Source organism: Prunus avium, chromosome 6, assembly GCF_965620075.1.
Source record: "Prunus avium chromosome 6, drPruAviu1.hap1.1, whole genome shotgun sequence".
Lineage (NCBI taxonomy): Eukaryota > Viridiplantae > Streptophyta > Magnoliopsida > Rosales > Rosaceae > Prunus > Prunus avium.
The window spans coordinates 30,978,682-31,090,805 of NC_142289.1; the positions used below are offsets into that span (position 1 = coordinate 30,978,682).

Consider the following 112,124-nt stretch of genomic DNA (forward strand, 5'->3'; position numbering starts at 1 on the left):
ATATAATGTGAGCTTTGAGCCTTGTGCTTCAATTCATGAGTGTTATACACATATTCTTATTTTTCTTGTCATCTGAGTTGTTGTTTGATCTCATTATTCATTGATTTGGTTGAGCACTTAAAAGTCACTTATTCTTGTGCAATTTGATTTCATGACATTTGAGAAATGATATTAAGGCCCTCTTTGGACCGTTTGTGCCTTTCAAGCTAACCCTATGCATGCTTAAGCATGATTTTCCATTGTTAACCACCTTGAGCCTATATGTATGCCTTTTCTTTCAAGTAACCAATTATTACTTCTAGCCTTAGCCTAAAAAACAAGAATTTACCTTTCTAAGGAACTCGTGAGCTTTAATTTAGATGTGTTTTTCATACTAAGTTTGGGAAGGGTTATTAAAAAATAAAAAAAAATAAAAAGAAAAAAAGAAAAAAAAGAAAAAAGAGAGTACTTCACTCAAAGGGTGAAAGAAAAGAAAAAAGTTGTGGTTAAGTGGCAATGGTCTCAAATTCAATTCCATGTTTCTTGGTTGTTCGAATGGAAGGAAGGAGTGTGAATCATAATTAATGGAGGTATAAGGCTTTGTGGTCTATTTGATCACCAAAAAATGAGTGAAAATCTCAAGCGTGATGTTTCAAAGTCTTTTAGTCAACGATTATATGCTCTTACATTGTGAGTTCCTTGGACTTTGTTGTATCCATATCCTTCATTTCTTACTCACCTTGCACCCTTAGCCCCATTACAACCTATAATAAAGACCTAAATTGATCCTAAATGTCATGTGGTTGATTTGCACACATTTTTCAGCTTTTAAGTGTTTAGCATCCTTCTTGAGATCATATTCATGCATGTTTTTCATCTTGCTAATTTTGAGTTAAGTCCCTTATGGTTTAACTCTATTCTCATATTTACTATTGAGTGATGCATTGTAACCCTCTTCCGAGTGATTCATTTGTGAGAGGACAACTTTGGTGAGATTTGAAGTTACATTTGTGCATGGTATGATTTTTGAAGTTGTGTGAAAACTGAAATTGGAGAATGAGTTTCATTTGGCCATCACACTACTACACTTTGAGCATGTTGTGTTTTGAACTCTGCTGCCTTGTGAATGATGTCTAAACTGAGTTTTTGTTGTGAAAACTTTTAAGTCATTTGCATGAGTCGCTCTCTCTTTGGAAAGTGTTCGGAAAGTTTTGTTTCGAGTCTTGTTTTAGTTTCTGTTTTGCTCGAGGACTAGCAAAAGATAAGTTTGGGAAGTTTGTTCGGTTCATTTTTACACATGATTTTTCATGTTATTCACCTATTATTTTGAGTTAGTTCTTGACATTTTATAGCTTTTTACTTCCTTTTTGTGTTTTCTTAGATTTTACCTTGGTTAGAATGAAAATGAGCTAAAAGTGCATTATTGGTTATAAATTCTGATTTTGTTCATTTTCGTAGGTCAACTTCTTGGCCTTGGATCAGCATGCTCTGGTGCTCGGATGAGGTGAAGATCTTCATGAAACTTGTTCCAATGGATGTTGACTACAACATATCCAAATTTGAGCTCCATTGGACAAGTATTGCCTATCCAACCAATCCAGCATGTTACCACAGCTCTGGAAATCCGAAATTGGCCAGCTTTTACCTCCATTGTGTCATCTTGATTCTTCTTGTTACCATAACACTTGGTAACAAGAAATTACCTTAGTAAATGAGAGATATTATCTGAAACAAAGAGCATCTTGGTGAAGACAATAACAAAAGAGCCCATCATGGCAAGGAGACAAGGCTTAAAGCTTTAACAAAAGTAATTGTTTTATATTAAAAGATATTTTGGAAAAGCTGGAAAGGAGGAGAGAGGAGTACAAAGAGCATTAGCCATTTTGAAATCATTCTATCAATTCCACAATTTGTAGAGATTTTGGAGCTGGAGATGAAGCTTGGAGCTAGGGAGCTCAAGGAGGAAGACAAGGGCAACAAAGCAAGAAGTGGAAGAGATTTCCACCATTGAAGACCTTGAGCTCCCATGTTCACAAAATCTGTAACTTCTTTCTAGTTTTGTTTTGAGTTTGTATTTGAAATAAGTATGAGGAACTAAACTCCATAGCTAGGGCTTAGGTTGAAGCCCTAAACATGAATACCTTATTGTTTTGATGCTTTGAGTGTATGAATTTCTAGATGTTGTTGATGAACCCCATTCACTAATTGAATCTTATGATATGTGTTTGCTTCCTTTGCTTAATCACCTTAGGTTGTATGCATGTAGCTAAAGTTGAGAAGTTGTGTAAGATAACTGATCGGTTCATAATTGTATATCATTTTGTACCCTTCTAGCTTATGATTTGGTTATGTTTTTGAGTTAAACTTGTGCTTTTAATCCTTTTTGTGTTTATCTTTCAGTTCATTGAGCTTTAGGTAATAATGATGGCTTTAGAGAGCATAATTCATGCAATTCAAGCATGTTAAGGCCTAATTTGGATGAAGAGAAGAAGAGCTTAAAGACAAACTCATTTTGGCTACAGCCCCCTGCCAGTCCAGTTCCGTAGGTCATATTGCAAGCTTTGTTTCAGCAACCTACATAGCTCGGATGAGGCAACATTCGTCATGAAAGTTGTTCCAATGGGTGTGTACTATAACATATCCAAAATTCAGCCCCATTGGATAAATCTGGAGTCCGTCACCTAGCAAACACAGAACCATGCTCAGGATGGATTTTGTCAGCGAGCAAACTGAGTTAGCAATTTGTTTCGGCCTTAACTTCCTCCTCCGAGCTTGGATTGGGCCAATACTTGTGTGGTTGGATCATACACATTCTGAACTTCACAATGGACATCTTAAAGTCTTCATTTGATTCAGCCTAGCCCAAGTTGTAAGCCCTTGAAGTTGCTGGTCATGCTGACCTCAGCATGTGCTGGTTGGATGCTTGGTCATGGTGAGCTAGGTATGAGCTATCATTTCTGGTTGGAAGCTTGGTCATGGTGACATGAAGATGAGCTAGGGCTGCTGGTGGGATCTATTGGTGAAGTGCATCAACCAATTCAAGATTTTCTAATACAAGTGCATCACCCAATTCAGATTTTCTAATACAAGTGCATCAACCATTTCAGATTTTATAAAACAAGTGTTGTATGCATTAGCCATATTGAATTCATATTTTCACTTCCCCTAGGCCTATAAATAGGGAGGTTCTCTAAGCTTGTAAACACACCCCAAGGGGGGGAGCTCTCAAACACTTCTCTAGAGCTCCCTTCCCTTCTCTCCCTCAAATTCTCTTAGTTACATTTTCTAGTTTTCAATTGTTGTAATGAAATATTTGTGCTGAAATTCTCTTTAAGTCTTTCCAAGTTCTACTTTAATTTTCATTGTTATGTAAATTCTTTTCTTTAGTTTCAAGTTTGATTAGTTTCCAAGTTTCAATTATGGTTCATGTTCTTATTCATTATGCTTATAAGTTAATATGCTAGTTTGAATGATTGATCACCATTTAGGCTTGCATGTTAGCTATCTTGGTTTGAATTAAGAGTATACACCATGCTTTAATTCGAATTGAACTATGAATAGGAAGAGTATGTATGGACATTCGACAACAGGGATTAGATACATACTTGGTTGTTTAAAATGTTCTTCTATGCTTAATGGGTTCCTAATGCTTAATTTTAGGTTAGACAACAAATGATCAAATTAGGGAATTAGGAACACAAGGTTATGACCACACACCATGGCTTAATCATACTTTAGCTAGAATCAATCCATTAATCTAAATTGAACTTGGGAACTTATCTGCTTGAGTTAGTTATTTTCTTTCTTTCTTGTTGTATTTATTTCCTTTCTTTTTCATTGGTATTTTGTGTAGGGAAATGAATTGGATCATTCAATCACCAATCCTCGTGGGATCGACCTCGCACTTACATACGCTATACTACCGAACGGCTCGTGCACTTGCGAGTATCACAAGTTGAGGATGCAGCTTAATCCATTTTGGTGCAGCTGTATCTACACAACAAGTTTTTGGCGCCGTTGCCGGGGATCGGTAACATTGTTTGATTCTATTTGGCTTTCCTACTTTTAATTTTTTTTTCTTAACTGAACAATTTCAAGTTTTAAAGTTAATGACGTTAATGGACAAGTTGTGTTTGTAGTCCAACAGAAAAGGACAATTGCCCAACAAGCAAGCGAACTGGGTTTAAGTCCCAGCTTACACAACCCATTGGTGCTTGTTGCTTTGAAGCATGGAATTGGACATGTGTTGATTTTTCCTTTTCATTTTTAGTTTTTTTTTTTATATTTCGTAATCCTTTAATTCTGTTTCAAGTTTTTTGTGTTCGTTTTAGCAATTTTTGATAGCTTAATAAAAATGGAGAGAGATGGCAACCTCAATCATAAGAATGGGGAGTGTGGAGCAGTGGGAGAAGTCGCGACCTCCAAATGCATCATGCTCGACCTAATCGCTTCAAGGGGGAGTATTCCAATCCTTTCTCTTTAGTTGTTTTGTTATTACTTCAGTAATTTTAATTTTCTATTTCTTTTATTAAAAAAAAATTAAAAAAGATTTTTTATATTAGCTGACTCGTGGTAACTCCAGTGAGCGTCTCCGTCAATACAGTGTCTAGGAGTTCTTTAGGCGACACCTTCGGTGTCTAAGAAGTTTGGGTTTTAAGTGGGACCTTTGTGACCCCTCCAACCTTCCCGGATCCCCTGGCTGTGTTTTCTGAGGCCCTTAACTGGTCATCCATGAGTTGCTTGTATATTTGTGTGTTTTTTTTCAAAAAAAAAAAACAAAACAAAACAAAAAATTAAAAATTAAAAAATAAAAAAAATTAAAAAATAAAAAGTTTAAAAAAAAATTGAAATTTGAGTTTTTATTTAATTTTCCTTGTAAATTGCAATTTGGAACTTCTTTGTTTTTTTTTTTTTTCTTTGTGTGGTCAGTTAGTTGTAAATAATAATAAATTAAAAAAAAAAATCAATTTGGAAGTTCTTTGTTTTCTTTTATGTTCTTTTTTTTGTTTTGTTAGGTTAGTTTATTTATTTACGTGGTGTGGTTAGTTAGTTTATTTCTGAGTGTTAAAAACACATTTTTATTTCATTTCAAACATTACAAACAAAGAAAAAAAAAAGTAAAACAAAAAAAAAAAACAAAAAAAAACAAAAAACAAAAAAAACATTCAAGTAAATTAAAAATAAAAACAACTTCTTCATCTTCATCTTCATCTTCATGGCATGCCTCTATTGTCTCTTACTTGCAGAATCTGCAGCAGCTCCACATGGTCCTCATTTTTTCTCTGCAGTGCTTCCACGTGCTGATTGGCACAGTAGAGCCGCTTCTGCAAGTCCGCCACCATAGCCTTCAAGGAAGTTATTTCCTCGCTCATCACGGCACACTCCCGTGTTCTCGCCAGCAATCGCATACCCAAATTGGTAGCCGAGACCGCATGGAGAACAGTTAAATTATTGGACTCCTCCACCGCTGCTTTGTCAGACCTCTGTGCCACATGCAGATGATCTGTCGGTGTGAGCTTGCTGCCAATCATGCCTCCAAGCAGCGCTGCTCTGTTCGGCATTGCCTCAGAAAAGTTCGGTATTACCTCAGCAAAGTTTGAGGCCGTACCGTGATGATATGTGGAGTTTGGGAAGACATGGTTTTGAGGAGCCCTTATCTGCGCATTCGGTGGTGCAAGGGACAGTTCAAGGCTAAGATCATCAAGGTGAGTGCATGAGGATGCCATTGTTTTGTTTTTGGATTTTTTGATGTTTTCTCTAAATTTGCAGGAAGAAATGCGGGGTGCTCTTCTACTTCACCGAGATGAGTTTAAATAGACTTATGCAGATGAGGGAGCCGAAAGCACTTCGGATCTCGAGGGTGCTATCCTGTGCTCTTTTCTCTCGGATCCCCTCATTTCTGGCGCAAATTGCGAGCACGTTTTTTTTTTAAAAGGGAGCATGTCTACACTTTCACTTACTTTTGCCTCCCTGTTTTCTGATGTTTGTGTTTTTGCTTTTTCAGTTTTTATTTTATTTTATTTTATTTTATTTTATTTTCAATTATTTTCTTCTTGTTTGACTGGTTTCTTAATAATGTAGTTGGAAGAAGAGACAAAATTAAAGATGCGTCTTGGACACCTGGTGCAAGAATCCCAACTCTTCTTTTAAATTATTGTTTGAATTGCGTGTTTATTTCAGTTTATTTATTTATTTATTTATTTTGTTTTTTATTTAATTAGGTAGTATAATTTAAAACTCATAGGATATTCTTTGAAGGAGCTAAATTTTTGGTAACTCCAGTGAGCAACCGCAGTCTATACAGTGTCTAGGAGTTCTTTAAGGCGACACCTTCGGTGTCTAAGAAGTTAGGGTTTTAAGCGGGACCATTGTGACCCCTCCAACCTTCCCGGAACCCCTGGCTGTGTTTTCTGAGGCCCTTAACTGGTCATCCTTAAGTTTTTCTCTTAAAAGAAGAAGCAATTATTTGTGTATTTACTTAACTAAAAATAAAAAATAAAAAAAATAAAAAATCTTGTTTGGGTCTTCGTGTTTTTGTTTGATTGTCGTTCTTTACATTTAGGGTCAATCGTTTCTTTGAGATAGCTAACGTTTTTATTTCCCAATTAAAGAAAAAAAAAACACACATACACTTTAAAATTAAATAATAAATAAAAACTGAAATCATTTCTTCTTGGCGCTCGGTGTCTCGACCATAGGAGCTTTGAGTTTGGCCCTCTGGCTGTCCTCTTCCGGGGCTTCACGCACAGCCTCTTGGGGCTCATCACTTGAGCTCCCAAAGATCGCAATCTTAGCTTGAGCGTAACTACTCTCGCGATCCGCTTGCTTGCGTTTACCCGGTCGGTCTAGGTCCTCCAGTTGCTTTCTCATGTCGCGAGAGTACAACTCTACCATCTTTGATAGATTTTTATTCTCGTCTCGCAATACTTCTAGCTGGTGTCGATTCACCTCCACAATCCTTGACCTCTCCCTTTTCAAGCTTTTTATAGCACTCTGACAGTCTTCAACCAAACTTCGCTCCGCCGCCAACTGAGCTTTAAGCACCTCTACCTCATGGGACTTCGCAAGTAGGCGATGACCCAAACTTGCGACACATGCTGTACTCTGCACGCTCAGTGCCAGGGCATCACTCGTGACCCGGTTGTCATCCCTTGTCCCGAACACACGTATATCTTTGGGAGTCACTAAATTTCTGCAAACTCCAATGGCAACATCGTTGTCCAGGAGTATTGAGTCATTGACAGTCACAGGCCCCCGTGCGGAGGCAAAGTAGGGCATCCATACTGGTGCTACTGCTTGGCCTCGTGTCTGAGTCGGTGGAGCTAGGTTGAGATCTAACGAAAAGGGGTAGGAAGAAGCCATTTGATTTCTCACTTTTTTTTTCTTTTTCTTGCTTCTTTTCTCTTTTGTGTTTCTGAGTTTGTGTGTTTTTTGTTTTTTGTTTTTTTCCCTTCTTTTTCCTTCTTATAGATGTAGTCTTTGACAAACAAACCCTAGCCGTTGCAGCGTCTAAGCGTTTTCTGAATATCCAGCGTTCCTCGAGTCCCACAACCTTCTCACTTTCCAACCGTTTCCAACACATTTGTCACGACTTGCTTTGTCTGAACGGACGCGTTCAGCAAAGTTGTCGCGCCTTTCCATGAGCCCGTAATTTTCGCTTGTGGATATGCGGCGCCTCTATGCGTCGACACGTGGCTCCTGCTTTCTGCCCGTGACTTCCCAGGAACCAAGGCATCAGGGACCACACACTTTCTTTTCAGAAATCCCGCCTTCGCGCTCCCAATTCAAGTTTCATTTTATTTAAATAAAAAAAAAATAATAATAATAATAACAAACGTGTGGGCTTCAGATTTCATTGTGGGTTAGGTTTTCACCGTTGTTAGGTTTCAAGGTGGGTTAACTTTCTTTTTGGTTGGGCTTTCAATTGTTTGGGTTTCAGTTTGTGTAAGACTATCTGTTAGGGCTTACTGTTTTGAGTGTTTTACTGTTTCGTGTTTTTTTATTTATTTATTTTATTTTATTTTATTTGATTGTTTGTTTTGTAATTTTTATTTTGTAATTGTTTTATTTTATTTTTGTATGTTTTGTGATTTTTATTTGCTTTAATACCCTTCATTTGTTGTTATGACATTGGTTGTGGCTAATTTTTAAACATTGAGGACAATGTTCATTTCTAGGTTTGGGGGTATTGGAGTTTAGCATGTAAAATTGGTTTTTCCTTAATTTAATTTAATTTTTTTTTATTTGCTTGTTTTTATTTTTACTTTATTTTGTTTAAGTCTTGCTTTTATTTTTATTTTTATTTTTATTTTATTTTGATTTTGATTTTATTCACTTTCCGAACACATTTGATGAGATTGTGATAAATGTTTGCATGACTTAAATGAAAATTAAATTTTATTTATTTATTATTATTTTTTTCCTTGTAAATTTTTATTGTAAAAAAATATATATATATAATTAATTTGGCATCATTCTAGCATGACATGTTCGAAACCTTCTTTGCACTTGCCATTTGTTTCATAATTCTCCAATTAAAGGATTTGCATGACCCAAAGAATTGTATCAAGCATAAATTAGACTTATATAACCATATAATGTGAGCTTTTGAGCCTTGTGCTTCATTTCATGAGTGTTATACACATACTCTTATTTTCTTGTCATCAAAGTTGTTGTTTGATCTCATTATTCATTGATTTGGTTGATCACTTAAAAGTCATTCATTCTTATGCAATTTGACTTCATGACATTTTAAGAAGTGATATTAAGGCCTTCTTTGGATCGTTTGTGCCTTTCAAGCTAACCTTATGCATGCTTAAGCATGATTTTCCATTGTTTACCATTTTGAGCCTACATGTAAACCTTTTCTTTCATTTTACCAATTATATTTCCTCGCCTTAGCCCGAAAAACAAGAATTTACCTTTCTAAGGAACTCATGAGCTCTAATTCGGATGTGTTTTTCATGCTAAGTTTGGGAAGGGATATTACATAAAGAAAAAAAAAATTCACTCAATTGGTGAAAGAAAAGAAAAGAAAAGAGAAAAATTGTGATTAAGTGGTGGTTGAATGAAATTTCATTTTTGGGTTTCATTTTTGGGCCTTCTAAATAAATTGGTGTTTGTTCAATTCAAGGAAAGGAGTATGAATAATTGTAAATGAAGGTATAAGGAGTTTTGATCGTGTAAAAGAAAAAATCTAATCGTGATGATTCGAAGTCTTGTAAACAATTGTTTTATGCTCTTATATTTTGAGTTTCTTGGACTTTGTTTTATCCATACCCTTCATTTCTTACTCACCTTACACCCTTGGCCCCATTACAACCTATGCTAAAGACCTAAATTGATCTTAAATGTCATGTGGATGAATTGCATTTATTTTTCTACTTTTAAGTGTTTGGCATCCTTCTTGAGATCATATTAATGCAAGTTCTTCATCTTTCTATTTTCGAGTTAAGTCTTTATGGTTTAACTCTAATCTCATGTTTATAACTGAGTGTTGCATTATAGCCCTCTTCTGAGTGATTCATTTGTGAGAGGACAACTTTGGTGAGATTTGAAGTTGAATTTGTGCTTTGTATGATTTTTGAAATTGTGTGAAAACTAAGATTGGGGAATTTGTTACATTTGGCTATCACACTACCACACTTTGAGCATGTTGTGTTTTGAACTTTGCCGCCTTGTAAATAATGTCTAAAATTGAGTTTTTATTGTTAAAATTTTTGAGTCATGTGTGCATGAGTCATTTCTCTTCAGAAAATGTTCGGAATGATGGTTTTGAGTTTTTATTTATTTATTTATATTTATATTTTTGTTTTGTTTTTGTAATTATTTTTGTTTTGGTTTTTGTGTTTCTTTTATTTTGCTTAAAGACTAACAAATCTAATAAGTTTTCTAACCACTTGGTTTTGTAGAGTTAGTAAAACGTTTGTGGGTATCGTTTCTGTTAAACCCTCAGGAGACACAACTCCTCCTACTAGGGATGCCTAGAGGTTTAAAGGCTTGTTGCATACGCTCAATGCAATCGAGTTACCTACGAAAGTGGTCTAGTTAAACTTCTTGTTTTGTTTTTATCTTTGTTTTTCTTGTTGTTTTGCTCGAGGACTAGCAAAATCTAGGTTTGGGGGTATTTGATCGGTTCATAATTGTATATCATTTTGTACCCTTCTAGCTTATGATTTGGTTATGTTTTTGAGTTAAACTTGTGCTTTTAATCCTTTTTGTGTTTATCTTTCAGTTCATTGAGCTTTAGGTAATAATGATGGCTTTAGAGAGCATAATTCATGCAATTCAAGCATGTTAAGGCCTAATTTGGATGAAGAGAAGAAGAGCTTAAAGACAAACTCATTTTGGCTACAGCCCCCTGCCAGTCCAGTTCCGTAGGTCATATTGCAAGCTTTGTTTCAGCAACCTACATAGCTCGGATGAGGCAACATTCGTCATGAAAGTTGTTCCAATGGGTGTGTACTATAACATATCCAAAATTCAGCCCCATTGGATAAATCTGGAGTCCGTCACCTAGCAAACACAGAACCATGCTCAGGATGGATTTTGTCAGCGAGCAAACTGAGTTAGCAATTTGTTTCGGCCTTAACTTCCTCCTCCGAGCTTGGATTGGGCCAATACTTGTGTGGTTGGATCATACACATTCTGAACTTCACAATGGACATCTTAAAGTCTTCATTTGATTCAGCCTAGCCCAAGTTGTAAGCCCTTGAAGTTGCTGGTCATGCTGACCTCAGCATGTGCTGGTTGGATGCTTGGTCATGGTGAGCTAGGTATGAGCTATCATTTCTGGTTGGAAGCTTGGTCATGGTGACATGAAGATGAGCTAGGGCTGCTGGTGGGATCTATTGGTGAAGTGCATCAACCAATTCAAGATTTTCTAATACAAGTGCATCACCCAATTCAGATTTTCTAATACAAGTGCATCAACCATTTCAGATTTTATAAAACAAGTGTTGTATGCATTAGCCATATTGAATTCATATTTTCACTTCCCCTAGGCCTATAAATAGGGAGGTTCTCTAAGCTTGTAAACACACCCCAAGGGGGGGAGCTCTCAAACACTTCTCTAGAGCTCCCTTCCCTTCTCTCCCTCAAATTCTCTTAGTTACATTTTCTAGTTTTCAATTGTTGTAATGAAATATTTGTGCTGAAATTCTCTTTAAGTCTTTCCAAGTTCTACTTTAATTTTCATTGTTATGTAAATTCTTTTCTTTAGTTTCAAGTTTGATTAGTTTCCAAGTTTCAATTATGGTTCATGTTCTTATTCATTATGCTTATAAGTTAATATGCTAGTTTGAATGATTGATCACCATTTAGGCTTGCATGTTAGCTATCTTGGTTTGAATTAAGAGTATACACCATGCTTTAATTCGAATTGAACTATGAATAGGAAGAGTATGTATGGACATTCGACAACAGGGATTAGATACATACTTGGTTGTTTAAAATGTTCTTCTATGCTTAATGGGTTCCTAATGCTTAATTTTAGGTTAGACAACAAATGATCAAATTAGGGAATTAGGAACACAAGGTTATGACCACACACCATGGCTTAATCATACTTTAGCTAGAATCAATCCATTAATCTAAATTGAACTTGGGAACTTATCTGCTTGAGTTAGTTATTTTCTTTCTTTCTTGTTGTATTTATTTCCTTTCTTTTTCATTGGTATTTTGTGTAGGGAAATGAATTGGATCATTCAATCACCAATCCTCGTGGGATCGACCTCGCACTTACATACGCTATACTACCGAACGGCTCGTGCACTTGCGAGTATCACAAGTTGAGGATGCAGCTTAATCCATTTTGGTGCAGCTGTATCTACACAACAATAACCAAGAACATAATTTCTAATTAGCAACAAATGATTGAACTTGTTTAAGAGAGCATCATGTGAATTGGTTTCTTGACAACAATTGATGAATTCCAATTCACCAAATTAATCTATCCTTGATGTGTGTTTTCCTTGATTGATTACCTTTGAAAGCATGCTTCTTGAGGTTGTTGGGATTATGTGTATCTTCATGTTTTCCTAAGCAATAAATGGATGGAGTAAGAACCATCCATGTGAATTGGTTTCTTGAATACCTAATGTAAACACCATGCTATTAGGATTCTTGTGATGTTCATATTCTCTTTGAACTTAATGGGTTTTCCTTGTAATTGAATCGAAGTACGAACCATACCTAGGTTCGGTTATGGGGAGGGCACAAGTATTGTAGCACGAACCATGCACTTTACGTATATTAGAGAGAATCAATGCGTCTTGAGCCACGACCCATGGTCTTGATTGCGAACATCTTCATCAATACGTTTAGAGTTCATGACTTGAGTATCCATGAACATGGGTAGAATTGTTTAGGGTGGATTCCGAAACCCTAGTGTTTGTTACATTTTAATTTCACAATTTGATAATTCATCTCTGCCATTCTCATTTAATTTCAAGGTCCATTTACTTTCATGCAATAGAAATAGGTCACTTCAACCAAACCAAACCCCCCCCCCCCCCCCCCCAATGTGTGTGTGAGTTGTGTGTTTGATACGTTGTGTGTCTTGTTTACTACATTCTGTTTATTTTCGTAACTGTTTTGGACTTTTGGTCCGCGTTGTGTTCTTCGTTTTTGTGTGCTGAATCCAACCGTATAAAGAACGTGAAATTTGGATAAACGGTTGGAAAGTTATAGGCAAAACACTGGACAGAGGTCGAAACTGGAAAAACAGAGAAACGAATCTGCCCAAAAACGACCGGTCGTTACTGTTCAGGAGACCGGTCGCACATGAATCTGTCCAAAAACGACCGGTCGTCACTGTTCACGACCGGTCGTCACTGTTCATTTTCACTGTTCACGGCACTGTTCACAGGTGATAAATAGGTGATAAAAGGGTGATTGAAAGTACTGTTTCTGTTTTTCTTTGGTTTCTTGTGTTGTTTCATTTCTTTTACATTTCTTTACTCTTTTTTAGTTTCCAATTTGCATTTGTGGATTTGTGGTGTGTTAAATAAGTGTTCTTTACGTACTCAAACTAGAACTTATAGGAAGCCGACAAGTTCTTCGTGGGATCGACCCCGTACTTACATAATCTATACTTCATTAGATTCGTGCACTTGCGGGTATTTTTAATTGGTTGTTTGCACATTAATTTGTGTCCTTTTAGGAATGCAACACACCCCTAAACACAACCCTTGGTTCCTCTTCCATCTTCCCGCATCATATGGTGAGTCAAAACACAACGAATTTCTGGGTTCGAATCCTAGCATCCGTGTAGTGTGTGTGAGTTTAGTATTGTTTCCCTCTTTTCGGCCGGGTAGGCCAACTGAAGGAGTTTTTGGTCCTTCTTCTTTTGGATGCGGGGCGTGCCACCACCAAGCCCCGAATTTGGGCTTGAATGGAATGTGAGTAGATGGATGTGTTGCGCTTCTAACTTCTGATCAAACGATTGATCGGCCAAGCAAGGAACCTCCTCTTGGCCTAGGTTCTTTCACTTCCTCGGGCTCGAGGATGGTTAGGTTTCGTACGGATGTTTTTATGATTTTTAGGGTTTTAAGTAAAAATAGTGCAATTAAACTAAACGTGCTTATAAACGTAAAGACAAGAATTGAAGTGCGATAAAATAAATCAAAGCGATAAATAAAGCGAGAATGAAAATAAAAGCGATAAGAACAATAAGAACGATAAAATAAAATAGACTTGAAATTGAACTTAATTGAAGTGCGATAACAATGAAGAGCAAAGCAATGGAAATAAACTTGAATCTAAATAACACGAAAATATAAATTGAACAAGAATTGAAACTTACACTAGAAAAAGGAAGAACTCGCTACACTAGGTGCTTGAAAATAAAATCCTAAGTCTAGGAAAAGAAAAGTGCGAGACGAAAGATAGGTTTGTCTGTCTGATGTTGTGTGTCTTCTCTTCGTTTGATGAGGTTTATATAGGGCACTCGTCAGCCCATGGGCTGGCCATTGAATGGCCAATGTCAACTCTTCTTTAAAATCTTTCCTTTCGAAACCCTCCTAAATCCGTGGGGTTGCATTGATTGAGATATTCTGACATGCTTGATTCTTCCTTGTTTTGGAACATTCGGAGTTACTATCAAATTCCTTTATTTCTTTCCTTGCAAAGCCTTTGTCACGTGCATATAATCCTCCGAAAATTCTGGGCTCGAATCGGTGTCTTGGGCTAAGACCTTTGATCTCTTGGCATGACACGAGGATGCCCATGACGTTTGAATTCTTGGCATCCTAGAATTAGGGCTCGTTTGGGAGTGCTTTTGAAGCAGCGAAAAGCGCTTCTAAATGGGCAAAAGCGCTTCTGTCTTTTAAAAATGGTGTTTGGCAAAAATTGCAAAAGCGCTTTGGGTGAGATCCAAAAGCACTTGGAGTGGTTTTGGAAGAAGCAGTTGAAAGGTGCTTCTTCTTAAAAGCGTTGTAGGACAAAAACAAGGGAAGCACTTGGCTCCCTTTAATGAAACTTTTAAAATGCCAAAAATACCTATATTTAATTTTTTTAAATGCCAAAATATCCTCCCTTTCTTTCTTTTTCTCTCTCTTTTTCTCTTAATGATGACCAAAGCAAAGTCATTTCCTTTCTTCTTGTATTGTTCTTATTTACGAGCTTCCCAACAGTGTTATTCAAAATTTTGAGGTGGTTCTTGCCAATTCCTTTTTAATTTCATATATTCCGCCCACATGTCTACTAAACTTTTACACATCAAAGTATGCAGGGGACAATTTGGTTGTTGGAACTTGGATTTCCTTTCATGCTGTTGCTGCAAACCTCATCTTTCCTCAAACTTTTTCTAGGTTTTTTTTTATATCCTCTTGAGTCTCACTTATGTCTACAGATTGTGTTGTTATTTTAGATTTTCTATGAATTTATTTTGGGAATTTCATACTTTTTTAAGTCATGTTTTTATTTTGGGATCTTATGAATTTTTATTTCCTGTGTTTATTATAATATTTTGGGATTCTTTAAATTTTTTTTAAAGTACTTTTAAAAGCGCTTTTACTGTGTTAGCCAAACACTCAACAAAATATAAAAAACGCTTTTATGTAGTGTAAAAGTACTTTTAAATGTGACATCCAAACGACAAACTGCTTCTTTGTAGAAGCACTTATGTCATAAGTGCTACTGGCATAAGCGCTACTAGCATAAGCGCTTCGGAAAGAAGCACTCCCAAACGAGCCCTTAGTCGGCCAAGGAAGACTTCATTTAATCTTCTTTCTCATTTATATATATATATATATATATATAAGTGGGCAGCTGCATATAAAGTGGGCAACTAGAAAAGACCTTGCCAACTCTAAAAACAGCCCAGCCGAAATACTCCTTACATATATATATATATATATATTATAATATATATGTAAAAGGCAATTGGAGTTTCTGTCTTGCAATGCAAACCCTTCAACCCCATTTTGCAGACCAATCAAAGGGCTCCAGCCGCATTCAGTTGTTTGATTTCATTTAGCTATACACGCATACATATATATATATATAATAATTCAATTAATGCCCAACTCAAAACCCTTTCGGCCACCAACAGGAGTTGGTCCAAGTGGAAGGGGCTTGGATCCTTTAAACAAGAGGTCCTGGGTTCGATCCCAGACGCTTGCGAATAGAGCAGACTTTGTTGGGAGAGGTCGCCGCTTTGCGCCAGACAGTACCTCGAGGGTTAGTCCCCGCAATCGCGCGGAGGATACCTTGGTTTTCACCAAAAAAAAACCCTTTCGGCCCAGTTCGTAAAGAAACCAAACTTTTCTGCCGCTCCATTCTACAGCTCTAAACCAAAATACCCGGCCGATATCTTCCATTCACACCCCGGCCGTGATGCTCTAGCTGCCCGGTTGCAATAATCAATCAACACCTAGTCGCACATCTCGGCCGCCTATTCTCCACATCTCGAGCTATCCCGGCCGCAATAGAGTGTAGCCCAGCTTGCCTTGGCTTTCCAAGTCTCGGCCGCAATTCCAAGAAACTCGGCCGCTCAAGTCCAGCAGATCCGGCCTCGAACTCCAACGTATCCGGCCGCTCCCTTGCAAGCCCAGGAACTCCAAAACCCGGTTGTGCCCCAGCTCCATATCCTGGCCGTGCCCAAGCTTCCCTTGGCTGCCCAGTTATATTTGAAAACCCGGTCGGGCATAATCCAGTCGCACTTCTCAAGCCAAGCTCGAACGCAGCTCGGCCCATCCTCCTAGCCACGTAACCCAGCCGCCACATCCTTAGGTACCGGCCGCATCACTTCTTCAAGCTCCACACCCGACTGCCAAGTTTCAATACCCCAAGCTGCTCGTTTCATCAAGTGCTCGGATTGGGTGGATTTTCAACACGCCCAAACAAGTATATTATCGCCCCTTTCAATAGGAAATTCAATAGAAAAGGTCCAAAAAAAAAACAATGAACATTATCATAATCATAGCTAAAACTTGGACGGTCACATTAATATGTATTTTGTACTAATTCCCGAATTTGGGGCAGTTCAATCATGAATGTGAAACCAAGCTGCTAGCTACTACTAGTGAGTCAATGATCCATATAAACAATGACCGTGCTCATAACCAAACATAAACAAAGACCCTCTCTCTCTCACTCTCTCTCTCAACCCACCTGCCATCATATTAGTTTACGAGGAAACATCAGCCTTGTTTGGGCGAATTACAAATTAATCAATCATAAAAATCCGTATTTGTTTTTCTCTCTTTATATAGTTGCCATATCTCTCCCCATTTCCATCCAGCTAGTGACAAGAAAAAACACAGCAAAATGGGAAACGTAAGTCAACCAAACCATCCATCTCTCTATCTGAATTTTCTCTCTCTGCTCTTGCATGCCGGTGATTAACGGGTTTCCTGCTTTGTGTGTGTGTGTAAATTAATGCAGTGTTTGGGCTGCAAGAAGCAACGTTTAAGAGGTATAATTTCACTAATTCTACTTCTTTATATCCACTCAAATCTACTCTTGTCAAATTGTCTTGCAATTACTTGCTTATGTTGTTAGACTATTAATTTAATTCTTCATTACGGCAATTTGTGCTTGAACATGGAGTTCAAATTCTGAGTCCGATAATATAAGTATATGTCTGGTAAAAAAAAAAAACATTACCCTGTATGTATGTATGTAATCCGTTTCTAGCTTGTTTCATCGCATAATCTTTTAATATTTAAACAGATTGGTTGTGTATGCTTGTCGTGGGAAACAACCTTGAATTCATGCTTCTTTAGTTTATTTATTCAGGATGGATGTGATAGTCAAGTGCTTTTATCACCGATTTTTTCTTTTTGAGTCTCCTGTAAATACTTTTTTTTTTTTAACCAGAGTAAAAATTACAAGGATGATATGCGTCGGATACCTAAATTCCGTACATCACACTTAATTTTATAAGGAAAAAAAAAATGGAGAACCCAGTAGAAGAGTGAGACTGAGTGTACCCTAGATCCCTAGATCTAGATTTTCCATAACGTCTGCTACAAAATTAGTTTCTCTTGAAGAAGTTGTTGTGTATCCCTAAAAAGCGAGAGAATATGCCAAGAAGGAGAGTGATCATGGAGTGACAACCTAATTAGAACTTGAGAATTGCATCATTCTATGGCTTGTATTGTATTTCTCTCAAATATATGATCCTGAATTTCGAACAATTGTTTTCTTTCATTTTTTCAAAAATTTCCACCAATGTTGACTAAATAACTTTTTTGTTTTCTATATATTGACTTTTCGCTTCCATAGATTTTGCATGTTAAAGTTTATAAAAGAAATTCAACGACGGTCTATCTCTTCTGTAGAGTACTCTAGAGAAATTTGATCAAGAATTACTTAATCACTACGGCTTTTATCAAGTTTGATGTGATTTTCTTTTTGTTTAGCATATTTTATTTTATTTTGGCTTTTGGCTTTCGATACAGATTTGTCGTTTCTGTCGTTGTGCGACAAATCTTTATTGCAAGTTTGAGTACATGTGTTTGTCATTGTTGATTCGGAGATTTTAATCATTTGTTGGGTTGTGCGTATTCTCTCCAGATCAATTCAACTTCTTGTTGCACTTGGTAACTAGAGAAATTGTATCCATATTCAGCACCTTAGTTGCCTTGTACTTGTTTTGTTTATCTTATCAATAAAATACTATCGCTCTTTTATCAACAAAAAAATATTAATTAATCACTTTTAATCAATCCAAAATTATATTGGTAAGGATCCTTCAGCAGTTAAAGTATTTACTCGTTCACCAAATTCTTGCATTCAATTCCCTCTGTCCTCAATATTTACTTGTACAAGACATAACAAAAAGTCCAACGTTATATCGAGTACTGCTTTAGTTTTTCTATGAAAGAGTAAATCACTTTTTCTTTTTTTGTCGGGGGTTAAATTTATTTAATTATTGACGAGTCTGTTGTTTGAATGGGTGGAACCAATGAGAGTAGAGCCTCAGCCTCAGCCTGCACAGCCTCGGCCTCAACCTCAGCCTGCACAGCCTCGGCCTCGGCCTCCGCCTTGGCCTCAGCCTCCGCCTCGGCCACAGCCTCCGCCTCGACCTCCGCCTCCGCCTCCACCTCCTCAGCCTCGGCCTCCGCCTCAGCCTCCGCCTCCGCCTCCACCTCCTCGGCCTCGGCCTCAGCCTCCGCCTCCTCGGCCTCCGCCTCCGCCTCGGCCTCGACCTCCGCCTCCGCCTCCACCTCCTCGGCCTCGGCCTCCGCCTCCACCTCCTCGGCCTCCACCTCCTCGGCCTCAGCCTCCGCCTCCACCTCGGCCTCCGCCTCCGCCTCCACCTCATCGGCCTCGGCCTCGGCCTCGGCCTCCACCTCCTCGACCTCAGCCTCCGCCTCCGCCTCCGCCTCCTCGGCCTCGGCCTCGGCCTCGGCCTTAGCCTCAGCCTCAGCCTGCACAGCCTCGGCCTTGGCCTCAGCCTCAGCCTCAGCCTGCACAAGGTGGTGGTGTGGGCGACTTTCTCTACGATGGTCTTAATTTGGTGAAGGGTGCTGCTGTCGGAGTAGGAAGAATTGGTGCGGTGGTAGCAAACCAAATAGGTACTCAACCAAAACTGTTTCCTATAGTATCTAATTAAATATAGGTTTTTTTTATTGCAAATGGTTCCTAAGGCTAGTGAAATTATCTCATTTTGTACTTAATGGTTTTTTTTTTTGACATTATTAATGGTCCTTATACATCAAATTGGTCCCTACCGTTATCTTTTATAAATTTTTTTGTTAAAGTGTTGACATAGCACATATATGAAGCCCACACATCCAATTATATATAAAACCAAGTGGATTTTGAATAATAGATACTATAAAAATTAAAATTCATAAAAATATTTACATAAAGGAGCTTAAAACTTCAATTTTAAAATAAAAAAATTTGCAGCCATCTCTCTCTCCCTTCCACAACCCAAATCACCCCTCAACCCCAGCCCCAGCCCCACCCACAACCCACCCCAACACCCAAATCCCACACCCAAGTGTTTTAAATTTGAAGTTTTAATATTTTTTTGGGTAGGGAAACCATTGGCAGTGTAAGAGCCATTTCTTCTACTCTCACTCAACTCAATGCCAGTCACCAATTTTGCATTTGCTGCCATCTTCTTTTCTTGATTATTTCTTGGAAGAGAGAGGGAGAGAGAGAGTGGGTCGTGTTGCGGCTCTGGAGAGAGAACATAGAGAAAGAGGGCAGAGGGGTAGAGAGAGAAGAGGGGGAGAGGGGGATGGCTTCAAATTTTTTTATTTATTGAAGTTTTAATCTCCTTTTTCTTTAATTTTTAGCCCATTGTTTATGAATTTTAATTTTTATGATATCTTTTATTTAAATCCACTTGGCTTTATATAATTGGATGTGTGGCCTCCACATATGTGCCATGTCAGTACTCTAACAGAAAATTTGATAGAAGCTAACGGTAAGGACCAATTTGATGTATAAAGAGTAACCTTAAGGACCATTAATGTCACCAAAAAAAAACCAATAAGGATGAAATGTGATAATTTCGTTAACCTCAGGGACCATTTGCGATAAAAAGCCTTTAAAAAAAATTGTTACTTTCTCAATTGTGACAATCAATTAGCAAAACCAACATTTAGTTTGGTTTCTTAACCACATGCAAAGACTAGCATCAACAGTGAAGTCACTCATTCTATATTTTATTTTATTTTGTCAAATTTTCCTTATTTCTTAATATAAGGTTGTTATTACCCCCACCTCCCTTATTTTCTTTTCTTTCTTAATCTCATGTTTAAAATTGCACTAATAAAAGGAACGGGAAAAAAAACGTGCCAATAACATTGTAAATATTATGTATTATAGTGTTATTGTTATGTATTTCATAATCATATATTTATCCTAATGTATTTTGTTGCTTTAGTTGAAAAATGGAACGAACAAGGACAAGGCAACGGAAATAAAAAAGAACCCAATCCCAATGCAAGGCGATTTAAGCAAAACAAAGAAAAGCCAGGACTGAAGAGATAAACCAAGTCTTTGAGAAGGGAGCCTTCTTTTGGTTATCCTTTTATGTTTGTTTCGGGTCGGGCCTGGTTCTGGTTCTGGTTCACCGTTTGAGCTTTGCTGCATTCTTGTTTTCGGGTTTTATGCTATTTGTATTATATTATGAATTTTATGTAATCACGTTTATCGTGTCACACATGTGGCTTTTGTTTTTTTTAATACTTTTTATTATGGGAGCTGATTTTTTCACTCCTTTTTTATCCACTTACACTCCATTTATTAGAAATTGTATGTTCTCACTCCTCTTTTGTCCATTTACACTCCCTTTTTTGTTATAGTAAAAGCTATTAAAAAAACAAAAGGGAGTGTAAGTGGACAAAAGGGGAGTGGGAAAATCACCACAATTTATTATAACATACAAGGGAGTGTAAAGTTGACAAAAGAAGAGCGATTACATACAAATTCCAACAAATGAAATGTAAGTTGACAAAAAAGTAACTGATTTTCCTTTTAAATTGTATTAATTTATAATTTTCCTGTCAACCCTTCATCTCTCCTTGTTACTTTTTCTCTATAAGCACCATACATCACAATTAGTTACTACTTCCTCCCTCTAAAACAATAAATAAATAGATGTGAGTTAGGATAGTCGGACAAGGCATTGTACCTATTTCCTTACACCTGAGTTTGACCCCCTTTGAATTTCTGCTTACCAACCCCACTTCCTATAAGACTCAGACAAACCCCCTTCTTCCCCAAAATCGAACACATCCCATACAACAACACCAAAACCACCACCATATATTTGAACAAAAAAACCCAAATCTATTTGATCAAAAATCGTACCAGGGGCAGAGGGGCAGAGGGGCTTGTCACGACCTTTCTGCGTGGCAGGTTACGTATTTTCTTGGCGTGGCACGTGTATAAGCGCATATGACGAACTCTTGCATACCCAAGTCAAGTTTCTTCCCAAATTAGGTGTCGTACTAGGCCAGAAATATATTTGGGCCTTGCCTTGGATTTTTTGGTCCTCAACAATATGTTTTTAGTTTTGGTGATTCTTGATTTTGGTATTATTTGGCATATTTAGGTTGCTTTTGGTCTATTTTTGGATTGTCTTCTATTTATTTTCAAGAATTGTAATTATAAATCGATATAAATTTGCAGAAAACATATCATAGTAGAAGTTTTGCGAACACTTTTCTTGTAACTCCTAATCAGGTCTGACAAGCTCACAACAACCCATTAATTCAAGCAAATATGTCAACAATATTTCGGAAGATTTGTTTGAATCACACCAATGCTAGGGTACCCATCGAACATACAAGAGAGCCTAGACAATTCTTAGGGCATTCAAAATTGTGTTTCATCAATTGATGCTTTCTTCGAGATTCAAACTCAAGAGCCTCTTTTCTAAACAAGTGACTTCAAAAACAAAAAAGACGAAAGCAACTAATCATCCGTACGAGATGCCTAAGATTTGATGATGAATGTTATGATTATGGATTGAAATTGTCTTTCTTTAGGCCTAATAGGGGTTGTTTTAGTTTATATAAAAAAAAACTAGCCCAAATTGAAACCAAACCAGACAAACTCATGAATTTCGATTAATCGAGATGTGGTCTGTTTGAAGGTTTCTTGGTTTGATTTTGGTTTGGAATTTCGATAAACCAAGCTGACCAGTTCTGCTTTCGGTATGACTCAAAATTGAATCAACCCAACCCATGCCCAGCCATAGTGACCAAAATCGATTCCATTTGATCACGGGGTTCTCACATTTCAGTCTGATAAAATATTTGGGCCAATTATTGTGGGCCTCTAAATTTTTCATTCCTCATATCATATGAAAGACAGAAGAAAAAACACGGTGCAATTTCGACGAAAGTCTAGGACGAACTGGAGAGAGACAAATCTTCTAATTTACACATTTAAGAAATTAATTTAAATTGTGTATATTGGTTTATTTTATTTAAATTGGAAATTGTCTGTTTTGCAGCTGGAATGGAATAATTTATGAGAAAGAAAAAAGAAGGGAAAAAGCCGAGGAGGGGTCGACAGATGCAGCCAAATGACAACCCCAGAAAGAGCCAAGTGTCTATGGGCCTATTGGTTTATGAACCAGCAGCAGCCCACAACCCAACCTCACCTTCCACCAAAATTACAACTTTGCAAGGAAGTTTCTTTCATTCCCTTGTCTACTACGCGTAATAATAAGAAGCCACACGGGCTCACACGCACATCGCATGTATGTGAAAATGCCTAAACCACCATACATGATATACATGTGCACATCAACATCATACACAACCGCCATCATCGCCATCAAAAACCGCTTCAGGAACACAACAACTGACCCCGAAACTCACTCACCCTATCTCTCTCTCTCTCTGCCTTTAAATACCCACCCACTGCCCTCACCGCATTTCCCTACTCTCTCCACCCACAATTTACACCAGAACAAACAAAGAAAAAACCAACCAAAACACCTCACCATGGCCAAGGTGAGTGAGAGCCAATTCCTCCACCTCTGTTTCTCTATCCTTTAGTTCAGCCCTCTGTTTCTCTCTATTCTTGCGTTTGCTTAATGGGTTTTGTGTTTGTTTTTGTGTTTAATGCAGAAGAAGAACAACAAAAGTGGCGGTGAGAACAACAACAACAACGATGTGGCTGAGAAGAAGAACGGCGATGGAGGTGAGAAGAACAGCGGCGCTGGGGGTGAGAAGAAGAAGGAGGACGGCCCCATCACCATTGTGTTGAAGGTTGACATGCACTGTGAGGGCTGTGCTACTAAGATTGTCAAAAGCGTCAAAGATTTTCAAGGTAAAATCATTTTCAAACCCCCCTGTTTCTCAGATTTCCTTCAAATATTTTCTTCACAGATTCTGATCTCTCTTCATTTTCCTTATGAATTTCCTCCAAATTTTACAAAGCAATGTTCATATCCTACTTTCTGCATCTCGGTTTCTATTGTCCACATATTGTAGATTAACCCACTCTCTATTTTTCTTTCTGAGTTTTAGGTTTTTCTCAAATTTTGTAATTTTTTTTTCTTTTGGTGCATGGAAAATGTAATATTCCAAATGGATTTGATTCAGAATATGCTACTTTATGGGTTGAATTGAATCTCATCCAAAACCAGATTCAATTCTTTTTTCTTTTTTGTCTTGTTTAATTTCTGGGTTGGGTTTTAAGCTGTGTGTTATGCAATGAAACGTAGGCGTGGAGTCTGTGAAATCTGAGTTCCAGGCGAACAAGCTGACGGTGGTCGGAAACGTGGACCCCACACAGCTCAAAGACAAGCTGGCCGCCAAGACCAAGAAGAAGGTCGACCTCGTCTCTCCCCAGCCCAAAAAGGACAACAAAGACGACGCCAAGAAAAACCAGCCTGAGAAAGCAAACGACGACAACAAAAAACCCAAAGAGGTGTGTGTCGTCTGAGCACTGGTCCCCCCCTCCCCCTTCCCTTAACGTGCGCCTGTCTTGTTCTACGCACCTGCCTCAGATTTTATTTATTTATTTATTTGATTTTATTAATGAAACGGGTCATGGATTTGTGTAGGCTCCGGTGACGACGGCGGTTCTCAAGCTGAACTTGCACTGCCAGGGATGCATCGGGAAGATTCAGAGGACTGTGAGCAAGACAAAAGGTGAGGTTATCAATTCCCCCACTAATCAGTTTTTAGTTAACGGCATCGTTTTTGTCATGATGAATTTGTTTGCAAGTTTTTTGACATGGGTGACGTGGCAGGGTTCCATGATATGAGCATTGATAGGCAGAAGGATTTGGTGACGGTGAAGGGCTCAATGGACATGAAGGAATTGGCTGAGACTTTGAAGGAGAAGCTCAAGAGGCCTGTTGACATTGTGCCGCCAAAGAAGGAGAAGGAGAAGGAGAAAGCCGAAAACAACGGCGGCGGCGGTGGCGGTGGAGATAAGAAGAAAAAGGAGGAAGAGGGGGGCAATGGTGGTGGAAAAATGGAGGGGCACAAAATGGAGTATCCAGCGGGTCTACCCGGATTCGGACAAGTTCCATATGGAATGGTATATGGACCTGGATTCGGACCAGGATACGGGTACCCTCCTCATGCTCTGCCTCCTCAATCTCTGCCTCCTCCACCTCCTTACATGGGGAACCCACTTCATGCACCTCAGATGTTCAGCGATGAGAACCCAAATGCTTGCTCTATAATGTGAGAATGGTCAATCGAGGAAGAAGATGATAGAGTTAATAACTTAGAAAATCTGATATCAGAAGAAAAGAAAAAAAAAACTGTAAATAAGAGAATAGACAGGTTTAGATATGAGAAATCTCCGGGGGTTCGGGTTCATCCATCTTTGACCCGGGGCTCTAGCTATTAGAAAAATCAAAATGGTCATTTTGGGGTTCCCTTGTATGTGTTTCTTGTCATGAAACTGGTATTTGTTTTGTTGTTGTGATTTGGTTAGTGATATTAATGCTGTTTTGGCTAAAAACGGTTTCTGATAATCAAGTTCGGTTGTTATCTGAACGTGCCGTGTCGTGAGATTTTCGTTTGAATGTGTAGTTTAGATTCATGAACGGTAAATATAACATGGTTTAATTTTTTAATATGCAAGTGGCAGGGTGGGATTAACAGTTAAGCACTCTGCATCTGGTGAGAGTGAGGCGCTAAAGATGGGGGAAAATGTTTTTAGTGTGCTGGTGAGGTTTGGCTTATTAGTGATGTACAACCACTTGGACAAGGACATGTCACTAATGTCATGCTCAAATCATTTACCCTACATTAAATAAATGGTCTAGAAGATTCTCACTTTCGAAATCTTAATACAAAATTAGTTTAATCATATTCTACTATATAGTTTTTTTGTTCTTGAATATTCTAGTACTATAGTTGAGGTCAAAGTTGTTGAATATGCTACTCCAAAGCATTATGTGGTTCCAATTTTCAATTATAATAGCAGTGAATCCTATGCGACATCCTCGTGATGACGGAACCAATTAATCATTTTTGGGTGAGGATTACAACTTCGATGTGCACCATTTTGCTTTTTAAATCCACGTGTGTGCCTAATTATTTTCTTAAAAGAGACACTGCATTAATAAAGGATCTATTAGTGTAGTGGTTTCTCCGAGAAAGATTTTGGGTTCGAGTCATAACATCTGTATAGTGTGTGTTTAGTGCCCGTTTTGGCATTGCTTATTTGGGGTGATAAGTGATTTTTAAAAAATTTTGGGAAGCCCAACCCGTTTGGTAAACTATGAGAAAATTACTTATTGCTAAAAATTGCTGTGAGAGAAAGCTATAAGGGAAAGCAGCTAATGAGGTGCTTTCATTTTCTGATTATGCAGGAATCAGTTTCAAAGAGGCGCTGGGTTTAATGATTATGTCGCAATCATTTTCTGATTATGTGGGAATTAGTATCAGCAACACTTTTAACAAAAAGTTTACCAAACGCCAAACTGCTTTCTCTCACGGCTGATTTTTCTCACAGCAAATTTGACAGCGATTATTTTCACATCACAGCAATGCCAAACTGGCCCTTAGTATATTATCGTCCCCTTTAATAAGAAATGTCTTTAAAAAAAAGTACCCACCACAGATAGCCCCTCTCTTATATTAAATAAATTTGATGGCTCAATGCAATTCTTTTTCTTGATTTAAATCTATATTAAATAAATTTGATGGCTCTACTCGATTCAACTACGTATCCAGAATTGAGAATAAATAATTAATACATGCACAATGACAAGGTATTGAAATATTAATTAATGTTGTAAACATGTCTTAATCTCATTAATGAAGTTTCCAGGATGAGTTAATTAAATAGTGGTAACTAAAAGACATTAATTAATTGAAATTGAGTGTGAATAATGGTAAAAATAAATAGTTGAATTGAAAGCCTGCTCTCTGTGTCGTGCACGTTTCTGGGTGCCTACGACGCGACTGTGCAATCAACATTCCCTCCGTCCAATTAATATTGTCCAATTTAATAAAAAAATATAAAAAATAAAAATGTTTTCCAATTTCCAAAAGCTATGTGGAGTCTGTGTCCATACCACAACACATTTACACGTATCAAGTCTATGAATCTGTACATGACTATGACTATGAGTAGTACTATTGGGCTGCAGAGCGACCACTGCACACAATAACCGATGACCACGATCAGACCAATTGCCACTTGGAAATTTGGGAGCAGCGACTCACAGGTCACAACTATTTCTACGCTGGAGTTAAAGGTCATTCCCTCATTTGGTATCCACAATACATCAACGATCGAGACTTAATCACGTCCGACTATTTCTACAAACTTAATATTTGTTGTGCCTTTTTAACCATTGATGCATATAGAGCTCATAAACAATGGTCAAGATTTGGGAATGTCCTATGAGCCGTGTTAAGGCCGATTTTCTTGTAATATTTCTGGTCCTTGATGCATGTGGAGGCTTGTAAGTGCATCAATAGCCAAGATTTGGGAATGCTTGTATGGACAAGTATTCCTACGAGTAGTGATAACGTCAATGACGATTTCTTATTTTTGAATCATATGTATATATATGAAGTCTACAATACATCAACGATAAAAATTTGTCCGTGTGCGTGCATCAACGATTAACAGTGATATTCTTTCACATTCCTATGAATGACTAATGAGTTGTAGTGTGGGTCATAGACTCATGGCATGGGATGGGGACCCACAAATTATTTGATATATGAGAGTCATGACCATGATTCCATGGGAAAGGAAACTTTTAAGAGTTTTGAATTTTGAATAGGTGTGCGTCAATGTGTCCCAATAGGTGTCCTTTGCCTAGTGAGCTGGCAGGCAGGAGTTTTGTGCGCACATACATTTTCTCACTTACTTGCTGCCGTATCAAATGAGGGCTAGCTACCTAAAGGCTGACCTATGCCCTCCTATATGTCCGTCCTGCCATGTAGGACCGGCCATAAGCCACAAGCCATGAGCCGTGAGCCAAATGGCCACACACCATTGCCTAGAACGAAAATACTTCCTCCCTTCCTCGTTCTTGCAATGGCAATATGACAAATGGGTAGAAGTATTTTTTCTATTTTTCATAAATTAATTTTGGATATATATCAAATAATTCACAGGAAAGAGGAACATTTCCTTGTAATGAGGAAATCAAGATGTATTTTTCCTAGAAGGTACGTACGTCGCTAGTGGGTGGTGTACCCTTGAACCCTGTGGGGACACTACACAATACACATCACAACGAACGCACCCTGCCCGCATCTGCCCGCAATTCCAAACTTACCCAACAAAGCAGCCTTTCTTTTTGCCCCCAAAATAAAATAAATAACCAAAGCAAGCCTTGCTTTTTCCTTTTCCCTTTTTCCTTTTTCATTTCTTTCTTTCTCTTCTAAAGTTAACAAAGGTTGTTTACTCCAAAGGGTGAAGAAAAGAGAATGAAGAACGTTGAATTCTCAAATAGCCAACATTTAACATTGCTAATTCTCTCCAAATCAAACTCATTTATTTGTGTTTGGTCATTGGAGATGTTGTATTCATAGTTGGCATTGCGGTTACTTTGTACTTTTTTAATGTGTTATTAATAAAATTACTATCGCTTTTAATCCAAAAAAAAAAGGGGTTGGTGCTTCTATTTGTATTATATTTATGAATTATATTGTTAACTATATCTCTAATACAGGTGAGACCCGCGTAGATTGATGAGATCCACATCTATTAAAGAAGTAACCAACAATGTGATACAAATAGTATTATTAAATAAAAATAAAAATATTTCTCCAAATATAGTTTTCACTGTTTCTTCTTAATTAAACTATTTTCAAGTTGAGAGGGTATTTATGTGGGTGAATAGTCAGGAGAATTATAATTAATTAATTTTGTTTTCATAAACAAACGAATTTCTCTTTGTTTAATGCATAACTTTTTTCTCTGGTAATTAAAGTAATACACTAACCAAAAGGTTATTTTCTGAATATTGTCTACTAAAAAGGAGAGCATTAATTAGCGTACCACTCTTGTATAAAGCACACACGAGCTTGCATTAACATGACCCTGTAAATTTTTTGATAAGGATGAGAGGAACATTCATCATGTCATGTGCGTGTTATGTTATGCATGTACCATCAACCCATCATGCATGATCATCTTCACATTATGATGCAACATACCATCCCATGATGATGATGATGATGATGATGATGATAACCATGCCCCTCAATTTTGTCTGCCCCCGAGAAAGAGAGATGAACTTTCCCTAAAGCGTACGTGGGCAAAAACGGGACAAAGGAAAAGAACACAAAACGTTTTTTTTCTCTCTAAATTTATAACCCAAATTATGCATTTTTGTTTGGGCATCAAAATTTCAAAATTTCTGTATCAATCTGACATATATGTCGGTCAGGAAACCAAAAGAATTGAAGGAAATAAATACAAGAAGAGAACATGAATATTCTACCAACTCAACTACCTCACAAGCACTAGTCAACCTCATTGAGAAAATAATTTGTTCTATATATTTATATATGAGTATTAATTTAATTCACAATTTAAGAAAAGGGTATTATTCAAAATACCAATTGCAAAATGCATGTGATCAAAGGGTTTTCTTGGAATCTTCTTTCATAGGATGTGATGATTGCATGAGCTAAAGCCCATGTGAGTGTTGGTAGGGTGTGTTCAAAAGGGTTAAAGGTGGAAGAAAGAAAAGAGTGATTTGTGATAGATAAGTCTTTTTCATGGGGTTTTCTCCCATTGCCTTATTAGAAAAGGCAAGGTGCTCTTTCTATTTCTACAAATGTTAGACATATAGGGTTCTGAGTAGTGTTTCTACCATATTACATATATTCAACTTATCATTCTACACTCTCGGAGAAAAAAAAGAACAGAATCCGTCATATATACTGGTCAAAAGATGATATATATATTACGTTGTAGTATGATACTTATTGAAATTTTCCTTTTCAGAAAAGGGACAATCACTTTGTATAGTTAAGACTTTGCTAAATCGATCAAAAATTCAATACTTCGTTTTGGTAAAGTTCAAATCGGTACTAATTCGGTGAATGTGATACACCAAATCAATCATGATACATGGTGTAAATGCTAAATAATTTTTCGTGTCACATCTATGCAACGCAAGAAGACATATGATCTGAATTGTGTGGGGCAAATAGTTTTTCTAATTGCTGAAAATATCTAAAAACGGGTTTCATATCATTTTCACTGGTTGAATCAATTGTTTTGTCAATTGTTTTCAGCAATGTTGGAAAAGCCATTCATGATTAAAATTCAGTTTGCCAATGGAATCATGCATACGTTGCTCATGATGAAGGCTTGAGGCCAAAGAACAAGCTCCTTGGTGTGTCACAAAACATCGAGCAAGGACATAATGAGGGTGTTCTAGAGTTTAAACTCTCTAAAAGTTAGCCACATGCATGCAAACCTTAATCATTTCATGGGCATCAAAACGTTCCTAACCTCGACCTCTTGATTTTGGCTTAAATAAATTTGATTTGATCTCTAGATTTTAGTTTGTTAGCAGGAAAGTTCCAAGTTAATATGGCCTTGGTTTTTGAGGCAATTAGGTCAAGAACATAAAGTCTTTCTTAATGATGGAACCCCATTTCAAAAGAGCAAAGTCTCAAGGGTAAAAATACAGAAAGTTGTGAAGGAAAAGAAGCTTATCCCTTTTGCCATATTAATATTTTTATCCTAAAATTAAAATTATTGAGCAAGACCCGAAGGGTAGTCATCATTAGATGAGATGCTAATCTCTCTTAAGAGTTCAAAGACAAAAAAAGATGGCTCAATTTTCTTTAATCTTCACACTTGATCACATCATTTGAGGGACAGAAAGTAGGTTTAATGAATATACTAGCTCTCGTTGAGGATAGGGTTTGTGCAATTGAATGCTTTAGAAAAGTAAAACCATGACATGAGAAAGGAGTCTTTTCTTTTGTAGCCAGATTTCAAAGTTCTTTTACACTTTTTTCCTTTCCATATAATTGCATGGTTAGAAAAAAAAGGACCCTTCATTGATATATTATGGTTAGTTAGACCATCAAATTGAATTAGGTGGGTTCGTATTTAAATGTATGCTCCATATTGATGTTTAGAAAATGACGTTACGAATTAGTGATAAAAACGGAATTAGAAAAAACCAAAAAGTGTTTCTGTTCAGATAGAAAGCAAACACCCTTCGTTATCAATTTCCAAACACCTAATGCATTTTGATGGTACTGCTAGTTTTGGTTTTTCTTAATTGCTGAAACTAAATGTGACCATTTGACACAAGATATCTTGTCGATCGTCAAGATGCGAAGGTAAAATCAAATTGATTTTCATCAACATACCGACAATCAAGCTTTTTAAAGTTGGTAAAAGTCCTCCCCAAGAACCCCACTCACTATGAATAAATAGTCATGGAAACTGAGGACAAAAAATAAAATTTTGAATAAAGAAATAAGGGAATTTCATGGCAATGGATAAGATTAAATTTTGGGAGATTCACTATTATACTAAATATAGGAGCCCAAATTATAAAATAAAAAAAAACCCTATATGAAATGGACTTTAGAAACACACCCAAAGTCTATTTACAACATAACAAAAAGACTTTTAACTTTTTTTAAATTACAAAACTGTTATTGATTTCTTAAAACAAACACAACCGCAAAACCTCATAAAAGAGCCCAAAACACTCAATAGGGCATCAAAGTTTATAATCAAAATTAAATTCAACAGAGCCAACTATCATTTTTTGGGGTTTTTTTGGGTTTGTTTATAGAAATTAAATGGTGTATAGTTTATTTATAATTTTTGTGCTAAGAATGGATATATGACTAAATATCTCTTAAATTTCCAGGTGAAGCAAGTATGGCTCATATGTAATTAAATTTGCAATTTCTCCTTATTTAACAGAATGATCATCCACCACACAAGAAAGAGACCCCTTGTCACTTGTCATCTGAAGATCCCCAGGGATTTGCCGGTAAAGGGTAGTTGCCAATAACACCTCAAACTTCTAGCCCAAGTTCAACCTTACTTTGAATAATGTTTTTGTTATAGACTTGAACCAATTGCGTTGACAAGAATAAAAGGTCTAATGGTCCCAAGGGGTAGGGTAGCTCTTCTTAGAGCATTTCCAGCAGTGGCGGGGGGGGGGGGGGTGTTTTGGGCTAAAAAAGGGTTTCCAGCAAAGGTTGGCTCGGGCAGGAGGTGGGGTCCACGAGCCTGGGCTGGCCCGGAAGGGAGTTCAGCCCGCCCGCAAGCCCGAGTTTTGGGTTGATGTCAGGCTGGCGTCAGCCCTTGTATTTGAATTTTTTTTACCGTTGGTGCTTGCATTGCACGTGCCAACGTAAAAAAAATAAAATTGCACGCGCACGCTTCAATGCCCGCCAACGGCTAGCAGCCACGTGGCATTCTCTGGGCTCTCCGATCGGATTTTTTCCTCCAATCCAACAATAGCCAATTTTTGTGCAATAAAAAAATACCCCAAAATTAATGATTTTTTTTTCTATAAATACCAACTAATACTTCACTTTTAACACCAAATCCTCATACATTTTCTTCTTCTTCAACTATTATTCACTTTCTACTCAATATTTTTTTCACTTTCAAGTTTTATTTTTGTCTATCATATTATGGCTTCTTCTATCGACGGTATTGGGGCATGGAGCACCATGGAAGATGTTTTGTTGTGTGAGATTTATCTGAAATTTGAAACCGAAAATCTTATCTGAAAATTTTATCCGATTATGAGATATGAATTTTATAATAAATATTGACAAGTACGAACCCAAAAATCTTATCCGAAAATATTGTCCAAATTAATTGTTTAGGTAAACAAATTTGTGAAAAATAGAAAAAAAAAAATAGTGTTTGCCCTTTGCCATGGCAACTACTGGAAACACACATTGCTTTTTGCAAGGGCGGCCACTATTCACGTGAATAGTAGCTGCCCTAGCCCCCCTCTTTCCATGGCAAAGGGTTCAATGCTGGAAGTGCTCTTAGGCAAGTTATCTTTTTTATTATTCTTTTACAAATAGAAGCCATATTGAGGAGGAGGGTAATTGAACCTAGGACTCGGATGCAGAGATAAATGATGTTAACCACTTCATCTACAAGCCCCTTGCCTTGGGCGAGTTATCTATCCTTACAGTTTCTTGGTAGCAGCCCCCAAGCTAGAGAATGCCATTATAAGACTTGTATTAGAAGCATTTGGAAACCCGAGCAAAATTAAACTGTTGCATGTTTTCGATTATAGTGGCCAATTCAATCCAGCTATAAGATAATTTTCTCTAAATTCAGCACCCTCACTTGCTCAACAGCTAAACGGAAGTGGGAAAAAGTTGGAAAGAACAAACTGGTTTTAATAATTTTCTGTAAGAAAGATGAGAGGAAGCAAACATGGAAATGACAGAATTTATGGGCTGTTTCTATGGCTATGCACAGAAAATTTCCAAGTGGTTCTGGTTTTGCAGGAATGCAATGCGGTATAATTTGCTGGTGTGAGCAATAAAAAGGAGCTCATTGCCTCCTCCTTGCTCTATCATAAGAAATATATAGTTCAGCATTTAGACACAAGGAGGGCAAACAAGAGATTTCTTATTAGTGACTTGGTCGAGATGTATTTTCATCGTTATCATCAAGAATGAGTTTGACTCCATTGTTCTTAAGAGCATTGACAATAGCCCAAATCTTGGTGCGGTTCTTAAAACCCTTCTTCTCAAGTTCATTATTTACATTAACGTGAATCCCTCGTCCCTGCCCCTGGTCAAGACCATCCACCTTGAGTCTCTTAGCCAACACCTCTCCAACAACTGCCGCTGCCTTTGCATTGCAAGACCGACCACACTCAAGCGAGCCCTTGATTGAATGTTCAACTGTAGATGCTGATGTAACAATCCGGCCATTGTTTCTGTCCACCACGTTTGCTGTAATGTACTTCAAGGATATGAACAGCCGCAGTACATACCGCTTCACAACCGTCATTCTTAGGCAGTCCTGATGTTTTATTGATAACATACATTAATAAAAGCCAATTGGATATGAAACTATATTATGAGGAAGAATTGAAGTGCTAACATTTATGTACCAAAAGAAATTACTAACGCTGTGGTATTCAACTCTCCCAGAAGGGTGTGGCGATATAATCCTAAATATCCCCCTTCGGCATGTTCTAACCAATATTCATTTAAGCTGCTAACAGCACAATGACAATACACCTGCATCAAACTGGTAGCAACTTGAACCCACTTTTCGTCAAACATGTACAACCAAAGACTTATTGCTTCTACACCCTTAACACAACCGTTACACAATCTTTCAAAGACTTATGGCTAAACAGTTCATTGTTGTAGGCCTGTTTGCCACAATACATAGGAGCAAATAAATCCACGTTCCCAGAATTATCAGTTCAGATGCATCTCAATAGAAAATTGGTAGCAATCAGTTTGAGTCCCACTTAATTTTTGACTCTCACTCCCACAAGAGAACAATCGTTACAGCAACCCTCAAACAATTAAGCAACTGGTTTTGCTCCCAACCTCAAGAGCTTTACAGAGATACTGATTGTTAGTGCTCGGTGGTTGTAAGACTATCTTTGTAGCAGGGTCGATGATTGTAGACAGGGCAAAGCAAGTATATCAATACTCTCAGAGGGATTCATCCATGACACTACTTGAAATGAAATGATTATGAAAACTATTTTGCTATGCTTCCAACAGAACAATTTCATGGTTATTGCCTCAAAAATTACAGCCAATACATTACAATAAGAACACACTTGTATTTCATTTCCATATCCAATGCACACACCCAGTTCAATAAAAGAAAATGGTCAGCCAACTGTAAAACTACGCAAGGACATGCTCAATTCATTCAATGGAAAAATCCTAGCTCAGCCAATATGCAACAGATATACTCTTGTGAAATTCGTGGGACGCCCAATATGCCTAAATTTACCCATCAAATGGCTTCACTAGAAAGAAGGCTCTACACTACAGATTCTAACTTCAACTCAAACAGTAAATCGCTCACCCCCATACGAATTTCGATCTGGAACGAAAGATTTAACGACTCAGTTCCAGAGAAGAGAACAGTACCTGATAGACGACGTCGCTGCTACAGAACAGTACCTGACCGCCGACAGCACACGACCAATCGAGGGCACATGAGGGGGAGTGCTATAGCTGATGAGCCCACGTTTGATTCTTGGTCTCTTGGAAGATATTGGGTTCGGAGAGGATTTTTTTGGACGAATGGATTCGAAGAGGTGGGCTGCGCGATAAATGGATAGGCGTAAGAGCAAGTTCCAGCGGATAGCTCAGCCCAGGCAAAAGGTCCCTTGGTCTCCCAAACTCAGCTCCAGTGGTGACATCTAACCCGCGCAAGAGCTGGGGTCATAAGCCTGTGCAAGGCCCAAGACAAGATAGGCCGAGCTGCTGTCTGAGAGCGATGACGTCAGCGAAGAAATTATTATTATTTAAATGGAAATAAATTCTGAAAAATTACCAACAAATTCAAAATTATATATTAATTTCATATATATAAATAAAATTAATCCCATGTGAATAGTAATTTCTCTTGGGTTGCCATGGCAATGTGTAAAAAGGACAAAAAAAGTTGCTATGACAGATACTATTCACATAAACAATAACCGCCCTTACTTGTCCTTGCCCTTGCCGTTTGCCATAACAAATGGATGAAAGTGCTCTAAGGGGGTGGGTGTGTCAATATAATAAAAGTATTGTTTCTTGTTTCAAGAATTCAGTCCCGTTCTCCTCGACCGTATGGTCCAAGGAAGTTATGGTTACCTTCCCTTGGATCTAATCTAAGGGTTTAGAATAAAAACTAATTTAAATATCAATATGTCATATTTTATTTTACTTTCACTATAGTAAAATACTATTTTGGTTATTAAAACTAATTTTTAAAAAAGAAGAGTTTAATATCAGAGATGAAAAACATGAACAAAAAACTCATCTGCATATAAGATTGTTGTCTCTGACACCAGACATCTTTCTCCTTCACACCTAGTGAATAAGAAAACATGAATCTTTCATGAAAATACAATATAGTTGTAGAAACCCAAGTCTGGGTTCATGAACTGAAAAAAATAAAAACCCAAAATTTGTTTATAAAAAAGTGAAGTTTCCCCAAATTGAGTTCATGAATCATTCAAATCTAACATTTATAAACATAAAATTGATTACAAAAGCAGAGAACAACATGAAAGTGACTTGGTTGTGGGTCCTTGAAATTCAATCACTTTAAAGTGTGAAGGGATGGCTTGATGGCTCCGAATTTGGGTCAATAAATTTTCTTTTGTTTATGAAAAAATTGAATATTTGAATCTAAATCAAGAGATGAAATAGATAACCTATAAGAATTAGAGTGAATCATAAACGATACGTGTTCTTGATTTTCATCTGCAACACCGGAGTTGAAGGTTGTTGTGAACGACAATGGAGGAATAATTGATAAATGCAAAGGTAATCAGGGCAAAGCATTGGTGATTTCTGACCAATGTGATACATGTTGGATTATCGATTTTGGTGCTACTCATCATATGACCTATAATAAATCATATTTCCATTATATGACTGCTCCTACCAAAACAAGTGTGGTTACTGACAATGGAAAATCTAACTCAGTGTTGCGTGGATACAGCTGCACCAAAATGGATTCAGTTGCATCCTCAACTTGTGATACTTGCAAGTGCACGAACCGTTGGTAGTTTAGCGTATGTAAGTGCGAGGTCGATTCCACAGGGATTGGTGATTGAATGATCCAATTTAGTTTCCCTACACAAAACAGAAATGAAAAAGAAAGGAAATAAATAAAACAAGGAAGAAAGAAATAACTAACTCAAGCAAATAGGTTCCCAAGTTCAATTAGATTAATGGATTGGTTCTAGCTAAAGTATGATTAAGCCATGGTGTGTGGTCATAACCTTGTGTTCCTAATTCCCTAATTTGATCATTTGTTGTCTAACCTAAAATTAAGCATTAGGAACCCATTAAGCATAGAAGAACAATTTAAACAACCAAGCATGTATCTAATCCCTGTTGTCGAATGTCCATACATACTCTTCCTATTCATAGTTCAATTCGAATTAAAGCATGGTGTCTACTCTTAATTCAAACCAAGATAGCTAACATGCAAGCCTAAATGGTGATCAATCATTCAAACTAGCATATTAACTTATAAGCATAATGAATAAGAACAAAAACCATAATTGAAACTTGGAAACTAATCAAACTTGAAACTAAAGAAAAGAATTTACATAATGAAAAGTAAAGTGGAACTAAGAAAAACTTAAGGAGAATTTCAGCACAAAGATCTCATTATAACAATTGAAAACTAGAAAGAGAAACTAAGAGAATTTGAGGGAGAGAAGGGAATGGAGCTCTAGAGAAGTGTTTGAGAGCTCCCCCCCTTGGGGTGTGTTTACAAGCTTGGGAAACCTCACTATATATAGGCCTAAGGAAGCTGAAAATCTGAATTAAGTATGGCTAATGCATACAACACTTGTTTTATAAAATCTGAAATGGTTGATGCACTTCACTAATGCATACAACACTTCCATTATAAAATCTGAAATGGTTGATGCACTTCACTAATAAATCCCACCAGCAGCCCTAGCTCATCTTCATGTCACCATGACCAAGCTTCCAACCAGAAATAATAGCTCATCCTGAGGTCAGCATGACCAGCAACTTCAAGGGCTTACGAATTGGGCTTCCCTTAAGCAAATTAAGACTTTAAGCACTCAAACTTGAAGTTCAGAATGTCTTCTTTCCAGCCATATATCATTTGGGTCAATCCAAGGTCGGAGGAGGAAGTTAAGGCCAAAACAAATTGCTAACTCATTTTGCGCGCTGATAAAATCCATCCTGAGCATGGCTCTGTGTTTGCTAGGTAACAGACTCCATATTTATCCAATGGGGCTGAATTTTGGATATGTTATATTACACACCCATTGGAACAACTTTCATGAAGAATGTGGCCTCATCCGAGCTATGTAGGTTGCTGAAACAAAGCTTGCAATATGACCTACGAAACTGGGCTGGCAGGGGACTGTAGCCAAAATTGAGTTTGTCTTTAAGCTCTTCATCCATTCATCCAAATTAGGCCCTAACATGCATGGATTGCATCATTTACTATCCAAAGCCCTCATTATTACCTAAAGCTCAATGAACTGAAAGATAAACACAAAAAGGATTAAAAGCACAAGTTTAACTCAAAAACATAACCAAATCATAAGCTAGAAGGGTACAAAATGATATGTAAATATGCACCGATCACTCAGTCACTGGGGTTGGTTCCATTACTCTTACCCCTATCCTCTCTTCACATAAAACTTTACTTGTTTCCGCTTTATCACATAATTTATTATTTGTTGGGCAAGTTACAAAACAGTTAGATTGAGGTGTGCTCATGTTCTCTTCCTTTGCTTCAGCATGTTCATACCAAGGAGATCATTGGGCGTGGTACTAAGAGAGTGGGGCTTTACTATGTTGATGACATTGCACCGGGTCGTGTTCATCAGGTTTGGGGCATCACTAGTGAGAAGCATAAGATGCTTTGGTTATGGCATCGGCGGTTGGGACATGTTTCATTTGGTTATTTGTAGTCTTTGATTCCATCTTTATTTAGTGGAGTAAAAATTTCTGATTTTTAGTGTGAGACTTGTATTATTGCAAAAAGTCACTGAACTTTTTATCCACCTAGTTTGAATAAAAGCACAACTCATTTTGATTTAATTCATTCAGATGTTTGGGGTTTATCTCCGATTATTACTGTCTTTGGTGTTCACTGGTTTGTGATCTTCATTGATGATTGTACTTGGTTAACATGGCTTTCTGTTATAAAGCATAAAAGTAAAGTTGGTTCTTTATTCAAGAATTTTTACAAGATGATTCATATTCAATATTCTTGTTGGATTAAAGCTGTTCGATCGAATACTTGAGGAGAATTTTTTAATCTCACACTCTCAGACTTCTTCATTGAAAAATGGTATTCTCTATGAAACTACTTATCCGCAAACTCCTGAACAAAATGGTGTGGCTGAACGCAAAAATCGCCATATTCTGGAGACTGCCCAAGCTCTCCTTATTAGGGGGCGTGTTCCCTAAACTCTTTGGGCCGAAGCTAATTAGTATGCCGTCTACTTTCTTAACTGTATGCCTTCACGTGTTTTGGGTTTTAAAACACCGCTGCAAACATTGGCTGCTCATGTCCCTGTCAGTTCACATCTCAATCTCATTTCGCGCATTTTTGGTTGTGTGGCTTATGTCCATCTCCGTAAAAATCACAGGACCAAGTTGGATCCATGTGCCTTCCATTGTGTATTTGTGGGGTTTTCCCCTCAACAAAAGGTTACAGATGTTACCACCCATCTACTCGTCGGTTTTATGTTACTATGAATGTTACGTTCGTGGAAAACGAGATGTTTTTTCTGTTTGATGTGCCCAATCATGTCATTCAAGGGGAGAATGAAGTAAGGGAAGCTCATAATTGGTTTGAAGTGGAAATAAGGGGGAGAGAGGCGCAGGATTTTGTGACTGAATAGGGTCCAGTCAAGCTACCAACCGAGCTAGGCAAATCAGCTGAGCCACATTGTCCAACTGAGCTGAACTGAGCAGCCCAACTGCCGAACTGAACAACACCCTCTCTTGAACATCGATATACCCGATCATGTTCCACTGAACATTTTTGAGGTAAGTTCTTCGGATCCTAATACTTATCAAAATATTGTTGAATTTGTGAAAAAAAATTACCTGCAAGAGCAAACATGGGAATACCACCAAACAGGTTATCACCAAAAGGCAAAGTGAAATATGCAATTGCTTATTATGTCTCTACACACAGATTGTCTCCTCAAGTTAAGGCATTTGTTAATCAGATGAAAGAAATTAAAATTCCTAATAGATTGGAAGAAGCTTTACAAGATCCAAAATGAGTAGAAGTAATGAATGTGGAGGTGGAGGTTGTACAGAAGTATAGAACATGGGAAATTGTTCAACAACTTGAAGGAAAAAAACCAGTTGGATGTCGAAGGGTGTATACAGTTAAGCACAAAGCTGATGGGACAATTGACAGATATAAAGCAAGACTTGTAGCCAAAGGGTATACGCAAACGTATGAATTTAATTACCAGGATATATTTGCTCCAGTTGTGAAAATAAATATGGTGCGAGTTCTATTGTCCTTAGCAACTAATTTAGATTGTCCTCTCAAGCAATTCAATGTGAAGAATGCATTTCTGCATGGAGATCTAGAAGAAGAGGTGTACATGGACCTTCTACCTGGTTATGAGCTGTCTAAGAATGGTGGGAAAGTGTGTAGGTTACGAAAGACTTTATATGGCTTGAAGCAATTTCCGCGAGCATGGTTTGGGAAGTTCACTGAAGCAATGAAGAAGTATGAATATCACCAAGGTAATTAAGATTATACCCAATTTATCAAATGTAAGGATGGTAAGGTTACTTTGTTGATAATCTATGTAGATGATATGCTTGTTACTGGTGATGACGTTGATGACATGGGTAAATTACAGAAGTACTTAGCTTTAGAGTTTGAGATGAAGGACTTGGGGGCTTTAAAGTATTTTCTAGGAATCGAAGTGACTCGTTTTGCTACTAGTATTTGTCTTTCTCAAAGAAAGTATGTTTTACTTGTTGACAAAGACTGGTATGTTAGGGTGTGCACCAGTCAAAACCCCTATTGTGCAGAATCATCACCTAGCAATCTATCCTAATCAAGTGCCAACCAACAAGGAGAGATATAAGAGGTTAGTGAGAAAACTAATTTATCTTTTGCACACTCGACCAGACATTGCATATGCGGTTAGTGTTATTAGCCAATTCATGCATTCTCCTAGTGAGGATCACTTAGCAGCAGTTATGAGGATTTTGAGTTATTTGAAGAGAGCTCTAAGAATTGGCTTGATATTAAGAAAACTAGAACATTTGGATGCCAAGGGTTATACAGATGCAGATTGGGCAAGCAATATAATAGATAGACATTCTACATCACGTTACTTCACTTTCATTGGGGGTAATTTGGTTACATGACATAGTAAGAAGCAGAATGTAGTGGCTCGATATGCAGCTGAGGCAGAGTACAGGGGTGTGGCACAAGGAGTTTGTGAGCTTCTTTGGCTAAGGATGCTTCTTTCTGAAATTGGTTTTCCACCATAGAAAATAATGGAGCTTTATTGTGACAATCAAGCTGCTACGGAAATAACAAATAATCCAGTTCAACATGACAGAACTAAGCATGTTGAAGTGGATAAGCATTTTATCAAGGAGAAGTTGGTAGGAAATCTAATTGATATACTGTTTGTAAGGTCAGAAGAATAGCTGACAGATGTCTTTACGTACAAACTTGAGAAGGAATGTTGGCATGAGCCCTGATTTCCTTTTCTGATTCACGTGACCTAATTAGAGTAGTTACTCAGTTAGAATTCCTTGTAATTAGCTAATTATTTTTTTTTAGGAAAAGTCAACTTGATGATGAAATATGAAATACAATTCACAAATACTCAACCGTGTGTTTTAGTTGGAGTCTTTAATCCAATGCAACCCAATTCTACATGTTAATTCAATCCCAAACATCATCTATTTATGATGTTTATGGAATCAATCTAGTTTGTTCTATGGGCCTAGAAATCCAATAATATCAGCCCAGTCCTTTGATCTCCTACTTAAAAACGGCACCGTTTGCACCGATAGAAAAATCAAACACCAAGTCCCAACCGCATACGCAACCCAACCCACCTAGTGTGGAGAGTGCCTCTAACTCCATAACACGTGGAAAGCCACCCCAACCCTAACCTTCCTTCCTTCCTTCCTTCCTTCCCCTCTTTATAAAATCTCAAATCCACACCTCCCATTTTCTGAAAACCTCGAACCCAAGTACAACGGGTTTTTGCTTCTCTCACCCGACACAGCACAACAATATCTGTACGCCTTCACCTGAAAACTCAATCCCAGATCTGATACCCACCGCCCTCGCTCTCTTCACCGATCGTCTTCTCTCTTCTCAGGTCCGTTCCCATCTAAATCCCCAATTTCTCATCTTATAAATCTATACATGTATATATATGTTATGAGATTGGTCTCACTTTCTGATTTTAATGATTTTGGGGTTTTTCAGGTTGATTTTTGATAACGATGGTGTCTGACGCGAGCAAGAAGAAGGCGGCACAGAAGAAGGCGGCGGCGGCGGCCAAGAGAGGTGGAAAGGCGGCGGCATCGGCGTCGTCGAAGTCGGCTGCGACCGAGTCGCAGAACGGAGTTGATAAGCTATCGAATGGCGTCGGGGCGATGCATATTTCGGATCGTAACTGCACCGGCGTTCTCTGTTCGCATCCTTTGTCTAGAGATATCCGGGTATGTATACGAATATGATGTCGTTTTCACATTTTTCATCTGATTTTGTTTTGTTAAATTCCTATTTGGTTTACATAAAGTTCGTGTCTTTTGTGTTTTGGGTAATGTAATAGCTGTTTTTCTTACTAAAAAAATATATACTGGAACCTCTAGGTCTGGGTGAATTATCTGATAGAGCATATTCAGGAATCATTCTCCCTTTTGAAAAATATAAAAACACCTTGGCGAAGACGCCTTTAGGTGTTCAACGTTCCATTCAGTTCTATATTTGCTTAGTTTGTTTTATTTACTTTCAAAAAAGTAATGCAAGCCTATTTCATTGCTATATAACTGTGTATCTACATGTATAGGTATAACTGTGAGCACACGTGATAGGTGCGTGGGAGAAATGGGTTAGTTTGGTTAAGCTGTAAATATGGTTGAATGGGGGAAGACAATGTGTTAGAGCACCAACCGTTAGATTCAGTGTTTATTTTCTTTTATATTTTATATTTTCATTTTGTTTAGCAAGGTTTTCGGCATATGTAGAATTCTTATAAATTTGTTTTAATGTTTTGTGGATGTAGTTGTTTTTGCCATCCCTCTATCAGGAGGTTCTCTTGTTGGTGTGTTTATAATTTTAAAACTTGATCCTAGTTTGTTAAAAGTTCTGGTCTAGTTTTAGTTTTCCTATAATGGTTTAGGTTGTAGATGAATCCATCTCATTCTCTTTTCATTTTCTGAGTATTGGTCTATAGGTGACTTTCCCAATTGAAATGGCTGGTAGTAGTGATGAATTAACATGTTTTTGTCTTTCTGATCATTGCAGATAGAGTCTCTAACAGTTACCTTCCATGGACACGATCTGATAGTTGATTCTGAACTGGAGCTTAATTATGGCAGGTTTGTTGTAGATGCTTCATTCAAATATGAGACAATCAAAATTGGATTAATTTTTTTATATGTATATATGAAACTTCTGTATTTGTTCTTACTTTTCAGACGTTACGGTTTGCTTGGTTTGAATGGGTGTGGTAAATCTACCCTCCTAACTGCAATAGGCTGCCGAGAGCTTCCAATTCCAGATCACATGGATATCTACCATCTCAGCAGGGAGATTGAAGCTTCAGACATGTCTTCACTTGAGGCTGTCATTAGTTGTGATGAGGAGAGGATAAGGTTGGAGAAAGAAGTTGAAGAACTGGCAGCTCTGGTATGCTAGATTGAATTAACAGTTAAATTCAACCTTGAGGAATACTTTGCTTTTTTGATTTAAAAAGAATTGTGAAGTACAAAAACCAGTGTTTGATTATACAAAGTAATTTGCATAGAGTAAAAGTTAAAAGCTAAAAAGTCTGCATACGGATAGAGTATGAGAATTGTGTTTAAATTTGTAGTTTTTTGGCCCTGTGTTACCTTGAATTTTTTAGCCGTATTAAAACAGCTACTTTTAAATCTCCAACAAATGATAATTTTTGAATAGTGAAAAGCAAAGAAATTATTTTCAGATGTGAATAATGGTAGCTTTGTTAGGCAGCTTGCTTCTTTAGTATATATTTCTTATGACTTCTTTTACATTTTTCAGGATGATGGTGGTGGAGAGCAGCTTGAACGCATTTATGAGCGCCTTGAAGCATTGGATGCAGCAACTGCAGAGAAGCGTGCTGCTGAAATTCTATATGGTCTTGGGTTTGACAAGCAGATGCAAGCAAAGAAAACTCGGGATTTTTCTGGTGGTTGGAGAATGAGGATTGCACTTGCACGTGCTCTGTTTATAAACCCAACCATCCTGTTGCTTGATGAGCCCACCAATCATCTTGGTAAGCTTAAACTTTAACTGGTTTGACATTTTAGTTATTTTGTCAGAATTTTTTTATAATTTTGATTGCATTCTTAATATGCATGGAGCAGAGATCTGTTCACTCTAATGATATGCTTGGCTTGATAGTTCCAACTTTTGAGATTTCTTGTTTTTTTTTTGCATGTCTTTTTTATGGCTTAAGCAGAAATTTGTGGCTGTAGATCTTGGAAATTGCCCACCATATATATTTGCAAATTATAGTTTGCTCCAGGGCCAATTTCTGATCTTTGAAATGGCCTGCCCTCTACTGCCAAATGATAGTCTGTTATATAATTGTACACTGTCCTTTTTGTTATCAACATTCATTTTGTTATACAGTTTGACTTTCACATTGCTACTGATTTTTAAGAATTTAGTTGAATTTGGTCTTACATATGTTTGTGAACTAGTTGTCCTGCTGTAGCTGTTTGACTCATTTCATCTGTTAATGTGCTTGTCTTTTGTTTATGTGAAGACAGCATATTTCAATGACTTTAAACTCATGGTTAGTTGTCTTCCTTTGGTAACAGATTTAGAAGCCTGTGTGTGGTTGGAGGAGACCTTGAAGAACTTTGAGCGCATCCTAGTGGTGATTTCACACTCCCAGGATTTTCTTAATGGTGTGTGCACAAACATCATCCACATGCAGAGCAAGAAACTGAAGATCTACACTGGAAACTATGATCAGTATGTTCAGACCCGTTCTGAACTAGAGGAGAACCAGATGAAACAGTATAAGTGGGAGCAGGAACAGATTTCTAACATGAAGGAATATATTGCTCGGTTTGGGCATGGGTCAGCAAAATTAGCTCGTCAGGCACAGAGCAAAGAGAAAACCCTAGCAAAAATGGAGCGCGGTGGGCTTACGGAAAAGGTGGCCAGAGACAAGGTTCTAGTCTTCCGTTTTGTTGATGTCGGAAAGCTGCCACCGCCCGTACTTCAGTTTGTAGAAGTCACATTTGGTTACACTCCTGATAATCTGATCTACAAGAACATTGACTTTGGGGTTGATTTGGACTCGCGTATAGCTCTGGTTGGGCCAAATGGAGCTGGAAAGAGTACTCTCTTGAAGCTGATGACAGGGGAGTTGTTCCCTACTGATGGCATGGTCCGGCGGCACAATCACCTTAGAATTGCTCAGTTCCATCAGCACTTGGCTGAGAAGCTTGACGTGGAACTGTCTGCCCTGGCGTATATGATCAAAGAGTACCCAGGAAATGAGGAAGAAAAGATGAGGGCTGCAATTGGTAAGTTTGGCCTATCGGGTAAGGCACAGGTCATGGCAATGAAGAATTTATCGGATGGACAGAGGAGCCGTGTGATCTTTGCTTGGTTGGCATTTAGGCAGCCTCAATTACTTTTGTTGGATGAGCCAACCAATCACTTGGATATTGAGACAATTGACTCGCTGGCTGAGGCACTGAATGAGTGGGACGGGGGTCTGGTTCTTGTTAGCCATGATTTCAGGCTCATAAACCAGGTAGCTCAGGAAATTTGGGTATGTGAAAATCAAGCTGTGACCCGGTGGGAGGGCGATATTATGGACTTTAAGCGGCACCTAAAGGTTAAGGCTGGTTTAGGTGAATGAGGCTGCGGCAGACACCCACTTCCATCTAAGTTTGTAGTAGTTCATTTGTTGGCCTTGCTTTACACTCGTATGAGACAATGTAGTGAGGGTACTTTTTACTATTTCTGAGCCATGTCTTCTCAGACTGACTATGACGGAAGATGAGCGGAATGGGCAAAAGGCTTGGTTATTGTTTCAAGCCGGCGGCAGTTTCTATGCCCGTAGCCCAACTTGTAGGTGGGATTTTTTTGTTTACATTGCGCATGTTTGGACGTTTATATTTTGCTTGGTTAGTAGCCAAGTCGATTACATTATAGTTATTTTAGGTAGATACGTTGCCTATGCCTTGTTCTTTTCCTTGAAAATGTTGTACTTGCATATTATTTATAATATTGGAAATTCTATCTCGGCAGGCCTCACTGTTTCATGTCATGGCATGTGGCTTGGGATCACTTTATTTTGTTGTGGATGTGGCCCTTGCAATGTGTTACATTTACCAGAGTATAATTTCTACAGAACAGAATTGGTTAGAGACCATTTAAGAACAATGGAAAGGAGGGAAATTGTAGAGCAGATTCCTGTTACATGATTTTGAGCGGTTTGATTTTGTTGGGAATGTGATCAATTTTTTTTCTTCTCTATTTGCGTGATGCTTTGTGTCACTATGGGGGTTGTTTGGCTGCCTAGAAAATCTAGGAAACTGGCCAACGATCATTTAACCAATAACATTTATGATTTGTCTGAGTGTCAAGAATATGAAACAGAATTGTTATTTGATGTCATTAAAATATGAAACAGAATTTTATAAAAAAAGTAATTAATTTGCCCATACCCTGTGCCAGAGAACCTCAGTGATAGTGATGATGAACACCCAACGCATATCCACCGCCAACAAGCTAAGCAATCTCAACCTGAAGACGGATACGAACTTTGCAAGAAGAGGAAAAAGTAATAACAGTAGAAGAGAATGATAAAAAGAAGATGAAAATGTAGAAGAAAAAGAGGAACCCAGGAAAAGTTACCAGCCATTGGAATCACCCTAATTTTGCCTCTAATGGCTTAACCTTTTCCAAAAGTCGAATTTATCCCTAAATGGTAAGTCATGTGCCACTCATGTGATTAAAACTAACATAAATTGTAACTAAAGGACTCAATTGGAACTAATGAGAGAGTTGGATGACCTAATTGTCTCAAAAACAAAATTCCGGAACTCAATTGAAACTTGGTTAAAGTTTTAGGACTTCTACAATTAAAAACCCTAAAATATATAAGTTTCATTTTTTATTTATTACAATCTACCTCAGTGGAGCCCAATTGGGTGTTGGTTGGTTGGTTGGTGGAGCACGCCAGTGAGGGCTGTGATCTGCTCCTCCTTCAAGGGGCGTCATCTTTCAATCATGGCGGCTGTGAAGTTAAAACAAAATAAATAAAAAACTCAAGTTAGAATCTAGGGGTATTATTGGAACAAGGCTGGAGTTATATTGAAAAAAAAAACAAAAACAAAAACAAAAATATTTGATGGGGTTAGTTCGAAATAAGAATCAGAATGGCAATAGCTTTGACTCAATGGATCACAGTAGCATTTTGCTATTTATAGGGCGTCCCAAGAAGAAGCATTTCATAAGGAATCACATGTTTACCTTGATTTCCAGTTTTTGTTTTCTAAGACAAATATTAGAAAGGTCCTTTACAAAGAGGTGGAGATCAAAGCGGTTGACCGAAACAAAGTTATGATAAAGTAATCCAACCACAAATATACTTGTAATAAAAATGTCCATCAAGGCAACAGTTAGGTTCGACAGCAAGCAAGAGGAATCTCTGCACCAAAACATCGGTTGAAAAGGCTTGTTTACTTTTAAATTGCAGATAGTGCGTTCATACCAGCCGACATAGCCGAATCGAGTTGAAGAAAACGAAAAAATCGTGTTGATAACAAAAGTCAATATAGACTCAAAAAATGATTTGGACCGTATTGAATCGGTTCCCGTCCCGATTCTTGTCGTAGAAAAATCGATCTAAAATGAACTGGACCAGTTATATTAAGTGTAGTTATTCATTTATATCCAAATTTACTATTAAGCTTAACTAATATTCAAATCACAATAGTAATTAACCCCAAGTAATATCTAGATGCTTTAGCTCAATTAATACCGAAATGTCTTATTCCAAATTTATACCAAATTAAATAACAACTCTAACCCCACTTCTTTTTCTTTTTGTGAACCATATCCGTTCTTCTTGTTGCGCTTTGGTCTCTCTCTCTTTTTCACCTCTTTCTTTCTCCCTCTCTTCCTCTTTATATCTTCTACAACTTTCTCTCTTATTCCTATTTTCACTTCTTTCTATTTCTATCTTCTTCACCTCTTGCCCTTTTTCTCTTATTCCAAACCAAAAACCGGCTGAACCGAGCTGAAACATCATCATTTAGACACTTTGTATGAAAACCAAAATGAACCGAACTATGTATAAGTTTCGATTTCGATTTAATTCGAGGAGTAAACCGAACCAAACTGATTGTGCCCACCCCACTCCATACATGATTCTGGCATTTGCACCGCTGCTTCTCCAAAGACTTCGAAATCATGGCAGTCATTTTCTGGTTGCCATGGTCACTAGCTTCTCTACGATTTCCTTGAGTCCTGCTCTACTGTCCTGATGGGCTATAGCCGAACCATACTCAGATACCAATTGTTGTATCATGCACCGACATTGCCCAAATCTTAACCACCTAGGTCGAATACCTTGGGAGGTTTCAAGCCCAATGTACCTCTAGGTAGGGTTGGGCACGGTCCGGTTTACCCCTCAAATTAGAACTGAAATCGAAACTTATATACGGTTTGGTTCAATTCGGTTTTCATACAAAGTGTCTGGAGGAATTGAACCAAATTGGACCTATGTGGTTCTGATTCGGTTTGGCCGATTTTCGATTTGGAATAAGAGAAAGATGTAGAAGAGATAAAGAGGAAGATAAGGGGAAAAATATAGGTAGAAAAAGACCGAAGTGCAATAAGAAGAACGACTATGGTTCACCAAAAAGAAAAAGAACTGGGGTTAGATTAGAGTTGTTATTTAGTTGGGTATAAATTGGGACTAAGATATTTGGGTATTAATTAGGCTAAAGTATCTAGATATTATTTGGGGTTACTATTGTGATTTGAATATTAGTTAGGTTTAATAATAAATAAATGAATAACTAAACTTAACATAACTAATTTGGTTCAGTTTAAACTGATTTTTTTACAGTAAGAACCGAATGGGAACTTTTTCAACATAGTCCAATTCGATTCTTGAGCTGAGGTTGAATTTTCTGGTCAACATAGTTTTTTTTAACTCGGTTCGACTCGGTTCACTGGTTCAAATGCCCACCCCTGCCTAGGTGTGAGGTTTTAACTTAAAAGGACTTGGTACTATTAAGAGTGGACCACTTATATTTGAACTGTAGATTATTGTTGTATTCTTCGATGGGGGACTTACACATCATAACTTGTATCGAGCCACCTACATTAACAGCCCCTCCCTAGTTTGAGCATTTCCTCTTGGATGATTTCTTTGTAACCTTTTAGCTGTCCTTCATATAAAAAATTATGAGTCCCCAAATAAACCAAAAAGGGTTTTATACACTAAAAAATGGTGTATATATGATTTTAGTAAAATTTATATATATGGCTTTATTTTAGAGAAAAGTAAAGAAGAAATTTCTGGCTTCCATGGACAAATTATTGAGAAATGAGAGAACAAGTCCAACACTATGAAAAATATGGCAAAAGTTTTCTGCCTCTACTCGTGGGCAAATTACTATTGAGAAATGAAAATGTTGGTCATTTTTCCCGTCTCGCACTCCTTCTGACAGGGAAGGTTCAAATTGCTCTGCGGAGTGAAGAGGTCGTCGGATATACACCAATGCCCCGATTGGATCTTCTTGGGTCACGGGGAGGATTCTCTCAACTTCTGAACAAAATTGAAAGTTGAATCAGGTTGATAGGAACGGGCAAGCTCAGGCCAGGCCCTGTCGGCTTGTTCCTTCCTTCCTGATTCAGGAATCGCATAGGCGTGCCACTATTGGGTATGAGACCAGCCTAATAGACCTAGTGTGTGTGATGTAGTATATTGATTTGTTGTGTTTGCGCTTGTTTTGGACCTTTGCTCAAGCCATTGTGCTCCAAGGGAGGTACTAGCATGGATGAGTTCTTTTCTATGCCTCAACTAAGAGGATTTCAGTATTCTTTCATTCGTGTGTATTAGTTTGACAGATATGAGTAATACCTAATCAAACAAGGAGGAAACCAATATCGTGGTTAATGACACCCTGTTTGGGTTTAGAAACCTAGTTCAAATTTAAACAACCCTCAGTCTGGGCCAATATTCCAGTCAGTTCGGGCCCAATAAAGTCATTCGGGCCTAAATCAACCTTCAATTTTCAGACTAATATATAGCCCTATTCGGGCCTAGAGCTTTATTTTAGGTTCGAATGATGAATTTAAAATAGTGCGAAAGCGGGAAATTAAATTAATCTACTGAAACATTTATAATATATAAAAGCGATTAAATGTCAAATGCTCAATGAAACAGTCAAAATAAATTCTGAAATCTCTTTATCGAATTTTAACTTGACATCAAAAGGAAGATGAGAGTCCTGAATTTATCCATTTAACAAATTCGAAATATAAATTACAAAGCAAGAAAGGATTGGAGATTTCTCTATCCAGTCAGATGGATACATGAATTCAAACTTATCGTTTAAAATAAAATCATACTATGAAGATGGCAGAGCAACAAAAGATGAATGCAGGAGTTGTCAACTGGTTATTTGGAAATTAAGCAGGTTGGTTTGAAAAGATCTTGAGTTTTTTCAAGTGTTTTCGAGACATTGCGTCTAGTTTGGATAGAGAGTCCCCTTCTTCTGTGGCGGAGGCTCTTTATTTATAGGCATGGAGCGAGCTTCAATGATGATGATTACTGAAAAAGGATATTTGGCTGTTATCCAAAGTCAACTGTTGATCTGTTAGTTTGGACCGGTTCATAGGCGAGATGATGGAATGTTTCTGACAAAACCGCTTGTCCCTTGCGATATTCCCCTAAGTTGAGTCCTTTGTACCCGGAAATCCGGTTGGCAATTCGGCTTCCTTTGGTTATGGTGGCTTTTGTCTAGCTTACTTTCTTGTTGAGCGAGAAGAAAGTCAAGTCGTCATTAATTGTGACAATCTTCTTCAGACCCTCACGTGGGTCAATGTGTAATGGTTACCGATCTTTTTAACTTTAGTGCAACTCAAAGGCTTGAGCTTTTTGTCTTTGTGGGCTTTTTATGAACTTTTTTTTATCTATTGACGGCCCACTAAGTAAAAGAATTCCTTGGGCTTTTAAAGAAAAGTAAAAGAAATTGGCCTGGGCTTTTAAAATATATTATTTTGAGAAATAGACAATTTTTGGTCCATTTACAAAATATGGTACAAACAGAAAACAAATTAATCTAATACACCATGTAAAAGATGGCAGAGGTACAGAAAGAAGACATATATATAATATATATGAAAAAACCAATTTTGTTCATGATCAATAGCTCTGCACCATAGTTTTACAAGAACCCCAGTTCCCATCACTAGAGGAGCCTCTTTCTTCCTTCTGCCATTGCCGATCGTCATCTAATATCTTCTCAAGCTCTCGTGGCTGGCAAGGAATTGTGAGTGCGCCTTCATGATCAAAACCATACTCCTCAGCTGCTTGCTCCAATAGCTTCAAGAAAGTTGGGTGTGTTAAGTAACACAAGGCCACCACAAATCTCTTTGGTTCATCTCCATCCACAGCTATCACAGCAAAGTGACCCTCCTTCACATCTTCTGGCACGCATTTTGAGTCATCGGAATAATTTGATGGTTTTGATCTTCCCAAAGATAGACTTCTTTGTAGCTTTTCTACTACAACTTTGAGCTTGACAATGCTATTCTTCTTAGCACTACTAGTTCTAGACTTTGCCATGTATGTGTTTGTGCTTAATTTTTCTTTGGTCTAGAGACTTTTTCTTCTTTTTTCTTCTTCTTGTTTTTTGGGTAGCCTTTGGTCTAGGGACTTGGCTATGTTTGGTGGTATTTTTGGTTCGTTAGCTCACTTTCTTATATATTAGTGTTGGGGATAAGATTTGGAGGGTGTTCTGTTTACATTGACATAGCACGAAATAGAAAGGACAAGGTGTGTTGATGACTGTGCAGTTAAATTTGGGGGAGACCAGCCCATGTGAGTGTGACTGACTTGTAGCTTACAACTTACCATGAGTCGTCTTGTCAATCTCTTTCTCTACCAAAATCGTTCACGACATTGGCTATACTGTGTAGTACTCATCCTATGTCGCCACTCAATTAATTTCTACCCAACTTCATTATGATCGTAAGTAGTTTTTTGTGCAAGTATTTTACTAAATAATTTTGTTCAGTGCATATATATATATATATATATATATATATATATATATGTGAAGCATTTGCAGCGTCCATGGCTACGGAGCTAGAAGTCTTTGTATTCTTTCGTATTTCACAGTAAGCAAGCTCTAATGGGGAGGTAACTGCTAGGCCAGATTGAAATCGAGCAAGGACCTTTGAAACTATTCGGTAAGACATTATTAATTCCCCGATGTGGGATTCACACTCTCAACACATATTATAAAGCGCATAATCATGTCCTATGTATAATTAGTTATAGCTAATAAGGTGCACCGAGCCCTTAATAATTGCAATAGAACATGATCTCTCACTCATGCCCTCCAAAAGATCATATGCCTGCAGATACCATGCATGGCAGACCTGGAGGACGTACGCATGCTTATTCGAAAGCTAAAGCACATGGTGTAAAACATTGACGCGGATCAGCCTCCATCACACAAATTCTTTGACGTGTTAAATGCATGTGAACACATATATATACTGAACTAATACAAAGCTTGGTTCTGTGGTTCTTGTGTCGAGTATAATAAATTTAATTTCTGCATTCATCGTGTTTTCTATCTAAAATAAATGTCTTTTCTTCCATGTTATTCTTATGCATACTCCTCACATACACATATGGTGATGAAAAGGCATCCTAAGCTGAGTTAACAGTTCAGCCATTGGCTTTTATGAAGAAGAACTGACTCTCTTATGATCTTTGAGTCTTCACTCTAGCATTCTTTTGGTTGTGTTTTTCATTTATCCAGCATTCTCAATTTGGTTTTCTCCATAATCTTGATTTCTTCTTCCCTAAAATAGTTAGTACCTACGGACAACTTGCTCTATTAACCTCCGTCCTTTTTTGTCTTTATCCCACCTGAAAATTTGAAAAAATATATACGAGTCCATTCTCTCTTTTATAAGGATCCTGATACTTTGTTATGATTTTCTCTGCCATGATCTGTTTTACTTTCGTTCTCTATATGACACCTCATTAAAATTTAATTTAAGGGATTTAAGCTGGACACATCATCCACAAAATAAATACTCAATTTTGCACTTAATTAAAAATGAAAAAAAAAAATCACCCTAACTTGACTAACTCCAATCACTCCAACTTAACGTCTCTAACACGTCTAACTGTTTTTTTTTCCTTCTTCTTTTTCCTTCTCTGCACGTTCTCCCCAAAATTTGAGCGCTCGTCTATCTATTCTTTCCCTAATTCTTTTTCTCTCTCTAATTTTCCTTCTACAATTTACAAGACTGCCTTGTTTTTGTACTAAAACTCTTTTTAGATTTGTTGTTTAGTGTTGTTGTTTAGTGTTGTTGTTTAGTGCTTCATGCATCCAAACAACTTCAAGCAATCCAAGAAAAATGAAAAGAATCATGAATGCCAAATATAGTAAAGAAATCCTTTGCTTTCTTTGATTATCTCTTGGAGCATACGTCTGGATAAAAAAACTTTGTTGTTACCTGACCTCCCTCAAATTCCGAATCATTTTTGGTTCAATTTCTAAAAAAGTTACAAGGCTTGGGCGTTGGGGAGGACGCACAGAGAAGGAAGGAGAAAAAAAAACTGATGTTAAGTTGGAGTTAGTCAAGTTAGGGTTTTTTTTTAATTTTTTTTTTTAAATTAAGAGTAAATTGGGTTTTTGTTTTGAGGATGATGTGTCTAGTTTAAATCTCTTATATTAAATTTTAATGAGGAGTCATGTGGAGAACGGAAGTAAAGCAGATCATGACAGAGATAATCATAGCAAAGGATCCGGATCCCTTCTATAAATGGTGGGGACCGTACAATTAGGAACCGCAAAGCTTTAGCTATGTGTCAAAATCTAGATGCCTCTGTCTATTTACTCCATCTTTCTACTTTTTGTTATTTTATTTTTAAAAGTACAAGCATTAGTCTGAACTTTTTTTTTTCGCACATGAAATTGCTCACTCACTCGCTCGTCTGGTCTCATGTCTTTCAGTTTCAAGGTCCACTGTTTTGTCGATCACATGGAAGACAAAAGGTTCGGCATGGAAAAAAAAAAGTTATATATTTGTGGGGATATCAAAACCTAGCTGGTTACACCCATATTTTTATTTTTCGTTAGAGAAAGGCCCAAAACCCCCGTCAATTAATTTCAAGATTGATATTCATTATCGGGAAAAGGTCTCGACAACAGGCTTCATCATGTTCTTTAGGCAATAAAACTAATTAGCATTGTTGCCACATATGGGGGAGAAACTAATTGAGACTTTTAGGACTTTTCGTTGGGGTAAGGTACGAAAAGGGCTCTACCATTTTGATTGGTTTGAATGCTATTTTTCATGACATATTGGTCATGAAAATTGGCACGTACGATGCAATTTGAGAGGATAATATGTGAACGTGGTTGTGAGAAAACCAATCAATCAAGACAAGCACAAACATAAAGTACGGAAATCTATTCTACAAACATATATTTCGGTAATGAATTGAGAGGGCTTTTCTGTGCTCAATGTCAATCTACATTACCTGATTTATGACAAGAAAGATCCTAATGAACAAACTTCATGTTTATAGAACTTACTTTCACAGAAGGAAAAATTACTTTGGCCCATTTTTACAAGTCTTACAAGTCTAAAGATGTTAAGAAAAGTATTACGTTTTAGGTTGATTGCAAGAAAAACTATAAACTAAAGGCATGTTTGATAACCATTTTAATTTTAGTAGATTTCATTTTTTGTGCTAGAGTATAGAGGAAAATGAGAGTGAGAATGGGAGCGAAGATCGATGCAATTGAGAGAGAGGATGAGAGGGATGAGTAACAAAAGTAAATTTTTTTAAAAATAGATTTCAGTTTTTTGTTTTTTAATCAAGGAAGAGAAGGGATTCGAATGATATAGAAAAAAAGTTTGACATTTTTTATAAAAACAAATTAAAACCGAAAATCCAAGATAGCGTGTATCAAATGCCAATATGAATAGTTCTTTTTTATAAACTCTTATTATATTTATTTTTATATTCCTCATAAATTCTTAATGGGAGTGGTCTTGCCAATAATAACAACGTTCTTCGTCCAAAAAAATAAAATAAATAAATAACAACGTTCCAATCAATAAAAGAAGAATCTATTTAACTAAGGTGGTTGGTGTGAGTGGTTCGGCACTCTCATTCCTTAAGAGAGGTCAGGGGTTCGATCCCTGCTCTCGTATGGAGTCACCACTTTGGCCAACACTTTACCCCTTACGGGCTGACCCGGTGTGAGCGGGGATTAGTCTGGGTTGTGGTTAAGGCTTAAAGGTGCCACCCATAGTTGGGGCCCATCCAAGACCACCTCGTGGTTCAGACCAAAAAAAAAAAAAAAAAAATCTATTTTACGATTATTCCAACATTGCATCTAATTAAGCTTAGAGAAATTTCACTGCTAATTAAAAAGAAGCAATTTTGATTACATATCTCATCTTTAGTAAACTACTTCTTAATCTCTCTCACCCTCGGTAACCCTCTCTTAGTGTCACTCTTAGGGTTTCCCCACTCCCAACACTAAGCTAACACGAGGCTGTCAAACACATCTTCATCCCGATTTCGACTCCAAACTTCATCCCAACACTTCTATGGTGAGCCAAATCAATGAGAACATGCATGAGCAAATGCATACAATAGAGCACCATATTGCTGAAAATTTACGAAAAATCAAACTTGATGATGATCAGCAGCTCTGCACCATAGCTTCAAGAACTCCAATTACCATCACTAGAGGAGCCTCCTTGTTACTCCTGCCATTTCTGATCCTCATCTAAAATCTTCTCGAGCTCGCTTGGATGGCAAGGAATCATAAGGGCACCCTCATGGTCAAAACCATACTCCTCAGCCGCTTGCTCCAACAGCTTCAGAAAAGTTGGGTGAGTCAAGTAACTCAATGCCACAACAAACCTCTTTGGTTCATCTCCATCCACAGCTATCACAGCAAAGTGGCCCTCCTTCACATCTTCTGGCACATTTTTTGAGTCATCAAAGTTGGAATTTGATGATGATTTTGATCTGCCCAATGAAAAACTTCTTTGTAGCTTTTCAACTACAATTTTGAGCTTGACAATGCTCTTCTTCTTGCAAGTAGTACTTGTAGTTCTAGACTTAGCCATGAAAAGTGCGTTTAATCTATTTTCTTTTTTTGTATATTGGATTGATGGTATTTTTTGGTACGTTAGCTAACTTCATTATATATGGTGTTGGGGATAAGATTGGACGGCTTCAATTTACTTTGACATGGCAAGAAAGAGAAATGTGTTGATAAAGTTGTGTTGTGAGCGTGTAGAGTTAAATTTGGGGGAAACCAGCCCATGTGAGTAGCTTCCAACTTAGCATGAGACGTCCCTTTTAACTCGTCATGTCAACCTCTTCCTCTGCCAAAATGATTAACGACACTGCTATTCCTCTACTGATCTTCAACACTCTTATTTCTCGCAGAAAGTTTATACGAAACGAAGTACTTAATTAGGTTATGTGCTCCTTAATCTTATTTTTAATGCATGTAATATAATCTACCTTCCAAAGACGATACATCTGCAGATTCCATTGAGGAGCTTGACCTGCAGGGCGTACTCATGCTTTTGATTGAAGTACGCAGTGTACAATTTTGACGCGGATTCGTCCTCCATCACTAAATTTCTTTGATGTGTGAAATGCATGTCTCCATTCTAAAGTTTGATTTCTGTGGTTCTTGTTTAAAATTTTCATTTCTCTCATGCACGTGCATTCCACGAGATCATCATGTTTATTTCTGAAATAAATATCTTGTTCTTTTCTCAAACCGTGGTGACCTTTTCCATCTTCCCACATGGGCATGGTGTTGAGTTAACAGTTACAGCTTTGGCTCTCATGAGGAAGGAGATCTTTTTTATTTCTTTATTACTCTTATGATCTTTGAGCGTTCACTAGAATTACTTTATTGTGTTTTTCATTGATTCAAATGTTCACTTTAACTTAACCCAACTTTTTCCTCCTTTTTTTCCCCTCTTGTTTAAGGTTCAAAATCTTCAGGCACCCAATAAATATTGTGTAAACCCCCTCCCCCAATATCGCTTGTAAAAAATAAAAATAAAACACCTTCGATGGATGTGGTGATAAAAGTGTTCTTGTAATCCACATGGTGTACATATAAGCACTGGCGGACCTATTAAGGTGCAAGGAGGTGTTGCACCTTTTCTTACCGGAAAAACCATTGTAGGTGCTTCAAATTGCCCATTTACTTAGCTGGTGGTTGTGCACTCCAGGTGTACAGATTACCTTATTTCCATTTTCCACATTTAAGTAAAGGTAATGCTAGGCTTACCACATTTTTCATACCACATTCATACCACCTCTCTAATAGAGGTGGAGCCCACCAATACAATGGGGCCCACCTCTATTAGAGAGGTGGTATGAATATGGTATGAAAAATGTGGTAAGCCTAGCATTTTCCTTTAAGTAAATGTCTTTGTCCTTTTACTTTCATTTATTTTTATATTACTCAATTTACTTAAGTTTACAATGAAAATAAGGAAGTACCCTCCATTTGGATTCAAATAAAAATACTAGAAAATCAAATTCCGACCAAATCAAAATATGAAAAATTGGTTTTAGTGCAAAATATGATTTAGGCTAAAAATGATGGCTCATTAAGTCAATATATACTTCATAATAAAATCCCATAAAATCTAGTTTTCTTATTTGATGTGTAAGGAATAAAAGCCGCCAAAAATTATCTTGAGAAAATGATTATTCTGAAAAACCATTTTTCATACTTAGTCAATATTTTTATATAAAACAATTTTTCATGTATGATATGAATGCATGAAGAGACCTAAGGTCAATCTAGGTAAAAAACCTTAGATTAATCCACACAGAGTTTTCATCCTTTCAAAATGGGTCATGCTAGGGAGACCAACTTGGGTACCAACTCTCTAATAGAGGTGGAGCCCACCAATACAATGGATCCCACGCTCTATTAGAGAGTTGGTATCCCAAGTTGGTCTCCCTAGCATTTTCCTTTCAAAATTGCACATTGACTGAAAAATTCCTAGATCTGCCAGTGCATATAAGGCCTACATATAACAGTACCTGCATGGACAACTTGCTCTAATCTCTGTCCTTTTGTATTTCCCCACCTGAAAAGTACATATAAAATAAAAGTGCTTTCTAAAATGGTGGTGGACCGTACAAGCAACCAGAGCTTTCAGTATCCGTCAAAATCTATCATGTACTGTAACTGTACTACTCCATCTTTCTAATTACACAGCAACAATTTTAGGCGAACAACTTTTTTTAAAAGCAGAACATGGTCAGATATAGAGCATTTGAAGGTCGTGTAAAATTGGATGAGCTTGTTTAGGGTTTAGGGTTTAGGGTTTAGGGGATCATAGGTGTTTGCACTGAGGTCCTGGATTTACTTAATTCTTAAAAATTGGTTGGATTTAGTAAACCCAACCAATGTTTCTCTTGCAAAACAACTGTACTCATTGTTTCTAGGTTTCTTCCACGTGATAAGCTTTTGGTTGCAATTTGTAGCACCCCCAAAGGTCATAAAAAAGAAGGTTGAGTCTAAGCTTGGGCCCCTAATGCTTGCAATTTGAGCATGAAATTGCTCACTCACTTACTCACTCACTCACTCACTCGTCTAGTCTCGTGTCTTTCGGTTTCAAGGTCCACCGTTTTGTCGATGATATGGAACCGAAAAGATCTAAAGTTTTGTGATAGGCATGGAAAAAGTGATATTTGTGGGATCAAAATCTAGCTGGTTACACCTAGATATTTTGTTAGAGAAAAGACCAAGAATGCAGGTTCAATAAGTGACACCCCCATCTCGATTAATTTCAAGATTGATTCATTATTGAATATAAAGGTCTCAACAGAAGGGAGAAAACCACAGGAACTAGTTAAGGTTCGTTTTCGTATTCGTTGGGGTAGGTACGGAAAGGACCCCATCATTTTGATTAGTTTGAACTCGGCACATTGCTGTTTGAAGAGTTAACATGGAATATTGTTGTCACAAAAGGCAATCACAACCGTAATGTGTGATTGGCTGCTACTAATTATGTTGTCAACGTTGAATGTCGACCAAATAAAGACAAAAACAAAAAGTAATCAAATACCTACGATGTAGAGTGGTATTTGGTATCAAAAAGTATATATATATAAGAGCATCTCCAAGGGAGATGTTAAACAACGTGGCATCTTTAGCATGTATAAAAAATAGCTGAAATTTACTCCAATTGAAATGTTAAATCCTACGTGAAATAACATTTATATTCCATGCTGTTATTTTTGGCTGTTTGACTTTGTGATGTTATTTCATTATTTTTCAATGAATGTGCCTAGAAAGTAATAAACTAATAAACACTATGTAATAAAATAATATTTTAATTTGACATGTCGAGTGGAATGTAACTATATTATGTGTCAAATTGCCAATTACGTCATCAAATTCAAATTTAATGTTTGATATTAAGGAGATGCTCTAAGAGACACATCGGACCAAAAAGCAGAATGTGTCAAATATGAAAAGTAATAAAGAAATTAATATCCGGAAAAGAAAAAAAAAACCAATATCAGGTCCTGTAGATGCATCATGCATGGCAAGTTGTATGATTTAAGCCTGTCGCGGTGCTGATTAAGGTCATAGTTGTACCAACAGGCACACATGAACTCCTTGGCCGACTGTATATGGACATTAATTGTATCATTTCCAGCATGAAAGTGTTTTAATAAGTGTTAAAATAATTAAATAAGCAATCCAGTTTTGTCAGAACTGATCGGATACATCATCCCAAAAACGTCTTAAAATGCTTAAAGAAATAATGCAAACATATATGTAGTAGATGCCTTTCACACACCTTTCGAGGGCTTCTACTTACTGTGTCTAGGGTTTTAGGTTTAGGGTTTAAGAATTTAAGAAGGGGCAAGAATCTATTTGTATTCATACAACAAATCTTATCAGTGTCCCAATAGAATCTACACCCCTCATCTCTACAGTGTAAGCCTCTCACTAGGCAAGGCTAGGAGAAGAGAGAAATCTTGTTCGTGATCAGTAGCTCTGTACCACAGTTTTACAAAAACCCCATTTACTATAGACGAGCCTTTCTTCCTCTTGCCATTGCTGATCATCATGTAAAATCTTCTCAAGCTCGCTTGGCGGACAAGGAATGGTGATTGCACCTTCATGGTCAAAACCACAAATCTCTTTGGTTCATCTCCATCCACAGCTATCACAGCAAAGTGACCCTCCTTCACATCTTCGGGCACATTTTTTGAGTCATCGCAGTTGGAATCTGATGATTTTGACCTACCGAATAATAGACTTTTTCTAAGCTTTTCGACTACAATTTTGAGCTTGACAATGCTCTTCTTCTTCTTGCAAGTAGTACTAGTAGTTCTAGATTTGGCCATGAATATTGTGCTTTAATTAGTTTCTTTTCTTTTGATCTATGTTTGATTGATGGTATTTTTGGTACGTTAGCTCACTTTATTCTATAGTGTTAGGGTACTGGACGGTTTCTATTTACAGTATCGACTAGCAAGAAAAAAGAAACGACAAGGTGCTGCACTGTGTGGAGTCAACTTTGGGGAGACCAGCCCATGTGAGCGTGAATGACTTATAGCTTCCAACTTAGCATGAGACGTCCCTTTAACTCCTGTCATGTCAATTTCTTCCTCTACCAAAATCATTTACGACATTGCTACTCATCTTTTGCCATGCGTTATGTATTAATTAATTCCTCCGTCTAATTTCATTATGAAATTTAACGAGCTATGGCGAACCAGTCAACTCGATCTCAACCCAGAAAGCATCCCAATCAACTATATATAGTGAGCTATATATATGTTGCTCATCTTATGGCAATTTTTATTTTATTTTAAAGTTTTGCACTGAAATGTGTTCTATATGAAAGGCATAACTTATGCTTTACAAGGACCGATGTTGTTCTAATATCTAAAGATTTGAGTGTCTTGGGATTTGTGCGTGTTCAAAAGAACGATGAATTCATAACATTTGCAGTGTGAGAAATACGTCCACCGGATTAAGATTGGATTAATATATTTGTAGAATAACATCATGTGCTTCAAATATCTTATCTCTCATGCGAATCCATAATATCATGTGCTTCTTACTGCAACCAATCCATAATATGATCTTCCCCTTTCCCTCCAAAATATGATGCATCTGCAGTGCCATGAAAAGATCTGGAGGCCGGACATACGCATGCTTATAAAGCAGTACTACTACTACATGGTGTAAAATCTGACACGGAACTCTCGACATCGTGTATGTGGCGTATACAATGACGGAGCCACATTAAGACCTGGAGTGGTTATCGCCCATTCAACCTAAATGTGGTTCTTTGTAAATTCAAAGATATATTTAAAATTTTATGAAAGAATTATTTCCAAAAATGTTACATAATGACCCTCCCAATTAAGCTATTCACACAGGTAGCCCCATTAGAACCACCACCACCGGTGTACATACAATAATACTTTAACCTCCGTCCTTTTGTCCTTCCCCACCTGAAAATATACATACAGGTCGTTTCTATAAATGGTGGGGGACCGTACAAGGTACCACAGCTTTCGGTACGTGACAAAATCCAAATGCATCTTTCATATATATATATATATATATATATATATATATATATATATGTATAATGTATGGCACCTTTCTGATTAATAAGAGCAGTGGAACAATTTTAAACCAGTATTTGTATTATTGTAGTTATTTGTTCCCGAGACATTATCAACATATCATATGATTAATTGATCACTTGAAGGTCATGTTTGGAGAAATTATAGAATATTACGGTGGTATGACCACTTGATATATTTTATACACATGTTATAAAATGGGTGGGCAACATGGTTTATTTTTCCCTCTTTTAGGGAATAGTATTAATAAATATCCACTTATATTATAACACGTGTATAAGATGTACCACGTAGCCGTATTACCGTAGTATTTTATAATCACTCATGTAATTAGGAGGACAAACAACAAGGGGATTATAGTTGGTTAAGAGCATTTACCCCTGCACTAAAGGTCTTAGGTTTGATTATTCCTACCCAAATATCATTTGCATAAAAATAAATAAAGATGAAATGATAAGTTGAGGTTAGCCTAGTGGTGAGCATATGTGGGAAAATAAATTACGATTTGTCCAAGGAAAAATGGGAGGACTGTATTGGATTTTTGGTTTCAGTACCCTTAAAAGAACTATTCGTACTTCCTTTTGTAAGGCTATGTGTGTGACCGTGAGTCTTTTAAAAATAAGGCTTATTTATTATTTCACCTGCTGAAAATGATGCTCGGTTTTACTTTATTCCCTTAAACTGAAAATTTTTCATTTTACCACTTCTGTCAATTTCCGTCCACAAAACCATTAAGGGTGCTAACATGGCATGGGCATTCTAGTAATTTTAACTATCTATCTTATCTCTTCTCTCTCTCTACCTCTCTCTTCTCTCCCCTCCCCCCCCCCCCCTCTCTCTCTCTCCCATCCCCTCCCTAGACCCAACACCCACCCCCTCCCCTATTCTTTCTTCTATATACCTCTCTCTCTCTCTGCCAAGAGAGAATATGGGGAGTGCCTGTCGAGGAGATTTTTTTTTAAAATTTTGAGTGGTGGTGGTTTGGGTGTGTTGAGTAATTCCATGAAGGGTTAAGTCTGGGGTGGGGGTTGGGTCTAGTGAGGGGAGGGGAGGGGAGAGAGAAGCATAGAGAAGAGAGAAGATAAGGAGCTAAAATTTCTAGAATGTCCATGCCATGTCATCACATTTAACGGTTTTGTGGATGAAAATAAACGGAAGTGGTAAAGTGAGAAAATTTCAGCAATTTTTAGAGATTCAGGGGTTAAATGGGAAAATTTCAGTTTGAAGGGGTAAAGTGAGACCGAGTATCTATTCTAGGGGTGAAACAGTTATTATTATAAATCTTGATCAATGTGAAATCTTCTTGTCTTTTTTCATTGATCTCCAAAATACTTCTTGTTATGTTCTACATTTTTACGTTTTGTGCATTAAGTGGTAAAGTTCTGTTCGTAAAAATTATATCAACCAACCATAATAGTCATTGTAGATCTTGTGAGCTACTGGGATTCAATTCTTTGTTGAATAATTTAAGTCTCACAAACTTGACTAAATAAAATACAACATATAATAAATGATTCCATTACTAATATCACCGAGGGCTTTTGTGATAAAACCCCACACCCCTACTGAGCTTTGTAGATGGTTAAGTTGGGAACAATATCGGTGAAGCTAGTAGTGGGCTGTTGACAAAGGCGGACCCATGAAATTTTATAGGAGTGGACTAATATTTTTTTATGGGAGATCCATCATATTACCCTTTTTTTTTCCCCTAAAACAAGTTTACATGCAAAGGAAATGAGTGGTAGCAACTATTTTTTAATTAACAATTTTAAAATTTTATGGGAGTAGACATAGAAGTAGGGGATGCAGTAATATAGATTTATAATTGCACAATCACAAGCTACAACCATTCAACAGAACCAAGCGACAAGTAAACTATATAAAAGCATAGATAAATTTATGAATAGATTAAACCAAAAAAAGGATGAGTCATCAATAAAATCAAATTGCATAAGAAAAAAGTCCCCAAAATTTAACACCCAAACCCTAAATCATAAAAAGCTAACAATAACAATTGAAATTGGAAATTAAACAAAAAGTAAGAGAAAAACTTACTAATAAGAACTCATTGAATATAGGTTGATACAATTTTAAAGAGGAGGAGACCTACTACTTCTAAGCTCTCAAGTTCAAATATAAAGTTATACATAGGTGGGTAATAGAAAAACATGATGTTTGATGTTTGTGGGTGTCTCTAGAGATGAAATCTTACGTTTGGGATAGGCTAATTTCAACAAAGAGAGGTGGACTATTTTTAATTAACCTGGGTTTGACATATAAAATTAACACTAATTTTTTCATCTCCAAATTTAATACTAAGCTAGAGCCCACTTTAACCCATACGTAGATCTGCCCTTGACCGCTGGCCAGTCTCTCTGAAATTTAACATTCTTATCATACGTTTTACTCCTATTCTTTTGTGTTTGTGTGTTCTAAATAATAACTCAAGTAACATGACACTCCTAATCATTGGACAATGAACTTATGAGTAACTTTTAGTTTAAGTCATTCATGGTATATATGAAATGAACCAGCAGACTCTACTTCTCAGGAACTATACATGCAATTTCATCAAATATTCTTGACCTTTATTCTCACATATATACAAACACAATTAAGAAAGCTCTGCTTTGTCCATAACCATGTTTCTCTTCACACTTGAGACAACACAATTCATTGTAACAAATTAAGGTGCTTAAACTCTAAGTTTGTCTTCTATAACAAAACTGAAACAACTGTAGTTGCTTCTTCCAGGTGGTGGTCATAATTTTTGGGGGCATTTGCAGCAGCGCACCGGCCATAATGCTTGAATTTTGCACATGAAATTGCTCGCTTACTTGTCTAGTCTTGTGCCTTTCAATCTCAAGGTCCACCATTTTGTCCACGACATAAAACATAAAAGATCGAAAGTGATATTTGCGGGATCAAGTCCAGCTGTCCATGTAGCTATTTTTGTTAGCTAGAGAGACCAAAAATGCAGGTTCGAGATTGATTTCAAGATTGATTCATTATTGAAAAAGGTCTCGACAATAGGATCCATATGTTTTCTGGGAAATGTAACTAATTAACATGGTTGCCCTAGATGGAAGAAACCGTGGGCTGTTCTTGATTCCTCTTTTTATAGTTGTTCACTGATTACTTTCTTTTAGCTTTTAGTTGGGGTGATGAGGTACGGAGAGGGCTTCATCATTTTGACTAGTTTGAATAGTATTTATCCAACGTATGAAAATGAACTTGGCAAAATGCTATTTGAGAGAGGAATATGTGAACATGGTTGTGAAGAAACCCATGGATCAAAAGAGAAGCACGAACATTTGAACGGTATAGTTTAATAATGCAAAAGAAAAGAGGAGTGGTCGGCCGGTACCGACTACAAATCTACCTCGTACATTGTAGATATTTGGTCCATATTTGGTTGATATTTCCGAATATCAATCAAGACAAAACGTCTATCAAATATCAGCAATATAGCATGCACTGTCGGATCCATAATTTTTTTCAAAGGAAATAGCAATTTTGAAAGGCTTAAAGCTTTTTAATAAAAAAATAATTGACAACCGAATATTCTTGTAATTTAAACAATACCAATATCATTCATAAGTAATAGAAAAAAAATAGCAATTCAATTAACCTACAATTGTTTTCGACGAGGTTTTATATCATGAAAACCTCATACCAAAAACAAAAAAAACAAAAAAATTGCTAAAGGTTAATGCTCGGCTTACCACCTCTATGTGCAGTGGCGGATCCAGGAATTTTCCTTGTAGGGGTCAACATATAAAAGGTAAAAAAAAATCTATAGAAAATAGAACCAAAAAAAAATGAAACGATAATATTATAATTCTTAATTAATAGAAAAAACCACATTACAATTGTCCACATTAAAAAAATAAAAAAAACAACAACAACAATATTCAACCACACCATTCACTTCTAAAGTAAAGAAATCAAAGCTTCAGTTTTTCACAGCATGAGACTTTAGTTTGGTCCTCTCGATATCCTCTATTAGGTTTTCACGCATCGCTTCTTATGGCTCATCACTTGAGCATCCAAATATCACACACTTCTCTCTTGAACTCCTTGTTTTCTGGCTTTCCATGTCGAGTTACACACCCATTTGTTCTGCTCCATATATTAGATCAAAAGCTTTATATATAGTGAAAAAAAAAAATATAACTTGTTTTTTAACTTGTTTCTATTTAATATGTTAACTTGTTTTTTAATGAGGTAACATGTTAACTATTATATTTTAATAATGTTCGGTTGCTTGCTTGATGAAAAAAAACTTCATTATTTACCAAGGCATTCAGAAGAAATTAATTATGCTTTGGAACTTTTATTATATTATTATTATGTTATAAAAAAAACACCCATGCTTATCATGGCCTATTAATAAATAAAAAAACCCATCCTACTTAAGAGAAACCCGTGCGCATCTGATATTGATTTTATGCATTCAGCCATGAGCCAGTTTTTCAGACCCAAAAAAAAAAGCCATGAGCCAGTTTGAGTATAATGGAAATTCCAAAAGGGACTTCTCTTCCACAAACCAGCAGAGAAAGAAGCAAACCGGAGTTTGATACAACACCTAAAAGCCTCTCTTTCCCACACATTGAACATCTTCTACCCGCTGGGCTCCTCGCGCGCACTGGGCAGCAAGCAAGCTTGCTTCCTCTTGGCTATGGCTGCTCCCTCTTCGGGGCATTTGCAGGGGTCAAGTTCTTGGGTTCCTATGGCAGATTCTGGGCTTGCAGGGGTCAATTGACCCCCCTTGCCCCTATGTAGATCCGCCACTGTCTATGTGGTATATAAATGTGGTACGCCTAGCATTTTCCATTGACTTTTTTTTTTATGAAAAAATGGATAATATCGACAACATAGATATTGAGATGATATTGATGTACTAAGGTTATTTATTATAGTAATAGTGTTTAGTTGAAAGTAATAATGGTATTTGAGAGCCTTCCCCCAAATAATAAGAAATTTTATCACGAAAGTTTTATTCCAAATAATTCACTAACTAATTCCAATTATGAATTTTAGGATATGTTAATATATATATATGTGCCATATTGTTTACGGCTTTTGCCACCAAAGAAATTAATAGCTATGTTTTCTTTTCAGGTGACTGCATGTAAACATGTAGATATATGAGCTTTCAAATTTCTTGTGGGTTTTACCAGTTAATATGTCTCGTTTATCCAACAAGCAGTAGACCATCTTGGGCTACTTCTCTTCTAAACGTTCAAAGTGGAAAATGTCCCAAATTTGAATCTCCCTCAACTGTTGATTACAACCAAAACAAATTTAAAAAAAATCTTCAGCAATGGATCTCTTGATCCGTGTCTTTCACTCAGATTTTCAATTTGGTCACTGTAAACCATTTTGGCCCTTTCCGTCTAATTCAAGCATGCGTGGCAAGGATAAAACACAAGGATCAAATTGATCAAATTCCAAACACATGTTCTTTGGTCTGAATTTTTTTTTAAGATTCCAAACACATGGACCAAAATGAAATTGGAGAAAAACAGATACCAAAAGGGTACTTAACCCTTATTTTGTTTCTTAATTGGTTTGAACATAATGCAAACTTATGAATTCATAATGGATGAAAAAGAACATTCTGCAGTCGATTAATAATAATGTGCCAAAAAGGAAAGAAAATCTATTTGTATTATTAATACAACTTAAATCTGTATCAGAACAAAATCTACATCCCTCGTTTGTTTATCTCCCTAACCAACCTCGGAACCCACTTCCCTTCTCTCGGGGAAAAATAAAGAATTTTAATTACAAAAGTGAATTCTTGTATGTTATGTTGACACAGTTGAGTGAACTGCCCTTTATATGTATTCCTAAAGCCTAAAACAAAAATCATTTCGACCTATGAAGAAATTAAAGTACAACAGGCTGTTTGTATCCTCTGTCAGCAGTTTAGTTGTATATCTACAAAAAGGTGCTCAAAGTATGTACATGAATGTAAAAGAAGATGATTTTAGGCAGGTCTCGTCGCTGCCCACTGCCATACCTATGTTCCGCCCAGGAGGTTGGAGCGGCATTCACAGACAGAGAAGGCTGTAGAATATAAGTGGTATGAAAGCATTATCAAGTTGTGCCGTGTAAGCCTCCAACAAACCACTCACAGTCACGGCTACGAGAAGAGAGCCCCAATGCTGTAAAAGTTTAGGCATCAAAATCATGAGCAGATGAAGGAACAAATCCATATAAGATGGGAATAGAGAGAACACTGGCTACCATGACGACATTCTGTATGGCTCTCTTTGTTATTTTGGTGGGGAGAAATGGGGTGGGGGAACAGAAGATTCAGGCACCAATAAAAGATGCAATGCAAAGCATTAGCAAACCTCATACATAAATCACATGCATTTTAACCATGCTGATAAAAAACCTGCAGCACAAAAACACTGCTAATTCGGCCTCAACTCGGTGCCGCCGCATCTTTGTTTTGAATTAGGAAACACTAAATGGACTTGAACTACTTGCACTTGCATAGCTAATCTGGTTCATAGAGTGCACCTCAACTCGTCTAGGTCACTTGACTCCATAATTAGGCGACTAATTAGGTATCTTATTCAGAAATTCCTTTTCCAAACCAATTTCAACCAAATAACCAGTTCCATTATCTAAGTAATAGGTTCATTGAGCAACGGTCATCTGCTAATTTGGCAGAGAGAGAAAGACAGATATGCCTACCTCTGTAAGAATATATCCAGTTGATGCTAGAAGGGGAAGCAGAACTGAGCAAGCAGCTAAGACAGATGTTATACCAGCTGCAGTCCCTTCAATTGTTTTCTCTATGAACAAGGAAAAGTTTTGCGTACATTAACAAAATTAATGGAAACACCTTCTTTGGTGAAGTTTATCAATAGAATTACTTACTGCCAGTTTTGCTCCACCTGAGGACACCATACTTGTGCCCAACAACTGATGCCTGGACATAAAAACAAAACAAAATTCCAATCAATAAATTAAGCAATAGGTGTAACTCCTGTCCTGGTCATCGAGTGCAAGCACACTCACCATTGTATCTCCAATTCCGAGGCTTAAAATTCCAGAAAAGGGGGCAAGGGGTCGATCATTGTACCCAGAAGACATCCAAATAGGAAGAGCACATCCCAATAAGAGTGAAAAGTGGCTGAAAAAAGCAAACAACATAAAAAACAACACAGTTGGGTTTGCATCAAACTTATGCATTTAAGACTTTGCATCATACCTGACAATAAGAAGATCTGAGTCACGATGATCAGTGAAAGCATTCATAAATTTATGTATGGATTGTCCCAATGGCCAAATTCTCCACACCTAGTCACAAAGATATGGTCAAGAAAAATGAAATAAGAAAGACAGACTTCTATCCTCTCTCTTTGTAGACATTAACATAAGGTGCTAGTTTGGAAACTTACTCGAATAATTTCCAAAGCCAAGAAAACTGCCAAAGCTGCACCGAATGATAGATCAAGAAACTCCGGCTGAAAAAGAAACATACAGTGAGCATATCTAAACACAACCAGAATGAAGATGCAGATTATATACCAGGATGACAGTCAATCCTTAGTCCTAAGTCACCTGGAAGATAAGAGCAGGCAGAAACATTGACACAGCCATCAGATGGTAGTATTTTCGTAGTAGAATCCTCTCAATCTTGCTATTCTTTGAAATGTTGTAGAACCTTAGAACAGACACATATATCACGCACATCCAGTAGACACACAAGGATAATCTTTTAAGTGGTTCCGAAAAAATAAATGAAAGTACCCTGTCAAAGAAAAAATATTTGATGCTGACATAAGATAGCCATCTGGCAGAATAGATTAGATATTTTTGGTAAATAGAACCAAAAGCAGTATCATTCACAGCAAGTAGCCAAGTTATGCAAACAAAGGAAAACTTAGATGAACCTTATACAAGTGATATCCCATGCAAGGTTTGCTGTAGAGTTACCAAATTGCATACCCATCACAACCCAAATCCAGATCATGTACCCAATTCATGGTATTTTGGCAATCCAGTTCTCCAAACCTGGAATTCCAACTTACCATGATACATGGGGAAGTAAAAATAGATAAAATGTCAAACTTTTCAACACTAAAGAACAGAAGATGTTGGCGTACCATGGTATAGGAAATATATTGTGAGCTTCGAATTAAATATTTATGCTTTTGTGCACACGTGGATTGATGTACTTCAAGTTGTGTGAAAGCAACCAAAATGACAAGCATAAAATTGGGAACTTGAAGCTTAAAAATAGCTAACCAATTAAGTATAAAGAAAGTCCAGTTAATTGCAATTCTAGGCCTACATCACAACCTATGGAAAGCAGTTTTGCTGGCATCACTGATTGCAATCTCTCCCTCTCGCCTAAGTCATACTTGCAACTGCACAGACCAATAAGAAGTGATACTTGATTCAGATTTGTGTTCATTATCTAGTTTTGCATTCACGTGGAGTCGCAACCTATGCATGTTATCAACATGCATGCAGACCCTTTGGTATCTAGTTCAGACTTCAGAGCACTTGTATATTATGATTGCTTCCCCACTCCAGCATATTTCACCATGTTAAGCACAGAAGCAACTTATGACTTGTGTCATTAGGGCCTAGTTTTTAGTAGTCTTAAAAACGTATGTAATGGACTGCAGCATTTGATTTTCTATTAAATACCATGCAAAGCTTTCAGTCCATGCATCTGTGAAGCACAGCACCAGTTACGTGAAATATCAATTACCTACCTATAGTGTTGGGTTACCACCAAACAGAAACCCAATAACCACGTTGGTTAGAAGATAATAAAAACAATGCAGTTGAAGTAAACAAGTATCATTAAAATCAAATTTATGAAGAGTAATACCATAACAACGGATGCATATGAAAATCCTGAACCAACTGCATCCATGACGGAATGATCACAATCATGATAAATCCAAGGGAAGAAAAGAAGATAAGAGATCTCCAAATCTCGTTGTTTGTCCTAACTTCAGAACGGGCTGTACTGAATGTGGATTCCCATATTCGAAGAACAAATTTAAAGACCATTGGAAAAAGAAGAAGGCCAAGCAGCAATCCCTGCACACAAAAAAAGAACAACCTTTGGATTCCAGTCATACCACTTGCAACCAATTTCACCTCTTAAAGAAACATACCTGTATAATAATACTTATCTCACTTCTTTTACTTCCATATTGTACCACCTCTGATTTCATAGTAAACCCAGACACCTATGTGAGCAATGTTATCAACAATAAGATGAGTATATAAAGCAAATTTGTCAAGAGAAAACATAGCTAAATCGAGCAGAAACAATAACCTTTTCAATGGTATATGCCAACATGTCACCAAAATAGAGAACAAGACCTGAAGTTACCAGACATGATTCCCCTAGAAAGAAAAAAAAATAAAGAAAAGAGAACATCAACAATTACATAGAAAAGATCCAGAAATACCTCAACACATGATTTTCACAAAGAGAGAAAGAGAAAGCAAGCACGAAGAGATGAGAAGAGAGAGAGAGAGAGAGAGAGAGAGAGAGTGATCTGATCATTTGGTGAGGAATAATATAAAAATTGAACTGCAAGTACTCAAGATGAGTTGACTGAGACAGTTAATGTTTAAAGAACTTAAATATCTGTCAGAACATATGAACTAGGTTGCATCAATTTTTAATTGTGTAACCGCTAAAAGCCAGTAAAACATGAGGGCAACATGAACACTCTATGGGCAGTAAACTGCTACCTAACAAGCTAAACTATTTCCATTTAGCAGTTACATTTTTTCCCTTCTTCAATCAGTAAGAAAAACTCCATTGCATTTTGCAAGAAAGAGTAAGTGAAATAGAAAAAGTAGCAAGGCATCTACCGATGGAAGCACAAGATGGGAAAGTTTTAATAACATGCTGAATTAATTTTACAGCTGCCAATCCGTGACAGAGCATCCACAATAACTTCAATGCAGTCTCAAAGCCTGTATGGAAGGAGCAAATAAAGATTCAGTGTCCAATTAATTATGGCTTAACCACAAGCAGAGAACAGTTTCCATGTTCCTAAATCAATTCAGAAAAAAAGGATTTGAAAGAGATGCAGACCACTTACTAGTAAGAGATACTGTACCAAAAGTCACAAAGCTCACTGCTGTGTGTAATATTATGCAACTTAAGCTAAATTTTGCATGCCAAACATTATGTGCAGGTGGAGGAGGCATATTCTCAGGTGCCCGCCATAGAGTTATGCAGAGGAAGATAAGCACACTCAGGCAGCTGGCAGAAGCAGCCCAGTATTGCAACGTCAAAGATTCAAGTTCTGTACAGATATTGAACAGATTTTAACATATTAGAGAGGAATCATATGGTGAACAGAAAAGGTGGGAAATTTGTAAAATCAAATAAAAGCAATAAATGAAAAGAGTTACCAGTTAACACAAAACTTTACAAAATCTTGCATCAAGAAAAGAGAAAAGGAGGGTTCATGATCTCCAAAAGAGAAGAAACATTCTGCTATAAGGACCTACGTACCCAGCTAACGGAATGCAAAAGATGTCATTTCTATCACCTCATCTCAGATAGGAAAATATTCGTTTCAGCTACATTTTATAGTATGAAGAACAAATTGCCAGCATTAAATTAATTGTCGAAAATGAGGGCTTGAACCTTTTAGCTCATCCTTACAAAAATGAAATGAAATTTAAAATTTTAACTTAATTTGATGTCTCTAAATTTCAGAACTTTAACACTAATGTTTAGATGCTTAGATGCCTCAAGATAACGGTCCAATTAAGTCAAAAAACGAAACCAGTACCTTCAATGCCAACTTGGTCCAAGGAGAACGCCCGTGAGAGCTGTATCATTTTGGAGATCACAACAGCAGGCAACGTGACGGCCCCTAACAGTATACCCGACGAAGCACCAGGCCTGAAACAATGAAAATTACAATAATGCCCGCAGTCATCATCTGAAGAAGTTGAAGAACCCTAAGATTTAGAAAAATGAAAGAGGAGAGAAGACCTGGTGTTGAATTGGGCGAGGGAAGTGGAAGAGTCGGCGAGGATGTCGAGGGAGAGAGCGGAGAGAGCGAGGAGAGAGAGGGCGATGCCGTGGAAGAGGAGAGAGAGAGGGAGGGAGAAGAGGACACGACCGATGAACAGAAGCACCACTGCTCTCTCTCCGTTCATCAACCCGGCCATCGCCATCGCCATGGCCGCCATTTGAATTGGTAATCGTAGCTTGTTTCAGTTTTGAGACAATGAAATTGAAATTGAAATTGAAATTGATTGAAGAATCAAAGAAGAGATTCAGAGGGAGCTGTTCTTGTTTTGCATTTTGGGGGTTTTCGCGGGAATTGGGAATTGGAGCCCCTCCGTTACCAGCAAATACCAAGCCTCCATAGAATTCAATGGGCCAAGAATGCATGAGGCTCGCGCGTGAAAACTTGGAATATACGATTGGATGCCGTAAGGACTTTGGGAGGGGGGACCAAACCACACCAACGCGTTGAAACATCACCAAACTATTAATTTAATATTATGGCTTTTTTCGCAATGGACTTTGGAACTTTGGACTATGACAAGGTCTCTTCTTGTTTCTTTTCTGCCAAATTTCAAATTCTCTATAAGTAAAATTCAACCTTCCAAAAAGGTGTTCGCAAAACAGCAAAAATGCAAACGGAGTCTAACGCAGTAGAAAAGAGCCTTAACTTACAGACCAATGTTCTTAAGTTCGAACACTATTACAACTTACAAACAATGCATTTGAAACCCTTATAAATTCTAAATCCGAAAACTACTAAACTCTATAGTTATGACTGTGTAATAGTCACCATAACATTTTTTTAATTTTATCTTGTTAGTCACAGAAAATTTAAAGTAGCATGTCTTGATTTAAGGAGCTGATAACTGCGGAGAATAGGAAAGACTTGGTATATAATTCGTGCCTTCGTTACGGCAGTAGTCCATTAGTAAGCGAGTAGGGGAACCGTTCCTTCCATTACATTCACTTATAGCAAAGGGAAGAACAAATATTAGCAAATATCCTTTGGTACTATGGCCTTCATCAAACTTTCTGGTCAAACAAGAGGCCCTTTCATGGTGCTTTTTTTCATTGTCGTACCTTGAGGAGAAATTTGAATTTTGTTTTGTATACAAAGTTGCAGACGTGACCTTTATTGCCATGGGGCCATGCGAAGATTACAAGCCTAGCTGCAAACCAATGGTGCCGGGAACATATAATCAGTCTAGAAAATGCTGGATCTTGCAAAGTGAGTGAAGCAGGAGAGAACTTATGTTACTGTCAAATTAGTTGAGATTGAGTGCATATATTATATGCCACAGATGAACAGAGATGGGATGCATACAACAACCCTAATTTCATTCTCATTGACACTACAAAAGAGTCACCCAGCATTCCTTAAAGTGCAATTTTTCTCTTATGAAAAACATAAGGAACCAATAACAGTTTCTTATATTAAAATGTGAGTGTAAAAATTCACCGTTATAGCAACTTCTACAACCTTCGTGTGATCGCCCGACTTATATCATGACACATAAAAATTCTATCCATGTGTATGAATGAAATAGAGAGATATATTGTATACAAGACGTCAACAGTTAGCCAAATCAAAAATACAAGATGTCAATTTTGTGAGATTTGGGATACTCATGGAAATTGGACACATGTGATTTCTTTCTCGTATTTGGATATGTTAGAAGAACAAAAATGAAACTTATTCTCAAATTTCAAATATGTTAAACAAATGTTGTCTCCTAAATGTATTCACATGTATGATGTAACACTACCAACTTGTTTACCAACCTTTGGATACTAACACTTGTTTACCAACCTTTGGATACTAACACATGTGGCATATGACATGGCATCCCCATGTCATCTGTTTTAATTACATAATTTGTTAAATAAATAAAAAGGAATTTCACACAGCAAAAGTAAAAACAGAAATAAAAAAGAAAGAAAAGAAACTCAACGATTTTAGATTTAGAGATACACTCATCCCTCTTGTCTTCCTCATTCCCTTTGAAAAACCCTAGAAATTCAACAGTTCTCCATTGAAGAACTAAAGCTCTTATCGCAGCAGTCTATTGGGCAACATAAATAATGGAGCAAATTTCAAGTTAATAAACATTCAGAAACAGAAAGAGAACATGTTTACTCAAATTTATATAGGGGCTCTGTTCACCACTTGTATCATTGTAATTTTTTTCATTTGAAAAAAAAAACCCTATATGATATATACTTTTCAGACGGAGAGATCGCAATTGTTTGAAAATAATGATAATGTATATGTTGGGGATGGGGATTTCTGTACAAATATGAAGCCTATTTCTTATGTGGCATCCAGATGTGTCAATATGAACTCTCCTTTGTACATCAGGAAGTAGAGGAAAAGAAAAAGCACAATGAAAATTCATAAGAAAAATTAGAATATGATTCATATTAAAACATTCAATATGCAATGAATCATTCAATATGCTTCACTGACGATAAAGACAACAGCGATAAGAGCTTAGTTCTTCAATGGAAGACTGTTGAATTTCTAGGGTTTTTTCAAGGGGAAGGAGGAAGACAAAAGGCATGAGTTTATCCCTAAATCTAAAATTATTGGGTTTCTTTTCTTTCTGTTTTTATTTTTGCTGTGTGAAATACTTTTTTTCTTTAAAACAAGTTATGTAATTAAAACAGATAACATGGGTTGCCATGTCATGTGTCACATGTGTTGGTATCCAAAAGTTGGTAAACAAGTTGGTGCTTGTACCGTTATTGATATTTTAATAAGATGAGTACATAAGTTAGTATGACAAAAAAACAAATGATCCTAACAGATTTAGGGATTAGGAATTTGATTTCTTAAAGATTTGTGCAAAATCCATGTATGCTTTATCTTGATCGTAAGCTTTGAACTTTTAGAAGCCACATTTTGAGGGAAGATAAAGACACAAACAGCCGCTTGGCACTTTGGCATGCATGGATATTGTTATGCAATGGCGGCTAACTTATCCAGGAATTGGGGTATTTCCATTTTCAGGAAAAAAAACGAGAGAACCCTAAATGTCATTTGATCAAATAGTATTTAATTAGTGGAGACTAAACTGTCATCGGCTTATAACCTATTATCTTATCTTTAAATTTTATCTTATTAACCAAAATAAATACACCTATTAATCCAGTGCGTATACCTTATACCTATAGGATTAAGCTAGCTAATGTTTTTGAATAAAAAAACTAAGATTTTTCTTAGTCACCACAACACAAGATACCTTATAAGCTTTTATCCCTTTCACTTCTGAAATTGAAATGGGCTTGGGTTTTTAGATATTCAAATATCAATTTTGTAAAAACTCACTTGAAGACTTGAAAAATAGATGATTTGGATCGTTGAATTTTTTTTCTTAGGATACCCTAAATGGTATCCTTCAATAGAAGGGAATTGAACAAAGAGCTTCAGTTGAGGATCCCTCAAATAAGAACTTGAGTAATAATTTGGAAATAGCTTAAAATTCAACATGAATTGATACCAATCATTATTCACTACTTGCTCTCGATCAACCAAAATGTATTTCCGCAAAGAAAGGCAAATTCAGTCATATTCTATTTGAGTCAAATCAAGGACCGTACAACTTGGGATTCATAACCTTAACATCCAAAAACCTAGCAAATATATATCTCTCTCCCTCTTTCTCTCTCTTTCTCTCTCTTTGCAACTCATCTTTAATTCATGCGTTAATGGCAGACTCAGTTCATAATACCCATCCCCAAAAGCGCCCTCACGCCATCTTCATCGCCTACCCTCTCCAAGGCCATGTAATCCCATCCGTCCATCTAGCCATCAAGCTTGCCTCACGTGGCTTCAAGATCACCTTCATCAACACCCACTCCATCCACCACCAAACCTCCAAAGCCCAACCAGACTCCGGCAGCGATCCCTTTGCCTACGTACGTGAGTCCTCCGGGCTCGACATAGACTACACTACGGTCTCAGATGGCCTCCCCGTGGAGTTCGACCGGTCCCTCAACCATGACCAGTTCATGGCTTCTTTGTTGCATGTGTTTTCAGCCCACGCGGAGGAGGTCGTTGGAAAGGTTGTTAAGTCTTCGGCTAACACCACACCGGTTACTTGCATAATAGCTGACACGTTCTTTGTGTGGCCGTCCAAGATTGCCAAGAAGTTTGGGCTGCTTTATGTTTCTTTCTGGACAGAACCTGCTTTGGTTTTCACTTTGTATTATCATCTTGATCTCCTTCGGAAGAATGGCCATTTTGCATGTCAGGGTAAGTTACTGCTATTAATAGGATAATGATGCGTAAATGTTGTCACCTTATCCATCTAGACCATTAATTGGATAGACATTTGACATATTGGTCAGACTCTATATGCTTTGTGAAGCGAATTCTTGTTTGAATGTGTGGTGTCCATATTATAGTATGATAATTTGATGCATGAATTTAGCAAAAGAACATTAAATATATTTGTTCTTTTGCCATGTATATTAAATGTTATGAAGTTAAACTCTCAATTTAAATCGTGCAATGACTCATAAACATATTCACATTCTAATAACATATTTACAATCTAGCCCAAAAATATTTGCATCATGTGCACAACGATCATATCTCTCTTACAGAGATGGGATCGACTTGCATAGTTAGATTCTACCGGAGACCAGAAAAATAGCAAATTCTACATGGGTTTCGCATTTATGATGGATATGCTAGCAATGTAGTCGATAAATGTGAGATAATGGCGGATTAAAATCTCTTGTTTGTGTTTATAAATTACTAAGATACATATATGATTTTGGTTTTCTTGTGATTAGATGTGCGCGAGGACACCATAGATTACGTACCAGGAGTGCGAGCAATCGAACCAAAGGACATGATGTCATTTCTGCAGGAGACTGATACAACATCTGTGTGCCACCATATCATTTTCAATGCATTCAAGGACGCCAGAGGTGCACATTTCCATCTGTGCAACACAGTGCAGGAGATTGAGGCCGAGACCATATCAGCCCTGCAAGCCAAGACGCCATTCTATGCTATTGGACCCATTTTCCCTTCTAAATTCAACAAGAATGTCGTGGCTACGAGCCTGTGGTCCGAATCAGACTGCACCCAGTGGCTCAACACCAGGCCCCAGGGCTCGGTCTTGTATGTCTCATTTGGTAGCTATGCTCATGTTTCCAAAAAGGACCTTATAGAGATTGCTAATGGGCTTCATCTTAGCAAAGTGAACTTTGTCTGGGTGCTTCGGCCCGATATTGTGAGCTCAAATGACACCGAACCGTTGCCGGCGGGCTTTAGAGAGCAGGTTAAGGACGGGGCCATTGTCATACCTTGGTGCTCTCAAAAGGCGGTCCTGACCCACCCGGCTATCGGAGGGTTCTTGACTCACTGTGGATGGAACTCAACGTTGGAAAGTATTTGGTGTAGTGTCCCAATGTTGTGTTTCCCTTTACTTACTGATCAATTCACCAACAGAAAATTAGTGGTTGACGATTGGAAGATTGGGATCAACTTATGCGATCGAAGGGCGGTCAGTAAAGAGGAAGTTTCGGAGAAAATCAACTGTTTGATGAATGGAAAATCAAGGGATGAATACAGGAAAGCAGTTGTCCAGGTCAAGAAGACATTGGAGGATGCATTGACACCCAACGGATCATCAGAGAAAAATATGGACAATTTTATCAAGGCCCTAAAGGCCAAGATGTGACTGTAAATATGGCCCTCTATGACCCAAAAGATGAAACTTTTTCCTTTCCAAACCTTGTTTTTTTTTTTTTTTTATCTTTCTGTATATACTACTCCTATGTCTTTGTTTATTGGCTAAAGGTTTGGCTGCCTTAAAATAGATGTTGTATATACTCCTATGTAAATGAGGTTTGCATCTATTTTTGTTTTTACTTCAAAATATGCAGGGTTGCTTGCCTTGCCTATGTACAAAACTATGTTCCAATTGCAAGAAGTTACTGCGAAGGTGATTCTCCTCTCACATTAACTTTGGATGAAAATAAGCATGAACTGCAGATCCCAGCTCTGTAAAAATTTGGAACAAGAAGGAAGAAAGGGCTCCAAGAAGTTTGCAACAAAAGAAATAATCAGCAAAAGCTCCCTAAAATATGCACTTTATCATTTCATAGATCATAGCAGGTTCTAACAGAAAAATTGCACATGCCAAAGGACAAAAGGGAATTACAAAAATGTGACACCGAAACAACACTCATTGCAAGTGGCGACTTCATTCATCTTGCATTGTTTGTTGTATCCCGATTACACTTGAAAATGTTATGTATAGACTTTTTTTTCCCTACACGGAAGTACAGTACAACAAAAACGAGAATACGATACGCAACTGCCATTAGAAATAAGATCAATAAATTTTGCCACTTGGAATTTTTGTCCGGAGAGATGTCGTATGCACTACGAAGTGCCTGATACCCAGATATGGTCCTTACCTGCCCAACTGCAAAGGAAGTCCCTATGTACTCATTCTCCAACAGCCCCTATAACATGTGGTCAACAGATTAAAAACCATCAGTGAGAGAGGTTAAAATTAGCCAATTAGTTAAAGAATATGAAATATTTGAATTTCGAATGTGAGGAAGACTCTGAAATGTTTTTTTCCTTTGTCACAAAATTCGAGAAATTTGAAACTGAACCAAGTTCCCTGAAAACAGTTTTTCAGCATTGTTATGCAGAGAGGAAAAACAATTGCAAATGACATTGTAAATTCTCTTGCCTGTATAGAGTATGTATGGAAAGCAATATAGGATATTGGATATGTCCACACTGGCCCAGGCAAAGCATTTCGAATTCTGAAATACCCCGCCGATAGCATCATTACCACCTGAAATTTCACACACATTGACTGTAAGATTAGCGAAAGCTAGGAAATTGATTATAACTTATACCAGCTATCAATCATGACCAGAAGAACAGCAGATGGATAATAGTTCACTAATATGTTACATGAGTCACTTTTATCACACACCATGTCGCAAAACACCACAAGTGCCATGTATTTTGTGATACACAATCTAGGTTTTGGTTTCACAGTAGTATTTGTTCAAGTCCATACAAAATTAAACTATCTTCGAGCAGGCAAAAGCAGTATGAGATGTAATAAATGTAAAAGTTCTTGTTGGGTTGCAGATGAGTCAATGCTGAACATGCTGACATTGGAAACTTCAAGTATATTCTTTGAATTGAGATAGAGGAACTTACTTGTACAGATACCAGAGTCAGGGTGCTCCAGAAAACATCTCTCGACAAAGAAACAACAACCAGCATTAATCCATCATTTACCAAGAGGCACATGAAGAAATTCAGCATGAAGTACATTAACAAGCTGAACTCATCTCGCAATCCTATAAGGAAATAGAAGACGACACTTGATGGAATGGAGATGAGAAACAGGAATGGGATGCTAGAGAGAAGCTGCCCAAACAAAAAGACTAGTGCCCCAAAATGGTGGTTTGATTCTTCACTTGTGTATACCTGCAGAATTCATAATCAGTTTGATCAGAAGAACCAAGAAAATGAACACAACATTACATTACTCATCAGCGTGTCCTATTAAAAATAATGCATAAAAAGCTTAACCGGTTTTTCATTTTTGTTTTTTCTAGACTACTTTTGTATCTTTGGAACCGTGCAGTTCATGTGTTCTGTTAAATGTATAATGAAAGACTCATATAAAGCCATTCCACCTCTGCATTTCAGGGAATTGATGTATTGAATAACCATGCCCCAGTTTGCATGTGATCCTGAAGAGGCAGAGGGATCTTATACGTGAGCCTGGAAGACTTAATCACAGTCCAGCAGCTAATGTTATTTCGTAAGCTTGTCTATTATTTCCTTGAGAAAAGCAGTCACTTAAAGTGGCATTAGTGTACCAATTTTTTTTTAAATTTTTTTTTTTTTTTTTTTTTTAAACCCATAACTCCACTCTGTCAGCTTTGCTGACTCATCTTCCAAACTGACAAAGTGCTAGATAGGTAGTCCCCAGTTTGGAAGATGAGTTATCTTCCAAACTCTAGCAATAAATTGCTAGATAGGTACCTCAGTGAGTTTCGAACCCCAAACAGGCTGTTCCCCAACAAGTCCCCCCAACCACTGGATCACAACTCACGGGTCATTAGTATACCATTATCATTGTCCTAAACTGATGAAATGTCTAAAGCTGCCAAAGTTTAAAAAGAGAGATCGATCTTCTACAGGATTAATCACCGAAGACTAGATTGCCAAGAAAAACCAGCACAAGATCTGGGGTTCTTCCTTAACAAACAATAATACGCATAATTCATATAATTATGTACAGATGTTAGCACTATATTAATAATAACTTGGGAAATTTCAATGCTTCTTCAAGTCAACTTCTGAGAAAGAATACAATCAGGGGTTACCTCGACTTCTTTTATAACTGCAGGTACTCCAGAAATACTTAGTAGCGCAGTAAATGAAACAAATACAAATATTGCTGCAACTTTTGTCTGCATATAAAAGTTGAACAAAGTAGAAAGTGACTCAGATGCCACACAAGATAACAAATAATGTGGGTGCATGAGAGGAAGACAATAAGCAACATTTTCCCGAAGCAGACTTCAACAATTACGTATCTTACGTTTGACATAAAAGGTTTAGCATTATAAAGAAAATCAGTGTACAGATTTTATTATTACAGTTTTATACTGTAGCACTTAGTATAAAACTACTCCAGCAGTGTTTAGTAGTGCAGTGAAGAAACAAATAATACATTGCTGCAACTCTTCTCGGCATATGGAAGGTGAAAAAAAACAAAGTTGACTCAATTACCACACAAACAAACAAGTTTTGCAAATGCATCTCAATAAAGACGGTAAGCAACAAGAACATTTTCCAAAATCAGACTTGAAGAGTAATTATTTTATGCTTGACGTAAAACCTTCACCATTAATTAAGAAAAACCATGAACAGATTTTGTTAAAAATTCTTATTTGTGTGCTAATGTCATGCAGCTGATATCCAGTGGAGGTTTATAAGCAGAGTGGTCCATCAAATCTGCCATTGAGATTTTCCTTATAGCATTTGATTTTCCTATAGGAAGCCTTGCAGGTGACAAGCTACAACAGAATTGGCTTCTGGGAAGCTGAAAGTTGAAAAACTATGGCACATGAAACATAGTCCAAAAATGAGTCTTCAAAGTAGATACTAGCTACCTATTGAATTCTAAGGAGTTGAATCCTCTGACGCTGACCTGACTTCTCATTTCAAAAACCTGTTATATTTTAACTTTGGCATCCTTAATTAGTCTAAGTTATTTGAATAAATCCAACCAAATCACATGATGACTACTATTGATGGCTATCTCACGTCACCCTTATTTAAAATCTCCTTCCGGATAAACTGACTATTTTTATATTTAACTCAAATATGAACTGAATTCTAGCTTATGTGAGTAAGGCATCTCCTTAAATGAAAAATTTCTTGGGATCAAACAACAATGCCAGTAGGTGATATGGAGGCTTTATTTAATAAAATTAAACTGAATGATCATAAAATAAAGCAGTACAGAAGACGTAACTATTTTGGTGATTATGACACACATTTAGCTATTTTGCTACAGAAAAATGAAAAGAAGTAGGAATTCAGAAGTGATAAGTCTTGTTGGAGGAAACAAGATTACTAGTCGCAGTAGCCTTCCAATAAACAGTAGTTGTTCAACTAAGAAAGTGATCATTAATCATTCATGAAATGTAAAACTGAAAATGTTTTCCAAAATGTGCAATTTTTAATTTTTTGTCTAAATGATTGAAAAAATGTGATGTTATGTAACTCACCACAACTGAAGACAAAGAATGCCCTGAGCCAGAAAATACTGTACCAACGGAGAGTGTAAAAATCATATAAAGAATAAGACGAAGCCAGTAGTATTTCCATTCCCTTGACATTATTAATAATGATCTCCAAGTTAAAACTGCAATTCGTGTAGCAGTTCCAGCCTTTCCCTTGCTTTTAAGTACTGGACCTTCCTATAGAAGCAAATGCATATTGGGAGTTAAGAAAATTACAGAAGTCAACATATACATATATATCACCGAAGTTATGGAACACAACATGCAAAAATGAAACTTCCAGTTATGATGCAGAATACCACAGCTGCACACTCATGGACGCACCAAGGATTTATGGTGTATAGATACGAGCATATCAAACTTATACCTTCTCCGTAAGTCTCAATATCATAGTTTCAACTGCAGCAGCATCAGCTGATGATTTATAAGTTGCTTCAAGGGTACGTATTGCCACAGCTGTATCCATGTTCACTGATGAAAAATCCCCATTGTCATCCTGCCATCATGTTGCAGTCCATGCAAAGCATATGTTAAACAAAGTAATAATGTAAATATCCTGCTAAAGTCTAAGACATATTGGCCCACAAATATTGTTACACATCGTTCCACCTCTAATTCAAAATCAAAAAATGTGGCCCAACAACTTTGAAACTATTTTTCTAATGGAAAATTATAGAGCAGGAATTAAAGAATCTTCAATACACTTTATGCAATGGGAATCAGAAAAAACTGCAATCCCAAGTATTTACCTGCCAATTTTTGCACATTGCAATGATCTTGTCGAAATCTGTATTTATTGCGCGTAAAAAGTGATCAGAAGGACTTTGCATAATCGGACAAGGAAATCCAGCATTTGAGAAGTGCTTCATCAACATAAGGTATGTTAGTTAGCAATTACCCACAATGCTCCAATTAGCTTCCAAAAATTAGCTTTTAAAGTTCTAATTTTTAAAACATAAGTTGTTTCTTAAATTCTTCTCTCTTTCAATATGGCATGAAACATACAAACACTAACAACAAGAAAACAGCACCGGATCAAAATTTGCATGACTCATATATTGTAGGGTCAGCAAGTCCAGAATTAAATATTTGATGCACAAGCGGATAGAAGTAGGACAAAACAGACTTATTTAAATATCACTTACCTGTAAGCAAGCCAATGTTTCTCCAAAAAATAGAGTATTTCCATTCGAAAGCAGACATATCCGATCAAAAAGGCCAAATACTTCTGTGCTGCTCTGATAAATGGTAAATATAATAGCGCAACCTGTACTTGCTAGTTTCTTCAACGTTACCATCATCAGAAGTGCAGAGACACTGAACAAAACAAAAGCACTTTAGATATGGTACTACAAGGAAGCAAATATATTCCGATAGAAAGGCAATCGCTCGTGAGCATCCAGTCACTGTGGTGAGCAATATATACGAAGGACTAAACAAAACCTTTTAATTTCACTGCAGATCCCTCAGGAAACAATGCAGCAATAATTTCATATTATATCAGTTATAATGTTATCCCAATTCATTCTCGGAAAAAAAAAAATTTCATCAAGTAAATTCTTTACAATATAAATTTTTCAATATCTCAGGCCAGTTGCGATTGCTAGGCAAACATGTAATGCAATGAAACTGAGAGAGTTCAAGGACAATCATAGAAACATGAGTTTTAGTTGGGAATGCTACCATGGAAAATATATGCTTGCTTATGGTTGCACACAAAACAGTGCTACATTTCAACCATGGTGTTAAAAACCCATGGAGTGCAGTTATCACAAGTCCATTTTTTACCTTTTAATCTAACAGAATAAAGTTTACCTATCAAGATGATAAAGAGGCTCGTCTATGAATAAAATATGAGGCCTCATCACAAGCTCCCGGGCAATGCTAACACGCCTTCTCTCGCCATTTGAAAGGCCCTTCATATAACAGTAACCACCAATCAATTTGTTTGAACAGTCGCCCAGTGACATGGCATGGATGGCATCCTCTACGATGCTCTTTTTCTGACAAAAGAAACCAGGAAGCTGAAGCAGTGCTGAGTAATACAGAAACTCCCGGACAGTGAGGGATCCAATTAGAGTGATTTCCCTCTCAACAAAACCCTGCAAATTGGATTAACAAGCATGAAGCTGGAATAACAGACAGAGTTAAACCCTAGAGAGAAGAAAAAAAAAAAAAAAAAACCTTGTACACACCCCCTGTGAAAAAAAAACAAACAAACAACTTTTTAAAGAAAAGCACATGTCACAGTGACTAAGGTTAAACAATTGAAATTCTATCACGCTGAAACTAATTTGAGAGCATAGGCTAACATAATCCCTTGAATAAACTTTTCTTATACAAATCACCCTATTTGTGTGAGAGTGTAACAGAAATCGCAGAAAGATGACAAGAGGAACAATAAGGACACAGACTCATGACAAACAAAATAATCTCTTAAACAAAACCCAGGATTAATTGGGTAATAGTGGGGAAGCATTAAAAGAATGCATGAGCTGAAAACTACATAAAAGACTGAACAAAATGCTGATGGTTACTTGGAACTTACATATGAACCATATGGCATGTGCGATTTTGCACCATTCACAAACACCTCACCATACATTCTGGCTGAGTGAGGCAATCTTCCTAAAGCAAGGGAAACAAACAATGGTTAGCGCTCAAATATCCCATGATAAGAAAAGGAAAAATTCTAAATATGCAATTAGTAATTTGGTAGTAGAAGTGCATGCTTGAAGACCTGCAATTGCCCTTAGTAGCGTAGACTTCCCCGATTTAGCAGGACCCATAATTACTGTTATAGTTCCTGGCAATGCATAACCATTTGAACTCTTCACAACCTTATCAGAGTACTTTCTTTTCCCCTTAATTGTAACAGTCAAATCTTTCCACACAATTGAAGCCCCTGCAATCTTTCTTACTGCAGTTGCACCCTCTGGTAATGGTGGGGATGGCAAAGACCCACTATTGAGCTTTGAAAGAGATGGGGAGACCGGTGTGGTTGCAATGTTGATAGAGTCACCTCCTTCCTCCACCCTAACATCAATGTCTGTATCCTCCCATTCAGGTGAATCTTCGAATGAGATGGGTTGTCTGAGTGAGCCAGGTTTTCGCAAGTAGAAAAAGTTACTTGAGGGCACCCTGCTTGCTGGACTGCTTGCTGAAGACGAGGAAGACCTATAATTCTCTGATTGTGATTGTATTTCTTCCATTATCTTCTCCCAGATAACAAAACTTCAAGTCATTCTACAATAACTTATGATCAGCAACAAACTTGCATAACTACCGTGCGAACATAATTCTCAATACTTGTCAAAAACACCCTTGTTCTGTGGAATCCTGCATCAAGAACACCCACCATAACCACTATCTGTTATGTTCAAACTGTGGGAACAGAAAGTCACTACATACTAACTAGAAAGACAACCCCCCAACCCAAATCAGTTTATTTTTATATTTAAGGCTGAATTTGATTTTAGAATTGAAAGCCATTGGGGTTTACAGAATATTGGAAAAACCTCACTGGCAACAACTACTTTTCTTCAAAAATCTCTCCAAATAGGCATTTTGTCATTGAAAGTTAATCTGGGTTGATTCTTTTTTATATTTCTTGGATGAGAAATCCAAAATGGAAAAATGGAAATACACAATTAAGTGCGAAACCTTTTCATTTTAAAGACGCCAGACGGAAATACTAAAATGTTTTTCCTTATTTCTATAGTTTTTTCTCGGCAACCAAATTGACATCACGAGGGAGACTGCTTTTTAAACCTTAAAATAGAAATATTATCATATAAGAACCCTTAGAAATTGAAAAAAGAAAGAGATAAATTTAAAAAATAAATCTCAACCTATAAAAAGAACCAAAACCTCATAAATAAATAATAAAAACAAAAACTTGGATGCGAAAGAAAATCTATATTATTAGAAAACCAATCACCACTAAACTGAAAGTGGAAAAAATTCATGTACTTATCTATCCAGCACACGCACACAAATACACTAAATTTTTGTTTGGTAGCTGAAAACATGAAAAAAATGACTAAGAAAACTATATAAACTTCGAATCTTAGTATTCTTATTGAACCCAAGAAAACTAAAGTACTTGAGCTTAGTACTTCAATCTGGAAAGATCAAAACAGCCCCAGAACACTAAACCCCGAAATGTGTAAATAGTGTTTTTCTTTTTTCTCTTCTGTTCTCAGAGACCAAACAGAAGCAGAAGCAGAAGCTTAATATCTAAATCCCAAAGTTACTTCAAACAGAGGTATTGGAAGCTTAAGAGATTGAAGAGGAGACAAACCTGGATCTGAGCAAGAGCTCAGAGAGCATGTGTTTTGCAGAGAGAGAGAGCTTGTGTGGGTGTGTGTGTGGGCTTCAAGGACTCTGGAAGTGACAAACAACAGAGCAAATAATATAATCAGCGGATTATTTGACGCGCTTTTTCCGGTTTATGTATGCTTTGCATCTCACTTTATCTTTTTTTCTTTTCGGTCCCTGTCTGTTTTGTTTTTTATGTTTTTTTTCCCTATTTTGTATAATCCAAAGTGTTTAATGTTGGCCAATGAAAGACCGAAGTGTGATGATTTATGTTGCCAGCAAAGCATTTTTCAGGGGGCAAATTTGCCAACAGACGGTCTCTTTGGTCCCACTACTTCCATCTAACCCAACTTTTACAACAAAAACATTCCGCAATTTCTACGCTTTCTTTTTCTTTTATGTCAAAGTTTCCATTCCTTGTTTTCTACTTTACCCTCCTCCAGTTTGTAATTTTAGAAAACTTAAAAATGAAAAAATGAAAAACCATGGTCATAAAAGAGAGAGGAGAGTAGAGCGGGAAGTGAGAGAAAAAAGTTAGTAAAAAAACATTTGAATGGGAAATTTAAATAATTATGGAAACATTACATTATAAACTTTTGAGACAATTTTCATTTGGTCCATTTTGTAGTGATTGGACAATAATGCCCTTATTCATTTTTTATATTACTTTGGAAGTTTACTTTTGCATATTAGATGGTGACAAGAAACATTTTCTTCTTTGCTTTCCGTATAGACTATGGTGTCAAACATGGTCCCACTTTCTTTTGTAAATTTTGATATTACGCAAATGATGGACAAGTGTTGCTATCTACTACTTCTATTATGGCTATTTAGATGATATGGAGGCTTGTGTTGTTGGGAGATTTTTGTTTTTCTTACGCTTCCATCCATCATGTTTTCAGTATAAGTTGTCATCATCTTTTGCTTCCAGTTGGTCTGCTACTTGATTGTACAGTAGTTCAAAAGTCTCTTCTCCTATCTTGCTTAGCCTAAATTTATATGTTTCATCAAGTCTTCATGCTGGAATCTAGAATATATCTTCATGGAATTAGACTGAATTGTTGTTGTTGTTGTTGTTGTGCCAATGATGCTTCTCTATATCTCTTGATATCTTGCTTAGTAAGAATATTAGTGGATGAGTGGACAGTTCATTGTGAGAAATAATTAAGTCATGTTTTGCTCTATCTAGGTAAATATTATGCTTAAACTAGTGTAGAGGAATATTGGTGAAATCTAGGTTTACTTATTCCTAGAGATGGAGATAGTAACTTATCACTTCTTTTAGTATGGAAGGAAATGAATGAAGATGGTGGTTATTTTCAACATAATTAACTTGTCCTAAAGAACTTTGCTCGACTAAAAAACCTAATGTAACTAAGAAATTTTCATGGTTATGCTCTAAATATAATTCTTGGTTTTACCATATTTATGCTGACTAAGTAAATTGTAAAATATAGGATGTTTTTCTTGACTATAGATTATTTTAAAGCGTAAAAAGAAATTCTATATCACAAACTCTAGTTTCCTTGAACAAAAGAAAAAACTAAATATGAAAAGATACAAAAACCTTACATTTTCCTCTTAAAAATCATCTTTGTTGTTCATCTTAACCTATCAAAGATGATTATATGTGAAAATATGCCCAAAGTATCAGTTAATGATAGATATTTTGACTTACTGAAAGTTTGGCACAATTAACATGTTGGGCTCTCTTTCGAATCGAACAAATTTGTGACCATGCTTAGGAAAAACACAACCTATGTAATTTTTATGTGATTTAGGGGTTGCTTAATTCACTAAAGATGCACAGGCATCCAGAGAAAAGTTTTGGGTTGCAAATAGAAGGAAGATGAAATTTTTCATAAGGACGTTCGTAACTAACGTTACTTGCGGACAACAATAGTGATCATTCGATGAACTTGGACAACTGAGATTAAAATATGGGTTTAAAAATGTTGCATGTACAAACGGGTAAAAGAAACCCAAATTGGAAACCCCCCAAACTTTAAATAAGGAACCCACCAAAAGTTAACAACAAGGTTTGAACACAGAATCGCAGAAAAGCGCCAAGAAACTATAAATTCGAAAGCCAAAGTGTTTTGGAATCCGACTAGTTGTGCGAATCCACGAAGGTCGAAAGGCAACTCCATACACTACCAGTAAAATCAGTTATATAGTTTGAGTAGAAGAGGAGAAGTCATATCATACAATCCTTGGAGCAAAGGTTACATTGAAGTGATTGCATAAGCGAATTGTTTATTTCGGAAGTGGTAAGTGCAAATATCCTTTTATTACATTTGAGAAAACCCTAAGTTGCATTTGTAATCAGCATTTGGTAATATGAAAGTAATTTAGTGTGATTTAAAAAATAATAAGATATGCAATTGGCGTAATCATGGTTACATGTTGTTTAAGTATTCAATAGTTTCCATTTGGAACCAAAACACTTATTCAATAATATTTCAATATCACCCTAAATCATAAAATACGTACAGATGGGTCCACATGTCCACCGGACATGATGGAAAAGACGGCTTTTGATAGCCTCCATTAATGGGATAATTGAGAGTGTATTCAATAAGACCCAAGTATATATATATTTTTTTAAGTTTATTACATCAAAAGAAATTCATAAAAATCATGGGGTTTGGAAAAATAAGTCATGTGGATTGATATTGACATGTGTCATTGGACTATTAAAGGATTGTGGTTGCATAATACTCAACCTACTTAAAAGACTATTTAGGAATAAAAAAGTCTAGTGGATTTAAGGAGAATGTGATGGCTTATAAGATTTTATTTATGAATTTATATAATCAATATTTTTTACTTATAGATTTTAAAAGATTTATTAAATTTGAAAGGACTACTTGGATTTAACTAACACCTCAAAAATACTGAACTTGCCTTCAGGGAGTGCTGTTATTTCCACCCACCTGTCCTATTTCCCCACCCACCTTGTCTTCAAAACTTTAAAGACAAATTTACCCCTTTGACTTCTCTATCTCTTAGCTAATTGTTGACACTTGGACTCATTTAACTCAAAGGTAACACTGTTAAGTCAAAAAAATAAAAATAAAAATAAAAACAAAAAATTATAAGAAAAAAAAATTACCCAGCAAACAACCACCAGACCACCCACCTGACACCACGAACCAACCTCCCCTCCTCACCTCACCACCAGCCACATATTCAACATTCTTCAAAACTTCAAAACTTCAAAACCATGCAATCCCAATTCCACATATTCAATATTCTTTAAAACCACACCATCTCAATTTCATAAATTCAATATTTTAGAAAACCTCGAAAACCCAATTCCAAAAATTCCACTACTTTTTATAACCCAGCAGACCTAATTCCACAAATTCAATCTTTTCCAAAACCCAGCAAACCCAATTTCACAATTTCAATAATTTTCAAAACCCAGCAAGAGGGCCAACAATGAGAAGGAACATGCGCATAACATCCTTGTAGCACTTGAGCATGTCAGGGTTTAGGGTTTAGGTACATCACAGGTGGTTCTTGTTAGGTTTGGTGGAGTGTGCGGCGGCTACTGAACTGAAACTTTTCATTTTCTAAGTTTTTTAAATAAAAAAATTGGACTCAACAATGTTAAGTTAGGGTTAAAAAGTTTTAAGTGAATATCCAGGTGTCAATAATTAAAGGGTATTTTAGGAATAATGGTGGGTGGAAAGATAATATTTTGTTTTTTAAAATTTAAATGGTGGGTGGGAAAATAGGACAAGGGAGTGGAAATAGCAGCACTCGCCTTCAGGATATGTAATATGTGAAATGCAATGGATGTGATGTAATCTCCATAGAGAGACATGTCATGCAAACAATAAAACCAATTTCACTTTTCCCATTTATACTTATTTATAGGTTTTTATCTTGAATTTGTATTATTATTTCTAACATCAATATGAAAACGAAGAAACATTCAACAAATCAGTCTAATTATTTCCTATCAAAAACAATAACAACAAAAGTCTAGTTATTTGTTGTCATATAAATTTTAAACCAAACAGCATCATAGTTTGAAAGGTCTGTATAAAATTTATAGCAGGTCGCCTATCTAATGATGGAGATACTTTTGTTGATGGAGCAATCATAGCAGCGGCAAGAACATTGCCCACTTGGTCAGATGGGGATGTGCCTCCAATCCCAAGCATGGAAAGAAGATCTGTAAAGGAGTTACAGGAAGAATGCCGACAGATGCTTGCAGCGTATCCTACCAACTCTAAGCAAGACCAAAAAATTCTATGTGAGGTTGCCATGCAGATCCTCAAATATCTGGGGAAACATCGTGGCCATTATATTTTTCTTGTTTTGGTTTCTGTGGTAACTTATGGGTAAAACCAACTCTATCTTGGCATTGGAAATTCATGTTTCTTCCCATCTTACTCTCTACAGATTCGATGTCAGATGCTAGTAGGACGCTTGAAGCTGCAATCAAGTATGTAATCATCCCATTATTCATCCCAGAGCTTTTTGGTCTGTATGCCAAACTAAAACCATTCCGAATGATTTAATTTCTGATCTGGACTTATGTAGGTATAGGTTGCACTGGAAGTTGTTCGTAGAGAAGGTCATGCAAGCGCTGGATATATACCAAGAGCAGATGTTATTCTGATAAAACTTGCAAGTTTACAAAATCTAGGGAATTTTTGTGGCATGCCAATTTGCCAAAACTCTGCTTGTGACAGGAATTTTCATGTCTAACATATATGAATGTGCACAGAGATTTTTCTAGTTTTTCTTATCTTTTCAAATAGTGGCTGATCATGTTAACGAACCTGCTGGTGGTTGGTAGGACGAATGTGACATGAAATAAAAAACAGAAGAAGGGCTGCAAATTGAGTGAACACACATGATATCATTTGTTTGACACTAGTGCAAATTGAATACCTTTTTTTCACTTCTTTGTTAATGGGGAAATAGACTTGAATTTCACACCTATTCCTTTCATTTAAACTATCGAACGAGTTGTGTAGTGCACAAATGTAATCATGTACCTTTCTTTGACTTCTATGATGACTAACAAAAGAATTGTGCCTTCTAAAGTATTAAAATGCACCCTTGCATCGCATAGCGATTTTACATGAGATTTCTTGCATATTATTGAACTTATGAATGTCCAGTTAATGGTTGAAACTTATGTGAACTTTTTCCATTGATTAGGAGTTTAAATTTACGATTTATGAGTAAAACTTTCATGTTACATGCTTCATACTCATTCAATATTTGATATCATTAACTCAACTGATCCAGAGGTAAATGTGTTTTACTTAATTATTTCTTATCTAATTATTTCCTACCAAACATCGAATTAGCAATACTTTGATTTTAAAGAAAAGGACAACAACACACGCATTAGAAATACTTTGTTTTTGTCATTGGTTTCTTCAAACTTCAAATGATTCAAATCCCAACTAGGGATTGTTGTGTTTGTTTCAATTCTACGAGAAACAATAGTGAATGTATAAACATTTACTCTTTAGAGATAGATATCATTAATTTTTGTAACTTTAAATTGGGAGTTGAAGTTGAAGGAGAATTCAAAAGATTTATGCAACACTTTGGGTAATGGGGATAGAAGAAAGGCCATGGCCTTTACTTCTTATACCCCAACAACATGTGGCTCTGGGTATCGGTTGTTTGGTCATCAAGGGTCAGTGCATAACTGCTTGGGTGGAGGTCAAAGTGAGGAAAGAATAAAAAAATCTCACGGGAAAAAATTAATAGGTTAGGGTGGGCTTTGAGATAGGCTTTGGTACTTATACCTCCCACTAAAAAATCCCACACATTCCACATTTTAGAGTCTGGATTGAGTACCACTAGATTTGGCTACTATATTTTTAAAATCCTAATAGTCTAAATGGAATACCACAAGACTTATTTATCTCAAAATTGTCTTTTAAAATTCCAATTAAATACACCCCCTTACTTTACCTTGTTGGTGGTAGGGGTGGGCAAAAGAACTGAAAACCTAAGAAACTGGCCGAACCAAACCTTTTGGGTTATATTGGTTCCTTTTTTTTAATTTTTAATATTTAATTTTGGTGGAAAATTGGACCAAACCGATCAGTCTGATCCAATTCATATTTGACTTTTGTTAACCCACTGATTCATTTGAACCGAACCGACTAGCTCACAATACTATGATGTTGCCACCATGAATGCTCGAACTCAATCCTTCTTGCATGAAAGATAGCCCACATACCACTGTGGTAGCAATAATTGTTATATTTTTATTGTGTAATTATGGTATTTAAGGGCTTATTAACGGAATTAGAAAATAATATAAAAGTGTTTGGGCTTTAACCCTAGCACATATCTTTTATTTTGAACAAAAGTGATACGCCGAACTTCATCTCTCTACATATCGCCCTCTCTTTCTTCTTCCTCCTCTCTCATTCCCTTTCTTTTTTCTATCAGGTCTTCTTCTTCTCTCTTTCTTCCTCTATTTCTCTCTTCTTCATTTCTTTCTTCTCTTGTCATCGTCGTTATCATCACCGCAAGTCGTAGTCATCGTCGTCTACAGCCGCGAAGTAGTCATTAAGCCCAGATCACGCAACATATCTCAGTCATCTCTACACCTCAAACATCGAAACCGAGCCAACCCAAATCGTTCAACCAATTTACTGAGGGCTCTAGTTAACATGAGGTGGTGGTTCGACAACGGTGAAAGAAAGTGCTACACCAAGGATGGTTCAGGTCAAACCTGAACCAACCCAAACAGAGCCCACTCCTAGTTAGTGGTATTGAAAATTTAGTGAACTAGTTTCTGATTTGAAAAATAAATCCAAATTTTTCATTATTTACGTCATTCATCTTACTTTTGCATTGAATATAGAAAAAGATCTAGCTCTTTGATTAACCATGACATCTTTTCGACATCATTATTAGTAGTGGGAGACACCTCTCAAAATGGGTTCAACTTATTCATCACTCCTTTAAGAAACAAAACATCAACTTAAACATGATATTAACCAAAAATAGAACCTAAACAAAACAAAACAGAAAACCAAGAACAAAACCTAAATACACTTAAACATTAAACTAAAAAATAAACAAAAATAACCTATAAGAAAAAAAAGAAAAAAAAGTTGTCAACATGTTCATAGCTTAAATCACAAGTCCATTAGTCACTAATATATAGGGAAAAAACTTCTCATCATGTAATAAATTTTTTTTTTAAAAGAATTTGCTTATGATTATTATATTTAAAAAAAGTTTACGATTTGTTTTTTTGTCTTTTCCATTTAAATTATATGTTAACATGTTCCACTTGTGAGTGTAAGGGGATCAAACCATACACGTGGTATCCAATGATTGGTTGTAGCACTGGTTCTCTAATGTTACAATAGAAATGGCATCGCTATATTAGAGCCCTAAACTAATTTATTTCGAACGACTGCGAAGGTTATATTTTGTGAAATTTTATGTTTTCCTTGCTCAGCTCCTCTCAGTCTCATCTCAATCTTAGGCAACCTCATCTCTCTCATCTTCATCTCGAGCATGTTAGCTCTCTTATATCTCCATCTGTCATCTCGTCATGCATATCTCTCTTCTTAGCGTCTTCTTGCTCTCTTTATCATCGCGATCTTCTCAGGCCCTCCATCTTCGATCAATGTCATCAACTCATTCGAATTTTTTATCTTTGGAGTGATCAAGGTCGTCAACTAATCGGTATGTGAAGATGATTTAGCTAAATCAGGGTTATTCAACAGTCAAATTGAAAATATCCATCTTGATAAATTTATGCAAAGCTGGAGTCAAAATTGAGGCATGACCAGCTAAAAGTAGATTTGACATAAGATTCAATCAAACCAAAGGGGTTCTGAAGATCCCACCATTTCAATTGGGTATTGAATTTGAAGTTATTAGAAATATTATGGCATTTGAACAATGTGTCACATCCCACTCCCTATAGTAAGATATTTTCTGTGTTGGGCCTGGGCCCTCACGATTTTGTTTATAGGCTCAAGCTTATGCTAGCTTGGGCAAAACATGTACATGAGATGTCAACTGCTCTTATAAGGCATTTCAAGTTTTCCTCCTTGAGCGATGTCGGATTCTTACCTTTCTTGCTTATTAACAAGCTCATGGGTCTTACATAATATCACTATTCAATAAATTGTTACATGAGTTAGTATGCTTCATGGGTAATTGTTGGTTGAGAGTAAAGTTATACTGGAAGATAAAACGTTAGGCGAAGGATTAAAGAAGTATACTTCATCAATTATCAAATGTTGTAAGCTCTAATGTTTACTAGAACAAGGATACCATTTTACATCTCTAAGGTCCATCATTACCAATTGATTGTAATGTGGATCCAAATCCTTGTAAATAGAGGATTTACAAAATCATGGATTAGGTGAACCCTAACATTGTAAACTGAGTGCAAAAATTTGTAAATCATTACTCAAAAATCTTGTAACTTACAAGTTCACAAATCTTGTTTACAATTTTATGGTGCCCTTGTATCCAAAATCCTGTAACTCCGATCCGTAATCTTGTAAGCTCTAATGTTTAATGGAATAAGAATACTATTTTACATCTCCAAGGTTCACTATTAGTAATTCATTATAATGTGGATCCAAATCCTTATAAATAGGGGATTTACAACATCATGGATCTGATGAACCCTAACGTTGTAATCCGGGTGTCAACACTTGTAAATCATTACCCAATTCTTGTAACTTACAAGTTCAATGATCTTGTTTACAATGTTATGGTGTCCTGTATCCAAAACCTTGTAACTCTGGTCTTTAATCTTTTAAGCTCTAGTGTTTACCAAAATAAGGACATCATTTTACATCTCTAATGTCCAACATTACCAATTCCTTGTAATATGGATCCAAATCCTTGTAAATTACATTATAGATTGGGTGAACCTTAACGTTATAATCCAGGTGCAAAAACCTGTAAATCATTACCCATATCTTGTAACTTACAAGTTTAGGATATTTACAAAATTACGGATCGTGTGAACCCTAACATTGTAATTGAAGTACAAAAACTTGTAAAACGCTACACAAATCTTATAACTTACAAGTTTAAGGATCATTTTTACGAAGTTATGGCGCATTTGTATCCAAAACCTTGTAACTCCAGTCTTTAATCTTTGAAACCCTTTATTTACTACAAAAACGACACCATTTTACATCTCCAAGTTCCACTCTTACTAATTCCTTATAATATGAACCCAAATCCTTGTAAATAAGAGATTTACAATACTATGGATCAGCTGAACCGTAACGTTGTAAAAACTTGTAAATCATGACCTAAATATTGATTGTAACTTACAAGTTTAAGAATTTTGTTTACAAAATTATGATACCCTTGTATCCAAAATCTTGTAATACTGGTCCTCAATCTTGTGAAATCTTGTGTTTACTATAATAGGGACCCCCATTTACATCTCTAAGGTCCACCATTACCAATTTCCTATAATGTGGATTCATATCCTTATAAATAGAAGATTTACAACATTATGGATTAGTTGAACCCTAACGTTGTAATCTTGATGAACAAACTTATAAATTGCTACCCAAATCTTGTAACTTACAAGTTTAGGGATCATGTTTACGAAAGTATAGTACCCTTGTATCCAAAACCTTGTAACACATGTCCTTAATTGTAAACCCTCATATTTACTAGAATAAGAATCCTATTTTACATCTCCAAGGTCGACCCTTACCAATTCATTGTATTGTGGATCAATATATTTGTAATAGACATAGTCTAAAATATCGATAATATCGACGAAATATCAAGGATATTATCGTTTTTTCGGGTCACAGATATTTCGAAACGTATCCATACACATATCATATAAATATTGACAATATCGGCGATAATATCGAAAAATAACGATGTCGATAATTTTGCTCACACTTCAGCAATATTTTGTCAAAATATCGCTATAATATCGAAAATATCGAAGTAATGGAAAAAATGAAAAGAAAAAAAAACACAAAGCACACACGCAAGGGGGATTCAAACCCCTGCCATTTCACTCCTCCAACGCCTTAACCACCATGTTGCTTATGTTTTTGTGATAATATGCTAAAATATGTATACTTTTATTGTTTTGTTTTGAAGTGTTTTTGCAAAAATCAGATTTTCACATGAGAATGTGAGTCTTTGACCTTTCCCTTTTGTGATGGAATCGAGTGGTTCATGGAAAGAATCCAAGATCCAATCATCAAATGATTTTGCTTATGGACAACGTCAACCAATCTCGAATCCATATGGGTGACATGTTAACAATTACATGCAAAAGTATTTTGGGGATTTATTATTTGATGACTACTCTTCACAATACACTTACTCTGCACATAGAGATGATGAAGATAGTGAAAAATTTGAACCTCATAGGAACTCTATGTGGTACTAAATCACTCATGTATCTTACCATGCAATGTATAAAGTGTAAAATATTATAGTAAATAATTATATATAAATGATTATGGTGTGTTTAATCTTCTTTCATTAATTACTACATATTTTCTACACTCACAGTGTTTGTCAGCTCACTATATTATCAACTTAAATCAGTTAAACCCATCATGCAATGCATTTCCTTCCAATTTTTTGGGATAAACTAATAGATAATTGACTAAATAAACATCCTCTAGAGTTTTAATAAAAAATGTCCAAGTTTTTCTTACAATTTCCATGGTTTTTTTTCAATTTTTATCGATATCGATAATATCCCGATATTTCCATCGAAATTTCCGTGGTTTTGGACTACCGATATTTCCGATACCATCGATATTTTAGACCTTGGTAATAGAGGCTTTACAACATTATGGACTGGGTGAACACTAAGGCCATGTTTGGTACGCCTCACTGGACTGGACTGGGTTAAATAGAACTCAAAACCCATGTTTGGTAAGAGACGGGACTAACTTAAATGAGACTGTATAGTCCAATAGTGAAAAAAAACGATTCACTCGCTCATCTAATATAATGAGCCTGAAAAGTGGTTTACTAAATAGCACGCTCGCTAAATAGAATATGTGAGTCTGACGCCTCTCTTTAAAAAATATCAGATTTTTATTTGTTTTCTTTTTATTATTATTTTAGATCTTTGAATGAGTTTTTTTTTGTTGCAGCATTTATTTATTTTTATATCAAAATCCGTGATTAAATTTAAATATTACAAGAATTATTTTGATATTGCATTTGGAAAATCAAACTATAATAATGTACAAATGTTTGAGATTTTTTTAATATTGAAACATGTTTAATAATTCATGATGTGATGCTTTCTTTATCGCAAGCAATTTTTACCTTGTCAAATGATATTTTTCAGTTTGAAGTCAAAAGTCAAATATACAAAATTATATATATATTCTTTTTTTAATTATTGTTTTACATGGTCCCTAAAAAACCTAGAATTATGTAGAGTGAGTAGCTCCTTTAGCAATATTTCGACCAACAAAAATAAATAAATAAAGATTTGTAGTAGTCTTGGGGCAAGGGTAGAGAGCAACTAAGATTAACTTGAGAAGCCAAAAAAACAAATATCATAATTTTATTCTTCATAAAAAAAAAAGAATTTTATTTATTTTCTTTTTATTATTGTTTTAAATCTTTTTTTTATACCAGATATTGTTATAAATCTTTTTTTTTTTTTGGTCTGAACCACGAGGTGGTCCTGGATGGGCCCCAACTATGGGTGGCACCTTTAAGCCTTAACCACAACCCAGATTAATCCCCGCTCACACCGGGTCGGCCCGTAAGGGGTAAAGTGTTGGTCAAAGTGGTATATTGTTATAAATCTTTGAATTGGGTGTCTTTGTAGCATTTATTTATTTTTTAGGTTAAAATCAATAATTAAAATTAAATATTACAAGAATTATTTTTTAGTCCGATAGAGCACCAAACATAGGTCTTCATTACTTTTACAATCCAGCTTCTTAGTCCGATGCAGCACCAAACGTAGGTCAGTACTTAATCCAGCTTAGGCTAATCTGAGCTAATCCAAGACAATCCCAGGATTTAGTCAAGTCCATAACAGTTCAATGTACCAAACGACCCCTAACGTTATAATCCATGTGTAAAAAAATTTAAATCGATACCCAAAACTTGATTTACAAGTTTAGGGATTATTTTTACGATATTTTGGTACTCTAACGGTTATTAATATTGTAAACCCTTTGTTTACTAAAATAAGGACTTTTCAAAAATAGAGAACTTGGCTCTTCCTCTATTTCTCACTACGTTTTGGAAAGAAATACCAACATGTTGGAATGTATGTTTTTTTTATATCCAAATACCATACTGTGACTCCTATTGTGCAATTGCTAATGTATAAGCATACTTTTACAATTTAAATATGCAATCGGTAACTCGTTTGCATGCTTTTGCATTTTTGGGATGCAATTATGAAAAGAGAAAACACTTTATTTCACATCAAGTGTTGTGAAATAAACGAATTAATTGAATTAATTGTAATCAATTGCAATTTGAAATTTGCAATTGCATTAAACCCTTGACCGGGTTCCTAGAAAAGCCAGTTCAACAAGTATATTTATTTATTATTTAAAAAGTTGGTGCACCGATACACCTGGTGCACCGTAGACGTAATTCCCATTCCAACTTCTATTCCTATTCCAAGTCCAATTCGGGTTACTCCTTCTCCACATAACCAAACAACCCAGTTAGGAATATTTCTTCGATTTTCGTGCCAAACAAGCCATAAAACTCAGGCCCAGATATATATCCACACACACACACACGAAAACACAAACACTCTCTCTCTCTCTCTTGGTCTGTTTGCTTTTCGTCTACCATACTTCCTGATCTCTGAAATCTCCACCATGGCTCACCCAGCCGAATCGTCCGACTCGTAAGTCAACCCACTGCCATTATATTCCAAAATCTACCATCAATTTTTCGTTTTTTGTTTTAAAGTAATAATTTTTATGTATTGAAGTTTGTTTTTTCAATTTTTTATTTTTGTAAATCTTCAGTTTTGATTGTGGATTTCATGGTATTCCAGGAAGAAGAAGGACTTCTCGACCGCGATTCTGGAGCGGAAGAAGTCGCCGAACCGTCTCGTCGTCGATGAGGCTATAAACGACGACAACTCTGTCGTTTCGATGCATCCAGAGACCATGGAAAAGCTCCAGCTTTTCCGCGGCGACACTATTCTCATCAAGGTTTTTTTTTTTGCTAATAGAAAATTATTGATTTGTTATTGGTAGCTTGTCAATATATTTTTATAAATAAAGTATCACGCTAGGGCTTTGTTAGGATAAGGTTTTAGGGCATTTAATTTTGCATAACCTGTATTTTCTTTGAAACTACTTACCTTAGATTCAGAAATTGCAACTGTGTTTAAAAACCATAGTTGGGTTGCTTTGTGTACTCATTGGTTTGGAAGGTCAAGCTTTCGAATTATAAAAAGTAAAGGTTATCAAATTTGCATAATCTGAACTTGTTTGATGCATGGCAGCATGAAGCCAATAAATGCTCATTACATTATAACAACGGGAGCCTACCCAAGTTTGACATTGTTTTTTTAATTTGCAGTTGTTTTATTTGTTTATGTGTTGTTTATTTAATTATCTGTAATTGAGTTTTCAGGGGAAGAAACGGAAGGACACAATCTGCATTGCACTTGCTGATGACACCTGTGAAGAGCCAAGAATCAGGATGAACAAGGTTGTCAGATCGAATTTGAGGGTTCGACTTGGAGATGTTGTATCTGTACACCAATGCCCTGATGTGAAGTATGGGAAACGTGTTCACATTCTGCCTATTGATGACTCCATAGAAGGAGTTACTGGAAATCTCTTTGATGCCTTTTTGAAACGTGAGTTCTTGACCTCTTTTGCTAGTCATTATTTCCTTTTGAAATTGTTATTGACTTAGGGATCGTCCTAGAGTTTCGACAACTTTTGCTTTCCCAGGGTCATTGTGGGGATTGTTGGTCTGGGAAGAGGTTAATGGCTTTGCACATTTGTTTTTATTCCTTTCTGTAGCCCTTTCTATAAGTTCTTATCTCAAATCTGCAGAAATAGTTTGGCTTTTCTTTGGATTGCTTCCCAGTCCATGTTATCTGTACATGCCATTCATGGAGAATCTGAAAGGCTTCTGCAAATGATTTTCACTGTCTCGACATGCTGTCTAGCATCTGATTTTTTTGTCTAGGATAGGATTATATTCCTTTAGGCTAAATTTCCTTAGATTTATTTTTGAGACTTGATATTAAAATTTGGCTTGCTCTATCCCTTTGTTTTGTCTGCAGCTTACTTCTTGGAAGCTTATCGCCCTGTGAGGAAAGGAGATCTGTTCCTTGTAAGAGGAGGAATGAGAAGTGTAGAGTTCAAGGTTATTGAAACAGACCCAGGAGAATATTGTGTGGTTGCCCCAGACACTGAGATCTTCTGTGAGGGGGAACCAGTAAAAAGGGAGGATGAGGAAAGGTTGGATGAAGTTGGTTATGATGATGTGGGTGGTGTTCGGAAGCAGATGGCTCAAATCCGTGAATTAGTTGAGCTGCCACTGAGGCATCCTCAACTGTTTAAATCTATTGGTGTGAAACCACCAAAAGGAATTCTACTTTATGGACCCCCAGGTTCAGGAAAGACATTAATAGCCAGAGCTGTTGCCAATGAAACTGGTGCTTTTTTCTTTTGCATTAATGGGCCAGAGATTATGTCTAAATTGGCTGGAGAGAGTGAGAGCAATCTCAGAAAGGCATTTGAAGAAGCGGAGAAGAATGCCCCATCAATCATCTTTATTGATGAGATTGATTCAATTGCTCCTAAGAGGGAGAAGACACACGGTGAGGTCGAAAGGCGGATTGTTTCTCAACTTTTGACTCTGATGGACGGATTGAAATCTAGAGCTCATGTTATTGTTATTGGTGCTACAAATCGTCCAAACAGTATTGACTCGGCTTTGAGAAGGTTTGGTAGGTTTGATAGGGAGATAGACATTGGTGTTCCTGATGAAGTTGGGCGCCTTGAAGTTCTTCGCATTCACACCAAGAACATGAAACTCTCTGATGATGTAAGTTGAACCTGTTCTTTTTCTCAAAGTTTGTTTTAAAGGCAAAGCATGTACTGTATCTGGAATAGATGATGACAGTTTTGGTTCCCAAATACTAACTGGATCTGTTTAAACAAACTAGTGACACCATAAGTTATCCTATAACGCAAAAGGAAACTGCAAGTTATACGTGTCATATGATTACTAAAGCATAGGTTTGATGGACCATACTGTAAGTTTGAAAAATCTGGTTATGTGTTCGCAAAGTTGGCCTGGATCATTTGTAGAAGTTTCTTTCTTAAATGCCAATCTGGTTTATGTTGTTCATTCTTTATCTTCCTTCAGCTGTTATAAATTATGCTTCCTGCTGTTCAGGTTGATTTAGAGAGGATTTCCAAAGATACACATGGGTATGTTGGCGCTGACCTTGCTGCTCTCTGCACTGAAGCTGCACTGCAATGCATTAGGGAGAAGATGGATGTGATTGACTTGGAAGATGAAACCATTGATGCGGAGATACTCAACTCAATGGCTGTAACAAATGAGCACTTCCAGACTGCTCTAGGAACAAGCAATCCATCTGCTTTGCGCGAAACAGTGAGTGTTATTCGGCTTGGATTCCATCTACTGTTGTATAGAATTATCATTTTATATTTTTGAAATATGATTTTTTTTTTTAAATCTTTCTTTCTATTCTTTGATTTGGGTCAGGTTGTTGAAGTGCCCAATGTTAGTTGGGAGGATATTGGAGGCCTTGAAAATGTCAAGCGGGAGCTACAAGAGGTAATAACGTTTATTGTATTGGATTTCTGTTTATATCTTGTATGGTTTTTTTCCTTTCGCTGCTTAGTGCTTACAACTAAGACTTTTTTGTTTCTGCCTTGTTTTCTTGAAGACTGTTCAATATCCCGTCGAGCACCCAGAGAAGTTTGAGAAATTTGGCATGTCACCTTCTAAAGGGGTCCTTTTCTATGGACCCCCAGGATGTGGGAAAACTCTTTTGGCCAAGGCAATTGCAAATGAATGTCAAGCTAACTTCATCAGTATCAAAGGCCCTGAACTACTCACCATGTGGTTTGGTGAGAGTGAAGCCAATGTTCGAGAAATCTTTGACAAGGCTCGTGCATCTGCACCATGTGTCCTTTTCTTTGATGAGCTTGATTCCATTGCTACGCAGGTCAGTTTTATTGTTTATTGACTTTTATTTGCTTTTAACTATGCACATGTGATTTTTCATACATTAAAGTCATCTGAAATTTGAACTGCAAATTTGGTTCCATTTGCTTATTAGTTTGTGTAGGAGAAGTGTTTGCTTTATTATAGTTGAATAGCAGAATAGTAGTAATTTAACCTTGTTAGGATGCCCATAATTTGCTTTTGTTACCTTTTGATTTGTTGATTTTATTTCTCACTGATTGTTGCAGAGAGGAAGCAGTTCTGGGGATGCAGGGGGTGCTGCTGATCGGGTTCTTAACCAACTCCTCACTGAAATGGATGGCATGACAGCAAAAAAGACGGTTTTCATTATTGGGGCCACAAACCGACCTGACATCATTGACCCAGCACTTCTCCGACCTGGCCGTCTTGATCAATTGATTTATATTCCTCTTCCTGATGAAGAATCGCGTTTCCAAATCTTTAAATCCTGCTTGAGAAAATCACCTGTCTCAAAAGATGTTGATTTGAGAGCATTGGCCAGGTATACACAGGGCTTTAGTGGGGCTGATATCACAGAGATCTGCCAGCGGTCCTGCAAGTATGCCATAAGAGAAAATATTGAGAAGGTATCTCCTCATTTGTCCTTGTTGCTTCTTCACCTTCCTAATTGCTCTTTATACTGGTCATAAACGTTGATAGCTTAAATTTTCGTGATTGTACCTTTCCTCTTGACCAAATGTGAAGTACAAACTTTTTCTCGCATGAATAACTGAACCTGGCTGCTTAACTAAGTTATTTCTCGAAACTACAAGCTCTGCTTGTTCAGAGCTGTTAACTTGGAACCTTCCAATTTGATTTTCAAGCCTTGCATATCTGATTTCATTGTGCTCGTCTCTTTTGGCTGTACCGATTAGGGGCTTTATATGGCAATATTTTTATGCAAAAAGGGAATGGCTTTGAACAGGGTGGTTCCATTTGATGAAACATGCAAATCTCTCTGGTTCACATCCCAAAACTTGGGATGTGGTTATCTAGCCTTGTAGACATGGATTGACACTGCATGTAACGTAAATTCTGCACAAGTTCTATATATCATTAACCCATGATGTGATTGCAGGATATAGAGCGGGAGAGAAGGAGAGGGGAGAATCCGGATTCTATGGATGAGGACATCGATGACGAAGTGGCAGAGATTAAAGCTGCTCATTTTGAGGAGTCAATGAAATATGCTCGTAGGAGTGTCAGCGATGCAGATATTCGCAAATATCAGGCCTTTGCTCAGACCTTGCAGCAGTCCAGGGGTTTCGGAACTGAGTTTAGGTTTGCTGATAACCAAACTGGGGCAACTGGTGCTGATCCATTCGCAACTTCTGCTGGTGGGGCTGACGAAGATGATTTGTATAGTTAATATTTATTTATATATGTATGGTTTCGGGTGACATTTGTGTCTACTGATATGCTTTTGTCTGCTCCTCGTGTCACCCTGGAGGAAGCCTTTCCTTTTCATAGTTATGACTAGTCTTCTGTGTATTAAAGAGTTTGTGGGGTTTGCTAGGATGACATGCTGTTTCAAGTTTCATATACTGTTAATCAATTTCTATCAATCAATGGATGGATGGATTGAAAAAAGCCACTTACTATGTTCATGGAATTTGTTATGTTTAAATAGATAAGTTGTCTGTACTGGATGAAGTCGAGTTAGATGCTACTGGTTTTGCTTTGTTGTTCCTCGTCAGATGGGATGGATTGCGACTTGGAGCGGTGAGTATAGAGTTCGCTGCTCCCGGCTTGCCTACTTGACTTTGGTCTATGGATGATCTATGGTGGATTGGGAGGGTAGTTTTAATCTCAGCTCTAAATTATTTTGGAGTGGCTGGATTTTGTGGAATTACCCGAGCCTTCACCTAAATTAATGGACAAGAGAAACTGAAATATTCCAAGAATTCTAGGTATTTTATAGATCAAATTGCAGATGATGTGATTTTGTTTTAGGCCGGTTTCAAGTCAGGTGCACGACTTCTCACCCTTTTGAGATGGGCCAGGTTTTAATGCCTGGTGTCATGGATGATGACTCTCAAAAATTAAGAGAAATGTCGGAAATTGGTCATCACTTTATAACCCTGATGTGAACACAATCTCACTATTCACGTGAAATGAACTTTCTATTTATTTATTATAAAGAATTCATATGAAATTTTTGCTGGAGATTCAAAGTCAACCAAATATTTGCCTTTTGCATTCTATGATCAAAACGTAGGAAGGATAGCTGTATAAAAATAAAGAAAAGAAAAATGGCGCATGGGAGAATCTTAGGTTCAAAAACTTCTTGATATGAGTGAAAAATAAATGTAATAAATTAAATAAACCACTTTTTATTTAACGATCATAACTCAAAAGTAGACTTAACACTTGTACGTTTTTCAATTTCATCACTTTTTAAGAATCTTCATAAGTGCCAATTCTATAAAATCACTCTCACAATACGCGAGTAAATTCACCACAAAACAGTGAGACTCACATGCATATTGTGAGAGACAATTTGTAATATGTATAACCGGCACATACAATCCATTAATCCACCACTCATAAAACGCGGAAATCATATGCAAAACAACACTTGAATCCTTTTCCCCAGTCTTCCTCATCAAGGTTTCTTGGAGCGCATAGAAGAACAGCCTTGGCCAAGTGTGTGATAGTTCACATACCGGCTTGGAGCCGAGGCATGCCTAAACCCTTTTGGCAAGCAATCCTTCACTTCCGTCCCATGAAAAACTTGTTGCTTGTGATTCAAACCCTGAGGCTTCATGCTCACATAGTGATCTAGCCCCTCCGTGACCAAAGGCCTCACCATCGTGCTCGGGGCGCTAGACGGGATGTTTCTTGCAGCCAAAGAGACGTCAAAACAAGTGAAGAAGAGCAGGGAATATATGAGGGCAACGCAAAGAATAGAGGAGGACATGTCTGAAATATGTTTTGAGTGAGGGTTTTTTGGGTTTGTGAGGAATGTAATGTAATGTAAATTTGAGGGTTGGGTTGAGGATGAGAGGGGTTTATAGGGGGTTTTATTTATGGGGCTAGTGTTGCGGAAAAGGAGGTGAAATTGAAAAGGGGTCTTAAATGGGCTCGTGAGTAGCTGAACAAGGCAGAGGGTGCACAGCTCATCGCTAGCAAATTCAAATGCAAATATTAGTTTTGGGGTTGTGGTGGTGGTGATGAGTATGACTGATGATATGATATGAGTTGGTGTGTGGTGGGTGCTTTTTTAGACCCTAGAGAAAGGAGGATGCCCGTGAGCTTCTGTCATATGGCACGGTTTGCACCCGCCCCTCCATATCTTCCCATTATTAACTCCAGATCAATTCAAATTTTTTTTCCTTTTTTCCAAACCCAAAAAAAGTGAAATTGATTTTGAGAGAGAGAGAGAGATGCGCCAAGTGACAATTTTTTTTTTATTTTTTAAATTTTAATTTTGGTTGAAAGGAAACTTCATAGAAGCCCAACAACTTTAGGATTTAAGAAGTATCTGCAGTACACTCACCATTTGTACCTTTGTTATAAGAAATCTGAAAAAAGAAAAAAAGACAAAAAAAAGAACATAAATTGAACAAACATACTGAGAATGAAAACAAAGGTGCTTAATTAAAATACATGAAAGTTAGATTTAACTTGTATGATAAAATAATATTTAGGACGTTTTCTTTAAAAACTTGTTAATAAGGATAATTTTTAAATATGACCGTAACACCGCCACATGATCGCATTAGCAGCATCTACCCATAAGCAAGCAACTGCTAAATAGTAGAGTAACAAGGATTCAAAAATTGCCCAACTACTTCCCTTGTTAAGATAATTAGTATGTTTCTTAATTCCAAAAGGAAAAAAAAGCATATTATAAATTATAATAAAGTCCATACCATCTAGTAATTGCCTCTCCAACAAACAAAATGCAAATAATGAAGCAATTGAGAAGCTTTACTCCCACAGAAGAAGAAGAAGAAGAAGACATTAAAGATATTTATGAAGGAATTAATTTGATTGCTGCAACCACTATCCATTGACATCTTTTGCATCGTGGGTTTAGCAACTTTTATGAAATTTAATTCGACTCTTTTGAGAATTGTAGATCAGCAACTACATTTCACATAAAGATTAATGTTCTCAATGCAGTAGGACATATACTTATTCTAGCGATATAGACGGTACCAACTTTCAAGAATTGATATTATGGTAAAGAAATATGTATGTGTTCTTTTTATTCTTCTTGTTGTTGGAGAAATATTTATGTTCAGTGTCAAAGACATCTTTACCCCTATACATACGGGAGGTTCAAAAGTAAGAATGAGCATGAAACGAGTTGTAAACTTAAACATCCTTAGTTTAAACTTCCAACCTAAAAAAATATATGAATTTACCTTATATGTTATTTGCATATGATTGCATGTAAAGAGATTAGTCGTGGAGTACTCCTTATTACATTCAATTTTAATGTGTGAGCTTTAGCATAATTGAGTCACATATATGTCCCATTTTCAACAAATTTCTACTAGGATTATGCACAATTTGAGTAGATTAAAAAAAAAAAAATATTGTATACGGCTTGTTAACATAAGATGAACACTCACAAAAAAATTCAATGTTAAGGCTGAAGTTTATTGGGTGGTGTTGAAAACGACTGAACCAATTGGCTACTTATTTTTAGTACTATTCCGGTAGTTTAGTGATTTATTTATTTACTAAAATTATTTCAATGGGTTATTTGCATTTCTTCACTCATTATTAGCTTAATGTGGTCGTGTTATGTTTAGATATTTTCGCACAATCCAACACGACCCAAATCCTTACCATGTCTAATTTTGAATTCCAAAAATAAAATGGCAGTTCTGAAATTGTATACATAATCAATGGCAAATAGAGACCAGCCCCAGCAGCCAAGATAAGGCAGTTAAGATTAAGAGACCAGAGCAAATCATATTCCTCGGAGCCTGGTGGTTTGCCTTACTCGGAAACACAGTAAATGATGGAGCTGGCTGTGCGCAAACTATCGTTTTCTTCCCTTCCTAAGAGTAAGATAACCCTATTTTTGGTTTATTTCAAGCATCAAACTTCAACTTCCATGGCCGTTATGTATGTCTTTATTGTGCACCTGCATATCTTTCCATTTCATGAGAGTGTTAATACATGGGAAGTGAAGGTTGTTGATTGATTTCATTTTAGAAATTTTAAATCTTGGTACTGGAGGTTGGTAAGCAGCAGAAATGTGTCCAAGACATGAGACAAATGAGATAAAGCCATATGGAAATTGCCCATAACAGAAGATTGACATTATGGTGGGCTTTATTGAGCATTTGAGAGTCATTAGGAAGTGGGTTCTAATGATTTGGCTATGCCACCATACCCATTCATTGTAATCTTTATGGAGGAAGGTTGCTGATGCTTTTCATAATTATAACAGATAAAAAGATGGCCCTTTTGTTAATGACTTTTACATAGAAATTAAGAGTTGTTGACGGTGTTGAATTGAAGGGATACCAATAAATGGGGAAACTTAAAATTTGATGGTGGTTAAAGAATAGTGAATTAATTGATCTTGCTGGATGGTGCTTCTTGGTTTGTTTGGTTTGGTTGATAGCTTCTTCTCTGGGAGTTAAAAGTGTTCTTTATTTTAGGATGCTACGGCTCAAACCCAGAACCTTGTCTTGGGAAGCAATTACTCCAAACCACTACACTAGTGGGTCCTTTTCAGTTCCTTGCTTTTGGTTAGTGAAGTATTTGTTTCTTGTGCTAATATGGGTTTAGAGATTCTATTGAGCACACCATCTTCAGGGAGATGGAGAGTGAAAAAGATAAGATGGGGTTGGGGGAGCAAGATGGTGAGATTTAGGATTTAGGTTGAACTTTAATGTGACTGGTAGGGAACAAGGAGGAACCTGAACCTTGTGAAGGCTGGAAATATGTTAGGCTATGTTGAATAGTCCATAATTGGCTTTACCATTTGTGTAGGAAATTGTTTTTTCATTCAACTTCTCTTGAGACTTAAGCTCTCACATGTATCATGTGGGGGTCCTGGACTTCTCTATTTCTTTCCCGGTACACATGATCCAACTGGCACAACAACTAGTACAGAACTCTATAAATTGATGTCTATATATGCCCATGTACCTAAGTTGAATAGTTTTATAACTAAGTCTGAGCTGGTTTCTGCAGTGTTGAGTGATATTCGTTTAGCTCTATTGGACAACTGATCTAATCTGTTACTAAAATTTAGGGATGGAAAACAATGTGTTATTACGCCTAATTATCAAACTAAGTTTTACTGCATCAGTCCTCCTCTTTTGTCTGGATTTGAGGCTGGTAAGCTAAAAATTAAAACACGAAATATGCAGAGTGGGAGCTTATAAAGTGTAATTGAAACGTACAAATCATAACATCATGGCATTTCCATGTTTTTGTTCTTTGACACTTTAGCTTTCTTTTGTACAATTCAGGCTACAATACGTGCCACTTACTGTGGTAGTTAGTTTTTAATTATTTACAATGCTTAATCAAGTTTGTGAAATCCTCCATCAGCAAGCAAGAACCTAGTTAAATTACCTGGAAAAATTTCTTCCTGGTTCATATCTTTTGATGTTTCTTAAAGTATAAGGCTATATTGTTGAATGATTAGAGTTTCTGGCTGAATTGTCTTATGATATAATGCACTTTAATGGCTGGATCCTAACTTTTGTTCTTCAGTCAATGTAAAGCCGCAAGAGCAAAGAAGAAGACCATCCCTGGTATCTGCTGCTCTACCTGAAACAGCGGCTTCAATAGCGATTGCTGCTGCAGTTGTTGGTACAGCAGCTACCATTCTTGTGAGGAGAACCAAAGCTTCTGAGGCAGCTGAGGTATGTACTTAATTCTAAAACAAAAAAAATCAACTCAACTTAACTGAGCACTACTTTCATCTAACTGAGGTGGGAAAGTAGTTTACAAAGACATGATATGTCATATTCAACAGTGAGAGGAAAGTAATGAGCGGGCAGTCATGACTGTGCCGTGTCTCTTTTCCTATGCTTGAGCTATCTCTCCAAATGAACTACTTTTCAGAAGTGCAGGTTCCTATGAAAATCTGTGAAGCCTGTGGTGGTTCTGGTATATGTCCTGAATGCAAAGGCGAAGGCTTCGTTCTTAAGAGACTCTCAGATGAAAGTGCTGAGAGGGCAAGATTGGCTTCTAAGAATATGGCCACTCGATACACAGCAGGGTACACTTTCTTTTGAGTTTCTCTCACCTTTCCTTCTCCACTATCTCTCTCTTTCTCTCTCAGCAAACACTTTGGGTTCCATTAATGCCAGAATTATTCCTTAATGGCATCAGGCTTCCAAAGAAATGGAGCTACTGTACAAAGTGCTCCTCTGCCCGATCATGCCTTACGTGCAGTGGCCGTGGAAAGATAGTTTTGCTGTAACCATCGTTGTGCTTCGGATAGAGGAGACTGCACATTTGATGCGTATGTAAGACATATATCGGCTTGTAGGCTTCTAGTTTGGAAGATTTAAAATGTCCTCTTTGTTTTGTAGTCTGTCAATTGCTGCATTGGTTGTAGATCAAGTGATGGGTGATGTATATATTTGTATTGTAAGATCACACAAACACCCCAAGTTTAATCACTTCTATTGATGAGGGATATAAATACCTTTTGTTAAGAGAAACACTATTTACACTCTCTAGTGTAGTCCAATACTCAGTTACAACAATGGCAGAACATCTTATATTGTTCATCATCTGTTGAACAGAGCACGTAAAACAAAAGTTTCCAAGTGCTATAGAAAGCAACACACCCAAAATCAAAAGACCAAAAACACACAACAATTTTGGCACACTATAACATAAAACCTACAAAACTCTGTCACGCCTTCATAGTTTGATAATGTTGGATTTTTAATTGTTCGACATAATGTCTTGTCGATGCCCAAAAAATATAGAGAAGCCTTATGCTTTCCACTCTCTTACCTTTGAAACCCTTTAACATCATGACTAAATCCCCAAGCTTTGAAACGTCTTGGAGAACCCTTCACCCAAGCACAAGCATACATAAAGCCAAAGCCATAACCATTCTTCTAAGCCTGAATTCAAATCGCTCTAGAGAAAATTTGAGCTACCGTAAGCCACAACCTCAAGCTGTCCCTTCCAACCACCATAGCCAAAACCTCATCCTCCATCAAAGCTTCTTAGAAACCTTCCTAAATGCAAGCATAGCCTATATTGAGGGAACCACCAAGCACATTCTCATTTGCTAAACTTGTGGAACTTTGGGCGCCGTTTACTATTACCAGGAATGGACGGAGTAAGGAATCGGGGAATTTAGGAATAGGGGAAGTAATGAATCGGTATGAGAAGAATCATTCTCATTAAGTTGTTTACTAACTATATGCAAGTAGCACATGAATGGAGTTGATTCCCATTGTCATTGTTTACTAATTCTCATGAATCATAACCTAAACCAATTTGATTACTAAAATGCCCTGCACATATAAATATATAATTTTCACCCAAGTAACTTGTAAAAAAGCAAATTGACAAAACTTTATTTTACAAGTAATATTTAATATATGATATTATATGACGAGTGATGAAAAAACTAGTATATAATAATATAAGGAATACAATAGAATAAATAAATAAATAAATATGACACAGTGATAAGAAGCATAACAAAACAAGTAGAGGCTAGCAACCAAGGTGAAAATGGAAAAATTTTGCTTTTTCCAACAATGATTAGAGTGTTTTGGAATTATTGTAAAGTCGTAAGGGTATTTTTGGAAGGTAGTAAGGGAAAAAAAGAATGAGAATCGGATCAAGTACCCCCTCCTAGTTGATCTGATTCCTGATTTTGAGGGGACGTGATTATGGATTCTGAGGTGGGGCCCACACACTTTTTTTATTCATGATTGCAAGTAAACGCTGGGGAAGTCATGAATGAGAATCATTTCCTTTCTTCTCATATCCATTACAGATATGTAAAATTTATGCCCAAGGAACTAGGATTTAGCCCATGATAGCTTTTGGCCCATTGCAGCCAGAATTAGCCCACCTCATAAGCCCAATAACAATCATATAGCAAGCAAGCAAGCATCCTTCACGTGGTCACTTTGTCAAAGTTTTGTAAAATTCATGGTTCCGACTTTGTTCATGCTTCTTATGCCAAGACCTCTTTCAATTTGTAATAAACTAATTGAATCTCTTTTCATTGCCATCTCAAGGAGCCATCAAAAGTAACAAACCACTTCCTCAATTTTGCACGAGAAATACTTCCCTAATTCCGTTTCATTGCTCTTTTTCCTTATCATTCTCCTCCCTTAATAGGTGACATGAGGAGAGCGATACAGAAAAAAGGACAATGAAATGGGTATAGATAAGTTTCTCTCCTACCGGGTTCTTATTAATTCAAAAGTACAACTAGTGCGTGGATTATTCTCCACGTTTGATAATTTTCACAAAAAAGATATGTAAATATTTTTAAATGGTTTGCATTTATTTATTTTTTTCCAAAAAGAAATT

The 112,124-nt window shown here is 36.8% G+C and overlaps 9 protein-coding genes, 2 long non-coding RNA genes and 2 pseudogenes across 14 annotated transcripts; 7 read left to right on the forward strand and 6 right to left on the reverse strand.

The window, feature by feature from the left end:
• Positions 1-16,578: 16,578 nt before the first annotated feature.
• On the forward strand, positions 16,579-18,566 carry LOC110755410 (uncharacterized). Its single transcript, XR_002526481.2, has 3 exons — positions 16,579-16,758; positions 16,867-16,897; positions 18,402-18,566. It is a non-coding gene; the product is annotated as an uncharacterized LOC110755410 (long non-coding RNA).
• Positions 18,567-22,750: 4,184 nt separating this feature from the next.
• On the forward strand, positions 22,751-24,920 carry LOC110755424 (heavy metal-associated isoprenylated plant protein 3). Its single transcript, XM_021956619.2, has 5 exons — positions 22,751-22,913; positions 23,031-23,232; positions 23,630-23,835; positions 23,972-24,059; positions 24,161-24,920. The coding sequence occupies exons 1-5, from the start codon at positions 22,905-22,907 to the stop codon at positions 24,604-24,606; spliced, it is 951 nt and encodes a 316-aa protein (XP_021812311.2). The 5' UTR covers positions 22,751-22,904; the 3' UTR covers positions 24,607-24,920.
• An 8,054-nt stretch (positions 24,921-32,974) lies between these two features.
• LOC110755404 (Ribosomal L18p/L5e family protein) lies at positions 32,975-34,705 on the reverse strand. Of its 2 annotated transcripts, XM_088254240.1 has the most exons (3): positions 34,491-34,705; positions 33,499-33,611; positions 32,975-33,390 (listed from the first exon to the last, which is right to left on the reverse strand). In XM_088254240.1, exon 3 carries the CDS (start codon positions 33,376-33,378, stop codon positions 32,995-32,997), a length of 384 nt encoding a protein of 127 aa, XP_088110366.1. In that variant the 5' UTR covers positions 33,379-33,390; positions 33,499-33,611; positions 34,491-34,705; the 3' UTR covers positions 32,975-32,994. The 2 variants fall into 2 exon arrangements, with proteins under 2 accessions (XP_088110366.1, XP_021812290.2); XM_021956598.2 differs by lacking the exon at positions 33,499-33,611 and having other exon boundaries at positions 34,491-34,683.
• A 6,533-nt stretch (positions 34,706-41,238) lies between these two features.
• Positions 41,239-45,578, forward strand: ABCF1 (ABC transporter family protein). The gene is made up of 6 exons (XM_021956677.2): positions 41,239-41,440; positions 41,551-41,786; positions 42,595-42,668; positions 42,768-42,978; positions 43,351-43,585; positions 44,136-45,578. The coding sequence occupies exons 2-6, from the start codon at positions 41,568-41,570 to the stop codon at positions 45,191-45,193; spliced, it is 1,797 nt and encodes a 598-aa protein (XP_021812369.1). The 5' UTR covers positions 41,239-41,440; positions 41,551-41,567; the 3' UTR covers positions 45,194-45,578.
• Positions 45,579-50,540: 4,962 nt separating this feature from the next.
• LOC110755456 (protein SMALL AUXIN UP-REGULATED RNA 51 pseudogene) lies at positions 50,541-51,263 on the reverse strand (annotated as a pseudogene).
• A 3,563-nt stretch (positions 51,264-54,826) lies between these two features.
• Positions 54,827-55,724, reverse strand: LOC110755469 (protein SMALL AUXIN UP-REGULATED RNA 51-like). The gene has a single exon (XM_021956678.2). The coding sequence runs from the start codon at positions 55,696-55,698 to the stop codon at positions 55,327-55,329; it is 372 nt and encodes a 123-aa protein (XP_021812370.1). The 5' UTR covers positions 55,699-55,724; the 3' UTR covers positions 54,827-55,326.
• A 3,823-nt stretch (positions 55,725-59,547) lies between these two features.
• LOC110755401 (uncharacterized) lies at positions 59,548-59,980 on the reverse strand (annotated as a pseudogene).
• A 6,912-nt stretch (positions 59,981-66,892) lies between these two features.
• LOC110755445 (phosphatidate cytidylyltransferase family protein) lies at positions 66,893-72,729 on the reverse strand. 2 transcript variants are annotated; one of them, XM_021956645.2, is made up of 14 exons: positions 72,252-72,729; positions 72,046-72,158; positions 71,362-71,550; positions 71,111-71,215; positions 70,563-70,633; positions 70,399-70,473; positions 70,107-70,321; positions 68,825-69,014; positions 68,662-68,727; positions 68,472-68,560; positions 68,279-68,393; positions 68,138-68,189; positions 67,952-68,052; positions 66,893-67,410 (listed from the first exon to the last, which is right to left on the reverse strand). In XM_021956645.2, the coding sequence occupies exons 1-14, from the start codon at positions 72,449-72,451 to the stop codon at positions 67,297-67,299; spliced, it is 1,695 nt and encodes a 564-aa protein (XP_021812337.1). In that variant the 5' UTR covers positions 72,452-72,729; the 3' UTR covers positions 66,893-67,296. The 2 variants fall into 2 exon arrangements, with proteins under 2 accessions (XP_021812337.1, XP_021812336.1); XM_021956644.2 differs by having other exon boundaries at positions 71,344-71,550; positions 72,252-72,728.
• Positions 72,730-75,924: 3,195 nt separating this feature from the next.
• Positions 75,925-78,575, forward strand: LOC110755437 (UDP-Glycosyltransferase superfamily protein). The gene is made up of 2 exons (XM_021956629.2): positions 75,925-76,527; positions 77,073-78,575. The coding sequence occupies exons 1-2, from the start codon at positions 75,981-75,983 to the stop codon at positions 77,966-77,968; spliced, it is 1,443 nt and encodes a 480-aa protein (XP_021812321.2). The 5' UTR covers positions 75,925-75,980; the 3' UTR covers positions 77,969-78,575.
• ABCG3 (ABC-2 type transporter family protein) lies at positions 78,365-86,548 on the reverse strand. The gene is made up of 12 exons (XM_021956628.2): positions 86,392-86,548; positions 84,829-85,427; positions 84,637-84,716; positions 83,904-84,190; positions 83,234-83,405; positions 82,838-82,951; positions 82,456-82,584; positions 82,074-82,265; positions 80,661-80,747; positions 79,480-79,752; positions 78,995-79,102; positions 78,365-78,758 (listed from the first exon to the last, which is right to left on the reverse strand). Exons 2-12 carry the CDS (start codon positions 85,298-85,300, stop codon positions 78,498-78,500), a joined length of 2,175 nt encoding a protein of 724 aa, XP_021812320.2. The 5' UTR covers positions 85,301-85,427; positions 86,392-86,548; the 3' UTR covers positions 78,365-78,497.
• Positions 86,549-90,445: 3,897 nt separating this feature from the next.
• Positions 90,446-91,031, forward strand: LOC148294038 (uncharacterized). Its single transcript, XR_015836397.1, has 3 exons — positions 90,446-90,675; positions 90,825-90,867; positions 90,966-91,031. It is a non-coding gene; the product is annotated as an uncharacterized LOC148294038 (long non-coding RNA).
• Positions 91,032-99,116: 8,085 nt separating this feature from the next.
• On the forward strand, positions 99,117-104,217 carry LOC110755395 (cell division cycle protein 48 homolog). The gene is made up of 9 exons (XM_021956587.2): positions 99,117-99,276; positions 99,430-99,589; positions 100,017-100,245; positions 100,681-101,447; positions 101,802-102,023; positions 102,138-102,209; positions 102,322-102,603; positions 102,851-103,210; positions 103,702-104,217. The coding sequence occupies exons 1-9, from the start codon at positions 99,248-99,250 to the stop codon at positions 103,990-103,992; spliced, it is 2,412 nt and encodes an 803-aa protein (XP_021812279.1). The 5' UTR covers positions 99,117-99,247; the 3' UTR covers positions 103,993-104,217.
• A 3,272-nt stretch (positions 104,218-107,489) lies between these two features.
• On the forward strand, positions 107,490-110,275 carry LOC110755409 (uncharacterized). 2 transcript variants are annotated; one of them, XM_021956606.2, is made up of 4 exons: positions 107,490-107,647; positions 109,317-109,468; positions 109,679-109,827; positions 109,919-110,275. In XM_021956606.2, exons 1-4 carry the CDS (start codon positions 107,599-107,601, stop codon positions 109,929-109,931), a joined length of 363 nt encoding a protein of 120 aa, XP_021812298.1. In that variant the 5' UTR covers positions 107,490-107,598; the 3' UTR covers positions 109,932-110,275. The 2 variants fall into 2 exon arrangements, with proteins under 2 accessions (XP_021812298.1, XP_021812297.1); XM_021956605.2 differs by having other exon boundaries at positions 109,941-110,275.
• The last annotated feature ends 1,849 nt before the right edge of the window (positions 110,276-112,124 follow it).

Bases quoted from the DNA above. Each gene is read 5' to 3' on its own strand.
- ABCG3 (XM_021956628.2), bottom strand. From the start codon at position 85,300: ATGGAAGAAATACAATCACAATCAGAGAATTATAGGTCTTCCTCGTCT. The intron at 84,191-84,636 runs GTAAGTTCCAAG...TCCAATTTGCAG, and splicing joins ACATGCCATATGGTTCATAT to GGTTTTGTTGAGAGGGAAAT. The intron at 83,406-83,903 runs GTAAACTTTATT...TGTTTTGTTCAG, and splicing joins CCTCTTTATCATCTTGATAG to TGTCTCTGCACTTCTGATGA.
- LOC110755395 (XM_021956587.2), top strand. From the start codon at position 99,248: ATGGCTCACCCAGCCGAATCGTCCGACTC. The intron at 99,277-99,429 runs GTAAGTCAACCC...ATGGTATTCCAG, and splicing joins CCAGCCGAATCGTCCGACTC to GAAGAAGAAGGACTTCTCGA. The intron at 99,590-100,016 runs GTTTTTTTTTTT...TTGAGTTTTCAG, and splicing joins GCGACACTATTCTCATCAAG to GGGAAGAAACGGAAGGACAC.
- LOC110755437 (XM_021956629.2), top strand. From the start codon at position 75,981: ATGGCAGACTCAGTTCATAATACCCATCCCCAAAAGCGCCCTCACGCC. The intron at 76,528-77,072 runs GTAAGTTACTGC...TCTTGTGATTAG, and splicing joins TGGCCATTTTGCATGTCAGG to ATGTGCGCGAGGACACCATA.
- ABCF1 (XM_021956677.2), top strand. From the start codon at position 41,568: ATGGTGTCTGACGCGAGCAAGAAGAAGGCGGCACAGAAGAAGGCGGCG. The intron at 41,787-42,594 runs GTATGTATACGA...TGATCATTGCAG, and splicing joins CTTTGTCTAGAGATATCCGG to ATAGAGTCTCTAACAGTTAC. The intron at 42,979-43,350 runs GTATGCTAGATT...TACATTTTTCAG, and splicing joins TTGAAGAACTGGCAGCTCTG to GATGATGGTGGTGGAGAGCA.
- LOC110755469 (XM_021956678.2), bottom strand. From the start codon at position 55,698: ATGGCTAAGTCTAGAACTACAAGTACTACTTGCAAGAAGAAGAGCATT.
- LOC110755445 (XM_021956644.2), bottom strand. From the start codon at position 72,451: ATGGCGGCCATGGCGATGGCGATGGCCGGGTTGATGAACGGAGAGAGA. The intron at 70,634-71,110 runs GTAGATGCCTTG...TTTTCTTTCTAG, and splicing joins CCCATCTTGTGCTTCCATCG to GGGAATCATGTCTGGTAACT. The intron at 69,015-70,106 runs GTATTACTCTTC...TTTCTTTGACAG, and splicing joins CATATGCATCCGTTGTTATG to GGTACTTTCATTTATTTTTT.
- LOC110755409 (XM_021956605.2), top strand. From the start codon at position 107,599: ATGATGGAGCTGGCTGTGCGCAAACTATCGTTTTCTTCCCTTCCTAAG. The intron at 107,648-109,316 runs GTAAGATAACCC...TTTGTTCTTCAG, and splicing joins GTTTTCTTCCCTTCCTAAGA to TCAATGTAAAGCCGCAAGAG. The intron at 109,828-109,940 runs GTACACTTTCTT...TAATGGCATCAG, and splicing joins GCCACTCGATACACAGCAGG to GCTTCCAAAGAAATGGAGCT.
- LOC110755424 (XM_021956619.2), top strand. The intron at 23,233-23,629 runs GTAAAATCATTT...AATGAAACGTAG, and splicing joins AAGCGTCAAAGATTTTCAAG to GCGTGGAGTCTGTGAAATCT. The intron at 24,060-24,160 runs GTGAGGTTATCA...GTGACGTGGCAG, and splicing joins GACTGTGAGCAAGACAAAAG to GGTTCCATGATATGAGCATT.
- LOC110755404 (XM_088254240.1), bottom strand. From the start codon at position 33,378: ATGACGGTTGTGAAGCGGTATGTACTGCGGCTGTTCATATCCTTGAAG.